This window comes from Rhamphochromis longiceps, linkage group LG23, assembly GCF_057381845.1.
Source record: "Rhamphochromis longiceps isolate RC_006_pf linkage group LG23, R_longiceps_female_GT1.1, whole genome shotgun sequence".
Lineage (NCBI taxonomy): Eukaryota > Metazoa > Chordata > Actinopteri > Cichliformes > Cichlidae > Rhamphochromis > Rhamphochromis longiceps.
In genome coordinates, this window is record NC_140578.1 from 27,504,394 (window position 1) to 27,628,142 (window position 123,749).

The 123,749-nt window shown below is 40.3% G+C and overlaps 4 protein-coding genes across 12 annotated transcripts; all 4 read right to left on the bottom strand.

Moving 5' to 3' along the window:
• Window positions 1–358: 358 nt before the first annotated feature.
• On the bottom strand, window positions 359–57,221 carry LOC146642090 (uncharacterized). Of its 4 annotated transcripts, none has more exons than XM_085398282.1 (42): window positions 56,954–57,221; window positions 22,133–22,674; window positions 19,415–19,495; window positions 19,276–19,335; window positions 17,704–17,779; window positions 15,403–15,545; window positions 15,303–15,320; window positions 14,457–14,663; window positions 14,354–14,380; window positions 14,169–14,231; window positions 14,005–14,088; window positions 13,876–13,926; window positions 13,636–13,776; window positions 13,447–13,500; window positions 13,101–13,145; window positions 12,899–12,961; window positions 12,015–12,146; window positions 11,739–11,804; window positions 11,630–11,656; window positions 9,516–9,614; window positions 9,398–9,433; window positions 8,422–8,508; window positions 8,195–8,227; window positions 8,051–8,086; window positions 7,894–7,953; window positions 7,513–7,590; window positions 7,273–7,308; window positions 7,119–7,172; window positions 6,673–6,744; window positions 6,504–6,569; window positions 6,388–6,415; window positions 5,917–5,949; window positions 5,799–5,833; window positions 5,557–5,673; window positions 5,323–5,470; window positions 4,680–4,744; window positions 4,325–4,453; window positions 4,194–4,226; window positions 3,746–4,108; window positions 3,462–3,659; window positions 1,782–1,891; window positions 359–1,690 (listed from the first exon to the last, which is right to left on the bottom strand). In XM_085398282.1, the coding sequence occupies exons 1-42, from the start codon at window positions 57,027–57,029 to the stop codon at window positions 1,480–1,482; spliced, it is 4,083 nt and encodes a 1,360-aa protein (XP_085254408.1). In that variant the 5' UTR covers window positions 57,030–57,221; the 3' UTR covers window positions 359–1,479. The 4 variants fall into 4 exon arrangements, with proteins under 4 accessions (XP_085254408.1, XP_085254404.1, XP_085254407.1 ...); XM_085398278.1 differs by lacking the exon at window positions 56,954–57,221 and adding an exon at window positions 33,149–33,687; XM_085398281.1 differs by lacking the exons at window positions 12,899–12,961; window positions 56,954–57,221 and adding an exon at window positions 33,149–33,687.
• A 6,316-nt stretch (window positions 57,222–63,537) lies between these two features.
• LOC146642091 (CD48 antigen-like) lies at window positions 63,538–70,584 on the bottom strand. Its single transcript, XM_085399292.1, has 5 exons — window positions 70,530–70,584; window positions 69,009–69,161; window positions 68,745–68,870; window positions 68,479–68,648; window positions 63,538–63,639 (listed from the first exon to the last, which is right to left on the bottom strand). The coding sequence occupies exons 1-5, from the start codon at window positions 70,582–70,584 to the stop codon at window positions 63,538–63,540; spliced, it is 606 nt and encodes a 201-aa protein (XP_085255418.1).
• Window positions 70,585–79,227: 8,643 nt separating this feature from the next.
• Window positions 79,228–106,284, bottom strand: LOC146642092 (uncharacterized). Of its 5 annotated transcripts, none has more exons than XM_085399597.1 (29): window positions 106,075–106,284; window positions 104,514–104,663; window positions 103,878–104,003; window positions 103,613–103,782; window positions 98,360–98,456; window positions 98,112–98,210; window positions 96,772–96,807; window positions 94,553–94,591; window positions 94,391–94,453; window positions 94,075–94,140; window positions 93,583–93,669; window positions 93,180–93,242; window positions 92,704–92,790; window positions 91,514–91,600; window positions 91,111–91,173; window positions 90,636–90,722; window positions 88,634–88,720; window positions 88,231–88,293; window positions 87,755–87,841; window positions 86,565–86,651; window positions 86,162–86,224; window positions 85,687–85,773; window positions 83,685–83,771; window positions 83,282–83,344; window positions 82,806–82,892; window positions 81,616–81,702; window positions 81,213–81,275; window positions 80,738–80,824; window positions 79,228–80,104 (listed from the first exon to the last, which is right to left on the bottom strand). In XM_085399597.1, exons 1-29 carry the CDS (start codon window positions 106,130–106,132, stop codon window positions 80,061–80,063), a joined length of 2,370 nt encoding a protein of 789 aa, XP_085255723.1. In that variant the 5' UTR covers window positions 106,133–106,284; the 3' UTR covers window positions 79,228–80,060. The 5 variants fall into 5 exon arrangements, with proteins under 5 accessions (XP_085255723.1, XP_085255724.1, XP_085255725.1 ...); XM_085399598.1 differs by lacking the exon at window positions 106,075–106,284 and adding an exon at window positions 105,190–106,062; XM_085399599.1 differs by lacking the exon at window positions 94,075–94,140.
• Window positions 106,285–106,567: 283 nt separating this feature from the next.
• Window positions 106,568–115,076, bottom strand: LOC146642093 (uncharacterized). 2 transcript variants are annotated; one of them, XM_085399604.1, is made up of 8 exons: window positions 114,861–115,076; window positions 113,192–113,344; window positions 110,599–112,375; window positions 110,342–110,467; window positions 110,081–110,247; window positions 107,561–107,648; window positions 107,306–107,381; window positions 106,568–107,102 (listed from the first exon to the last, which is right to left on the bottom strand). In XM_085399604.1, exons 4-8 carry the CDS (start codon window positions 110,367–110,369, stop codon window positions 107,042–107,044), a joined length of 420 nt encoding a protein of 139 aa, XP_085255730.1. In that variant the 5' UTR covers window positions 110,370–110,467; window positions 110,599–112,375; window positions 113,192–113,344; window positions 114,861–115,076; the 3' UTR covers window positions 106,568–107,041. The 2 variants fall into 2 exon arrangements, with proteins under 2 accessions (XP_085255730.1, XP_085255728.1); XM_085399602.1 differs by lacking the exon at window positions 110,599–112,375 and having other exon boundaries at window positions 106,571–107,102; window positions 114,861–115,075.
• Window positions 115,077–123,749: the final 8,673 nt, after the last annotated feature.

The following is a 123,749-nucleotide window of genomic DNA, read 5'->3' on the forward strand; positions in this document are numbered from 1 at the left end:
CAATGTGATTAGTCACTTGCAATGTTGAATCTGGACCAACATTAATTATAACAATTCAGTATCATCGCCAATATCAGCAAACAACCATCAATCCCCTGTATAAGATAAACAAGGGTAATTTTGACTCATGGAGTTGGAAATAAGCATAATACTACTTTATCATTAATACAAATATAGTTTTTAAGGCTACAGTTAAATGAGAAATGAAGTGTATACAGAGTGTTTGTAAACAAACTGTGATTAATGTTTTGTCCCATTAGGTCTCAGAAGTAATCAGCACATGTACAAACTTCTTAAAGGCCGCTGGTAAACCAGCAGATGATGAGATCCACGACTTACGATTAAACTTGCACTTTTTTCCACACAAATTTATTAAGAGAAACAAAGCATTTCAGCGTGTTGCTCACATGACAGAAGGCACAACAGTTAATGCACATTTCACTGCATTGGTTACAGCTGTTAGCACACGAAGAGGATGAAACCTCTCCACTAGAGTGGCAGTGGGCAAAAAGCCAGCAAAAACACACGACATGACAGATTTATGGCTGAATCCTCGGCATGATGTATGTGATTTGTTTGCTTCCTGTGACTGCAAACAAACTCATTCTTACTTTGCGCATGTACTGGACTCACATCGCAAATTATAGGCAAAGCATAGTTTAGAAAAAAAATAAATATCCCTCTGTTATGGCTAAAAATACAATTTGAAAATATCTTCCCTTGAAGCAGAGTAAAAGTCTGTGGGTTACAGATAAAATCAGTGTAAAGAAGCTTAAAACACACACTTCACATACAAAATAATCCATGTTTACTTTGCTCTTGGACACTGAACATTACATTATCATAATTTGTTTGACTAATATCCATTTTCACTCTATATAAAAACTAGCTGTGTAGTTAAAGGCACAGAAAACCTTATTTAAACCATTTTAACACTTTTTCTCAGCCCAGAGACACAAACATAAACATTGCAGTGGTTCAGACATAGTTTCTCGTGGTACTAGTCACGATGTGTTCTCTGCTGCAGGGTGTTGTAAGTTGCCAAGGGGGTCACAGAAATTGAAAAATGACAGTTTAACAGCAGCCTGTCCTTTCAGAATAAGACCAGATATGGACTTTAGTCACAGAGCAGAATTCTTTCTATAAACTGATTTTTCTGTTTCACTTATCACTGATATATTTATCAGTCTACTTCTTCTGTGGTGCACAACCTTAAGCTAGCGGTGGTTATGATTATTAGAGACACTGCTAGCTGGCAACTTTCAAACAGCAAAAGAAATGACAGAGAAGCTGCACCAACATGGCTGCCAGAGACAGTTACAGTAGGTCACCTGAGCTTAACTTGCGTGGGTAATCCTGTGTAGCACCATAGAGTAGGAGTTAACATACATAAACTAATTATTCTTTAGAAAATTCATATTTACAAAGGCACATCATAGTGTGTGCGTGTTTGTGTGTGGACAAAAACGGTGTCCGTGTCTATCTCCTGGAGTGGCCGGCGCTGTTCTCGATGCACAGCACGACGTTGGAGCTGGAGCAGCTGCTGGAGCTCTGCTGCAGCAAACTGCCACTCTGCAGCGGCGACGCCATGCCGGTCAGCGCGTGTTCGCCCACGCGCCACGTCTCGCAGAAGCTGTCGACGTGCCGCTCGCCTCTGCTAGTCGACCCGTGCCAGACCATCTTCTCTGGCCTGTGAAGAAACAGAAAAGCGTCATTCCGTAGCAAGCCTTAAAGACGTAATGCTAATGTAATGTTACGATTCATGCTGATTTGAGCCTCACCATGTGTTGTCGTGAAGAACGTCCTTGCCATCAAACGAGTAGATTGACACGTTTTCCTTCATTCTGCCGCCGCTGAAGATGTCGTCCCAGCTGTCAAACAGAACCTCGTCCTGGTGAACGCGAGGCACATGAATGAGTCAAATTACACTTTGTTGGGAATGTCAAAGCTTTAAAATGAGTCAACACTTAAGCGAGTATTTGAGGCTGGCTTTAATAGTGACTCAGTTCCACAGACTGTATGAAAAGGATGGAAATAGTCATAGTGCCACACATCTCTGTGCGCACCGAGAAGCTGAACCAAGGATTTGCATTCATCACTCCATCAGAACCTTTGCCACTGACTCAAGTTTTTTTTTCTTCAGCATATTGTTTTTGGACTTTTTCTGGCCTTATTAGACAGACTCAGTGAAGACTAACAGGAAAGCGAAGGTAAAGAGAGACATGGGGCAAAGGGCTGGACTTGAACCCAGGCCGGCCACTCTTACCCATGTGGCATATGGTCGCCTGCTCATCCAACTTAGCTAAACTGGCACCTGCTCAGACCAGTTTTTGTTTGATATTCATACCTACCATTCTCAGTTGTTTTAAGGACACACTACACAATATCCTAAAATATGCCAAGTTTTCAGCTAATAGCTCTTTGTAAATCACTTTGTCGCAAAAATAATATTTTATGTCTGTCAAACTGTGTTATCTTTGGCATTTTTCATTGATTCAACCAAAGAAATGGGAACAAATGATGTGGTCTGTGACAGGCTGCTAGTAACAAAGTGTCTAACAATACAATGTATAACTCATTCCTTGTGTTAGCTACCTCTTTTATCACTGAATGATGCACAGGTCAGTGTTAAATGGTTTATATTCCTTTAAAAATGTTCAGGTACAAAGACTAGACTGACAAATGAGTGAAAAAAGAAATCCGGGAGAACTATTGCTGAAGAATGCTTTACAAATTAGAGTGTCCTGTGATGGCACGCATTTTAAAAACAGACACGCCCTCCCTCAATTTAAGTCTTTACAAAATCCAAACAGCACAGTAATGCAAATAATTAGCCCGGTGTACAGTTGATGTGAAGGGTCAAATTAGTGATTCATAAACTTTATGTGTTTATACTGGGCTGTAAATATGTTTACTTCTGCTGTAGGTTTTTGTCCTTTTGAATGTGGAACTTTAGCGTGACTGACTTACTTCTTTGACCAGTCTCAAGTGGCCATTAGAGGAACTGCAGGTTTTTGCCTCAATTTTGCCCTCTTATAATCATAGCCTAACAGAGAGATTACAGCTGAAGCAAGCTTCGATCTGAAAGTTAGCATAGCGGTATCTTTGACTGACTGATGGGCAGCTGTAGTTGCTAGCTTGCTCCTGAGTCAGTGGTGTCATCTAGAGCATTTTTAATCGATAAAGATCTTGGCTTCTTGTGCTCCAGTTTTACTGAATGAATTTCTATATTTTATTCGTCTATTATTTAACACTAATCTGTACCCTTCCATCTAAATATAGTCCCTCATGGCTCTAAAGGCCAACATGGCTGTAACTGTAAGGATAAAGTCACAGCAGGAAGAGAACAGGTGATGTCACTGAGATTATGTCCATCTATTTTATACAGTCTGTGAGAGCAATGCATAAACTTTCACGAGACACCGGTCACGTCAGGTTGGGTGAGAACACTGTTTAACTACCTTCAAGTTGACTACTGATAAATTATGTCTGTCAGTTTTGCGGACGATGCTGTGGAGATCCTGGAGTCTGGAAGACAGGAAGGCCCGGAAAGTTCCCTTCATCCCGATGCCCTGAGCCTGGGTGAAGCACAGGAAGTCTGCACCGCGGATGCCCCGCATGGAGCCGGTCTGAGGGCTGTTCAGAGCAATCAGGTGGAGCTGTGGGGAAACATGCCAAGAAGTAAAAATGTATTCTTACAATGTGAGTAGCTAGACTTTGAGATGTACCAAGTGGTTTGTCTTACCACTGGCCCAGAAGTGTGATAGTGGACCGGACTCTGGGGTTGACGTGGGGGTGGTCTTCGTGGAGTGGTGATCGGGTAACGAGTGTCCACAACATAATACCTGTTATCAGGCGAGTTTAACCGGTCTGTATAACTTGGAAACCTGGGATCTGTTAGTTCCGGGTACCGTGGTTCTGACTGATACCGCGAATCAGGCTGGTATCTGGGATCGACGTAAGTAGGTTTATAGTCAGGCTCAGCATGTGGTTGGGCCGGACTCTCATGCGGCTGGTTGAAGTGGTTGGTGGAGGTGCCCGTGTGGGAGTGGTGGTCTTGGAAGTAAGGGACAACTGGCGGAGGCTCCACAGCAGCAACCTCATTACCCTAAATATGCAGCATGTGGCTTGTTAAAACTGGGCACGCTATATACCTGAATTACCAGATAAAAGACAAATAAAATTATGCTCACATCCTCCCTGGGGAAAGCGATGTACTCCCCAAGCTGAAAAATAAGAAAAAACAGAATGAATATAGATAAAAACTCCACAGTTGAAGTATTTTTGCATCTTTCCGGCTGATTTATGAAGATGAATGTTTCACCTGGACTTGACGAACTCCATCTCGGACTCGTAGGTAGAGATCTGTTTGGTCTAGTATGTACACCAGAGAGCCCTCAGGTTGTCTTCTAGCTGTAGCTGTCATCGTTTCGTAAGACCTCAACACTGTCACCTGCAAACACAGACCACAATGTGGATTACTGTGCAGCCGACACGTGTGTTTTTGTTGTGGTTTTAGAAAATTATTTAAAAAAAACAAAACTGGATGGACTTCCAAGTTTTATGCTAATCCATTGAGGTAATCAATGATAATTTCCAGCTCTTTAAAATTTGAACGCCCAACATTTTTTTTAAAGTTCATGACAGACAACCAGAAAATAAACAAAAGTTTTACTCACCCCAGAGGTCACACCAGGCACTCCAGGAGGTCCAGGGGGTCCTGGTGGTCCAGGAATACTGATAGCTGTGGTTCAAGCACAGATTTGTTAAACATAGGCTAAATGCTTGGATAAGCATTATCGTTATCGTTGCAGGCGCCAGACATGGAAAAGAGAACGCCTTCTCAAAAGACATGAATCTGAGCACACAGAGTTGAAATGCAATGATGCAGTGAAGTTTTCTTCAGTATAAAGTAATAAAATGATAGTTATCTATGGGTAGACAATGAACAGATAATTCAGCACACTTTAAATGCTACATCATTGCCCAAATTCTTAAAACCAAAAACCAAAAAACTAGTTTAAAAGTGAATATAAGCAGGAGGTTTAACTTTTACAGGCACTTTTGTATCAGAGGCTTTTGTTGATGACAAACCTGCCAGAATTCCATCTATCACATAAAGTTTTCTTGTATATGTGGGGAAATTTTTAGAAATGATAAGCAGCTCTTCATGCACAAAAACTCAGAGGACACTTTAAAATGCAAGACTGTTAATCCAGGTGGGGTTTAAATTAAAGGAGCAGCAAGTCATTCAAATTTTAATAAATCACCTTCTTTTAAGAAGTCTTTCATATTTAAGGGATGTTTTCCAGTTTAACTCACTCTGTGTGCCTCTGTAAGATCCATCTAGTGATGCTCCTGGAGGTCCAGGTGGCCCTGGTGGTCCAGGTGGTCCATCATACCCTCTTCCAGGTGGTCCAGGTGGCCCCTGGGGGCCTGGTGGGCCAATAATGGAGTCTCCTTTAGGGCCCTAATAAGACAGGAGGACACAGAGTCTGATTTACAGCATCTTTAAAAACATGAAGTGGCAGTATGTTTTCCAGAGTGTGATCGTACTGGAGGTCCAGGCACTCCCGGGGCTCCGACTCCGCTTCCTCCATACCGGGGGTCATAATATCCTCCGCCTGGCTCTCCTTTCTCTCCTTTCATGCCACTTTCACCTTTCAGCTCATTCTGGGTAGACACATTAAAAATCAGAGAGAAAGCCAGCAGTACAATCAAAACTCAAACCGATTTGAACAACTTAATCTTAAAATATAAAGACATAAAATCTAAAGTGTGCAAAGGCGAGGGATTACCTTTAAACTGTAAATGTCAATGTTTGATCCAAAACCTGGAACAGACAAAAATGTCTTGCCTTAAATTTGTCCACAGACTGAAAACTTTAAACATTTACACGTCTGTCAGGGACGTTACCTGGTGGTCCCCGATCTCCTTTCTCTCCTTTAACTGTTAAAAAACAACAAGTTAAACAACCGCAAGAACACAGCATTTCCTCAAATCCTGACTTTATTTACTGTAACTGCAAAGGATAACGACCCGTTATTAGAGTCAGGCCAAACATAGAGGCCAAACAACTGCTGCTTCTGAACCTTTTAGTTACTGCTAAACTCCACCAGTGGGACGGTGTAATTCAAACACAGCTCTCCACCTAAACCCTTTTTAACTCTAAAATCACTGTGGGGAGAAATCTTTTTGAGATTTTTGGAGGTTTTTTAACTGCTGGACCGAGATCAGACAGCTGTTGCATATCTTCCAGCCTTTCTGCTAAGCCAAGCTAACCATGACGCTTCACATTCACCATACAGATATTAAGGTAATATATTGTACTTCTTAAAATGTTTCTCATAACGTTGGCATCTAACATTGAATTTGAAGTGAACTCACCAGCGTAATACCTGGAGTAATCATATCCCTGAAATTAAAAGGAAAGAATTAGGGAACTTTAACCCATTTTGACCGATATATGCACCACAACAGGAAAATATCATGTCTGGACTCACTCCGAGTCTGTCAATAGGAACAGGAGGTCCGGGAGGCCCAGGGGGCCCTGGTGGGCCTGGTGGTCCCTGAGACACAAAAAATAATATTGATTACTGTTTCTGTAAAAGATGACAAATGGATTGAAATCAGGATCTGATAAAAAGGCAAAGTCAAATCTTCAGCACTCACAGGGTATCCGTATCCAGATCCACTGCCTGCATCTCCCTTCTCTCCTTTGGCACCGTTTAGTCCTGGTCGACCCTAAAACAAGGTTGCAGAATGTCACAGTTACATTCTGACATAATGAACTTCTAAAAAAATATTTAATTATTAATACTGTCTTCCCTCTCAACCCTGCAAATCAAAGCTTCCTAAGATTGGACTCCACTGTTGTTCTCTTTTCACAGTTGCTGTCACATAAATCTAATATGAAGAATCAACTGATTGCCATAGTATTTGCACAAACCACTACATTTCTGACTTCATACTTTTACACTTTATATTTGTAGCCATGAGATCAGCATCAAGGGTGATATTTCCCTACTGGGCAGTTGTTTGTGTCATTACTCCAGTCAAATACCTTCCTAACTATGTGAAGGCTTATCATGAAATCTTTGTAAAGATGCCAAACTTACCGATCGGCCAGGAAAACCAATCTCCCCCTTCTGGCCTTGAGGACCTTGTGGACCCTGGAGAAAAATGTACATTGAAGCTCGTTATACTAATCTGATTTTGCTAGCTTGTTAAACAAGTCTAAAGTTGTGAACTTTTAAAATTTAGACAACATACTGGAAATCCCATTGGGCCAGGACTTCCTCTCTCGCCCTGCAAATTAAGACACAAGCACACTGTAAACATCACACACAGTGATATTTTGATTTAAACATATTAGGAATGATCACCTGAACTAGAACTATCCATGCCAACACTGATATCGGTATCGGATCGACACTAAGGCAGCTGGATAAATACTTTGTTTCTATCATCAAAGTCCATAATGACAGATTTTTTTTAACTTGATTTATTTACCGGCTGTCCTGTCAAGCCTCCCAGGAATAGAGGTCTCCCATCAGGCCCCGTGATGACACTAGGCTCTCCTTTTTCTCCCTGAACAAAAAGCAAGAACTTACAAAAATACTACTGGAAACAGTATTTAAGTCACAAGGCTTTTAAAAAATATTGTTGATATTAAAATATTGAACTCCATTCGTTTCCTGTTACTTTAACACAAATTGTGTTAAATAATTTGGAAAGTAAAAAGTATGTCACTTACTGAGAGGAATGTAATTAAAAATCATGTGAAATCATGTTAATATGAAAATGTATTAAATTAAAAAACAATGGTGCACAAAATATAATGAATATACATGTCTTAAAATGTGAAATGAACAAACAAAGATATGCACCTACCTTAGGTGCATATCCTGGTGGCCCTGGGTTCCCTTTTTCCCCTTTTGGTCCCATTGGGCCCTAAATCCATACACACAATATAATCACTTACTTGCATTGTTTTGAATCAGTTGGTTTCCTACAGGCTCAACTGTTTGATGATCATGGTGATACGTACTGGGAATCCTGCCCTGCCTGGAATACCTGGTCCAACCTGAAAAAGAAACGCAGTTTGAAAATGCTAAAATATTCTCTCAACTTAATGTTTTGTGGCGACGCTTTTGATAAGATTGTTAGGGGACTGAGGGGCGCATCCACCTACCTGCCCTGCTTCATTCCAATAAAGGTCGTTATACTAGCAAGACAAAGTTAGGTCAGTTAGTATGAATGTGAATGAACAAACAAGCATGCTGTGGCTATTAGTGTAGATGAGTAACATCAGGAGGAAAATCGATTTAGACAGGCTGTGCTGTGTGGGTTAGTGTTATTTCACATATTAATCCAGAATCATTCAACCTCTGTACATTTACAAGTTGAATGAAGACTCACATCTCCTCCTGGCTGGTAGATGATCTGTCCTGGAGGTCCAGGAGGGCCTGGAGGTCCAGGTGGTCCACCATCTCTTCCTGGCAAACCCTGTTACAAATTGGTGCATTATCAGGCAGAAATGGGTGAGTATGCAATATGTTCAGAGCATAGTTTAATCGAGTCCTTGTCTGAATGAATATTGCATTATTGAATATTGAACATGCATATGAAACTTTTGACTGGTACTGAATAATAATGGATTGGATTTTATATAGCGCTTTTCAAGGCACCCAAAGCGCTTTACAATACCACTATTCATTCACACACTGGTGGAGGCAGCTACAGTTGTAGCCACAGCTGCCCTGGGGCAGACTGACAGAAGCGAGGCTGCCATATCGCGCCATCGGCCCCTCTGGCCAAAACCTGTAGGCAAGTAGGGTAAAGTGTCTTGCCCAAGGACACAACGACCAGGACAGAAAGTCCAGGGATCGAACCGGCAACCTTCCGGTTACAGATGCGATTCCCAACCCCCTGAGCCACGGTCGCTCCAATATAAAGGCATCATCTGCATATAACTCAATCCGATGGTCAGCGATCATAACATTGAGACATACAGAAATAAAAGGACCTAATGTAGAAACCTTCAAAGAAAGTTTTGTTGGTAACTATAATTGCTGTCATCGGCATATAACTAAACTCCACAAAAGGAAAGTTTGCATGAATTCAATAAAACTAATGAAAAAATAGGTAGGCCCAAACAGAACTTTGAAGCACTTGCGATCTTGCACGTGTTGCTTCTGTTCTAAAGAAATCTTCAAAGAGATCACATGATCTATGACAAATTATCCTACATACACATTCCTTTCATCGATTTAGATAGACAGTAAACTCTAGATAAATTATAATAACTAAAAGGTTATTTGGGAACTGCATATGCTGATGAAGCTGATATGAAATGAAGAGCTTCCTAACAACTTTAAGTCTGCATTCAACTCACCCTCTCTCCTTTCTCGCCACTGTCTCCCTTTGGACCCTAAAAAAGAATCAGGATACTGTATTAGAAGACCATATCATTAATACTAGTAAGTGTACAGTAACACTAATGTTAGCCATACTTTTTCTCCAGTTGAACCATTCAAGCCAGGGATCCCAGGAGGTCCTCGTGGTCCTTCTGCTCCTTTGCTACCAGGTGTTCCTGGTAAACCTGGATTTCCCTAAAAAAACAGTAAAACATATTCTTTACAGGAGTGGTGAATTCATAAAAGTATGACATAAATTCACTGAATTAAAATGGAATGCTGCTACTAATATTGTTAATAAGACAAACTTTGGAAGACTTTTTTCATTTATGTTAATGTACATATAAAACATAGGTATGGTTTCTCACTTAATATCCAGGATTTTGGGGGGTTAAAAAACTGTGCTTATGAATTGTGAAACAATATAGGACTCATGTAGATGTAATGACTACTGTAAGTATCCTTGGGCAAGATACTGAACCCTAAGTTGTTCTGTGATGTATGCATCAGAGTGTGAATGTGGGCTAAAAAAAGTGCTTTGATGAAAGTGCGTGAATGATGGATCACAAATATGAAAATTTTAAAAAAAGGATATGAAGGATTATAATAAATATTATTAAAACACACACATTTTAATAATCACTTTGTGTGTGACGATGTTGCACTGAGACTGATCCACACATTAAGGAGGGAATACTGCATATACAGACAAATACAGACATTTATACTACTCTATAGTAAGAGTCTATAAAAAATTTTGTAAGCATTTTTTTAGATCTTCATTTTTCTATGTGTAATTTATTGATATTAAAACTAGGCTAAATACTAATGTAATCTTTATTGTCAGGTCTAATAAGACAAGTCTTAGATGTTTTTAACTAACCCAGAGCTTATCAGACTGAAAAGCCAACTGAATATGTGATTAACAGATACACAACAGAGCAAATAATTGAACAAATCATTTGAAAACACATATATAACTGATATCAGTAATAAACAGAAAACCAAAGTGGCCCCAAAGTCGAACCTTGAGGCACACCTTTTTATATTTGATTCAGACCCTTGTACTTTGATGTGAAATTTATACTTTATGTGACTTAAGTAGCCACACTCATGCCAAAAAAAGAAGATAGCTCGGATGCTAAACAAAAGCAAAATTACTGTGGAGATAGTTGGATTTAATCCTAATTCGAATTGATGTTAATAGGGGCAGGGATGGCTCCAGGTCAGGGGTTTGAATCCACTGAACGGCTACCCTGAGGTACCCCTGAGCAAGATACCGTTCCTACAAACTGCTCCCTGGGCGCCCAATGGCTGCCCACTGCTTCACTGGGTGAATGGGTAAAATGCAAAGAGGAATTTTTCCCATGGGGATCAATAAAGTTTAAGAAGAAAAAATATACTACAGTGGCTTGCACTGCTGTTGAACAGTGCTCCATGGGATGTTCAAGGCTTGTGAAATCTTTGGGAAAGCTTGCTATAAATTTCTCAATAACTTTATTCCTGACCTGTCTGGTATCTAAACCCAATCGAGAATCTGTGGCAAGATCTGAAAACTGCTGTTCACAAACGCTGTCCATCTAATCTGACTGAACTGGAGCTGTTTTGCAAAGAAGAATGGGCAAGGATTTCAGTCTCTAGATGTTGTATAGGAATTTCTTTCACTTATTAATCACATTATTGTATGATGCCTTGGTGCTACTGGATTTTAACATGTCTGACACTCATACGTTAAGAGTGGGTGCAGTAAGGATGTTGGGGGAAACAGGAACTCCACAGGAAGAGTCTTTTGTCTCTTCAAGGACTCTGGGAGGTAGCAAGGGAGTGTAAACCTTAAGGTGTGAAACAGCTGTGTACTGCCTTTTGTTCCTGGAGAAGGTATTTAACTGAGAGCCATGCTAGGCTCAGTGAGACTCTGCTGACCGTCTGCCCCGTGGTCATGCAGGGGCTCCACAAGCTTGGTTGTATGTTCTTTGTGTGTTTGGATTAAAGAATGTCAGCTACCGCTCACCGCTCGTCTGCAGGCTTTATTTAAGTGGAAAACTTCCACAACAATGTGCAAAGCTGGTAGAGACGTTCTCTAAAGGACTGGCAGCTGTAATTGCAGCAAAAGGTGGTTCTACAATTGAATCAGGGGGCTGAATAATTACGGTATCATGGACATAAAGAAATAACTTATTCAAGCCATACAGTTTTTCTGGCATACTTACAGGATGACCTGCAATACCAGGTGGGCCCTGGAAAAATATGGCACAGGACAGCATGAGATATACAAAAATTTACAAGGAACAACAATCTCCCATATTTGTAACTCGTTACCTGGGGTCCAGGTTCGCCTCTGAGTCCAGGCAAACCACTGAGTACCTCATATCCATCTTGATCGCCCTGTATGGAGATAATTTGAAGTCAAAACAACTGATCACTGCTAGCTTCTCATCCACTCAGACTGTTTGGACTGGTTGACATTTCAGAGTAGATATCAATGGTTGCTACCGGCATCCTCAAACTAACAACTTTTTTTAGCTTGGTACTTGCTCTCATCTGTCCACAAAAAACAAAAGAAAACAAAAAAAAGGAGAAAAGGAATCTACTCACATAGCCAATACGATATGGTGGCCCAGGTGGTCCGGGGGGCCCTGGTGGTCCCACTGGTCCCATTGGACCTGGAAGCCCTGCCAGGCCAGTCTGTCCTGATGTCCCCACCTGTCCTGGTTCACCCTGAGAGCCCTTAGGTGGCAGAGGTCAGTTGTAATGTCAGATTATGTTCAACACTGTATAAAGAGGAGAAGAAAAGTAGGACAGGAAGAGCAAACGGTGGCATGACACAGGCACGTGCAGAGCTGGAGGTTAAATAGAGATGCGGATGAAGGTTACAGTTAAGGTTTGGGGACCTACTATGCTCATTAATGTGCCTGTATTTATTTTTGGATTGTACTAGAGCTGATTGTATAATTCAACAATGGACAAACATGCCTCTTTATCATCGCCCTGTATGTCTGAAGCAAGTCGTGTTAGTGCATGTCTCTTTCTAACAGGACACTGTCATATGATTAGCCAGCTTCTGGAAGCTTGCTGAGGGGCAGTACCCAGTGCTTGTGAGCTGTACGGCCTGTTCTTCATAGGTCCCTGTACCAAGTAACTATTTAAAGAAACCATTTTTGGTGAAAGTATCTAAAAATCTGCACAGTGTGAAGCCTGATTTATTAAAACTTTGGTCATTTTTAATATGAACACCTTGCTTTGTATATGCATGACAGAAACTAAGGAAACGCAGAGTAGGTCCTTAAATGAGTGAAGAAAGTCTTTTATGGAAACAGAATCTTTCACAGCTTCAATGTCTTGAAAGATTCTGTGAAAACAGAAAATAATAGTAATATAATAATAATAATAATAAAGAGTAAATAATGCAGAAAACTCGAGAAAATAAAATAAATCATCACAGCAGAGACATGCCCCAGGACCACCAACCCATTACACACCGTAGAGGATGGAGTAAAGTAAGAGAACAAGCCGGTGAAAAAGCTGGAGCCTTGTGCATCTTGCTAAAGGAAAGCAACAAAGAATGTGAAGAGTACATGGATGGGCCACCAAGTACAACATTTTCATATCAGTTCAGTGGGGAACATCTTTCTGCTTTCAATGATGAGAGTTTTAAGGGCTGAAATTAAAAATGAAGCTCACCTTTTCTCCAGCTGGTCCTGGAAGACCAAGGTCACCACTGTCACCCTGGGGAAAGAAGATTTAAAACAAAATATATGATAGTCAATACATTTAAAAGAAATGTCTATTGAATCATTACATTTAGTCCAGGATTGTAGGCTGTATTCATTTGAATCCTTCTTGAATTTTTTTTTTGCTGTTTTGTGGTCAAAATAAAAATCTTTAAAATATTTTGGTTAATCGCTAAATAAAACTAATGAATTTCTCATTCAGATTTTATTAATAAATGATTAAGTCTTTTAGTGAGTACATTGTCTCTTGCTAGCATGTACCATAGTACAGCCCCACAGACTGAGTCTATCTTTACCTTTCCTCCTGCAGGTCCAGGTGGACCGGGTAGCCCAGGAGGACCAGGGGGTCCCTACAGCAGCAAACACAAAACAGAGTCAGTATTTACTATACCTCAAATAAACATCAACAACATTTAAAAGCAGAACAATGAAGGCATTGGGTGGTAAGGAAGTAAAATGGTAAGTAATCAAAGTAAAATACTCACTGGCAATCCCGGAGCACCATCTTGCCCAGGTGGTCCAGGAGGTCCAACAGCTATTGGACCATCAAGGCCCACTGCCACTGAAGTACCAGGGATCCCAGGAGGGCCAGGAGGACCTGGGAGACCCGGTGGACCATGTGGACCCTAGATAACAAATCCCAAAACAATCATATTACCACCTCAAGTGACTACTTTTTACTTATGTTAAAAAAAACAACATAAAAACCCCAAAACAAAACATACCCGGATTTTATCCAAGTCTGGGAATCCCGAGCCCTCCATGTCAACAAATGTCTGTAAGAAGCATAAGTTTAGTGAAAAGTTTTGGAAGTTATGAAATGAATGAAAAGAGTGTGTGGAGCCTGGACTTACTGGACGATCACCAGTACCAGGTCCAGGAGGTCCAGGTGGACCTGGGGGGCCTCTGGGTCCCGGCTGACCCTCTCCACGTTCACCCTGGAGGATTTTAAGACCACGGATTATCACGTTACATAATGCCATGTGTCTTCTTTAAACAGATGACTTAAATAGGGCACCTTTTCGCCTTTGGCACCAGGACCTCCTGGAATTCCTGGAACACCCTGCAGCCCAGGAGGACCCTGGAAACAGAAGCAAAAAAACCCAAATTACACTGATAATATTTCAATCGATTTATCTGGAAAAGCCTATAAATAATTCTTCTTTTGTAGCAATATTTCAATGTGAAAACAGAGAAACTCACAGCTCTTCCATCCTCTCCTGGATCACCCTGAAAGATTAATGAACAACCTCTGAGCAACATGAACCTCCAAACATTAAACAGCTCTAAACCTCGTTGTACTCACAGGCTCCCCATCAGCTCCAGGAGGTCCTGCAGGCCCATCCGACCCTGGCAGTCCTGGTGGTCCGGGGGGTCCGGCCAGCTGCTGCACAATAGAGCCATCCCCAAGTCGGACCACCTCAGCTGCAGGTCCTGTAGGACCAGGTGGTCCGGGAGGCCCCTGAGCCCCACGATCTCCTTTTTTACCAGTGTAGCCTTTGCCAAGATCACCCTGTGAGTGAGAATGTTGGATTTGGAAGGAATGTAATACTTAGTTAATACTTAGGTTACAGGTTTAGATAATTTAAATGTGAATTATAGTTTTAAGCTTTATGTGTATAATAAAGGCAATAATAGTTTCTCTAGCAGAGACACAGTAGATCTGTTGACAGCAGAAACAAAACATGTTGTTATGGATGAACCTGAAATAATTTCTATCATTTCTAATGGCAAGAATAAAATTTCAAATTCAATCTGTATCATAAGTTTTGCTCCCGGCTGATCGGCATTTAGACATTTCTGCTCTTGTGCTTCAATTCATTCATTCTGACATGAGCCTTTCTGCTCATCTCCAACATGTTTTTATTCCTTGATTCGACCAGAGTAGCCTTCAATGATTCAGAACTCAAAATAGTTTTAGCTCCTCCCCCTATAAGGCCATCTTTTCAACTATATGTGACACCGGACAGAGCCGAGTGCGAAAAACAAAACTCATGGCTCTGAGACTGAGATTTTAGAGTTTTCTGAATCCTGAGCTTCTGCATTGCAGGGATTATTTGTACACATGCTGACCTCCTTATTTTTGTTTAGCTCATTATGTATAAAAGCCAAACTGCATGTGTATGAGTACATGGACAGACACTTTACATACCTTTTCACCTTTTTCACCCTGAAAAGCAGGAAGAAACAGTTGAGTGCATCAGCCATACGATCACTAAAAACACACTCACAGACACAAAGTGGTGTCTTACCTTCTGTCCTTGGACTCCACCCTGTGCAGAGAAACCAGAGCCAGAGCTGACACCTGAATCTCCCTTCGCTCCTACAGGGCCCTGGTCCCCCTTTGAGCCTTTCTCTCCTCTGTCTCCTTTTTCACCTTTAGCACCGATTGTACCTGAAGTAATTTAGCAAGTTAGGAACATCTAGACTGTGCCGCAGGACAAGAATGCTTAAATACAAATGTAATATGTGTAAATGTAAGACCAGCAACTATCAATGCATCATCTGCTCTTATATAGCATATGGATGTCAAGCACGCTGATCCAGCAAACAGTCCTTCACCATCACCCAAAGCAAAATGTGAAATTGGAACTGCAATAATCACAAAATGAAAGCACAGAAGATGCCAAAGCAAAAGCCAAAAAATGTCTTTAATGAAATTGCCTTCTATTTATTTTTCTCTGCAAATAAGGCCAATTTTATTTTTAGAAATCAGTCCTATAGAGGGAAGCAGGAATTCTTGCTTCTCATTTCAAGGTTAGCTGTATCGTTTCTTCAGGGTTTTATATTTAACTTAACAGGTCCACCATAAATAAATAGATAAATAAATAAAACCATGTTGATCTGTAAGTTTGCTTTTGGTAAAGACAAAAAAGAGACAAATATTAAAGCAGACACATTAGCGCTGCTTACAATTAACGTTGGTTTTCTATTGTTGGTGACGGCTGGAGTGAAAATGTCTTTATGAGCCCAAACAGGTCACGAGAGGCAGAACATGCATGTTTTACTGTTTTTTGTATTTAAACTAGTAGGTTTAGTTGCTTCTGCTTCACAATAAAAAGTTACAGTAGTTTTGTTTGTGGACTAACAAAATTAGTAAATATTAAATAAAATGAGTGAAAATGAAGTAAAAACAGGAACATAAATAAATAAGTCAACAGTCAAATAAAAAACACACGAGAATAAATAAGAGGAAAAAACAGGAAATAGAAAGTAAAAAAAAAAGTTCAAATAGGAGAATGGAATGAATAAATAAAAATAAATAAATAAATAAAAAATGAGCAAAAAAAAAAAAAAGGAGGAAATAACACCATTAATGAAAAACATAAAATCTGAAACACCAATTTTCATCTTATTTTATGTATTTTTATATTTAAGGTATATGGCACTTTTTTGAGCCATTTATTCATTCATTCATTATTTTGTCAGTGTTGGACCTCCATGATCTTATTCATCTTATTCATAGCCTTTTCCTTTTTTGTTTTCTCTAGGTCACGAGCAGTTGTCCAAGCATTTCACTACATATCGTACTGTGTATGACTGTGTACGTGACAAATAAAATTTGAATTTGAAATTTGAATTTGAGCGTTGCCCATCGTCACTTATACAACAGAACGTTTTACTCAAGAAATGTCCGATAGAGCATTAAAGGTAAGTTATTATATTATGTTTTGCACCAAAGTTGACTGGAACAGAGATTTTAATAAAGATTATACCTTTAAAATGTCATTTCTACCATCCTGTGATTTTAATTTAAGCCAATCTGATTAAACAGAGTTCCTGAGGACTATTCAGAGTAGCACTACAAGTAGAAATAATGTTGGATGTTGTGCTACAAATTTCAGTAGTAAGTAGTCAGCTACTTCAGTAATCATCAAGATTTGCTCTCTTGGGGACAAAACTAAGACACCATCGCATTGAAGCCTGCTGAGTGGATGCTGACGTTCAATCAACCTCCACCCATACACTGAGCAGAATGAGAAAGCAGCAACAGCCAGAGCGCTCCTTCTTTACTGTGATAGGAAGGCCACAGATTGATTAGGACATGATCCTAATCTGATGTGCTGCCAGCCGTTATCAGGACCCTTTTGCCCCCTGCGACCCACCTCTTGAGCCTAATAATCCAGGCTTGCTGAAGTCCTGCCTGCTGTACTCCACGGAGGGCTGATACCAGACATCTGAACACAAACATACCTTTACCTGCTGCTCGGAGAACTCATGAAACATGTTTGTGGCGTGACGGAGAAAGGAACGGTCCTATTTCACGAGCAACTCACTCAAAGAGAAATTACTTCTTTTATCATCCACTAGAGGGAGCTAAAGAACTTCTAGTCATACACACTCCTTGCAGCAATCTCCTCACATGGGTCCAGACAGGCAACCTGACGTAAACTTTTCTGGCTTAAAAATGTCTACATGATGTTTCTTTGGCAGCGCCTGCTGCATGATTTAAAAACTTCCATTACACATTTATACAGCGCAGTGACATGCTGAGAGTCCTGGAAGAGCACGCTTAAGCTCTTTAGTTACAAATTAACACACTTTCTCTTTACCTGTTTGTGCGAGTGTGTTTATGTGTGAGGAAATCAGCGGAGGTTCAGGCAGTGGACGGAAAGGTGGAGGGGTGGTCTGTGGGGGGGAACGGGACACAAATACAACAGTTTAAAACATCTGGAAATTCACATAATGGAATGCAACCACATCACATGTACATCTACATTTATATGTAATTTTCAGACAATATTTGTGCACAAGAGCAGACAAATACTTCCACCAGGTGGTGGAAAGCAGATAATTTGCATTCAGTTGAAATTGAAAGTTTAAATGAAATGTTCACCACTAGGGAGCAGTGTGTTACCAGCTGATGTATTAATGATGTTTTGGGATATGTGTGTTTTTTAAGTTCATCCAACTGTTTTTCATATTCTCTATGGTCTCCCATATATATAAAGGATCCTAGTGTAAAAATATTTCACTGCAAAAGATTTAACTGAAAGAGATCCATAAATTAAAAACAAAAACTACTACTAAATAATGTTAAGCCAAATGATCGCTCCACATTTGGAAACTCTTGGGGGCAGTGAGTGTGCTTTTACTGCATTGGCAGTGTGTTTGGGATCACTGTCATGCTGAAAAATTAAGCTTTTGTCAATCAGACTCTTTTCAGATGGTATTGCATGGTGGCTCAAACTCTGATGGCACTTTTCTGTGTTTGTAATTCATCAGTTCTGACAAAGATCTCCAACACCACTGGCTGAGATGCAGCTCGATGATGACTGTAGACACTCAGTGTTGCACCTCCCTCCAACCTGCCCCGTACATACTGACGAATCAAAATCAAAAACTGAAATTTGGGTTCATCACTCCATCAAACCTGTCTCCACTGATTTTCAGTCCAGTCCAGTGTAATTTTCATACCTCAGCCTTTTCTCCTTATCAAGAAAAGCGTCTTGACAGCCACCTTTTCACTGAGACCATCTCTGATGATGCTTCAGTGAACGGTTTCTTAAGGACTTGACTTTCAGATACTGTTCATCTGCTGCAGGTATCTTTTTGGGGCTGCCACTTCTCTTTTTGTCCTCCAATTGTCCATTTTCCTCAGATTTTTTAAGGATGTACTGAGCTAATAGCTCTTTGGGAATCATTTAGTCGTTACAAGAAAAATAAATACTAGTTTATGTCTGTGAAACTGTTATCTTTGGAGTTTTTTATAGATTTAACTAAAGAAATGGGAACAAATGATATGTTTTTGCGACAGGCTGGTAGCAACGACTAAAGATACAAATTAAATTTTTTGTTGTTGTTGTCTGTTATGTATAGACAAAACACTGGTTCATCCCTTCAGTTAGGCGCCTTTTTATAAGCTTGAATGATTCATAGTGTTACATGGCTTAACAAATAAAAAAGTTTCCTCTGATAATGGTCTGTTAAAAAGTAGCTAATGTCTAAAGAAAACTTTGAGAGACCTCCAGAAAGCCATTAATAAGCAATTCAATGCCTACAATTCCCATAATGCAACTAGGCCCTGCTGTTCCTCTTGAAATACATCTCGAGCTGAGATGATTTCAGAGACTGTAAATCACTCTTGTATGTTCATATAAGACATCCACAAAGCTCATACAGACCTTCACGCTGCCTCCCATCTGCCTCCTCTCGCCGTTGCCGCTGCCATAGTCACCAGAGCCCTGCGATACAGAGAAAAAACTGTGTTTCACAAAAGCCTTCTGGTGGTTTGACTGGAATATTGGAAACACAAGAACTCACAGTGTCAGAGTCGTCCTCATAGTCGCATAAACGCTCAGCTGACCGAGGGTTTCCCACCAGTCTCAGGTCTGCCATGTCACCCTAAAACACACAGACAGTGAATCCCACCATAGGTATTATCAGAAGCAGAGGTGGGACCAAGTCATTGTTTTGCAAGTCTCAAGTAAGTCTCAAGTCTTTATCCTCAAGTCACAAGTCAAGGCTCAAGTAATGTCAGGCAAGTCAGAGTCGAGTCTCAAGTCACTGGTGTAAAAGTCCGAGTCAAGTCACAAGTCTGAAACTTTGAATTTCAAGTCCTTTCGAGTCTTTAAAAAAAAAAAAAAAAACGAAAAAAGAATGTTGTAGTTATGCTAAATGTAAATATTAGACCATGTGATTTTAAAATCTGTGTTTTCCTCAACGAAATAGTGAACTTAGAAAATATACACAAATTGTGAAATTGCACCTCTTTAAAATGCAGCTCAATTAAACTTAGCTCCAAGAATAATTTTCACCGACAGTTCTGAGATAAGCTGCATGTTATTCTTGGATGCGGTTGTAGGGCCGGCTTTAAAATCGCATGACAAAAAAATCATACACATTAAAAAAAACTGTATCACCAACGTAGCCTGGACAAGATTTGCTTGTTAGATGAAGTCATGATCTCATCGTAGCAAGAGAGAAGCACCACCTACCGTTCTTTATGCAACTTCAACTGTCGGAGAAAGTTGGAAGTTGTTCCATCTCTGTCTGTGATTCTCTTCTTGCATGTTTTGCATATTGCAGTTCGGTTTTTTGTTGACTACTTCATAGTTTATGTACCTGAAAAAAATAACTCCTTGCAGCATTTTTGAGCGTTTTTTTTTTTTTTTTTAATCTGGTTAATTTGATTGACTGTGCTACAGCTCACGCACACATACGTACGGAGTGTGGTTTGAATAAATAAATCAATGAATTGAATTAATGGTGCACACTTTCTATATAATATGTATGTTAAATTTTATATTTGGGGTGAAATATCAAGTCTTTTCAAGTAAACCGGTTAAAGTCCAATTCAAGTCCCAGGTCATTGGTGTAAAAGTCCAAGTCAAGTCACAAGTCTTAGAACATTTTTTCAAGTCAAGTCTAAAGTCATAAAATTAATGACTCAAGTCTGACTCGAGTCCAAGTCATGTGACTTGAGTCCACACCTCTGATCAGAAGCATGCAAATTTTATGAGCTTTAACTGCAGCCATCTTAATTTCTTCCACAGTTCTCCACTTCAAAGAGAGTCATATGATCACCAGAGTCCCTGTCTCAGAGGTTAAAGGTGGCACTACCTCCTTATTGTTAATGACACAAACCCTGGACGGAGTGCCGCAGGGCGACGTCACAGACAAGAAAGAACAGACTCCCAGATACCTCTGGAGGAGGATTTGTTGCTGTTTTTCATTTTTTCCTGTCAGAACTGTGAAACATCTCTTTAGCATTTCCTCTGCTGGTACCCTGGAGATTATGCGTACAAAACAGGCGTCTCATTCTTTTGCACCACACTGTTGTATAAAACAAAAACTGTTAAAAACTGTTTAAAAGTGATAATTTCTCTTTCCCGTTTTATAGCATTGCTGTAGCTTTATGCTTATTACTGAGATGAGTGCCATCATGTTGGTTTGTCCAATTCTTAATGCGTTAAACTTTCATATTTCCTAAATATTGATAGTGATCAAATCCTCAACACATAAAGAAGAAATCTTTTCTGGCGTCTTTATTTTAGCACATTTATTTGTGTGTTGGAGCAACTGAAAGTATGCTGAATTAGCCATGAGCGTTTCCTGTCTGCAGCATATATGTAAATGTACGTGTAACTGTATATGAATTATTTTGAAATCTTAAAAATGCAATTTTTGTCAACCAAGTTCTGCTGAAAGGATCCTTCCAAAAGAATAATGGTCACTGGTGACCTTTGACCTGGCTCATTTTTTAATTTACAACTTGCTCTTCTCAAAAGCTTTGAGTAAATGCAAAAGTCATTTTCCAGGAGTGGATTTTGCAGGGTAAATGGATGACTGTAGGTCAATACTTCCACTCACAGGATCAGGTAAAGTGATCCAGTCCAATCTACAAACAAGATGAGCCGCTGTAGGCAGGCTAAGCCGCAGCTTGGATGAGTCACCCTCTAGTCTTTTATACCCAATGAACAAAATTAATAATCATGCTAAAACTGCATGAGCTACAAAGTAACACATACAGATACTGTTTTATTGTTATTACTTATTTCTTTTAATCACTAAGCAGCGTTCAGTAAAAACCATGTTAAGAATCTATCAGCTGTGTTTCAAAGCAGACCTGAGTAAGAGCAGCATCAGTTAAAACTTTCAAATACTTGAAATCTTCTTCATGCATTTTTGGACTTCATGTAACCTTTAAAAAATATGATGTTGTCATTATTACTACTCAACCCACTAAGATTTTTGAGACATGTGACCATTAACCATGTGATGTTAACTTGGCTGCCATTTTTGACATGACAGAATCATGGTGACGGTGTGAGATCAGGGGAATAAGGCCCAGTCACACAGGCCCAGGGACCGGTCAGTGACCATCTAACAACCAAAAGCCAAGACGGAAAGATGAATATTTCTGGACTGGTTGCTGGCAGTCCCAAAGTAAATGATTGCTGAAGTCCCAGTCACAAAGGCCTACAGGTTGGTTATCATCTGGCAATCACCAAGGAACATCAAATCTGTGGATCCACTTACCAGGAACTTGCCATTGTCAGCTCTTCCCGCGTGACCCACAAAGAGTACTGATGCAGGGTCGAGATCCATGGGATCCGGCGAGCGCTCAAACTTCACCACCTGTGGCTCAGAGTCGCAGCCATGGTAGAAGGCCACCTGCTCCTCCATGACTGACAGCGAGAAGCGACTCCAGGTGTCCACCATGCTCGGCACCTCAAAGCTGGCAGCCTCGTACGAAGCCTCAGAGTCGGGCTCGGTGTAGAAAAACTGAACCTTCTGACGGCCAGCCTTCACCGCGCTGAGCTTGACAGCAACATACATGAGCTTCTGGGTGGCATCTGTGATGGAGAAAAGGATGGAGGCGGCAGGAGTGGAGGGCTTGACATGGAAGAGGAGGGAGAAGTGGCGGTAGAAAGGGCTGGGGACATGGACCAGGGCTCGCTGGCCCGGGACCACCGAAGGAGTGAACCGATAGGCAGGCTCCCCATTTGGCCCATAGGTGGTGGTGAACTCTTCTAGTGGAGGTTCTCCAATCAGCTGGAGTAAAGAGATGCCGCTCACTTCTGTGAGAGGGAGGAGACAGGAAGTTAAAACTTAGTGCACACAAATAAAAGAGAAAATTGACTTTCAGTTGCCAACCATTGAAAAAAAATGTTTTCAATGGTTTATATCAGTTGGGTGACATTTATGTTGTTGAGTAACAAGTAAAAATCCTTCATAAGAAGAAAAATGTACATAAAAACTCACAAACCAGCCAGTGTAATTAGTATTACACTCTCATATGTGGGACTGAACCGATAGTACTGATGCAGTATTATCTTTGTGCAGTAGAATTACACGTTGAAGGGTTTATAAGACGTATAGATGTAGCCTCTTGGTCTACAAAGTGAAACCACTGGAAAGTCATTTTAACCTGCATCCTTTGTAAAGGCCAATAAAATGACCTATAGTCATCCCAAGCAGCGTCGTGTTTCAAGACAGCAAGATGGCGAGGGCAAAAAAAACTCAACCTAACGAGCTGTGCTCCTCAAAGCTGCCACTAGCATAGCATGTTTACTATGTCCATTATAAAAGGCTATTACATAAACATGTAAACATCTGCTGAATCTGATGGAACTAGAGAAAATGTGTATTCCCTGACAGGCTGATAGCAGGTGCTAGGTGAAATTGGTTGCACAGAGGTACATGGTGCTGCACTGAAAAAGTCTTTGCGATTGCTTTGGTTGCTAGCAAACAGCCACAGCCACAGTTTGCTAGCTTGCATAGATAAGACCAGCTTGTTTGAAAACACTCAGCTACTACTACTACTACTAAGCAGTAGTTAAACTATAAAGACAGAAAAGGAAACCCTTTACTTTCAAAATGAAAGCTTTTCCTTACACTTACTTGACACCGTTTTTCACTAGTTCTTGTTGGTTATTTCCTGAGTGTGTCAGCTTTGGTCTTAAACCAATGTATACAATCAGGTTTTTGGACAATGGCAACTTGTTTTGCAATTTTGCTTCTGTACACCACCACACTAAAGTAAATCAAATAATCAAGATGTGATTCAGATTAAATTCAAGGACTTAAAAAAAGTTATTGTAAAGTTATTCTAGTCATTTTTTACACAGTTGCCCATTTTTAAATGCTAAAAGTGGGCAAACTCAAATACTTGTGGCACGTTAAAGGTGTTTGAATGTTTTCTAACACTGGATTTTACTGGGTGAGGAGGCATAAATTTCACAAGTGCTTTTCACTGCAAGATTCATAGAGTTACGAGTCTGCTGCAAAAGTAGCTGCTAACTGAAGTGACCCTTGAAGATCCCATGTCTGGAACAACAAACCGAAAAGTGCACTGACACTGCAGGTCACATGCTAAAACCACAGATCCCAAATTCAGCAATGAGGGTGATTTAAGAACAAAACTTTCCCAAAAAAAACATGGCTACAAGGCATAGGACACACTCTGAGACTTCAATAGTGGGGCACATTAGTGGAAAAACTGCTTGAGTTTCAATTCCCACAGACTAAAATAGCCCAAAAGGGAAATGAGAAGCAGCAGATTCTCATAAATCAGCCTCACAGGGGAGAAGCAGCATTTTTTTTGACCAGGATAGGGTTTGAGGCTTGCCATTGCACAAGTGGAATCTGTGCATTAAAGGCGTACAGAGGTCATCAGTAGTGGGGGTCTCCCACATTTCTTAGTGATGGGAATTTTATATGTTCACGTGTGGTCAATATTTAATGCCATTTAAGCCACCTTATTTTTCCCTTTGGGGGGTTTGTTTGCCTTCCACCTGCTTATGCTGCTGTGATGGATAGTAACAGGACAACCAGATCATAACTAACTGCTGTCAGCCTGTAAACTCTCTCGACCTGCGCAGCAGCTACAAGAAACCTGGCTCCTCTGGGATTATAGGATTTGATCCAACTGGAGCTTGAGATCGGCAGGGTGGAGGGCTTCTCAGTGAAGGCACCTGCTATTGGTTCTTCTCAAGGCAGCACAGCTGCTGCAGCTGTTGTGTGAGCTAAACCATATAGTGGTATATATTTATGCAGTTTCAGAAAATGACAAACGACAGCATAAATGTGAACTTACAGTTAATCAAAAATGGTAGACTGAAAATGAATTTCTCAAGGGAGGCCCCTACTCTAATTCCATACATGTTCACATCTGGAAGCTGTCTGGTTTTACCACAGTTCTCCCACTAACCCAACTCTACAGCCCAGTAACAGCGAAGTCTCCCATGAGGGAGGCTAATGTCTGCCAGCAAGCCATTAGCACTGTGGTTACAAGACCATTACATAACAATTACGCAAAGTTTTCTAATTTTTTTATCTGGGCTGCAATCTAGTCTCAGGCTTTTAATTTATTTCTGTTTCTTTCCTGTGAGAATGCAGGGAATAAGAAACATGCTTATTTTTAGAGTTTTTCCTGGCAGGATTTTATATTGTTTTACCTCTTCAGACATTGTAAAAAACTTTTAAACATGTTTTGATTTCATAAAGCACAAAATATTATGTATAAAGCAATAGATATATTTAATTACTTATTAAAAAGGGACAGTGCAGTTTGACATAGTTTCAATACTAAGAGCTGAGCTGAGGGAAAGGAGTCTCCATGTGTAAGACATGTTCATTAAATTCTACAGGCATAAATTTGCACTGGAAGAATGTTAAACTTTGTTTTATATGTCATAGCATCAAGAGGATAAAATAACCTGCACAGCATTTATCTCCAGTGTCTTTCTTCCCCAACTTTAGTATTTGTTTTTCCATTTAATAACGGAATAGTTATCATATATGCCCAGAATTATCCTTATTATACACTTTATTAGGTACACCTGATCAACTGCTCACACGACAACATCTTGATGCATTTAGGCATGTAGACATGGTCAAGACTACCTGCTGAAGTTGAAACTGAGCATCAGAATGATGATGCAAGGTGATTTTAAGTGACTCTGTATGTGACACGGTTATTCATTTGAGACTATTTCAGAAACTGCTGATCCACACTGAGTGGCAGTTGTCTGGGTAAAAAATGTGAAGGCAACATTAACCGTTACAACCAAGCAATGCAGAAGAGCATCTCTGAATGCACAACATGTCCAGTCTTGAAGCAGATGGACTACAGCAGCAGAAGACCACTCTTGACCACTAAGAGCAGGAAACTCAGGCTACAATTCACACTGACTCACCAAAACCAGACAACAGAAGATTGGAAAGTCATTGCCTGTCTGAGTTTTGCAGCAACGTCTAATAGGAGGGTGAGAAGTTGGCTCAAACGATATGAAAGCATGGCTCCATACTGCCTTATATCAACAGTTCAGGCTGCTGTTGGTGTGATAATATGAGGGATATTGCCTTGGCACACTGTGGGCTCCTTAGTACCAGCTGAGCATTGTTTAAACACCACAGCCTACCGGAGTGTTGTTACTGACCATGTCCATCACTTTATGACCACAGTGTACCATCTTCTGAGGATAGCACGCCATGTCACAAAGCTCAGATCATCTCAAACTGGTTTCTTGAACATGGCAATAAGTTCACTGTACTCAAACGGCCTCCACAGTCACCAGATTTTAGTCCAATAGAGCAACTTTTGGAATGTAGTGGAACAGAAGATTTTCCATTGTGGATGTGATCGTGTGTCCGTGGCACTTTGACATGCAGCACATGTCCATATGGACCAAAATCTGTGAGGAATGTTTCCAGAACCTTCTTGAATCTATGCCACTTAGCACACCTTAGTGTGTTTAAGGTGTGCTAAGTGAATGGTGTTTGTCATAATATATATAAAACGTAACTTTGAGTTTATCAAAAACATGAAAAAAATGCAGTTTCATTGGATTGGCAAAGAAAAAAACAAAGTTTGATCCAAATGTTGCTACATTTTGATTTGTGCATTTAAGGAAGTGAAACCCCGCCTATTTTATATAAGTTATAATGACAAACAAACAAAGCTAAAACCACAGAAATTTGGCGTGTGCAATGAGCAGAACTGTTGCAAATTGGACAGTAAATTATGTTCATGAAGGAACTCCTCACGTTAAGCTGTTCAAATTGTTTTTTATGCTCTTAAGACATCAGCTCAGATCTCTGCATGGGACACCGTCGAATAATGAAATACTGATTTTTTTTTGTTGAAACCAATCACAGAAAGCTCATTTCTGACCTCCTTTCTTCACGCTAACAGTCCCCATTGTATGCAAGAACAGCCCACATCAGTGTTTCGCGGCCTTAATGACCTCATGTTCTCAGTTACAGGGGATTACTGGGGTGCCATGTGTGTATTTTCTAACATGTAACTCCAGAGAAATCCGACGCCTGCCTGTTTTAGCGTGTGAAGAAAAAGACACAGGCAATGAGAAGAGGCATGGACTGACAGATGGACAGACAGAGGGCGGGAGGGAGGAAATGCACGGCAACTGTCCATGGGAAAATGGACCATGAGGGACTGTTAATGGGACAAAGTGGACGGGCCAGCAGCCCGAACTGACTCAACGCGGCAGTTAAAACATGCAGAAATGTCACAGTGCAACTAATGAACTCCTCCAGAGGGTTAGCAGTGCAGAGACCTTCCCTCATCCTGGAGGGGGAGCATAAGAAGAGTTTATACTATCCTGTAAAATCTGCGCCTAAGCCTGAGTGTTACTGCAGTCAATGTAACCACACTGTGTGCTTAAATTACAAAGTACAACGGGCAAAGTAATGCAAGCATGTGATGGTTAAAGTGGCCTAAAATAGAGAAAAATGTAGGAAACTACACCCTCATTCTTCTGCTTGACCTGAAATGTCCTTTACTTGCAAAAGCAACTCAATCTGCCTTCAATAACTACACCAAAGCATCTACTGTGTCTGAACAATTTCAGTAATTTCAGTGTTTTGCATGAGGAATATTATGCCATTGTCCTGGTATTCCCAAAGCAGATCTTAATATATCTGCAGCAGAAATCTGCAGGTCTTGATTTGGAGAATTGAGGACGTGGGTAAGAATAAAATCCAGGACTCTTTATCGTAAAACACAACAAACACTTCATTCACACAGCTGGCCTGAGACTCGGGCTGTTAATTGCACTGAGTCTCGTCTGTGGCATCAGTTAACACTTCAAATGGAGCCTGTGACACCTTCACCCAGCCTCTGATCCCCGCTCAGACTCTAATCCACGTCTGAATGAGCCCAGAGCCCAGCGCCAATTAAAGTTGATTGAGGGGGGATCGGTGCAGCTCAGATGACATCAGCTGGATTCTTCTTTTTGTTCACATCTTGCTCCTCGAAGAGGCAGAAGAGCTGAAAAGCTCGGGTTTTTGGCTGCCCTCCAAAACAAATTTGTCTATGTGAAGAATTTGAGAAGTATGAACGGTGACAGGTAGCACTGGTTCATAAATTTAGCCTGCAGCACATGTCGAAATGCATGATTTACTTCATCATCCGTTTTGCTAACAGGACCATATTTCAATGTGTCTAAAGCCCAGTTTTTATATTTTAAGTCTGTGCTAGCTCTCTTACTCTCCAATCTGCTACAGGGTCAAACCTTAACCGTTGCTGTCGTGATACATGTGTTACATGCATGAAGTAGGGCAAAAATTAATTACTCACAGAATGAATGTACTGAAAACTGGATTCAGTAAAAGCACCAAATCTGACTTTTAAAAAGAGGAAAAAGTGCAGAAAAACACTGTGCTGGAAGGCAAAGCTAGGGAATTATTACAAAACAGATATGAAAACTGAGAAAATATAATTTGATAAAGCAAACTGCTCTAATACGTTTTTGAGAGCTTGTTGCTTCTAACAGTTACCTGCAGACTGTTTCCAGTTTCCTTCTCTAACAGGCTCCAACACTCCAAGGTTTTTTTGTTAATATAAAAAAAAAAAAAAAAGTTCAAAACATTTTTATGCATTATCTGTCATTTAATGGTTAATTACATGAGGGGAGTCTTTGCCGGGACGATTTTGACCCCCGGGCCTTATGTTTGACACCCTTTCTCTAATGTATTTACTGCCAAGTCATCTGTCAATTTGTTGTATTCTTCAGCTGGTCGCCAACAGCGTGAAAGCAAATAGCAAAGACTGATCTTTCAGGCCACTTAAAAGTTTTTTGCTTTGCTTTTCAGTGATGTTGAAAGCTTAAAGCTTGGGCTGCTGGTGGCACTACTTTTTATTTTTATGGGCTGAAGACAGGCTGACAACCTTGCTTTCACAGTTTGTGTTTTTTTAGGAACTAATAAGGGAACCAATCAGCAGCAAATGAGAAATAATGATAAACAAGCAGCTCACAACCAGCTCATTAAACTGCCGTCTCTTTTTTTTATACCTGAGTCCTAACTGAGCACTAACCATGCAGCAGGAGAACCCAGAGGCCCTCCAGGGTGGGCGTGGCCTCTTGAACCTCAGCATCAGCTGGAAAAACTTTAAACAAATGGAAGTGACTCAGTGTCTGTTTGAGACACTATAAATGACACATAAATGGTCCAAAATGCATTTAAATTGCTTCCAAGTTGAAGACCCAGTATTTCCCCACTCACATAAAAGGCTTTCTTATACTTGTGCCTCATTTTGAATCTCTGCTCATCTTCTAATGGTGTCCCAAACACTCGACTGCATTCCATCAAGTGTGACTGGGTGAAAGGGTGGGTGACTGTCGTGCCCTCTGCCCTCCTGGCAGAGACTGCAAGCCTCCCCGTCTCATCCCATCACAACGCTCTCTTGTTACCGACCGCAAGACCGCCGCCCTTTCACCCAAACCGACCGCACAATCGTCACACTCAATCTCTCGGAGCAGACCATTTTCCCACCCACAGCGGTTATCAAAAATACCTTCCACAAGCTTCTCCCCACTTCCACCGCCACTGCCACCACAGACAGCCTGATTGTTTCCTCTCCATCTGGGAAACTATAAAACGCCATCCATCTGTAAACCTAACACACCAGCTGAATAGAAATGATGACACGATAACTCGAGACAGAAAAGCATGGCTGGCATGCAGGAGTAGGATGTGATGGGAGGAATAGAATGATTACTGCCTACTGTGAGAAACCAACCTACATCTAAATGTAAAGACAACATCACGACTGAGAGCGTATACTGAGTGTTTTTGATCAAATGTAGGCTCCCTTAACCCTTTTGTCATCCCTTGTGCAGGTGTTTGGAAAATCACAGGCAATAAACAGTTTGACTGACAACCACAGGGACGTGTTATAACCCGTACACCCCGAGCAAAAACAGTGCAAAAGCTTGGCTGCATGCATACACCAAAGTCTCCAAAACGTACTGCAGTGCAGATTCAGGAGTCTGCTGTGGGGTGAAACATAGCTGTGTTGGTGTTTTAAAGCCACAAGTTGTTGTAAAGGTCATTCAAACATTTGCAGTAAGCATTCTCGTGGGAAACACACGATGAAGAAGGTTTTCATGTGGCAGAGGTCAAAGTTTTAATTTAAAAAACCCCAGGAATGTCCAGCCAATGACGTGTGCTGTTAAATTTATTAAGGCATTAAAAGGCTGAACAAGAGCCTCTGATATATTTGTCAGGGTTTCACTGCAAAAGTTTCTAACCTAATGTATATATGATTTCTAGTTTACACTATAAACATCTAACATGACCAGAATAGATTTAAGTGTCATAAAAAAGATGCAGCTACCATCAAACAACTAGCAGGCATGCTGCTGCTGACTGCTACTGACTCTACACATTAAAAATGCCTCGTTTGCAGGAGACAAGACAACAACATGAACTGCTGCGTGCAGCCTGGCGACAACGGCGTGAACTCAGGTGTTTTATCATGCGTCAGGGGAGAAAGTGACACCACAGCAACTTCAGCAGTTCCAACATCAATGTTTTTGCATGTTTTGACCATTGATTTACAAAAAGTGTGTATTTAACATTAATCAAACCCATCTTCCAAATTGCAAGCTTTTTTCTGACTTTAAAATACAGAGGACCAAAACCGCCTAAATAAAATAATACATTAAAAATTAGAAAATGAAAAATAAAGATAATCATCTATATTTTTAAATTATGTAGGCAACACGTGTCAGCTATATGACAGTGTATACATAACTTATGTGTGTTGGTAGTTTCTCAGTTGATTTTTACCAGTATATTAACCCTTTAAAACTGGTCGGAGCGGGCATGCTCCGTTTTGCGTAACTATTTTTAAATCCCTGTAGAACTGGAACCACGTAAGCTAGCGCAATAATTTTCTTTGCAAACTGCAAAAAAACCTTTGAAACTGGAGGAGTTGTACTTATATCTTATGCCATCAGCTTGTCCTAGGTCACGGTTTCCTTCCACATATAGCTTTGCAAAAATTGCATAAAAAGCACTTGCAGCAACAAAAACATAATATTCCAGAAACACGCTTTGCTGATCTGATCAGCTATTCATAACACTTCCTATGTTGGAACAGACGTCAGCGCGAACTATTGCATGTCCGCCATTACCTGCCTGAAACCGGAAGTGACGTCATTTTCGCAGAAATGTAGTTTTTTACTTTCGGGGCCTTATAAGCCTACACTGGTGTTTTTAAAAGTCATGTTTGAGTTTATGCTTTTATTTATAGTTTCTGGGATGCTTAGAACTCAAATTGCACTGCTGGAAACAGTTTATTTTGATGCACATGCTGTTTTTTGGCAAATTTGCATTATAATATTTTTTCTTCGTTTTTCTTGCAGTATATAAACATTGGTGTATCTCAAAAATAAAGCTATGAAGACACTCAAAATAAATTTCCTGTTGTTGGAAACTTTTTTGTGCAACTTTTTTGTGTTTACAGTTTTGAGAGACAAGCCATCTTAAATTTTGCTAACTAGAAATATATGTGAAAAAAAAGAAAAAAAAAGAAAAAAGATTTTCAATTTTTTTGTAGTTTACTGCACTTTTTTGCAATTTGTGTAGTTATTATGCACTTAATGCATACATATTATTAAAGTTTGGGCTATAATGGTTGTATTGATGTATAGCAACTTGAAATGCTCCCAAAAATGGCACTACCGCATGTAAAAATGTAAAGATAACTCTGGTGGACTTGGTTCTATGGTAGGTCTTAAAGGGTTAATAATTAATTATTACAATTTACATTTAGATATGTTTTGGGGTGTTTTTGGATAAATATAAAATATACCAAAAACATTAGCATCTCACATACCAAACTTGATTACCTAACCGCCAAATAGTTGATCATATGATAAAACTTTTTTTTGGTACTCTGGGTCCTCTGTATAACAGAATTTCGATATTTATTACAGTGAATATGATGCCTTCATTCATTTTTGATATACTGCTGATCAAATGGAACTGCACTTAAAGTTTACTTTGATAAGAATCTGGATGTAAGAAAGTTGACTAAAGCCCTTTGTGACCTCAGAAAGAGGCGTGTGAAGACTGTGAAGCCTGAACTGAACCCTGCTTGAGCCTGTGAGCTACATAGTTGCTACTTACTACACCTGATCTTCTAAAACAAACTGATGTTGCATTATGGGTAATGTAGGCACAAGAATATAACAGATTTTTATTTTTTTAAAAGATGATGAATGCTCTTGTGCATTAATTGTGACAATATCCAAAACAGAATACTTTATTAACTATACTTCAGTAATTTGATCCCAGATTTTTTCAAAAGTGATGATGATTGTTTCTAAAACTTGTGAATTTACAGCCTTAGATTATAATAATTCATATATTTGGGGTTCTGGATTAAAAAAAAAGACATTTAATAATTTTATCCTGTGATTTGGAAAATTGAAATTTCTTACAAGCAACAAAATAATAAAAAAATTATCATTAGCCGGAGCCCCAGTAAATGTGAGGGTCATTATCTTCCTCTAATAAAACAAACCCACCAGTGGTTTCATGGTAGGAGGTCAAATATATGTGAAACTGTAATGTATAGCACCTGTAGTCACATGAGCCAGAGTACTTTATGGGCTCTATATGATCAAATTAAAGTGGTAAAAACATGCATCACGTTTAAAGCGAATCATGTGATGGGCAAAGACAATGATGCAGCTGGACACCAAAACAAACACACATAGACGCTCCGGATTCAAAATGTATCGTCACACAGGATACATTCTAACCCGCCGCGGTTACCTTTCCAGTTACTAACTGACATGCACACCGGACGCCCGGGCTCATGAGCTCTTTCAGGCAGGAGGTCACACTCCACTGGGAGACGCCCGTTTTCCAGGAACGCCCAGCAGCTGTCTTGCAGTGTGTGGCAGAAGCTGCGGCAGGGCAGGTTAGAGACGGGGGATGGACACCTGGGAGTCAGGAGGAGGCAGAGGAATAGCTCTGCGCTGTGGTGACATTCTGCTTTTGTGAGCCAAGCCCACTCCTGTAGGACCGCCCCCGCCTCCTCCACTGAGGTGTGGTTGAAAAAGTTGGGCAACGAGAAAAGGCGTGGCTGTCTGCAAACGGGCCAATCAGAGGGCGCGGGGAGACAGGGTGGGCCATTCAATTTAGAAACGCCACCTCTAATTGTCACGTCTGACTCAAATCCATCCCCTTCCCCACCCCCAGACCCTTCCTCCACCCTCTCCCCCAAGAACCTGCCTGGCTTCATCGTCACGTCAGACTTCTCCGTCTTCTCCGTCAGGCCGGCACTAACAGTCCAGGTGGTCGTGGTCGCATCCCACGCCTCGACAAACTTACGGATGCCTGTGGCCACGTTGATGATTTCTTCCCCGACCCCGGACAAGTTGTCATCCTCCTCTTCTTCCTCCACCTTTGCACCAGCGGCAGTCTTAGTAGAACCTTCCTCCTCCATCATTACACTGCTGGTAGTAGTAGTAGTAGCACCTTCCTCCACCTGCTTTGTACTGGTGATCATTGCTACAGTGTGAGTGGTTAAAGTGGTAGCATCAAACGTAACCGCTTCTGTCTTTGTTTCTTCATCCGTGGTTCTCCAGAACCAGGCCTCCAAGCTCCCGGAGCAGAGGATGAGGAGCAGCGCTGCAGTCTGGAGCCTCCTCCACATGGTGCTGGCTGTTGCAACAGCGCTGATTCCTCAAAGCACCACCTGTTAGCCAGACGGGCAGCAGTTAAATCGAGGCTGATCAAGGGCCACTGAGCAACCAGTGAATGAAAGCAGAGGCATAAAAACTACTCTGGGACCCTCCCCACTGAGCTCCCAGTGCAAACTCCTCCAAAAAAAAAAAAAAAAAAGGCCTCAAACTAAAACTCCTCCCCTGCGTGACTCCTGTGGGTCTCCTTAGAAAGCATACAGGCATGCTTTTTACCACATAGGCACACCCGGCCTAGACAGATGAGTCCTCTGCAGAAATATGGAGTTTTCATAAACGCACTGCAGATCATAAAGAAAAGGTTTAGTTCATACTCTAAAGGAAAAGCTCATTTTATTGGTGAGCAGGACTGAATAAAAGTAAATAAGTAAATTAACCAAAGAAAATATTAAATATTACTTTATAACCACAATTTAATAAAGCATAATGACAGGTTACGTTAATAAACTTAAGCAGAGATCCTACTAATTCTATTTTTAAATTTTTAGAAGGACGAGGCTCGCTGTTTCATGCTGCTTCGAGTCTTTACGCAAAACTACACTAACTGGTTGCAGGCTTTATGTTGGTTTTTTACCACATAGGCACAAGAATGGTAACTCTAAGCAGCTGCAGAAAACTAAACTGTGTCTTCAGAGCAAACAAATGACTCCTAAAGTCATTTCCAGCAGCCGAGATGCCAAAAATCCTTTCAAAATATGTACGACTCTTGAAAAAAAGCTGGGTCACTGTGCAATTATTTCCAAATCTCTTTAAGCTATATTTCATTCACAATAGTACACAGAAAACATGAAATATTTACAGTGGACAAAAAGTGAGTGGTACTAAAAAGAAACCATTGCAGGAACATTGTGCAGCTAATTGGGTTACTTAGCAACAGCTCAGATGATTGGGTACATCACTCTCCAAAACCTGTGTTTAAAATCGGTTATCAACGCTCAGTTCAAAAGCCTGAATCTCTGAAGGTGTGGAGGAGGATCAGTGCCTGTGGGATTGGCAGTTTGAACACCTGGGCGCCATCAATGCTTAAAGATATATACAGGGAGTGCAGAATTATTAGGCAAGTTGTATTTTTGAGGAATAATTTTATTATTGAACAACAACCATGTTTTCAATGAACCCAAAAAACTCATTAATATCAAAGCTGAATGTTTTTGGAAGTAGTTTTTAGTTTTAGCTATTTTAGGGGGATATCTGTGTGTGCAGGTGACTATTACTGTGCATAATTATTAGGCAACTTAACAAAAAACAAATATATACCCATTTCAATTATTTATTTTTACCAGTGAAACCAATATAACATCTCCACATTCACAAATATACATTTCTGACATTCAAAAACAAAACAAAAACAAATCAGCGACCAATATAGCCACCTTTCTTTGCAAGGACACTCAAAAGCCTGCCATCCATGGATTCTGTCAGTGTTTTGATCTGTTCACCATCAACATTGCGTGCAGCAGCAACCACAGCCTCCCAGACACTGTTCAGAGAGGTGTACTGTTTTCCCTCCTTGTAAATCTCACATTTGATGATGGACCACAGGTTCTCAATGGGGTTCAGATCAGGTGAACAAGGTGGCCATGTCATTAGTTTTTCTTCTTTTATACCCTTTCTTGCCAGCCACGCTGTGGAGTACTTGGACGCGTGTGATGGAGCATTGTCCTGCATGAAAATCATGTTTTTCTTGAAGGATGCAGACTTCTTCCTGTACCACTGCTTGAAGAAGGTGTCTTCCAGAAACTGGCAGTAGGACTGGGAGTTGAGCTTGACTCCATCCTCAACCCGAAAAGGCCCCACAAGCTCATCTTTGATGATACCAGCCCAAACCAGTACTCCACCTCCACCTTGCTGGCGTCTGAGTCGGACTGGAGCTCTCTGCCCTTTACCAATCCAGCCACGGGCCCATCCATCTGGCCCATCGAGACTCACTCTCATTTCATCAGTCCATAAAACCTTAGAAAAATCAGTCTTGAGATATTTCTTGGCCCAGTCTGGACGTTTCAGCTTGTGTGTCTTGTTCAGTGGTGGTCGTCTTTCAGCCTTTCTTACCTTGGCCATGTCTCTGAGTATTGCACACCTTGTGCTTTTGGGCACTCCAGTGATGTTGCAGCTCTGAAATATGGCCAAACTGGTGGCAAGTGGCATCTTGACAGCTGCACGCTTGACTTTTCTCAGTTCATGGGCAGTTATTTTGCACCTTGGTTTTTCCACACGCTTCTTGCGACCCTGTTGACTATTTTGAATGAAACGCTTGATTGTCCAATGATCACGCTTCAGAAGCTTTGCAATTTTGAGACTGCTGCATCCCTCTGCAAGATATCTCACTATTTTTGACTTTTCTGAGCCTGTCAAGTCCTTCTTTTGACCCATTTTGCCAAAGGAAAGGAAGTTGCCTAATAATTATGCACACCTGATATAGGGTGTTGATGTCATTAGACCACACCCCTTCTCATTACAGAGATGCACATCACCTAATATGCTTAATTGGTAGTAGGCTTTCGAGCCTATACAGCTTGGAGTAAGACAACATGCATGAAGAGGATGATGTGGACAAAATACTCATTTGCCTAATAATTCTGCACTCCCTGTACAGGTTTTAGAGCAGCATATGGTCCCATTCAGACAACGTCTTTTTAAGGGAAAGTCTCACATATTCCGGCTATACAGTGCTAAACTGCATACTACATCTGTTACAGCAGCACAGATTAAGAGTCCAGGTGCAGACCAGTCAGGCATCTGTACCCATTCGGAGCATCATGAGAGGAAAAATATGACACCATTCCTCTTCCAAAAGTCCGTCGGCTCTTCTCCTTCAGCTCCTTGACGTTTACAGACTGTTGTTAAAAGATGGCAGTATGCTACTGAGGGGTAAACAAGGCCCAACCTTTTTCAGATGTGTTGTTTTCATCGAATACAATATGAACAAATATTTTCATTTAACCCTTTCACGCATAGTGGTCACTACAGTGGACAGCTATTCAAAGTCTGTTTTCTTGTATTTGTGTCAGTGCTGATGGTATACTTGCACATAAACCACTACATTGGACAGTGATGTGTCCACTCCATACCCTGCCACCCACTGGTTGTTTAATGCTACTATAGATGTATGATGTGTTTTATTGAAATTATTGTTATTTAACCCTGTCATGCATGAATTATGACAACCTCAATCAGGATTTTTTCTTAAGTATTTTTATTCATCTTTTCATGCCTAAAGATGTCATAATTCATACATGAAAGGGTTAAATAGTAAAATGTCTTAATATATTTTCTATACTCTAGTGTTAATAAAATTTCGATTTATGAGATTTGCAAGTCACTGTATTCTGATTTTATTTACATTTTCGCTTTTTGAGTCCCAACGTTTTTGGAACTGCGCTTGTACATAACTCAACAGTTATCATTACAGAAACTTTTGCTTCAATCTTAAAAAATATGTTTTTGTTACAGAGAAGCTTAAGTTAAGATATAAAAATAACAGGCCAAAATTATGTTTTGTGAATATCTTTAATCTGTTCATATTTGTCATTAAACTTCACAATCACACAAAAATACACTTTTTTTTTCTAGCTTCTGCACATTTCAGTCCCTCTCATGGCAAAGCAAAAGTAATCTGCTCAAGTTTGTGGACACAAATCATTTCATTTTATTGTTACAGTCAGCACAGCTCTGAGAAATGACCCCTTTCAGTTGAAGTATATTTTATGTCAGCAACACAGTTTATCTTCAAGTCTTCTCCGAGTCTCTGAGTCACCCATGAAAATGAAATCTTCAAAAGTCTTGAACCCTTGTTGATCCTACCAAACAGATTTTGTCAAAGCAAGTGAGTACAAAGGGAAGTAAACAGTCAATAAAAACTCAGCTTAAGAGTAAAAGTAATATTAATATTTTTTTATGGTGTGAATGGTGCCCTCTAGCTTCCAAATGTCCACTATTTCCTACTTTAAATTTAAGATTTACTAATGTAAACAAACACACAAAGGGGAAAAAAAAATTTGCCCCAGGATTTATTTATTTATTTTTTGTTTTCTGTAATTCATTACTTTGCTTAGCTCATATTTTTGATTTTTAAACAACATAAAAATACAAAATACACTTCTGAATGTGTTACTTTTTCCTTCTCTCATGTTTTTATTCAAACAAAAATTTAGCTACATTTCCAAACCAACTACTAGAGAAAGTTAAGAAGTACTCGGTACTCAGATTACCCCGTGGCCCCCAGGTTCAGATCAGTACACTAAACTGTGCAACAGTACAAGCAAGGACAGCACACTGTAACAGCAGAGTTATAACAATGGAAACATTTCACTCCAGGATTCATACTGTTCATGTAGTATTTTAAAAACTTTTCTACTTTTAAGTAAAAGATCTTTGTACTTCTACTTTGCATGATTTCATGGGAAAAAGGGACAAAAGGAGGAAAAAGGTGGGAAAACTGAGCACAGCAGCTGACAGGCTAAAATGGTGAGAACAGCAAGGGCACGGTGAGTGACAGAGCAAGAGAAATTATCTCATCTCTCAGGAAGAAAAGGGAAAACAAGGGAGGTTCAGTCACACGGCGCCGATTGCTTCGGTGTGTTTAGATGTCTGATTTATGCCTCTGTTTTAATTTTTGGTAACTACAGTAACCAAAAATTAAACCACCAAGTCTAATTTCTGAAGCTTTGGGAGGAACATAATCGGATAAACAGCGTGAACGCAGCTGGAGAGAGGCTGAGCAGCAATGTGAGGGATGAATGAGAGACAGCAGCTGCCCTCCCGAGAGACCGACTCCATTGCCTCATCGGAGAAAATCCTCGGAAAAAGCACTCCCTCCAGGTTCTCACAGATGGGCAATTGGGGCAAAAGGATTCCTCTCCACCAACACTCCTCCTCCCTTTCCTCCTCTTCTTCCTCCTCCTCCTCCACATGGCCCAGAGTCCCCTCATCATCCAGCATCTGCCAAACTCGGACAACCAGCTGTTACACATTCCAGCTGGTGGACCTCCCACACCCACGCTGCATGACACGCTGCCGTATCCCCATCATTTGTGCATTCATGCAACATAACTGCTGCTAAAGAACACTGCTGAAGAACATTAGAGTCACTGGAGTTTACTCTGGTGAAACTTTGCTTTCTTTAATGCATCATTAACTCCTTTATCTTCCTATTTTCCTGTGCAGACCAGCAACAGAAGAGATTATAATCTGCTAATCCGCCTCATTAAGGGGCTCCTGTTTGTACTGCCAAACTAATGGTGCTGTAATCAAGACTATTAATTGATCATTAGGCCAACAAAATCTAAGAAAACCTGGTGTCTCCAAGTGTCTGATTTTATCAGTCTGACCATCCAAAAATCCTAAATGTCAGATTTACAGCAGGGAAAGCCATAAAACTGACATTTAAGAGCCATGACCAGGCTGCTTTGTAAAATGCTGTTAAATGACCAACTAATGTGCCGCTCATTCTGCTCAAAATCTCAATTCTCCCATATTGGCTTCTCTTCATTGGCTCCCTGTTAAATTTCGAGTCAAATTTGGAATCCTTCAAATCACATACAAGGTCTTGAATAATCAGTCCCCATTTATCTTAACGACCTCATACTACCGTATCACCCGATTGGAGCACTTTGCAATCAGACTGCTATCAGATCTCTAGCTCTCTTCCACAGTGTGTCTTTGCTGGAGGTTTCTTCCTGTTTAAAGGACTTTTTTCCTTGACACTGTCGCCAAAACCCTTCTTCATAGGGGGCCATATGATTGTTGGGGTTTTCTGTTTATCTTACAATATTTATGAACTTGTGTCTTTACAGTTATGTGTTTCCGTATTGTGGATGTTTTTTTACTTACTTGTACATAAACCATTTAAAAATATTAACAGCTGAGCCAACTTACTTTACATCCCCCTTATTAAAGATCTACAGGTTATATACATAAATATATTTTAAATCCTTACTAGGGATGGGTACCGGCACCGGTTCTGACATAAACGGTAGGCCGAAAAGCAGCACACATTTTGGTGCTTTATTTCGGTGCTTTTTTTTCCTGTCATACACTTTGGATTCTAGCCAATCATTTTACCTTTGCAAGGATAGTAGGCAGGTCCAGGTATGTACGTTCTTTTAGAGCAGAGCTACAGATTAAAAATGCTCAAGGCGAAGCGGTCAAAAGTCTGGCTGTACTTCACAGCAAAATATGCAAACTCAGCAGCCTGCAGCAAGTGCTTTAAGGTGATACTGTACAAAGGAGGTAACACCTCGAATCTGATGAAACACCTGGCAACGTATAGCATTTTGTTAAAAGCCGAGAAATGCACCGTATTTGATAGCTTGCTGCGAGACCTCACACCGAGCACATCTACTGCGGGTGGTTTGCCTGTTATCCAAACCGAAGTTAGCAACATCCCCCAAAAACCCAAAGAGGAAAGTCCTGGCCCCTAGCCCTGCCAGTGTAGCAGAAATGATGACGGATGATGATGGCAGCAGCCGCCGTTCTTCTCTGCGTGAGTAGCTTAATGTTGTTAGCCTAAATCGATAGCCTAAATCGTGTGTAATTTACGCCTCAGCGTAAATTACACACGATTTAGGCTAACCACGTTATTAAATTAATGCATGTAAGGTAAACTAGCAAACACCGTCGAAGTTACATGCGGCTGGCTTCGTGTTTGATGGCAGATGCTCCCTTCACCCTGGCCAAAAAGGCTAAAATGACCAAAGAAAAAGTGGGAAACAGCTAAACATGAGAGGTGTTTGGACAAAGTTTGTGTTTTTTCCATTGATTAAGCTCTGCTTCCTGCCAAGAGTGATGCCATAAAAAAACAGCTGAACATGAGAGGTTTTTGGACTAATTTTGTGTTCTTGATTCTTTAAGCACCGGTTTGAGCACTGAGTTTCATAAAAAGTTGTTGCCAACAGGTGTCACCTTGGGAGAGGAATTCATAAAAAGAGCATAAGATAAACAAAAGCAAAAAAAATCAGGTTTAAACCAGCTTATAAAAACCTTTTACAACTCAATTTTCTATTACTAGAAGCACTTTTTGCTGCAGATCTTATGCCAAAGAGATTTATTATCTACAGAAAACATTCTAACTGCAAACACAGTCCCCTTTGGATATATGAGAAAGGTTCTGCTTGCATTGTTTACTAATTTCTTTCCAGCTGAAATTAGTAAAATCGTGGTTGAAGCCAGACATACTGAGGAGTACAGTAGTGACAAATATGACTAAAACATAAAAAAATGAAAAACCAAGTGAACAAAGAACACTCATGTTTCAGCTTTACAGTAATTACAGGCAGTTACAGACTTCCTGTCTGCGTTTTTTTGTCTCTCTTTTGTGACAAAGCTCTTTCTTTGATGAGGTTTCTGTTGATTTTCATCAGCAGGGAATTAAAGCTTGCATCTTAACAACAGACAAATGAATCAAAAACTACATAAACTTCATGAACTAGAGTTTTATAACGTTTTTATTTATTGTTTTCACATTTACGCATCGATGCATTGTTCTGACTAAAAACCAAGAAAATACTTTTCTTTTAATTAAAAATATAAAAACATCAGGTTAGTTTTTTTCTTTCAAATAACACAACCCCCAACGCTTTCTCCGTGTCCATCATATATCACCATAAATCCCCTGCAGGCTCTCAAACATACGTGCTAACGCTCCCTCTGCGTTCCCAGCACTTTTCATCACCGTCAGCTGTCAGCTGACTCTGACCTGCACAGGGCCACAAGCAGGGTAAGTAAATACACGACTGCGTTTGGGCACGCTTCCTTTGTGCATTGTGTTTTATTATGAAGGCAGCTGTTGCTTACATTTACACTTCCACACATACAGCTACAGCGAGGTGCAGTCATATGTAGTGAGCTGCAGCTGAATGTTGAAGCACCAGTAACATTGGTTCTGCTGTTGCCACATCATACAAGCAGCATGTTCCTCCTAAAGCTCACATGACAACCATGGTGATTACTGGAGGAGGAAAGAAGAAAACTTAATACCTAAAACTGTATTTCTTCTTTTTATTTCAGGTAACTCTGGTTACTTAACCCTCTCAAGGCAGGCGTTGCCGATTTGCAACAGTTAAAAACTAACAACTTGATTACCCCACATACATATTTTATGAGTTTTTTTTTACTCAGAAGTACCACTGAAGGACTTGGTTGTGCATTAGCAACTAAAACTTAATTTGAGCCTGAGAGGGTTAAACATGACCACGTGAGAGGTTTGGAGAGGAAACTTCTGCAACAAGCCCCAACTAGACGCTGCTTTGTTTCATGACTCTTCCTAATAAATTTCACGCTTCTGAAAACATATCTGGCTTTGCCAAACAGCAGGTCCCGAAAAGATGTCAGCCTCACCTTGGCTCAAACTTTAAACAAAAAAAGATCTACAGAGGCTTCATTATCAAGTGTTTCGGTGCATCTTTGTCGACAACTGGGGGTCTACACCAGAGCAGATGGGGAAGAGCGAGACAGTCATCCGTGTTAACTGTGGGAAGCGAGTTCAGTCAGATAGAAATACGACACAGCAATTACAAAGAGAGAGCACGAAGTTCCCGGTCCAACAAGATCATTTCATTTATTTATTACACAAAATATCGAAGATGGAAGATGAGATGTGTGAGGAAGAGGCTCAAATGATGTTGCCATTTATGTTGGTGGTCTGTGCAGCAGATGCAAAGATATCAACGCTGGAATAAATCTGCTGGTGACAGGAGTGAACTTTGCAGGGTGAGTCAGCCTCCAAATATGGAGATTTAATCCATTAAAATGCAACACCATGAAAGAAAACTGAGGCCGAGATACAGATAAATGTGTCTATTTCACATCAGAGCAGTGAGATATAACTTCTAATATGGTGCAACATCTAATTCAAACTTCATATTAGCATTGGGAAAGCAGCACTTTCAAAATTTATGACAAACATAGCAAAATCGTAAGTCCTGATGCAGAGGTAAAGTGCACTAATGGGACCAAATGTGCACACTAAGATAGCATATGTAGTTTTTCTTATCTTCTATCTCAAAGGAATGTTTAATTATGGATTTAAGATGCTAGAAAAACTATTTCAGCTCTGAAGTTCCTTCTCTGCCTGTCATTTTATTTTCATCTTTATCTTTATTTTTTTTAATTGCTGTCACAAACTGAAAGTGTGTAGACTGAAGCTAAAGCTCTGACTGAAATACAAAATCATCCCAAACCATTCATGTCAAATCTTTGTATTCAAAGCATCTTCACTCTAAATCTACCACAATATTGGATAATTGTGTTATTTCTGTATGATTTTTTAAAGTTTTGATATGCTACAATTACATTATGTTAGTCCTACCATCAGGTGTAATGTGATGTGTATTTGTTGCAGCTCATGTTAAACAGATTCTGGACGTTAAGAGGTAATTGTCTACTGCAAATAATTAGAACTATGTTATAATATTCTAAATCTTTAAATTTCACTTAATTTAATAAATACTGAATTTGCTGACTCTGTTTTATTTGTTAACTTTCGTCCTTTTGTCTTGTTTCCTCTCTGTTAAACTCCAGAAATACGTAAAACACAATCAGATTTACTCTGAAAATCAACTTTTCTTGCTTATTCATTTCAGGTCAACATCTGCAGCACGTCCACATGCTTTCTGTCATGTCCTTTAATTGACAGTACTTGACTGGCCCAGCAGATGGCAGCAACACAGAGGCTGCAGGGGTCACATTTACAGCAGTTTAAAAGCTTTCTGTTCTTCTTTAATAAGATCAGATAAGTACTAATAACTGCATACTTTATATTACAATACATTACCAGAGGCAGCTTCAGCATGACTGCCAAAAGCGCACACAGTGTAGTTTCTAAAAATGCAAGAACAATCACACAAAGAGTCAAATCACCATCATTCTGGGCTTTAAATTGGTCAAATAAACTCAAGAAGTAATGCCAGAGTGAGAAGTTAATTTACAAACTGTCAACTAACCATTAAAAATTATCAAACTGTAAAAAAACAAGACCAACATTTAATTTAATACTTAGAAGTCACTAAAAATAGGTTTTGTATTGTGACCCTGGCTGTATTTGTTAATGGCCTACTTGCTCTCATTCTCTGCTGATTTAGAAACCGTAACAGGCAAAAAGTGTTGAATCTTAATTTTTCCTTGAAGATCTCGTCACCAGAAAAATGGTTTCGGTGGGCTACAATTGGACTGCAGGGGTCACATTTTGAGAACGCCAGCTTTAATTATTTAAAAACATTGAAAAGTAAAAAAACAAAAATAAAACAAAACCAATATTTGCACTTTTGACTTGTATGGAGTCAAAAAGTGCAAATATTTTTTTCCTCACTTTCTTACGATGCCGATATACTTAAGGTTATAACTGTACTTTTTGGCTAACACTATATTACACTTTTCCATTAGCTGTTTAGAAATTGCAACAATATTAAGACACGGACCGTATTTTCCAGACATTCAAAATTATTTTATCTTAGTAGTAGAAAAGAGGGGCTACTTTCAGCTGCTCAATTATTCACAAGGGGTCACCACAATGGGTAGCTCCACATCCTTGATTTGGCACCAAATGCCCTCCCAGATGCAATCCCAAAGGGATTTGTGTTTCCTCCCAGGATCAAACTGTGAATCTTTTGCTTGTTAGGTTCCTCCACTGCACTATGAAGGACATCATCTTAGTAGTAGCAGTTAAAGTAGTTAATTCTGGTTTTGACTGTCCAAGGACTTTTTTCTAGAATTTTGCAAACTGTCGAAGTCTGGAGAGTTTTTCTACTTGTTTAGATGCTGTGAAGTTGATTTCCTGAACCAGGGAAATAATTCTGTGATCATCTACTTTGGTTATCTTCTGTTCTCTTTCAGATATTTTGGTGTTGCTGAGCTGGTCTGTGCATTCAGTCTTTTGAATGTACCAGATTATTGAGTTGGCCTCTCCTAAGGTTTCTGCCATCTCTCTATCAGATTTTCTGGGGGATTTTCAGTCTGATGACGCCCTTCTTCACTTGCACCAACATCTCTCTGGGATGCCATATTGACAATTTCATTGAACACCTACCAAATGCAACACCTGGAATCAACTCCAGGTATTTTACCTGCCTCATATCTTGTGAAATAATGAAGGAACAGACCTCAACTAGACAAGAAACTGCTTGTTAGTCAATTGTCCAATTACTTTTAAATGAGGAGTGTATATAAAAACAGCTGTGATGCCTAAATACTTCTGTTAAACCTCTTGAACTGAAGATTCAACTCTGCACTTTAGTCACACACTGATTGTTTGATTAAAAACCCACCGTGGTGGTACACAGAGTCAAAATCTTAAAAAAGTGTTCATAAACTTATGGACCTAAATCCACCAGCCTGGACGCCCAGGGCTGAATGAGGTTTGAATACCATCAGGACACAGGTCATTCATTTAACCTGCAGTTAGTCTGATGTGATTTATATCTCGATTTCTAGCAACAGATGGGAGTGCCACAGTTTTAAATGAATTTATTATTTTGTCTTAAATTTACAGTTGAATGCGTTTACCCGCACATCACTCACCGTTAATGCGGGCAGCTATTATTTTAAAGAGGCTCTTGATGCCAAATAAAATAAAAGAAATGCTCCCACCTGCTTTTTGGAGTCGTACCAAGAAAAACTAATGCACAAACTAAGAAATCAACTTGTACTTACACGTGTATCTTGATAACAACATTTCGCTGTGCTCCTGGCTGCTTTTTCCCAGTTATCAAATAACTCAAATTTTCCAAAGTCAACGAGCAGAATAAAAGAAAGTTCCCTGCAGGGGAAGCTTTCTTTGGCAGAAGCTCAGCAGAAATCAACACCCATGACCCCCCCAACCCCCCCCCCCCCTCCTCTTCCTCTCTCCTCCTCCCCCCCTGCGGTATGTCAAAGTGAGTTTCTGGCACGAACACGAGCAGGGCATTTACAAACAAGAGAGGGGGTGAGACGGTTGGGATTCACGAAGCGGCACGGGAGCTTGAAGGCAACACAGTCGACTCCTTTTTTGGGCAATCCCCAACTGAGGAGATCTGTTAAAGAAAGCAGGTGGTAAAGAGACATTAAGCAGCGTGGCGTCAAGCTTGGTGGCTCCTCCTGAATGTGAGCCAGTAAGAATAAATGAGAAGTGACGCCTCTAATGAGCTGACTGACAGGAGAAAATTAAAAAGCAATAACCCGGCGTTCTAAATGATTAAAAGTTTTTTAAAAAAAGAAAAAGAAAAAGATTTAGCAGCCCACATCTGCGATATTATCTTCATGCCAAAATCCTCGCTGTGGTCTCACCTGTCAGACACTCTGCAGCAGGAGCTCGAGGGGACGTGAACCCAAGGCCTCAAGTGCTGCAGGTTCAAATTCCTGCAACCCAGATACTGGAATTCAGTCCTCATAAGCGCTGTGGCGCTCTCACTGAGTCATAAAATGACAAAGAGCACAAAAGCACTGAGGCGCACAAAAGGGAGCTTCTCAAATACACGATACGAACATCAGACACCGTCCCGCTCCAACAAAAATCCTGCGTTTAGGCCTAGTTTTGGTACTGTGTAGGCAGCAAAGCTGAGGAAATAAGAACTAGTGTTCCTAAAGCACAACATGAGTACAACATGGGATATCAAACCCAAACATACACAAACTTAAGAAATCTAGTCAAGAAAACCATCCATTCTGTATCCTTCATAATTCCTTTAAGATGTCAGGCCAGTTTCACTCACATCAACTAAAGTAATCGGCTCAGATGCCCAACAGTGTTTTGTAGACATCAACCAGGTACACTGGTGGTCCCTGAAGAATAAGTTGAATAAGAATAAGTTTAAAAACCACTTGTTTTATCCATCTGAGATGCCAACATGATCGATTTACTGGTAGACAATTACAAGGTAATCAGGATAAACCAGTTATTTTTCTCTACTCTGTTTTGTGACAGTGTTTTTCCTTTCCAGAAGAGAACTTCCACCCTTCTCTAAAACCCCACTTTCATTCTTCTTACAGGCCACGGCAAGTTAAGTTAATCAAAGCCAACATGAGAGGAGGACAGACAAGTGATGAACAAGAATCAGAAAACGACTTCAGCTGCTGAGTCGTGTTAAATAACAGTTATTAATGTTGCTACTAGAGATGGACCGATCCGATATTACGTATCGGTATCGGTCCGATACTGACCTAAATTACTGGATCGGATATCGGAGAAAAATAAAAAATGTAATCCGATCCATTAAATATCACGAAAGCACCTCACAAAACTTGCAACACGCCGTAACTCGCCTCAGAACGTTAGCACGTCGGAGCAGTATGCATCACGTGATAGAGCGGCTGTGGCATGCGGGACCTGTCGGTGGTCTGGATAGCATTTGGAGCTTCGCTAGCAACCCGGCATTTCATCTCCGACAAAGTTATCCCGAGAGAAGTAAAGCAAGTTTGTAAGTCCATCTCTGAATGTTTGTAAAGCATTCCTGCGTTAAGCTTAACAAGCGACTGCCTCTTCTTGCTGCTACTTTGATCATGAAACTGCTTAACGATCAGCTGATCGGCTTTTCTGTTGCGAGTCCGTGTCTCTAGTTTGCTTTTGGCCCACTTTGCACCAGAAAGAGGAAACCAGCGGCTGAACAACAGCAGCACGTTTAAGCTTGATCAGCTGTTGTTAGAATTTATTTAATATTACTTTCTACTCGAGGATCTTTTTCTACGTAGCTGACGCTGGTAACTGTGCAGGGGCGGATCTAGCAAAGTTTAGCCAGGAGGGCCGATAGGGCATTAACAGGGAAAAGGGGGCACAAAGACATACTTTTCTTTCTTATTCTCATTTAAAATGTCTAGCTTTTAATAAATAATTATCTGACACCCAAAGTTTTAATTTGATGCGAAATGAATAGAAGTCCATTACTGTATATAGTGACTATTAAGTCTAATATATATATATACCCTAGTAAGCTATAGTACTTTTTCCTTTGGGAAGGTACCATCTGTGCAGTCTGCAATTTTGTTGAAGAAAGATGTTGAATCTATTTAATATTTCTTGAAAAATAATTGATTTCTGTGCATTTTTTTTTTTCACACTGCATCAAATTAAGGTTGATTACATCGATTAAGCATCATGAGGTGGAGCGTGAGGGGTGGTTCCCTATTTTTTATTTATTTATTTTTGTTGTTGCTGGGAGTTGGAACCATATTAGTTAGGTTGCTTAATATTTATGCTAAGTACTCTTTAAAATACCAGAATAGGGAGGATGGTGTAGGTTTAAGTTTATTAGATTGATCAGTATTGCTGAACTATGAAATATTTTTTTTTGCATACAGGTATAACAGAATAGCTTTAGTGTAGTTGTTGTTTTAAACTTGAGTATGAACTTATACAAAATGCAGCAAGATATTTAAAAAACAGTTTTGTTGATTAAAAAACACTATATCGGATTCATATCGGTATCGGCAGATATCCAAATTTATGATATCGGTATCGGACATAAAAAAGTGGTATCGTGCCATCTCTAGTTGCTACAATCAGTCGGCCCTAAAACCACAAACACCGTGGAAACCCTGCATTTGGTGACACATTTTAGAATATTCACGACTTCCTAGTCTATTTTTTAAAGCTGCTGCTTCAGTCATCTTCATCGAATGGTGCAATTTGTTATACTTTATTCTTACCATAACCTAAAGCAGGTGGAGGATGGCTGCAGATCATCCACAGGATGAGAGCCTTCCTGGAGAGGAAGCTGATAAATATTTGCAGAAGGAAACCATGAAGGTTAAGAAAGCAGACTGTCTGCCTACTGTCAGTGTATACAGAGTAGACAAAATATTCAGGATATTATACTTTTTCTTGCAACTAAGGTTCCTTTTGTCAAAAATGGAGGTAAAGAAAGGAAGGATCCCAATTCCTATATAAAGTCCCTGCATTTTATTTCCTGATCATAACCAGTGCCATTAGGTGCAGGTTTCTCACATATGCAGACTTGTGAGAATTCTGAGAAAAAAAAAACTTTTATTCAGGTGATGCAGGTAATCCAAAGAGCAGCCTTAATTGAGAGAACACACAAAAAGGTGTGCAACATGAACACAGTATGACTCCACAAAGAACAGATCCAAGCTGAGGTTTAGGCACAGGAGGTGATCGGGGAGAGTGGAAACACCAGGGTAACAGTGTACAAGTGAAACTAATCAAGACAACAACAAAAGAAATAAAACTAATAACAAGGCACCAGCAATAAAAATAAAACTGGAAGTAACAAAATGAGGAATCACATGGCCGAAATGACAAGATGCACAATTACACTAAAGAGCACATGTAACGCATATCTGTAATAGTCTATCTAAACTAAACTAAACTACCCAAGCAATCCATCCATCCACTCTATTCCAATTTTCCTCATCAGGGTCGCATTGGGAACAGAATCCATGCCAGCTACCAACGGCTGTAAGGCAAGGTTCACCCTGGACAGGACGCCAGTTGGTCCCAGAGAGGCAAGACAACCACTCATACTCATGTTCACATCTACGGGTAATTTAGAATCAACAATTAACCAAACTCCACTAACTGCATGTCTTTAGACTGTGAGAGAAAGCCAGAGCACCAGAGACACAGGGAGAACATGCAAACTCCACGCTAAGACGAGCCAGATCGTGGAGTCAAACCCAGGACCCTCTAGCTGTGAGGCAATAGTGTTAACCACCACGCACCATTCTTCCCAACTGGGCGACCGTGGCTCAGGGGGTTGGGAATCACATCTGTAACCGGAAGGTTGCCGGTTCGATCCCTGGGCTCTCTGTCCTGGTCGTTGTGTCCTTGGGCAAGACACTTTACCCTACTTGCCTACTGGTGTTGGCCAGAGGGGCCGATGGCGTGATATGGCAGCCTCGCTTCTGTCAGTCTGCCCCAGGGCAGCTGTGGCTACAACTGTAGCTTGCCTCCACCAGTGTGTGAATGTGAGAGTGAATGAATAGTGGAATTGTAAAGCGCTTTGAGGTTCTCGAAAAGCGCTATATAAATCCAATCCATTATTATTATTAAAATCCAAGAACAACAGCCATATAAAAGACCAAATAATGATTAAAATGCCACCAAATAACCACAAAACTCACAGACTATGGCATGGAGTCAGGTGTGGATGTGCTTTTAGGTCTAGATTAACATTATATATTGTACACACCCCCTCCACAAAAGCTTTAAGACATTGACAAATACTCTGGCATCAGCAATATTGTGTTTCTAAAGTGCTTTTCCTCAACTGGTCATGCTGTGGTTTCCACTAAAACCCTTGTGAATTAAAAGACTTGCAGCCTTTGTTAGCAGCTGCGCCGCCCCCTCTGATTGTTTCAAGCACTGGAAATGAAACAGTGGTTCCTCCTCTTGACGCTTTCAGGACAGATTATAATGCACAAAAAGAAAAATGATGAGAGTCACCACTCATAAAACCCAGTGATGTTTCACCGTAAAATGCCTTTGTAGACAGCAAATTGACAGCAATGAGTGAGCCAGCGCACAGAACTATGATTAATGACCTCTCAGTCATAAACAAGCAGCTTCTGTGTGAGAGGTAGCGTAACCTGCGATTACGCACTGGAGATATTAGCTTCAGGCAGAGTTCTTCAACTTGCAAAAGCAGTGATGTTATAACAGAAAGCACCTGGAAACACAGGGAACTTACACACTTTTTTCCACCAAAGTTCAAAGATGAATGTTTTATAATCAGCCAACTTCAAGGTTGACAGGAACAATTCCTGTTCACAGCTGTGCAACTAAAGACCTTGGGCTTATTGATAAGTCTGCAGTAACATGTAAACAAGAGGATATAGAAGGCCGATAGCAGCATTCATGCAAGAATCTGGACCTGAAAAGAGGGGAAAATGCAGTTCAGCACACAGACTTTATTAGTTTATGCTTTCCTCGAGCAAATATCAGTAAGACCCAGAAAGGCTGGGAAGCAGATAATACAATGTAGGCTGTGATAAACTCTGTCCCTCACATGACCCTAAGTTGGATTAGTCTATAACCTGATTTTGTATTCTGAAATATAACCAGTAACTATGCCTACATAATAAATACAGCCCAGTAAAGGAGCCATTGTTTCTTCTGGTGGTAATAAGCTTAAAAAGGCTATAACAACTTGTCTTATCCTGGTGTTTTCTTGGCCTGAATTTGGTCAGACCCAGCAGAGAATAAGGTGTTGTAGCTGCAGGCTGAATAAACTCCAGCAGATCAGCTTCATAAAACAAACTCCTGACACTCCTTGTTCTCCACATCGCTTCAAGGAAATTTCTCCACCCACGTTTATCTGTGATTACACCTTTTGTCCTTTTGTGTGTTTCAGTTTCAGCTCTGCTACATCATCGAGATGATTAGACCTGCACACTGTAACCACTGAAACTTCAAAGCTCTTTTTAAAAAAGGCACTAATAGGTGTTTTCTACCTGCTGTCAGTTATGTAAATGTCACACAGCTGAGGTGAGAGCTCAGGCTGACGGACGAGAGGATGTTTTGCTTTCCGTCCTCCATCTTTCTGTGAAGCCTATCAGCTATGCCATCTGAAGTGGCTCTTCAGAAGCGCTCCGTGTTACTGGGGAATGCTTTGTTTTCCCAGTTGCAGTGCTGGTGCTTTGAGGTGGTGATGATGGTCCTGGCACACTCAGCCGTGGCTCAGTGCTCTCACCTGCTCTGCTCTTTAAGATCTAATCAGCAGGCATCCACAAATAGTGTGTGAATGTATGGAGGTCCTGGCTTTGGATTGTGTCCCAATGTTTGGGACTTGGACATGGCACAAGATTTGCTTCTTTGTGCTGCACCACCTGCTGTGTGAACATCTACAGTTTGTTTGTGCACAAACCAAACCCTGACCTAAGCTTCCATCACCCCAAAGCTGTAGCAGCTTCTAAGAAACAAATGTGCAACAACTCTTCTTTATATCTTGCTAGGAAATCGTGAAATACATATAAGACATATAAGACAAAAATAGAGTTTGTACAATTCAAACAAGCTTGATGGTCAATATTTCGCAGCTTTCTTGTCATTTCACTAAGCAGTCTTCAGAATTAGTTCTCTGGCCTTCTTGAAGGACATTCAAAGCCCTTCTTGGGATGTTTCTGCCTTGTTGAGGCCAATCCATCAAATCACAGTGTTTGGGGTCATTGTCATGCTCTCCAGGTGGTCCACGGTTTTTGATGACAGTTTCTTTTTCATTTCTGATGAGGCTTCAGTGAACAGTAGATGGATCAACTGAAGGTCCAGATGCATCTCTCAGGTTCTGTGTCAGGTCTTTTTTGGACTTTTCTCTGTTTCTTAAGGAAATGACTGACACTTCTCTTGTTTCCTCAATTTGTTTAAGGACACACTACACACCAACTGTGATATGCCAAGGTTTTAGCTGAGAGCTCTTTATTAATCACCTTGTTGGTGCAAAAATATCATTTTCTAATGGGCAAGATCAGTCAAGATCATGGGCTGAATAAAAAAGACGGGCATAGCTCCCAACAAGCTACATCCAACTTTTGGTTGGTGTTGAAATTTGCCACATGACTAAGAAAAGCCAAGCTAAACAACTAGTCAAGATATTGTAGATAAAGACAAGTCAAGATAATTCAACGTAGGTTTGGATGAGATAAGTCACGACATGTGAATCAAAGATAAGATTAAATCTTAATGACACCCATGACAGAAACATGCAGCTCATAAGGTATGATCATTGTGTAAAAAAATAAATTTCCGAATTTTTCAAAAGCACCACAGATGAGGGTCCATTAGATACGAATAATTTAAATGTCATGACAGATTATATCTGAAACAGATGAGTCAAACAGTGAGTCTTTATCAGGACTTGACTGCAGCATTCAGTCATTAGTGGTGAGACGTGTGTTTATAAATCACATTTATACCACACTGACTTACAGTAACCACAACTGTTGTTTTCACATAAACAAATCTCTGACTCAAATCTAAATTCGACTGATAAGAGTCAAACAATGATTTAATCTTGATTTATGTTACGTTTGTACTGCCGTACAGGAAGAAAATCTTCGTTGCTAATTATTTTCTATATCAGTAAACAAGATTCAGTGCCAGAAAATTGTGAAAAATGTTGTTATAATGAGTGATTGCTTGTAAACTCTTACATGAGCTTCAACCTGGCCTGCAGCTATAACATTTAGATGTGTGGAATTCCCACAGTCAGACAATAATGTTCGACCTGTGCTTGCATTTCATGGGCTCGAGGCATCAACAAGAAATTTCCCATGAAGTGCAACACAGACAGTCTTGATGGTAGAAATGGGCCTTGGGTTCAGACAGGCTGGTCTAGTGGTACATTTAGAAGATAGAAAAAAAAAAAACAACTTTCTAATTATCCCATAAGCTCCCCTGTATTACCCCTGCTTTAGACCCTAAGGCACCTGACAGTTATGTTTACAGCCATTCATTTAGTGCAGCACGGTACATGGGTTTTATTATCCCCTTTTCTTGTATGTAGGATCGTATATGATGGAAAAGATATACTATATAAACACAGCTACAGTAAATTTAGGAGGCGCTAAATTCAGAGAAAGACAACCGAGAGGGTGTAAATTCTGGAGAATTTACCTTCATATTGATACAGATAGTAAAATATAACTCCATGATCCTCATTCTTTGAGTTTCCTTATTTGGTAAACTTGCTTTTCTGCAACCTGCTTTCCCAGAAATCCTGTGAAACCTGCTGCATTTCTATCACATTACCTTTGCTTTTGCATTTCAGCCACTAATCTAAAAGTTCGTATTGCCGACATACCCTTGACAAAGAGCCAGTGGGATTTTATATAGTGTTTGTTAGAGTTGTGTAATTGTAAGGAAGCTGTAGATGAACTACACAACAGTGACATGATGATAATCACCTGTATTAAGTTACTGTGATCAGCACGACAGCAATGCTGGTTCAATTGTCCCCAACAATCTCTCAATCCTGTTTAACCACTTGTTGGCAAACACCGTCTTGGGCACAAGCAAAAGAATTAAAAAATTCCAAAGTGTAACGTGAATATATCTAAAGCGTACCTCATGTACACTACCAAAAATCAAATCAACATAGCCTATTGAACTGTTGCTGTAAAAATGCCAACTAGTTTCTGGATTTTAGGATTAGTTACGTTGGCATGATCAAAAAATGCAACTGTGTATTAGTTCTGTTGATGGTAAAAATTTCTCTGATTTTTAAAAACAACGTATCTTATAAAACATTGTTCTGGGTTTGTTACCCTGTTATAACACATCCCACCTTTGAGTCATTTCTCACTAATAATAAAAATGTATAATTTATTAATCCCCGTGGGGAAATTACTCTCTCTGCATTTGACCCATTCACTCGGTGAAGCAGTGGGCTGCCACTAAGCAGGCGCACCGGGAAGCAGTGTGTAAGGACGGGACTCTGCTCAGGGGTATCTCAGGGCAGCCGTTCAGTGGATTCGAACCCCCAACCTTCTGATCATGGGGTGCCAACTCTACCTACTGAGCTATCCCTGCCCCAAAAGCTTGAAATGGCCCGTACGGGGATCGAACCTTGGCATAATTAGCACCACGCTCTAACCAACTGAGCTAACCAGCCACTAACAGACAGATGAAGAAGAAAAAAGCATGTTCAAATATTAAAAGTTGACTGAAGAGCCCTGTCTTTTTTTTGCCAAAGTAGGGGAAACTTATTATAGTAAAATCCTCATAGATAATAAGAATTGTGGGTTTATTTTATTGAATTTAATGAATTTTGGACACATTTTTTTTTTACAATTTTCTTTTTTATTTATTATAAATCTAAGAAATTATAGTTCTACCCCTGAACTACACGCTCAGTTCAAAGGCCTGGATTCTTCCATGAAGGTAGCTGAAGCATTTCTGCATAAACAGTGCTTTGTCTCTACATGATTGTGCGGGCATGTCTGAATGTCAGCACAATGTTGTGTGTGTGTGTGTGTGTGTGTGTGTGTGTGTGTGTGTGTGTGTGTGTGTGTGTGTGTGTGTGTGTAGCCTGCAGAGGAGGGAAACCACAGCCAGGTAAAATTAGACGAGGTGAAGTGTGTCTGGGAGGGAACGATGAGCCCTGAAGAGGGGAAAATCTGAACAAACTGCATATCACCAGCTTCAACACACACACACACACACACACACACACACACACACACACACACACACACACACACACACACACCTGCAATAGCCTTAGCCCTTGAACCTACTTGTAATCTTTCCTTAAATATTTGTCTTAAAGAGGAGCTTAGCTGTAAAGTGTAATATTTGTATAAAACACCAGCACACACACACAGACATGGCTATGGGTATGAGTGAGTCAGAGCCTCAAACTGAAGCCACTGTTAATGTGTGTTTTCACACATCGTTCAAACAAGTCAAAAAAGACAAACAAAAAAAAAAACACAGTGAGGATTAAAACGACTACAAGGAGGTGCAAAATAAGAAGGCAAAGGTCCAACATGTTCTTGGAGATGCAAAACAAGCACAAGGAGAAGATGAAGATAATGATTAAGTGATTCAACATGAAGCTGTGGACCTGGGTAACTTACGAGAGGAAGACGTTATGCTGCACCTGGTTGTTACTTGGCTGTGTTTCTTTAAAAAAAGTAAACACCTAAACGCTATCTTTTTCTGATGAAAAGCTATTACAGTAATCTACTAGATTATTAATCTTTATTCATCTTTTATTGGGCATTGGTGCAACTCCTGAACTCGGACTATGGGCGACAGGTCTCACACTAATATGTGAGATCCTGTTGTGAAGTCAAGCTGAACATTGGACATCACCAGGTTTACGGTTTGAAGGAAGGAGTGGATCAGAAAATCAAGGGCTTGTCAGCCATAAGTAATCCCATTCTAAATCTACAACACAACTAAGGATGCAACTGGAAGCGTCTCTTAATCGTACGCTGTAACCTTCCACATTTCCTCAGGTGTACCTTGAGAAATGTAAGTACACGTCAGGTCAACGGAGAACACAACAATTGGCATGGAAGGTCACAGCGTGGGGTTTAGATTTAAGCGTTGAAAAGGCAGGGCATAGGTTTACTGCCAAAGTCTAAATCAAGCCTAAAGCACAACCCTCATTATTATCTATTTTTTACTTTAAATAATTTATAATGTCATAAACATTAGGCTTGTATTGAATAAGACTCAAAACTAGAGCCTGAGGCCATGAACTCATCAGAAAATTGACTGTTGAGGTCTTCATTAAGTGAACCGTAAGGCAGTTTCCCCCACAGACTTCTAAAAAATCAGACCTCTTTTTGAAACGAGACTGTTGGCCATTAGAGATAATGCCAGTTTAAAGTAGTTCAGTACTGGTTTCACTTTTCAGATCCATTATTTTAATAGAGTCCATAATCTAAAATAAGGTGTTTAGCTCCACTTCCTTTAAGCCATCTTTGTTCCGATTGGCTGTCCCGTACAAACAGAAGGTCTAAACAACAGGTGGGTGGGGTTTCTGTGCTCACAGCCATCATTGTATGGTTGAGCTGAACAATGTCAGTGAGAGCCAAAAGAGGTAAAAAGCTTTTGAAGAAACATACTCTGGCTCAGCTATGGCCACGTTTAGAGTATCACCATTGGAGCAGCATGTATGTGACAGAAAATAATCATGGGACCATTCTGAAAATGAGTCAGCGCTGACATTTATCGTCAGACAGTATAAAAGTTATGGCTGGCCGACGTCCGGCCGTCACATATTTTCTAAAGCCTGAAAACAGAGTCTAGAGGTCCGTAACTGACCGCTTTAGCTTCAGGTCGACCTTTCTGAATGCACAACAGCTACACTATCAACCACAGTAGAATAAAGCGTCCCTTATCTCAAAGCTGTGAGGGGGCTTTTTATTTGTCTCTGCCCCAGGGCCCAGCGTCTCATAGACGCCCATGTGGTGCCAAAGGAAGCTAGTATAATAAATGCAAAGTCCTCAAATGTAGGAAAGCACCAGAAATTCTTATTTCAGAACAGGTACGTGCACAATCTGTAGAAATCGCATCCCTCTGTAGTAGGTGCACTCTTACAGACAGGACAGCAGTGCATGTCTCTGACAGCGGAGGAGATGATGAGCTATTCATTATTCCCAATAAACAAGCCCAGACATTCACACCGACCACGATCTCATTCCAGCCTGGAAAAAAACCCAACTCGAAGCTTTCAGGTCACGTGACTGAACTAATTGCTAAGAAATAGTTCATGAAGTCAGAATTAACAGTTGAAGTTACAAAACTGGACGTTTTTAGATTAACAATTATTAGAAACTCCGAGATTTCGCACCATTTTCAGGTTTTTAAGTTTTACAGTACTTTTGCAGCACGTTTTGCTTCTGCAAAGCTCAAAGGAGTATTTGAACACACGTATGAGAAAATAAAATAAATGCATCAATTTACCAGTTTGCTGAGACTGCGCCTGTGTGGCCACCAGCAGCGCGAGGATGCAGGTCCAGCACCTGTCGCGTGCACGCATCCCTGCGGTTATTATGACTTAGTGAGTCTGACACAGAAAGCAAATAAAATCCCTTCAGACGCTTCGAGGAGGGCGTGTGGTTGCTGTCATCTCCAGCAGCTGGTGGAGGAAAATAAACACAACCGCGAGACAAGCTTCACCAACAGCCTGTATACCTGAGGAGGACGAGCGCACCTTTACAGCACAGCACTATGCAAAACACTTTCAAGCCGGGAGGAGAGTCACAGCACAACTTCCACCGTGGGCTTTTCAAAGTAAAGGTCTGGATGAGAACCACTGGATGAGAAAACCAGCACCTCTCAGTATGTCTCAGAACTGTGCAACTGCTAAGAAACACACCACGAGCCAACTTTTAGGGAAAAAAAGATTTGAAACATTCAGTTTATGCAACAAAACGCAAACAGCAAGCCTGATCCAATAGAAGAAACTTCACTGAACATTGTAAGACTGAAAACAAGAAAAATGCAACGTATGCAGCAAAACCCGGATCCTGAGGAAGGGACTTCAATCACAGTAATATACAACTAAATGTTAAGAGCTACTTCCAGTGCCTAAACGTCCATTTTAAGGCATATTTCTTTAAACATTTAGTTGTAAATAAATTTGTCACCCCCCCCTTCCAACCGGTTGTTTCTCCCTTTTTAAAGGTAGTTTTTCCTCCCCACTGTCGCCAAGTTCTTGCTCACATGGGATTGTTGGGTTTTTTCTTTAATTCAGTTCAGTTAAATTCATGTTTTAAATTCATTTTGTATGTAAATACTGTTGAATCGAACTGAACTGAATTAAAGAAGATTTTTAGGAGACGGAGTGAGTCACTGAGTGAACCAGGGTATTATAACATCTTGTGTTAAAATGTGTACAGCCTGGTTGAAAACTTGTTCTGTGAATGATTTCCACTGTAGCTGTGCTGTTGATGCCTTTTGAAAGCATTCCTAATAGCATCTATCAAGCAATATGCCTTGCTCAATGGTTCATGGAACTATTAACAGTTTTGGTAATTGGCTTTAAATTCTATAGCTTTATACTAGTAAACACTTGCGCTACACGTGGGAGAAAGGTAGAGTCAGGTCAGTATCCAGTCATTATTATGAAAGTTTTGTCTTTGGCATCCACAGATGCAGCAGCTCATAACAAAGTGGTGCAAACAGAGTTGAATCCACATTTGACCAAGTTTGCCAAAGAGTTCTTGCTGATTTCAGTCAATCTGGAGACTTGAAGCCTGAGAAGCATGTTTTCAAATAAGTTTCTGAGGTTTCTGAGGTTTGAACTCTCACAAATATCCCCTCAGGGTCCAAGAAAGCTCTTAAAACAACTAGTTTTTCAGCAAATTTTAGAGAACGTTTCCAAACACTGAGGCTCTAAATTTAACACAGTAGACTTTTCTTAATATAAACTTTATGCAGAGATTTTGGATGATGGAGAAATAAAAGACAAATCCAGATTAATACTATGCTCTCCATGTGTGTCAGTCTCTGTTAAGACATGTTTGCCTGCAGTTTGGCACCTGTTTGTGCTAAAATCTGCATTCCATGATTAGAGTAAAGCTTTACATGATGACAGATGCCCCTGAACTACACCCACAACCTATCTGCAAGGGGGAAGGGGGACCATTGGAGCCTTTACTTAAGTGCAACTCCAAATAAATTTAGAAGAAAACGTCCCATTATGAGGAAAAATGACAATAAAGGACTATTCTATTCTATACAAGTCCAAACTCTCAAACCACTTTGCTATCTGCAAAGAAGTCTTTGCATTTTCCTGTTTGTGGAGACACATTTCTTCCTCTAAAAGTCAGTCATGATGACATGTATGCACCTTGGTGGGCACTTTCTCTGAATCTCTGTATTTTTCACTCCTCAACACCAAATCATTAAAAAACATATACAATCTAGGATCCATCAACCTACAAATTTGTCACTTGAGCTGCTCAAATTTAGATTAGAAAGCAGGTGAGACTTATAGCAAGTTGTATTCAGAACTGAACTATACGACTGAACAGAAAAATCTGTCCGTGTTTGGTTCCCATGCTCCTCATTTCCCTGTCAGTCCTGTCTGCACATGTAAAAGTAGGTCCACTTTCTACTGTCGTTCAATCATCACTCGCTCTCCTTGAAAGGTGTTGTTTGGTGAGACCCTCCCTGTCCTTCATGCTTCAAAATTTAAATTTCATCCATCTTCTTTCCAGCTCTGGGCTGTCAAGCTCAGGAAGACTTGTCTTGAAGTTAGCACTTACAGTATGTAAACTAATGTGTTTGAACACATAAGTGTGTCCTCCCACCGACCTCCAAAGAAGAAGAAAAATAAGCTCTGTGTCACTTTTTTAAAGAAGGCTTGTTGACCTTCAGCCACCAGGTGACACAAATAATGGCTGATAAACTGCTAGGAGACGGCCAGATTCAAATCTGGAAACTTTCCTTGCATATTCTGTGCCATGTTATCATCATTGCACCTTTTCATCCCTGCAGATTCTAGCTGCCCTAGCTGCTGGGAGGACACACTTATGTGTTCAGACACATTAGTTTAAATACTGTAAGCCACTGAGCTCACGAGTTTGGAGTTGCTATCAGAGGCCATAAATCTGAAGACAGAGGAGATGCTGTCTGTGTCAAAGCCGGGGCCTGATTCTTCTACCTCTGCAACCCAATGGACAGGTTAGTCACCAGCAACCCTCGGCTATTTAGTCCCAATTGATCTAACTATATGTTTTTGTAACTGTGTTTTCATTTTAAAACAACTATGTGCATAATAATTATTCTGCATTTCTTTGGCATTTAAGTGCAAATGACTAGTTAAGGAACAGAGTGAATGCTAGTCATTATCCTTGGAATCCCAGTGACTAACAAAGGGATGCTAGTGACCACCAGGGAATTATCAATCCACTGACTAGCTTAGTAAAGCAGGAATTACACTTTCTGTAGCTGTAACTCTATTAGGATTTCTCCTGGGTATGAGTGATGTAAATTTTGTGTAAGAGTCTATGCAAATGGCTGTTTTCTTGTAATTCTGCAGACTCGTCTGCACAGAATTTGCATTACAGTGTATGAACTGCAGATGTTCCTCAGGCAGTGTTGTTATGTGAATTCAGTTGCAAAGAGGGTGATGAACCAAAAACCTCCTGATTACTTTGGTCACTAGCAGATTACAGCGGTCTCCAGCAGTTTGCATGGAGGTTGTCAACTTGTGTGCAAGCACTCATCAACTACTACTGGAGTGGTAGTGAAACTCTGAAAAGTGTGATTCAAACAGGAAATGGAGAATGCTCGCCTTCAACGTAAAAGTTGTACCTATGTGCTACTCCCAATATGTTTCACAAGGTGCAGCTTTTACTCTGAAGGCAAACGTCCTCTGTTTCCAGTTTTAAAGGAACAATTTCACTACAGAGTGTTTGTAGACAAGTCAGCATCTTCCATTCAAACAACGAGGAATCGCAGCAAACTGCAAGGCAAGTTTTACCAACCGTTTAGGGAATAGAGATTTTTCCCTCGGGGCATAGTGCTGACTGGTCGGTGGGTCTATGTGACTTAGGCCTTAATTGTCACTATGACTGTCACACATCCAAAATGGCAAATAGGTTAATGTCATGTGTTTAGTAGTCACATGAATGCAAGACCTCAATATGCAAAGATTGAATTAATGCAAATTTAAAAATAGATATTTCTCCTAAAAACTTCTTTCACTCTCGACATTCACACATGAAGAACAAGCCTACCAACACCGTCTGACGGCTGCTGCTGTTGTATTGTAAAATCAGTGATTGTATAAAGGATTTTTACTAGTTAATGGGTTAAACATAGTTTTGAGAGCTTAAATTCTGGTGAAACTTCTTCAACACATGTGTGCATTATACTGTAAAGATCCTAATTAAAGTAAAACAAGGCTCACAAGGCTTGGGCTGTACTTTCATGCCATTCCAATTTGTACCACTAGACGATGCAGTGGGTCTGTGCAATCTTTCAATCAATCTTTAGGCTAAAAAGAAAAGATAGTATAGAAAAGATAAGATAGAAAAGAGTATAACTACAAAAAGTCCCTGTAAAACACAGGAAAACACCACAGTCTTAAGTTTTTCGAATGGGTTTGAATGGCAGTGGGAAATTCCTGGAAACACGTGAATGCAGAGTAAATCACTCCAAACAGAATCAAATGCAGGTTCACTCGCTTACTGTGACTCAGTGATTTATTATTTTGGACAGTGACAAATTAAATGACTCAGTAAGAAAAGATCCAGCTGTTCCATGCTTTCTCATTCCTGCACCCAAAATAAAAAATTATGTGCAAGACCAATTTGCCACTAAACATGCTCACATAATCTGGATCTTATTATAAACACAAAGCAATTTCCATCAACATAATCTGGATCTTATTATAAACACAAAGCAATTTCCATCAGTGTTAATAAAGCATGATACAAGTTCGTTTTTAAATAATTTCAGCTGGAGATTTGTATTGTTTTATTGTACGTTTAAGTTCTGAAACCAAACTATCCATTAATAAGGAAATAAACCTCCACATCCAGTTGTTGTCGTCTAGCTTTACAGACCGTCCACTAGTAAAAGCTGAACCATCTGAGTGTATGGCGAACTCTGGTGGACAGATAAGGATACTCGCCTGCAGCAGCACAACAATGTAAACAATGATTATATTCATAAATATATTCAATAAAGGACTGAAAATTCATCACATTTTTGCGGATCTTTGAAATTTTACCATCAATTATCTGTAAATGCTGAAGACTGAACGTGGCGACACTGACATGGTATCTGTAGTATATTAAAAAAACAACATATCTACCAAATTCAGCGCACCAAAGTCACCGCCTGTGTGTGCGTGTATGTGTCTTGATGACCACTGGACACACAGACACACACAAAGTAAAATTTTCTGTTCTCTTCTCTCACATTGACCACTTCTGCATGAACACACAGAACATACTGACCAATAGGAAAGTTCCCTTCACCCATTCACTGACTGAGGACAGTTTTATTTGGCGGTGTACTTTGTAAATATCTCATTTCTGTACACTTAACCCCCATTTTGCTGCAAAGGTCACAGTCACTGAGGAAGAACCTCTAGTCTTCAGTTTCTGGCTTCTGTTGTCTCGTCCTCCTGTTTTCACTCCTGTATGGGTGCCTCTTCATCATTTGAAGTCTGTGCAGACTTCTCTGTTAAATGATGAAAAGTGTTTCACTGTAAAGATTCCTCTGACATGTCTAAAATTAAAGTCTGCATCATACATGCCCATATGGAAAAGATATATATAAATCTTATAAAGTTTGTATCTGTCTTGTGTGAAACTTGAATGAAAAGCATACAAGAGTGAAAACAGATATAAGATCCCTTGAAAAATTATATAAATGAAACTTGTATGTTTTGGATACTTCCTAAAACAATGTATGAAAGTAATGAGAAAGTGGCCACTTTCATGAGTAAATCATGTAAGCCTTACTGTATATGATTCACTATATGAAGTAGGCCACAAGTCTTTTATTTTTAATAGTTTTTACTATTTCTTTTCCATATGGGTATCTACTGCAGATCTCAGGATAACTGAGCATTACTAAGCAGGGTAATTTAAATCCATTATAAAACCTGAGGATGAAAGTCTTTAAGGAGTTCAGTTAAACGTTTTAATAGAATAATCTGTTTGATTTTGGAGCCATGTGGGCGCTAAGCTTTGTATTTGCTCTTGTACTTTTAGCATTCCCTTTCAATATGATCAAGTTGTATTCACTAGGATCATTGATGGAGCCTGGATGCATTCCCTGGTCCTCTGCAAGAGTCACTGTTAAATGTTAAAAAAAAAGACCGTCAACCATCACTCTGCATCTGTCACACCTGTGTCCATCTCACTGAGAGATCGATTAAACGATTAAAACTGACTCAGAATCCATTTGACTTCATCACAGGTCACTCAGGCTGAGCATGTTTCCTCTATGTGATGAAAAAAAATTTACTTTATTGTTATTATTCGACATCTGCCATAGAATTTTTTTAATATAATAACTGTACAAAAGATGTACATTTTTAGGATATTATATGTGTTATTAATAGATTTGATCTTTAAATCTGAGCCGTTTTCAACCAACTTCAGCACAAAACCTCCACCCAATCTCCTCTTTGTCCTCTTTCCTGCTGTCTCTGATGTAATCAGTGTCTCTGTGGTCGGGCCTCGCAGCTCAAACATACAGTAAAATAAAGAATAAGATAAATAATCTCTGTAAGTTGAAATCTTAATAACAAAAAGAAAAAGTATACAAATAAATAAATAAATAAAATGCCATTTTAAAAAACGCAGGCAGAGTAACTGTAATCTTTTTCTGGATTCTTACCTGGATTAGCTTTTATGTGCTTGTGCCAAATAAAGAAGCCAGACAGGGCCACCACAATCAGCAATACAGTAAATACTAGTCGTGTGAACATAACAGCAAAATTTCCTACAACAAAGAAAGAATAAATTAATAACACTGTAAATGTTTACAAGAATGATGCACATGTGTTGGTGTGATAACTAACTGCTTGTGAATGGGATGATGACGTCATCACTGCGTTCACTGCTGACTGGGTTTTCCAGCTGACAGCTGATCGGTTTTCCAAACCACTTTGTATCATCCTAGAAATGTAGAGAATCAAAAGATCAAGGCAAGGCAAGGCAAATTTATTTGTATAGCACAATTCAACAACAAGGTGATTCAAAGTGCTTTACAGAGACATTAGAAACAAAAACAAATAAAAAGCATGATTTAAAATTTATTAAAACAAGCAAACAAACAAACTAACTAAACACACACATTTCACACCTGTTCGCGCGATCTGAACCCTTATCGTAAGGGGAGCTACCAGTCCTTCTGTGGACGAGCTACTTTCTATTTTAAATTCCCTGAATTTAAAATACTCTCTAGACCCAGTCTAGACCCAGCTGGGGAGCTACCCAGAGCTCTAAACCCACTTAACAAACAAACAAACAAACAAACAAAACAGTATATAAAATCAAAACAGATAAAATCAGAACAGTAGATAAAATCAGTAGTTAGTGTAAGTTTTGAAATTTAAGCTTAAGTGTGGATTTGGTGCTTTATTCAAATGCAGCTGAGAACAGGTGAGTCTTCAACCTGGATTTAAATAAACTGAGTGTTTCAGCTGATCTGAGGCTTTCTGGGAGTTTGTTCCAGATATAAGGAGCATAAAAGCTGAATGCAGCTTCTCCGTGTCTGGTTCTGACTCTGGGAACTGATAAAAGACCGGATCCAGATGACCTGAGGGATCTGGAAGGTTCATACTGGGTCAGGAGGTCACTGATGTATTTTGGTCCTAAACCATTCAGAGCTTTATAGGCCAGCATCAGAACTTTAAAGTCTATCCTCTGACGGACAGGCAGCCAGTGTAAAGACCTCAGAGCTGGACTGATGTGGTCCACTTTTTTGGTCTTAGTGAGGACTCGAGCAGCAGAGTTCTGAATGAGCTGTAGTTGTCTGACTGATTTTTTAGGTAGACCTGTAAAGATGCTGTTACAGTAATCAAGCCTCCTAAAGATGAATGCATGGACTAGTTTTTCCAGGTCCTGTTGAGACATCAGATCTTTTATCCTTGAAATATTCTTGAGGTGATAGTAAGCTGACTTTGTTATTGTCTTAATGTGTTTTTCTAAGTTTAGGTCTGCATCCATCACTACACCCAAATTTCTCGCCTGGTTTGTGGTTTTTAGATGTATAGATTGAAGTTCTCTGGTGACCTGTAATTGTTTTTCTTTGGCGCCAAAGACTATTACCTCAGTTTTGTTTTTGTTTAGCTGGAGAAAATTGTGGCACAACCAGTCATTAATTTCCTCAATGCGTTTACCAAGAGCCTGTACAGGGCCTTGGTCTCCTGGTGACATTGTGATATATATTTGTGTGTCATCTGCATAGCTGTGGTAGTTTATTTTGTTGTTCTTTATAATCTGTGCCAGTGGGAGCATGTAGATGTTAAACAGAGGGGTTCCCAAGATGGAACCTTGGGGAACTCCACATGTGATACTTGTTCTGCTCAGATGTGAAGTTACCTATTGATACAAAGTATTTCCTTTTTTCTAAGTATGTTTTGAACCAGTTTAGTACAGTTCCTGAAAGACCTGCCCAGTTCTCCAGTCGTTTGAGTAATATGTTGTGGTCAACTGTATCAAATGCTGCACTGAGATCCAGCAAAACCAAGACTGACATTTTTCCACTGTCTGTATTCAGACATATGTCATTGAACACTTTGGTCAGAGCGGTTTCAGTGCTGTGGTTCTGTCTAAAACCTGACTGGAAAGCATCGTAGCAGTTATTCTGTTTTAAGAAGTAATTGAGCTGTTGAGAAACTGCTTTTTCAATGATCTTACTTAAAAATGGGAGATTTGAGATCGGCCTGTAGTTTTTCATTTGTGTCTTGTCAAGATTGTCCTTTTTCAGTATAGGTTTGATTACAGCAGTTTTTAGTGGTTCTGGAAACACACCTGACATTAAGGAAAAGTTGACGATCTGTAACAGGTCTGACTCCAAAGTCTTTGAGACCTTTTTGAAAAAACTTGTTGGCAGGACATCTAAACAGCAAGAGGAGGAGTTCAGTTGACCTAAGATGTCCTCCAGGTCTTTGCTGTTAATCGGGTGAAACTGTTTGATGGTGTTTAAACAGTTTTTCGGTGGACACAGTACATATCCTGGATCTGCTGTTGATGTACCAATTGCTTGTCTAATCTTTTGGATTTTTCTGTGAAGAATTTGGCAAAGTCATTGCAGGCCATGGTCGAATGAAGTTCAGCTGGCACTGACACAGGAGGGTTTGTTAGCCTGTCAACTGTAGAAAATAAGACCCGAGCATTATGGCTGTTTTTAGTGATGATGTCAGAGAAGTAGGACCTCCTTGCACTTCTCAGTTGTAAATTATAATTGTGAAGTTTCTCTTTATAGATGTCATAGTGAACCTGGAGGTTTGTTTTTCTCCATCTGCGCTCAGCTTTCCTACACTCTCTTTTTTCATTTTTCACTAGTGTGGAGTTTCTCCATGGAGACTTTTTCCTTCCAGAGATAACCTTCACCTTAATGGGGGCAATAGTATCCATTACATTTAACATTTTTGCATTAAAACTATTGACGAGCTCATTGACTGAACCTTTGGACAGGTCAGGTGTTAATGGGAAGACCTGGTTAAAGATCTCACTACTGTGTTCAGTTATACACCGTTTTGTGATCACTGCTGTTGATATATTTGTGTGGGCTGAGATTTTACTTTCAAAGAAAACACAGTAATGATCAGACAGGCCCACATCAGACACAGTAATGTTTGAAATGCTCAGGCTCTTGGAGATCAGTAGGTCGAGAGTGTGTCCTCTATTATGTATGGCCTCTGTTACATGCTGAGTCAGCCCAAAGTTGCCCAGAGTGTTACTCAGGTCTTTAGTCCCTTTGTCCTGAGGGTTGTCCACATGGATGTTAAAATCCCCAACAATAATTACACAGACAAAATCAACACAGATCACAGACAGCAGTTCACTGAGGTCATTAAAAAAGTCTGTGCAGTATTTGGGAGGCCTGTAAACATTAAGAAACACAACTTTGGATGGGGCCTTCAGCTGTAAAGCCACATATTCAAAAGACTGAAAACTTCAAGGAGATAGCTGCTTACATTGAAATGATTCATTAAATAAGACAGCAACCCCTCCTCCTCTCCTGCTCACCCTGGCCTCACTGATAAAACTGTAGTTAGGAGGGGTCGTCTCGATGAGAACAGCTCCACTGTTACTTTGGTCCAACCAAGTTTCAGTTAAAAACATAAAATCAAGGCTGTGCTCAGTGATTAAATCATTAATTAAAAATGTTTTCCCAGCTAAAGATCTAACGTTTAATAAAGCCAACTTAAGTGTTTTAGAGGCATTACTTGTCCCCTCGTGTTTGGGAGCAGTCTGTGGTACACAAGGTATGTTTACTATATTTAAAGATCTTTTAGAGTGCAGCTCTCTGTGTTTTGACCAGGCCACATGTCTCCTTCTGTCACCTAAAAGTACAGAAATTTTAAAACCTTCTAGTAAACAGGGTCCCAGCTTCTCCTGGGAAAAGTCACCACTGCCATAATCCTCGCAGCCCGGACCCTCCACACATCACACATCAGACTGCGGAGACAAAGCATGAAGGTGGTAAGGAGGAACTAAGGGGGGCGAGGCTGGGCAATGTGACTTCGATTGCTCTGTTGAGGGTGGGGCTCGGTGGCAAACCTTTGGCTGCTTTGGTGGGGGGTTTATGGGGGACAAAGAGGGATTGGGCCGGGGGGTAGATCTGAGCCCAGCATTGACCCGCTCCATCATCTCTTCAGTGAATTTCAGGTGTGGGGAGGAGGGAGAAAGGGAGGGGGATGAGGGTGATGGGGGTGATGGCCTGTCAGGGGTTTGGGGGACTGGGGAAGATCCTGGTCCTGGTCGTTGGTGTTGTTGAGAGAGTTGGAGGCAAATAGGGACCCCTCTTCTTGCCTCTTCTTGCCTCAGATGTCTCTCCTTTCTGAGGCTCTTCCCGGGTGGGGGCAGATGGAGCTCCTCCTTAAGGTTTCTGCTGGGCTTTGTCTGTTCTTGGAGTACTGTTTGTTCCTCTTTATGAGATAACTCCTCGTTTATCTCAGCCTTGGCTCCAAGCACAGATGGATGACGTATGGAATAAAACAAGTTGGAGGTGAACAGTTTCACCCCTGACTTGTTAAAATTAAATCCATTTGCTTTAAACAGATGCCTGCGTTCCCAAAAAATATTAAAGTTGTTGATAAAATGCACTGAGTGGTCAGCACATGCTGATATAAGCCACTTATTCAGTGTAAACAGCCTGCTGAATCTCTCGTCTCCTCCTCTGACCGGCGGTACAGGCCCACTGATGAATACAGCTGCATTCAGAGAGTTTATAGTGTTTAATAATCCAATAAAGTCCCGTTTCAGAACCTCCGACTGTTGTTTGGACACATCGTTTGACCCTGTATGCAGAACAATGTTTGTCACAGTTGGATATTCATCTGCAATTTGAGGAATTCTCTCCTTCAGGATGTTGACCATATCGTTAGGAAAGCAGAGGACTTTAGTGTTCTTACCGCACATGCTTTGTACATCCTTTACGGCAGAGTCACCCACAACTGAAATTTAACAGAATTTTCGGGAAATATAAAATAAAAGTGCATGAGACCATTTCCATCTATTACTGTTACGTGCTTGTTGTGAGGTGTAATAATGTACTGTATGTTTAAAACAGCATCACTCTACTGGGGCAGCTCTTATTCCCTGTTTATCCAAGCTAAAACTAGCTTTAGATTGGCTGCCCCTCACCTGTTCAACTTCTTGTTAATGCATTTATCTGACATGGCTTACATGGCTAATCAGGTAAATGACAGCAAATTGATACATTTAAGTAGACAAAAAATGAGCAGCTGACTTGTTATGTGAACAATCAGATCCTGTTTGTACCTTTGCTATGCTGAGCTGATTGCTTGAAGACTGAACTCTTTGCTTGGCACTTATCACCCAGGAATAGATGACTGGTTCGACGCCTGTGATGGCTTGGGCTTCACAGGTGAGAGTACAGATGGTCATCTCAGGGTTGCATGATTTGGAGACAGTGGGTTTGGGGACAGCAGCTGATAATTAAAAGCAGCAAACAAACAAGCTAATTATTTAAAATATGGTGGAAAAAATGATTCAAAGCGAACTTCAGTCTGAATTCGTCCACTTACAGATAACAGTGATTTCAGTCGGGTTCATGACTTTGTTGTTGATCTCTGCTCTGTAGATGCCGCTGTCCTTTACAGTCAGGTTTGAGATGGTCAGAGCTCCAGTGTTGAAATCAAGCTTACACCGACCTAAGAACATGACCATAGTAGCATGATGTGTTTCAATAGATTATTAGGTAGTTTCACAATTTTTTTGTCTGAAGATGGCAGCATGAAAACATATCATATAGTCTGTGTATACACAGAGTTGTTTGCTGTTAAATGTACCTTTAAACTCCCGGTATGCAAATGTTTCCTTGCCGTACCACTCCACAGCGATGTCCGGGCTGTGTTTCCACATGATGCTGGTGATGAGATTAGACATGGAGCCTGGTGATAGGACAGCTTCGTCTCCCAGTTTCTTGTAGGTGGCCCCATTGACTGCAAAATAAAAACATGACTTTCTCTTGTTTTTAAGCATTTGCAGCAAAATGTACAATATCACAAATATCACAGGTTAGCATAACTAGCAATGAAGCTACAATATGTAACCAAGTACCAGTGAAAGATACTATTTTGATTATTGCTGATGGTTCATCAATTTATGACCTTATAAATATGACTTTATACTTTGCAGTGTTCATTGGTTAACTAGCTATAGTTAAAAATGTGCCTTTGAAAATACAAATTAATGATTCCAGCTTTTCCAAATATATATAAAAACAGTTCAGGCCCATTTGGGGGCTCCTCAAGCTGAACTCAGAAGGACATTAGCTGTCAGTGTCCACAAGAGCCAGGATATCTTCTGTTTTGCCCACCTTCACCGATGATGACTTCACATTATAAATATAACTTTTAATTGACATTAATTAATTAATTCACTTTAAACATGGCTTGAACAGAATGACTGACACTACACTGAGATGACAGACTACCAGTCTTTTCTCCCCTCTGTGAAGAGAGAACCTGTGAACTTGATTCTGCGCATTAAAGGGAGAATTTGTATGAATTAGAAAATCTTAATGTAAATGCAGCTCTTGTCCAAATGTGGCAGTGCAGTTTCTTATGTCTGTTACTTCAACTGCTGAAAGTAAAATGGACTACCATCATGTGGTTAAGAGACTGAAAAAAAGGTAAAAGAAACGACGCTGTGCATGCTTCCCCTCTTATCTGCTTTACCAAAAACAGTTATTTAGCTTACTTAGTTACTTTTGAGACTTTGCCTCAGGTTTGATAACTAAAGTGTTCATCCTAAAACTGGTATATTATACTGAAAATTGACTTTTATTACTCACTCTGAATCATTCTTAAATACTACTACTACTACTATTTAAATAACTAGGCTGCTTTCAAAGGTAACCTTAAAATATGAACTCTGTTGAACCGTGGCTTGTAAAAATGAAAAGGATTGAATGTGTTTGCAAGCAGTTTGCAAGCGCTTCACTATTAACACCTAACATACTTTATTGGAGGGTGACTGAAAAATTCCACCGCTCTATCTTTCAAGTTGTTAGAGTGAAAATATACCTTTAGTTGGTTTTATTTTTGGCTCACTTCTTGTTTTCAGTAATTTATGGGGCAACCTGATATCTTTTAAAATGCAAAGAATTCAAATTTTATGAACATTTAAAATAGCTGCAGTCATACGTGATACATAGTGTGTTTAAACATCGTTATTAATTATGTGAAGTAAGTTCTGTAAACCTTCACATATAACACTATAGGTTATATGTGTGCAAAATAGACATCTTTAGGTTGAGGCTATATTGATTACGTGTCCATACAAAAATACAAAACTCCCCAACTCACCTGAGATGACTCCTCTTGCGATGGTCAGAATCATGAGTCCCACAGACAGAAACATCCTGTCAAAAGAGTCAAAAATAAGATGGAAAACAGCAAATAACCAGCTGATTATATATGTGTGTGTATATATATATATATATATATATATATATATATATATATATATATATATATATATATATATATATATATAATCACAGAAATAGGGGGAAACAGAGAGAAAACTGTAACAAGCATAGACTGACAAACTGAAAACGAGAAGAGGATTTATAAGGTGGCTCCTCTGCAGAGGGCGGCTCGATGAGCTATCTACTGAAATATAGTTTGGTTGTACTTTTACATATTATTTTTACATATTCAAGTGTTTATATGTTGTGTGTAATTCCTTTGCATTATATTTATATATCTATATATATTTAAAATATGAACCTGAATTATTCTGTAATATTATAAAATAACCAGAAGTTTAAAGTTAAGTAACCAAATATAATCTGCACTGCAATATTAAAGTGATAGTTTACACATTAATAATCATTCATCATTAGCAATAGTATTGATATGATTTGCACAGTGTGTCATTTTACGTTAGGTATTCTAAATATATTTGATGCATACGCCATTGAGCTGTTACAAATTTAAATTTAAAAATAAAACAGGAAGCTGAAAATAAAAAATAGCCCAGTTGCCTAGCAGCTGAACTCTGCATCAGATTAATAAGCACAGACCGCAGCCACAGTGATGTCATCTAGTAGAGGTTTGTGCATTTATATTAACAATGCTTGGTGCATGAACTCCACTACTACTGAGAGTCACTGCTCACCTAATGCGGAGTTTTTAATGGTCAAATGCAGACCTTATTACCTCCCCAGAGAACTCACTTCTATCATACTCACTGCCGTGTATATACCCCCCGACGCTAATGCTAGGTTGGCCATGAAAGAACTTTCTGCAGCCATTAACAAACACCAGAATAAACACCCCGAGGCTGCTTTTATTGTTGCTGGCGACTTCAACCACACCAACTTAAAGACAGTCCTCCCCAGATTCCACCAACATGTCTCCTGCCACACCAGAGGAGACAATACTTTAGACCATGTGTATTCCAACCTGGCTGGAGCCTACAAAGCCACACCCCTCCCCCACATTGGACAATCGGACCATCTCTCCCTGTTCCTCACACCTCGGTATTCACCACTCATCCAACGTGTGAAACCTGCTGTGAGGACAATTAAAGTGTGGCCAGAGGGGACAGACACAGTGCTCCAGGACAGATTTAAAAACACAGACTGGAATATGTTCACCCACACAGACCTGGACCAGTACGCCTCATCTGTACTGGATTACATCTCCAAAACCACAGACAGTGTCACCACCCAGAAACGGATCACCATGTACCCCAACCAGAAGCCTTGGATGAACCGGGATGTTCGTCTCCTGAAGGCCCGCAACACCTCCTTTAGGTCAGGAGATTCACACGCCTACAGTACAGCCAGGGCTAATCTAAAGAAGGGCATCAAAAAAGCCAAACACCATTACAAAAAGAAGGTAGAAGAACACTTCTCCAACTCCAACCCCCGACGCATGTGGCAAGGACTCCAGACCATCACAGACTACAGGACCACCAAACCCTCCCCCGCATCCTCTGATGTCTCCTTCCTCAACGAGCTCAACAACTTTTATGCTCGTTTTGAGCGAGGGAACCCCACAACCAAAACCAAAGCAGATGTGACGCCAGACCACCAACCTCTGACTCTCTCCCCCACCGATGTAGGAGCGGTGCTGAGCAGGATCAATGTCCACAAGGCTGCAGGTCCTGATGGCATCCCCGGGCGTGTTCTCAGAGCGTGTTCTGGGGAGCTTGCAGGAGTGCTCACAGACATATTCAATCTGTCCTTGGCCCACGCTGTGGTACCGGCCTGCTTCAAATCCACCTCCATCGTCCCGATACCCAAAAACTCCAACCCATCTTGCCTCAATGACTACCGCCCAGTAGCACTCACCCCCATCATCACTAAGTGCTTAGAGCAGCTGGTCCTAGCACACTTCAAATCCTGTCTCCCCCTCACCCTGGACCCCCACCAATTCGCATACCGCCAGAACAGGAGCACAGAGGATGCAGTCTCCATCGCACTGCACTCTGTCCTCTCACACCTGGACAACAACAACACCTACGCCAGAATGCTGTTTATAGACTTCAGTTCAGCATCAATACAATCCACCCCTCACAACTCATCAGGAAACTGACAGACCTGGGCATCAGTTCCCTCATCTGCAAATGGTTACTGGACTTCCTGACCAACCGCCCCCAACATGTCCGGCTGGATAACCGCTGCTCATCTACAATCACAATGAACACCGGTGTACCACAAGGCTGTGTGATGAGCCCTTTCCTCTACTCCCTCTTCACCCACGACTGCAGACCTGCTGATGATTCCAACACCATCATTAAGTTTGCAGATGACACCACGGTGATTGGCCTCATCAGTGACAACGATGAGGCCGCCTACAGGGAGGAGGTGGATCGTCTGGCTGAGTGGTGGGACACAAACAACCTGCTGCTTAACACCGAGAAGACCAAGGAGCTCATCGTGGACTACAGGAGGAATGCTGACCCACATCCACCCATCCACATTAAGGGGACGGCTGTGGAGCATGTGAGCAGCTTCAAGTTCCTGGGAGTCCACATCTCCGAGGATCTCACCTGGACGACCAACTGCTCCAAGCTGGTCAAGAAGGCTCACCAGCGCCTCTGCCTCGGACCGGAAGGCGTCGCAGAGGGTTGTGAAAACTGCCCAGCGCATTGCCGGAGCACCACTTCCTGCCATAAAGGACATCTACAGGAAGCGGTATCTGAAAAGGGCTGGGAAAATCATCAGAGACCCCAGTCACCCATCACATGGACTCTTCACCCTCCTGCCCTCTGGGAGGCGCTACAGGAGCCTCCGGACTAAGACCACCAGGTACCGGAACAGCTTCTTCCCCACAGCTGTCAGACTCCTGAACTCTGCCTCCTGACATCTGACCCACGTTAACACATGGACTGAACATACACACACCCACAATGGACAACTGTACCCTCAAACACACAATAATAACATGGACTGAACCACCACTCACAACCACTAGCACTTTATATAGCCTCTGTAGGAATTATATCTCACTTATCTTAACTGCACTACTGTATAGCTCTGTGTAAATAATCATTCTGTACATTTGATAATTTTTAACCCTACAACTGTTTACAACTTGCATAGTTCCCGTTTTTCTGTATAGCTGTATATCTCAGATTTCTGTAAAGTTATTTATTTCATATTCTGTATAGTTTTTCATATTTATATCCTGTTCATAGCCTGTACATAACTTGTACTCACTACAGCCTGTACATAAGATAAGATAAGATAACCTTTATTAGTCCCACAAGTGGGAAATTTGTTTTGTCACAGCAGGAAGTGGACAGTGCAAAAGTTATGAGGCAAAAATTAGAATACAATAAGAATAAATACAGTACACAACTGTACAGAATAGAATAAAATACTATATACAGTAGAATAAAATAAAATAAATATACAATAAGATAAAAATAGAATACAAATACAAATACTATATACAACTGAGTAAAAATACAACGATGACAGAAAGGATTATTGCACTTAGTATTATTGCATATGTGTGGATGTGTGTGCTTGATCAGTTAAAGTCTTTATTATGGAGTCTGACAGCAGTGGGGAGGAAAGACCTGCGAAATCTCTCCGTCCCACACCGTGGGTGCCGCAGTCTCCCACTGAAGGAGCTGCTCAGTGCTGTCACAGTCTGCTGCATGGGGTGGGAGATGTTGTCCATCAGGGATGACAGCTTAGCCGCCGTTCTCCTGTCACTCACCACCTCCACTGGGTCCAGAGGGCATCCTAGAACAGAGCTGGCCCTTCGGATCACCCTGTTCAGTCTCTTCCTGTCCCCAGCAGAGATGCTGCCGCCCCAGCAGACCACGCCATAAAAGATAGCAGAAGCCACCACAGAGTCATAGAATTTCTTCAGGAGTGGGCCCTCCACTCCAAACGACCTGAGTCTCCGCAGCAGGTACAGCCTGCTCTGCCCTTTCCTGTAGAGGGCGTCTGAGTTATGAGTCCAGTCCAGTCTATTGTTCAGATGAACACCAAGGTACCTGTAGCTGTCCACAGCCTCAATGTCCATACCTTGGATGTTCAGTGGTTGCAGTGGAGAACATACCTATAGTTATAGAATATTCACAACATACTTCATACCGTGTACATTATAACATGCCATAATAGACCCATTTCTGTAATATACTCACATATTCAATTCAATTCAATTCAATTTTATTTATATAGCGCCAAATCACAACATAAGTCACCTCAAGGCGCTTCATAGATACAGAGAAAAACCCAACAATCATATGACCCCCTATGAGCAAGCACTTTGGCAACAGTGGGAAGGAAAAACTCCCTTTTAACAGGAAGAAACCTCCGGCAGAACCAGGCTCAGGGAGGGTTGGCTGTCTGCTGTGACTGGTTGGAGTGAGAGGAGGAAGACAGGATAAAAGACATGCTGTGGAAGAGAGACAGAGGTTAATAACAGATATGATTCAATGCAGAGAGGTCTGTTAATACATAGTGAGTGAGAAAGCTCACTGGAAAGGAAAAACTCAATGCATCATGGGAATCCCCCGGCAGCCTATGTCTATTGCAGCATAACTAAGGGAGGATTCAGGGTCACCTGGTCCAGCCCTAACTATATGCTTTAGCAAAAAGGAAAGTTTTAAGCCTAATCTTGAAAGTAGAGATAGTGTCTGTCTCCCGAATCCAAACTGGAAGCTGGTTCCACAGAAGAGGGGCCTGAAAACTGAAGGCTCTCCCTCCCATTCTACTTTTAAATACTCTAGGAACAACAAGTAGGCCTGCAGAGCGAGAGCGAAGTGCTCTAATAGGGTGATATGGTACTACAAGGTCATTAAGATAAGATGGGGCCTGATTATTTAAGACCTTGTATGTGAGGAGCAGGATTTTGAATTCAATTCTGGATTTAACAGGAAGCCAATGAAGGGAAGCCAAAACAGGAGAAATATGCTCTCTCTTTCTAGTCCCTGTCAGTACTCTTGCTGCAGCATTTTGGATTAGCTGAAGGCTTTTCAGTGAGTTTTTTGGACATCCTGATAATAATGAATTACAGTAGTCCAGCCTGGAAGTAATAAATGCATGAACTAGTTTTTCAGCGTCACTAAGAGACAGGATATTTCTAACTTTAGAGATGTTGTGCAAATGGAAGAACGCAGTCTTACATATTTGTTTAATATGCGCGTTGAAGGACATGTCCTGGTCAAAAATGACTCCAAGGTTCCTCACAGCGTTACTGGAGGCCAAGGTAATGCCATCCAGAGTAAGAATCTGGTTAGATACCATATTTCTAAGATTTTCAGGGCCGAGTACAATAACTTCAGTTTTATCTGAATTAAGAAGCAGAAAGTTAGCGGCCATCCAGGTCTTTATGTCTTTAAGACATTCCTGCAGTTTAACTAATTGGTGTGTGTCATCTGGCTTCATGGATAGATAGAGCTGGGTGTCATCTGCATAGCAGTGAAAATGTATGCTATGTCTTCTAATGATACTGCCTAAGTATCTATATTATTGCTAATATATATTGTAATATATCTATATCACTAAAGCACTTCTGGATGGATGCAAACTGCATTTCGTTGCCCTGTACCTGTGCATGTGCAATGACAATAAAGTTGAATTCTATTCTATTCTATTCCAGTTTGTGAAACACTGAGGTTTTCTATACAAGTTGAGTGAACAACGAAACACAACTCAAACATGAAGAATAATCCTTTCAAATGTGTCATTTGCTCCTTTAAGTTGCTGAGTCCTGATTGGTTCTCAGACTGGTTATCTAATGCAACAGTGAGCTAGACTTAGCAATCTGTAGTCAATTTATGGAAAAGGCACAAGTCTTTGAGGGCAGGAGGTATTTTTAATGTTCATGCGTCAGAGTAATTCTTTTGTATTTTTGTTATACATTACTAATCATTTAAAGAATAGACACTTAAAATTATTTTGCTTAGATTTCAACCAGTTGTTCTTACTGGCAAGCTAAAGCTATGTCATAGCCAGCTTAAAATGTTCACCAAGAGATCATTTGTGGTTGGTTGTCGCACATATCCAGGAAAGTTTCTCTGTTGGCAAAATAGTTTGTGGTGAGCCACAAGTACAGCTTGAGTGTGGCCTCACAGGGTTGCTAGATCAAGCAAACTTGAAATTGAGGAACCAGAAACTTTTCTTACCTGGATCATCAAGCTTTAAAATCTCCGGTTACCTGTTTTTCTTTTAAAAGACGTCATCTACTGGTTTGCAAAACCTTGAGGCTTTTTATACAAGATGAGCGTTTTCGTGTGTTGTTGGTGGTTGATTACTTTTTGTTACAATTAATTCAAAAATGAAAAGTATACCAGGAAAAGGAGACAGCAAATCTTAAGCTTTGATGTTGATGGTTATTGAAAGATGCTTCATGGATCAGCAATTCATGTAAGAGTAAAACGTGTGACTACCAATCTTTGATAACTACCCTATCAGAGTTATCACATGGAATATCTAGTGCAGCCTTTACCCGCCATTCTGTAATTGATAGAATGAAAATATTTATCATAGGAAGAAGCATGACATGACTACACCAATAAATCTCATTAATTTTATTGTCTTTGCTTCCATGATTTTACAAATATGATACTCGCTATCAGTAAAAATGCTAACAATTGACCTCTGACAAATAATGGATTCATGTACATTCACATCCTTAAGTACATTAAACACAGGGTACAAAATGACAGTTTTCACCTACAGTGCAAAAAAGTGATACAAAAAAGTGATGTAAAAGTATCACTTTTTTGCACCTGTAGAATACATCACGTGTCTCATCTTTGGCATTTTCATCTATAAGTCTTTATATTATTTTCTTCTACAGTTAAAGTCTAAACACTGACACTGTTGCTGTGTTGTTAGTGTAAAGTAAATAAATATCTATAAAAAACACTCTTAACACATTCCACTTCACCATCAGTGCACCACAGTCAGTAACCTGTGACCAGTGAAATTTAAGTTAATTGTGATAGTGCTACAAAATACCTCACTCAGGCTGGAAGAACTCAAAGTTCAAGAGCAAGCTGATGTCACTGATGATGGGTTTAGATTTTATTATTGTCATTTGTATTAGGAAATATTTAATATTTAGGAAATATTTAACCTCTAATGCTTAGAGGTGTATAATCAATTGTGTAGTGATAGGATGTGTGATCTTTAGCAGGCTGCAAAGGCTTGGTGTGCATTCCAGGAATGCACACCTACATCCTGGGAGCATGGGAAGAGGTCGTACCTTGTTTTATTGTTTTATGGTAGGATTAACGTAGCTATGTCAGTTTTAGTCTAAGGGATTTTTTACATATAGATGAACTGTTGGATTTTCCAGACCAGCAGGTTAAGGGAAGTCATTTATGGGGCCACACTCTGACACCCCCCCCCACATACACACACACACACACAATATTCTTTGTTCACATGTATACCTATGTAAGATGTTATATGTTAATGACCCTATGCATATTCATGTAACCACAATAAAAGGAGTGCTATGGGGAACCTGGTTGAGAGTCTGACGGAGGTCAAGTGGTGGAACGACACTTGGCTCCAGGCAGGTCTCCCTCATGCATGAGTAACACGAAGAACTTTGGTGCCTTGTGTCTTGCTTTTTACTGTGTAGCAAGTTGTCCTTAACGTTCCAGCGAATAGGTTTATGCTACAAACCTAACAACACACATCTTACAAACACCTCCCTTCTTCTGTACCTCTGGAATATGTAATATGTGACTGAGCATGGAGACTGGTGAAGTGAAAAATCTATAAAAGTGATCTCAAATGCATTCCAGGTCTCCATGAGTGCATTTTTGATGGAGCACTAAGCACCACTAACAGTAACCTTCAATGTCACACCAGGTGTTAAAACTTACTCCACCAGTTTAAAGAAAATACTTCAATCAGTGCTGCTTTTACGTGACACTAAGGAGTGTTATAAAGGTTCAAAATGGGATAACGTATTCAATTATAAACCTGATTTTTATACACACAAAGTCAGTCAGAGCAGCAGAATAAAAGGAAAATCTTTTTTTAAAATAAATGTCAGACTGAGTCTCTGAGCCTTCTATATATATATATATATATATATATATATATATATATATATATATATATATATATATAAATCCTCCCTTAGTTTCCCTTCTTCTGTTTCTGTTTCAATATCATCATGCAATTTTTGCAAACTGCAAAGATGCTGCTTATCATAGAAATGAAAGGACACTTAAAGCGCAGGGAGTTTCAAACACGCCACAACAGGCCTGAAAAGGAATCAGTACACTGGAAGGCTTTGCAAATTGTCATGAATTCCTCCTGTTTTTCCCTAAATTAATGTTATTCCTGGTGTGGTCATGCCAGTATTGATCTAATGTACAGAAGAGGTGTCTGAAAAAAGTAAAGTATTTTAAGTCTAAGAGAGCTTTTTGAATCATAAAAGGTAAAATTGTTTACTTACAAAAGATTTACATGTGAAGGTGCTCTGTCTTTCGACTATAAAATACAGTGCATTTAATGACAGTGCTCTCAATTCAAAGTGGAAAAAAAATTATATGTTGTTAAAATTGCACCTATTTTATCTTAAGATTTCTCAGGCAGCTTATTGTCTGTTGTTTTTTTTTTTTTTTTGACAGAGCACTCATTAAATGACCATAATAATTTAAAAGGAACTTCTCATCTGATGATCTCGGCACTGTCCCTGGTGAATCTTTGCACTTTCAGAGCTAAAATCATTATTATGCAATACTTTTACTGGTCCAGCCTACCAGAGATCAGGTAGAATTGTATTTGGCCTGTGAGCTAACACCACTTTGACACCCCTGCTCTGATTTCAAAGCCCTTCATCTGTCACTCAGTAGCACTGCTAGTCATCCCAGCTGCTACTGTCAAAGTCACCTCACCTCACCCAGCTGCATCGCTAATGTTTTTTTTCTCCTATCATTGTTTCACATCTCCATTACCCACATATATGGACATCTCCCTTTCAAGGTCCATAAATGAAGCCAATTAGAGACTTAACTAAGGTTATTACAAGCTGCCATCTTGGGTGGTAGTGAAGTGATTTTCACAGCAAATGAACACGACCACCAATCTTACAGAAAAACATGTTCAGAAATGCACACATGCTTTTAGCCCAGTTTGTTTTGTTAGCTGAACATCAGTGATGTTTGCTAACGCTTAAATGCATAATTAAATGTGTCAAAAAATCATGCTGATGAAAGGGCAGGAAGAAAAAGCAATAATGATACTACAGCCTTTCTGACACATACAGCATTAAATATCAAACATGTAACCTCTCCCATCGTCCACCTTGTGCGCTTATGTAATACAAACAGTCCTTAAGTGACTGAGGATAAAGATTTGGCTCTTTCTACACTCGGTGAAGAAGTCTCTGGTCCTATGTTGTCCTCTCTGGCCCCTGCTGTGGTTCTTGTACATTGTCTGTTAAAAATGGAAAAATATTTCAGCACAATGTTTCATCTGACAGATACAATCACTCTTTTCTGCAAGGTGGGCGGTGAAATTAATTTAGATAAGTTGTTTGTATGTCATAGACATTAAAGATCACCTACAGGTGAGATATTTAGCAAAAATCTGAGGTTTTAAAAGTAAAACAGAAAATTTATAGTATCCAGTGGAGACAGAGTGCAATGTGTCCCATTTGAAAAACCACTGGAGGACAAAACATTCAGCTGAGAGCTTAAATGCTAACAAAATGCCTTTAGCGAGCTAAAAATGTTTCAGGTCCCTGTGTCAAAGAATTATTACGGACTCTATCTCTGGTTGGGTGATACAAAGACCCATCCCACTTTAATGTACGGATTCACTCTGTCAAAATGTATTGATCAAACTCTTGCTTGTTAATTTGATTCTTGTTTCTGTCATAAGCACTAATATGCAGGTGCAGGTGGGTTGCAAAGTGGCTTGCAGAGTCTCAGAAAATAAAATGGGCTAAAACAGATCAAACAGCATTAGCCACATTTTTTTTAAACTCACACAAAAAAGAACATGAAGTTGTCCTGATTGTGCACGTGTGTTTTAAACTCATATTCATCTCACTTTCAGTTTACTCACCAGGTTTACTGCTGGAATCTGTGGATGCTGCAGGTGTTTGGTCCTGACTAGGTTCATCCTTGACCTCTGAGGTAGTTTTTGACGTCTCTGTGAAGTGATTAAATGATAAATAAAATATCACAACACTAACAGATCGATCCCTCAGGATGAAATCACATTTAAAAAAATTTGACTTCTAAAATTGCATTGTAAATTCTCATGAAAATAAATGGCTGTGGGCCCTGCTGTGGTTCCTGTAGATTGTCTGTTTAATATGGAAAAATCTTTCAGCACAATGGTTCATCAGACAGACACATTCACCCTTTTTTGCAAAGTGGACAGTGAAATTAGCTTAGATAAGTTGTTGTTTGTCTGTCATACACATTACAGGTCATCTACAGGTGAGTTATTGAGCACAAATTTGAGGTTTTAAAAATAAAACAGAAAGGTTAAGGAATACTTTTTTTTTCTCTGCTGTGACGACTTTTTTTCTCACCAGTTTCAGGTTTCGGCTCAGAATCTGACGTCTCGTTGCTCTTTGAGTCCAGCGCTGGCATGTCTGTCAAACCATCACACATTTAAAGAATCAACGACAAACAAAACAAACTAAACAAAAACAACCAGATGTTAAGTTCAGAAAATATGCCTGCAGATCTTCATCTTAGACAATATTACATTCCTGGCTTGTTTCAGAGCAGCTTGCTGAGTCTCAGAAACTAATGTGATCTCAAACATCAGGATCTAAGTTAGATTTGTCATTTAGAAATGATCAACTTAAACACTGGACAGAAAAGTGTCAGCAGATCTGTCAGTATTCCAGGCAGAGTTTTGAGTAAGTGTGTGTTTGTCTGATTATATGTGTTTTAAACTCGTACTCATCTCACTTTCAGTTTACTCACCAGGTTTACTGTTGGAATCTGTGGATGCTGCAGGTGTTTGGTCCTGACTAGGTTCATCCTTGACCTCTGAGGTAGTTTTTGACGTCTCTGTGAAGTGATTAAAAAACAAAAAAGCATCAGAACAACAGCAGATCTGTCACTGAGTTCCAGTTTGAGTTTCACAAAACAGATTTTCAGCCTATTAAAGTGCATCTCATACTGTAGGTTTATCCCTCAGGATTAAATCACATTTACATAAACAGGCTGCCAGTTTGTCACACGGCTGACTCTTAAAATGATATTTTTAATTCTCGTTAAAATGATACAAATTCAAATTCATTGACAAATTTATTGGAAATGAGCGTACATTTGGAACCTATGCATTAATATAAACATGTCACTGAAACCCCTTCAGTTTACTTACAGTCAGATTGACCCAGAGCACTTTAAAGGTTGTATTAACTCAACGTTTTTTAAATAAAACAGAAATAAAAGGTTTAAGAACACTTTCATATTATTTGATTTTTTTTGTCTTTTTGGTGCGACAGGTTTTTTGTAATGAACACATTTACATGTAAATACATATTAACCACTGAGCTTAATTTGTTTCCAGTGATTAATTAACCTGGAATATACTTCATACATTATTTGCTCACATCAAATCCATTGTGTATTTTATGAGTTGCTGTATGATGTTTCACCTGTTTCTTGACCTTTTTATTTGACTGTAAAATGTCAGAAGATTGTTTAAAATCCTGGTTATAATATCCAGTGGAGACAGAGTGCAATGTGTCCCATTTGAAAAACCACTGGAGGACAAAACATTCAGCTGAGAGCTTAAATGCTAACAAAATGCCTTTAGCGAGCTAAAAATGTTTCAGGTCCCTGTGTCAAAGAATTATTACGGACTCTATCTCTGGTTGGGTGATACAAAGACCCATCCCACTTTAATGTACGGATTCACTCTGTCAAAATGTATTGATCAAACTCTTGCTTGTTAATTTGATTCTTGTTTCTGTCATAAGCACTAATATGCAGGTGCAGGTGGGTTGCAAAGTGGCTTGCAGAGTCTCAGAAAATAAAATGGGCTAAAACAGATCAAACAGCATTAGCCACATTTTTTTTAAACTCACACAAAAAAGAACATGAAGTTGTCCTGATTGTGCACGTGTGTTTTAAACTCATATTCATCTCACTTTCAGTTTACTCACCAGGTTTACTACTGGAATCTGTGGATGCTGCAGGTGTTTGGTCCTGACTAGGTTCATCCTTGACCTCTGAGGTAGTTTTTGACGTCTCTGTGAAGTGATTAAATGATAAATAAAATATCACAACACTAACAGATCGATCCCTCAGGATGAAATCACATTTAAAAAAATTTGACTTCTAAAATTGCATTGTAAATTCTCATGAAAATAAATGGCTGTGGGCCCTGCTGTGGTTCCTGTAGATTGTCTGTTTAATATGGAAAAATCTTTCAGCACAATGGTTCATCAGACAGACACATTCACCCTTTTTTGCAAAGTGGACAGTGAAATTAGCTTAGATAAGTTGTTGTTTGTCTGTCATACACATTACAGGTCATCTACAGGTGAGTTATTGAGCACAAATTTGAGGTTTTAAAAATAAAACAGAAAGGTTAAGGAATACTTTTTTTTTTCTCTGCTGTGACGACTTTTTTTCTCACCAGTTTCAGGTTTCGGCTCAGAATCTGACGTCTCGTTGCTCTTTGAGTCCAGCGCTGGCATGTCTGTCAAACCATCACACATTTAAAGAATCAACGACAAACAAAACAAACTAAACAAAAACAACCAGATGTTAAGTTCAGAAAATATGCCTGCAGATCTTCATCTTAGACAATATTACATTCCTGGCTTGTTTCAGAGCAGCTTGCTGAGTCTCAGAAACTAATGTGATCTCAAACATCAGGATCTAAGTTAGATTTGTCATTTAGAAATGATCAACTTAAACACTGGACAGAAAAGTGTCAGCAGATCTGTCAGTATTCCAGGCAGAGTTTTGAGTAAGTGTGTGTTTGTCTGATTATATGTGTTTTAAACTCGTACTCATCTCACTTTCAGTTTACTCACCAGGTTTACTGTTGGAATCTGTGGATGCTGCAGGTGTTTGGTCCTGACTAGGTTCATCCTTGACCTCTGAGGTAGTTTTTGACGTCTCTGTGAAGTGATTAAAAAACAAAAAAGCATCAGAACAACAGCAGATCTGTCACTGAGTTCCAGTTTGAGTTTCACAAAACAGATTTTCAGCCTATTAAAGTGCATCTCATACTGTAGGTTTATCCCTCAGGATTAAATCACATTTACATAAACAGGCTGCCAGTTTGTCACACGGCTGACTCTTAAAATGATATTTTTAATTCTCGTTAAAATGATACAAATTCAAATTCATTGACAAATTTATTGGAAATGAGCGTACATTTGGAACCTATGCATTAATATAAACATGTCACTGAAACCCCTTCAGTTTACTTACAGTCAGATTGACCCAGAGCACTTTAAAGGTTGTATTAACTCAACGTTTTTTAAATAAAACAGAAATAAAAGGTTTAAGAACACTTTCATATTATTTGATTTTTTTTTGTCTTTTTGGTGCGACAGGTTTTTTGTAATGAACACATTTACATGTAAATACATATTAACCACTGAGCTTAATTTGTTTCCAGTGATTAATTAACCTGGAATATACTTCATACATTATTTGCTCAATGCTGACTTTGTGGTTTTAAATATATTTTCACCCTCAGCTAAAACACAACTGGCTAAATTCACATCTGGCAGAAATGATCCTTTGGCCCCCAGGAAATGTCCCACAAGGACAGTGTGCCACTCATCTCACTGGTCTTAACATGTTACTCACGTGACATGTTGAGAACTCTCAGTAATTATAATTGTAAAAGTCAAATCTTTTTAAATGTGGCCTAATCCTGTGGGATAAACCTACGGTATAAGATGCACTTTAATAGGCTGAAAATTAGTTTTGTGAAACACTCTCCTCACTTTAAAGGCTTTTACACACCGAGTACGTTGCGACAAAATGAGCCCAAATTCAAATTTTTCAGGCCCGAACTTCTTGTGTAACGTATATACACACTGAAAGTGTCGCGTCCCTTAGTCATAAGAGATGCTGTGTGACCTTTCCTGACACGACCCTCAATGTGTCTCCTCCTGGGCTTGAACCAGAGATTTTTTACTTATTAGGTGAATGTGTACACCCCACAGTACACTAAAACACATGCTAGCATACAGAGAAGACACGCAAATAACAATTAGCCAGAGGGACTGTAAGTATGAAAGCCTCTTACATTCACACGTTCACTGAAAAAGTCAAGTTCCCACAAACAGCACTCTTTGGAGACGCTGTGGTGAGTCTGACAGGGGCTTCTGCTCGTTTCAGATTTAAAATATTTCTGATCAAATTCACACCAGGACAAAAAACAAAGCCCTCATGTCAGTAGGAAATGCACCAAGTAGCCAATCCTCCATTGATCTCATTAGTTTGAACATTTTGCACCGTCACATCAAATCCATTGTGTATTTTATGAGTTGCTGTATGATGTTTCACCTGTTTCTTGACCTTTTTATTTGACTGTAAAATGTCAGAAGATTGTTTAAAATCCTGGTTATAATATCCAGTGGAGACAGAGTGCAATGTGTCCCATTTGAAAAACCACTGGAGGACAAAACATTCAGCTGAGAGCTTAAATGCTAACAAAATGCCTTTAGCGAGCTAAAAATGTTTCAGGTCCCTGTGTCAAAGAATTATTACGGACTCTATCTCTGGTTGGGTGATACAAAGACCCATCCCACTTTAATGTACGGATTCACTCTGTCAAAATGTATTGATCAAACTCTTGCTTGTTAATTTGATTCTTGTTTCTGTCATAAGCACTAATATGCAGGTGCAGGTGGGTTGCAAAGTGGCTTGCAGAGTCTCAGAAAATAAAATGGGCTAAAACAGATCAAACAGCATTAGCCACATTTTTTTTAAACTCACACAAAAAAGAACATGAAGTTGTCCTGATTGTGCACGTGTGTTTTAAACTCATATTCATCTCACTTTCAGTTTACTCACCAGGTTTACTGCTGGAATCTGTGGATGCTGCAGGTGTTTGGTCCTGACTAGGTTCATCCTTGACCTCTGAGGTAGTTTTTGACGTCTCTGTGAAGTGATTAAATGATAAATAAAATATCACAACACTAACAGATCGATCCCTCAGGATGAAATCACATTTAAAAAAATTTGACTTCTAAAATTGCATTGTAAATTCTCATGAAAATAAATGGCTGTGGGCCCTGCTGTGGTTCCTGTAGATTGTCTGTTTAATATGGAAAAATCTTTCAGCACAATGGTTCATCAGACAGACACATTCACCCTTTTTTGCAAAGTGGACAGTGAAATTAGCTTAGATAAGTTGTTGTTTGTCTGTCATACACATTACAGGTCATCTACAGGTGAGTTATTGAGCACAAATTTGAGGTTTTAAAAATAAAACAGAAAGGTTAAGGAATACTTTTTTTTTCTCTGCTGTGACGACTTTTTTTCTCACCAGTTTCAGGTTTCGGCTCAGAATCTGACGTCTCGTTGCTCTTTGAGTCCAGCGCTGGCATGTCTGTCAAACCATCACACATTTAAAGAATCAACGACAAACAAAACAAACTAAACAAAAACAACCAGATGTTAAGTTCAGAAAATATGCCTGCAGATCTTCATCTTAGACAATATTACATTCCTGGCTTGTTTCAGAGCAGCTTGCTGAGTCTCAGAAACTAATGTGATCTCAAACATCAGGATCTAAGTTAGATTTGTCATTTAGAAATGATCAACTTAAACACTGGACAGAAAAGTGTCAGCAGATCTGTCAGTATTCCAGGCAGAGTTTTGAGTAAGTGTGTGTTTGTCTGATTATATGTGTTTTAAACTCGTACTCATCTCACTTTCAGTTTACTCACCAGGTTTACTGTTGGAATCTGTGGATGCTGCAGGTGTTTGGTCCTGACTAGGTTCATCCTTGACCTCTGAGGTAGTTTTTGACGTCTCTGTGAAGTGATTAAAAAACAAAAAAGCATCAGAACAACAGCAGATCTGTCACTGAGTTCCAGTTTGAGTTTCACAAAACAGATTTTCAGCCTATTAAAGTGCATCTCATACTGTAGGTTTATCCCTCAGGATTAAATCACATTTACATAAACAGGCTGCCAGTTTGTCACACGGCTGACTCTTAAAATGATATTTTTAATTCTCGTTAAAATGATACAAATTCAAATTCATTGACAAATTTATTGGAAATGAGCGTACATTTGGAACCTATGCATTAATATAAACATGTCACTGAAACCCCTTCAGTTTACTTACAGTCAGATTGACCCAGAGCACTTTAAAGGTTGTATTAACTCAACGTTTTTTAAATAAAACAGAAATAAAAGGTTTAAGAACACTTTCATATTATTTGATTTTTTTTGTCTTTTTGGTGCGACAGGTTTTTTGTAATGAACACATTTACATGTAAATACATATTAACCACTGAGCTTAATTTGTTTCCAGTGATTAATTAACCTGGAATATACTTCATACATTATTTGCTCACATCAAATCCATTGTGTATTTTATGAGTTGCTGTATGATGTTTCACCTGTTTCTTGACCTTTTTATTTGACTGTAAAATGTCAGAAGATTGTTTAAAATCCTGGTTATAATATCCAGTGGAGACAGAGTGCAATGTGTCCCATTTGAAAAACCACTGGAGGACAAAACATTCAGCTGAGAGCTTAAATGCTAACAAAATGCCTTTAGCGAGCTAAAAATGTTTCAGGTCCCTGTGTCAAAGAATTATTACGGACTCTATCTCTGGTTGGGTGATACAAAGACCCATCCCACTTTAATGTACGGATTCACTCTGTCAAAATGTATTGATCAAACTCTTGCTTGTTAATTTGATTCTTGTTTCTGTCATAAGCACTAATATGCAGGTGCAGGTGGGTTGCAAAGTGGCTTGCAGAGTCTCAGAAAATAAAATGGGCTAAAACAGATCAAACAGCATTAGCCACATTTTTTTTAAACTCACACAAAAAAGAACATGAAGTTGTCCTGATTGTGCACGTGTGTTTTAAACTCATATTCATCTCACTTTCAGTTTACTCACCAGGTTTACTACTGGAATCTGTGGATGCTGCAGGTGTTTGGTCCTGACTAGGTTCATCCTTGACCTCTGAGGTAGTTTTTGACGTCTCTGTGAAGTGATTAAATGATAAATAAAATATCACAACACTAACAGATCGATCCCTCAGGATGAAATCACATTTAAAAAAATTTGACTTCTAAAATTGCATTGTAAATTCTCATGAAAATAAATGGCTGTGGGCCCTGCTGTGGTTCCTGTAGATTGTCTGTTTAATATGGAAAAATCTTTCAGCACAATGGTTCATCAGACAGACACATTCACCCTTTTTTGCAAAGTGGACAGTGAAATTAGCTTAGATAAGTTGTTGTTTGTCTGTCATACACATTACAGGTCATCTACAGGTGAGTTATTGAGCACAAATTTGAGGTTTTAAAAATAAAACAGAAAGGTTAAGGAATACTTTTTTTTTTCTCTGCTGTGACGACTTTTTTTCTCACCAGTTTCAGGTTTCGGCTCAGAATCTGACGTCTCGTTGCTCTTTGAGTCCAGCGCTGGCATGTCTGTCAAACCATCACACATTTAAAGAATCAACGACAAACAAAACAAACTAAACAAAAACAACCAGATGTTAAGTTCAGAAAATATGCCTGCAGATCTTCATCTTAGACAATATTACATTCCTGGCTTGTTTCAGAGCAGCTTGCTGAGTCTCAGAAACTAATGTGATCTCAAACATCAGGATCTAAGTTAGATTTGTCATTTAGAAATGATCAACTTAAACACTGGACAGAAAAGTGTCAGCAGATCTGTCAGTATTCCAGGCAGAGTTTTGAGTAAGTGTGTGTTTGTCTGATTATATGTGTTTTAAACTCGTACTCATCTCACTTTCAGTTTACTCACCAGGTTTACTGTTGGAATCTGTGGATGCTGCAGGTGTTTGGTCCTGACTAGGTTCATCCTTGACCTCTGAGGTAGTTTTTGACGTCTCTGTGAAGTGATTAAAAAACAAAAAAGCATCAGAACAACAGCAGATCTGTCACTGAGTTCCAGTTTGAGTTTCACAAAACAGATTTTCAGCCTATTAAAGTGCATCTCATACTGTAGGTTTATCCCTCAGGATTAAATCACATTTACATAAACAGGCTGCCAGTTTGTCACACGGCTGACTCTTAAAATGATATTTTTAATTCTCGTTAAAATGATACAAATTCAAATTCATTGACAAATTTATTGGAAATGAGCGTACATTTGGAACCTATGCATTAATATAAACATGTCACTGAAACCCCTTCAGTTTACTTACAGTCAGATTGACCCAGAGCACTTTAAAGGTTGTATTAACTCAACGTTTTTTAAATAAAACAGAAATAAAAGGTTTAAGAACACTTTCATATTATTTGATTTTTTTTTGTCTTTTTGGTGCGACAGGTTTTTTGTAATGAACACATTTACATGTAAATACATATTAACCACTGAGCTTAATTTGTTTCCAGTGATTAATTAACCTGGAATATACTTCATACATTATTTGCTCAATGCTGACTTTGTGGTTTTAAATATATTTTCACCCTCAGCTAAAACACAACTGGCTAAATTCACATCTGGCAGAAATGATCCTTTGGCCCCCAGGAAATGTCCCACAAGGACAGTGTGCCACTCATCTCACTGGTCTTAACATGTTACTCACGTGACATGTTGAGAACTCTCAGTAATTATAATTGTAAAAGTCAAATCTTTTTAAATGTGGCCTAATCCTGTGGGATAAACCTACGGTATAAGATGCACTTTAATAGGCTGAAAATTAGTTTTGTGAAACACTCTCCTCACTTTAAAGGCTTTTACACACCGAGTACGTTGCGACAAAATGAGCCCAAATTCAAATTTTTCAGGCCCGAACTTCTTGTGTAACGTATATACACACTGAAAGTGTCGCGTCCCTTAGTCATAAGAGATGCTGTGTGACCTTTCCTGACACGACCCTCAATGTGTCTCCTCCTGGGCTTGAACCAGAGATTTTTTACTTATTAGGTGAATGTGTACACCCCACAGTACACTAAAACACATGCTAGCATACAGAGAAGACACGCAAATAACAATTAGCCAGAGGGACTGTAAGTATGAAAGCCTCTTACATTCACACGTTCACTGAAAAAGTCAAGTTCCCACAAACAGCACTCTTTGGAGACGCTGTGGTGAGTCTGACAGGGGCTTCTGCTCGTTTCAGATTTAAAATATTTCTGATCAAATTCACACCAGGACAAAAAACAAAGCCCTCATGTCAGTAGGAAATGCACCAAGTAGCCAATCCTCCATTGATCTCATTAGTTTGAACATTTTGCACCGTCACATCAAATCCATTGTGTATTTTATGAGTTGCTGTATGATGTTTCACCTGTTTCTTGACCTTTTTATTTGACTGTAAAATGTCAGAAGATTGTTTAAAATCCTGGTTATAATATCCAGTGGAGACAGAGTGCAATGTGTCCCATTTGAAAAACCACTGGAGGACAAAACATTCAGCTGAGAGCTTAAATGCTAACAAAATGCCTTTAGCGAGCTAAAAATGTTTCAGGTCCCTGTGTCAAAGAATTATTACGGACTCTATCTCTGGTTGGGTGATACAAAGACCCATCCCACTTTAATGTACGGATTCACTCTGTCAAAATGTATTGATCAAACTCTTGCTTGTTAATTTGATTCTTGTTTCTGTCATAAGCACTAATATGCAGGTGCAGGTGGGTTGCAAAGTGGCTTGCAGAGTCTCAGAAAATAAAATGGGCTAAAACAGATCAAACAGCATTAGCCACATTTTTTTTAAACTCACACAAAAAAGAACATGAAGTTGTCCTGATTGTGCACGTGTGTTTTAAACTCATATTCATCTCACTTTCAGTTTACTCACCAGGTTTACTGCTGGAATCTGTGGATGCTGCAGGTGTTTGGTCCTGACTAGGTTCATCCTTGACCTCTGAGGTAGTTTTTGACGTCTCTGTGAAGTGATTAAATGATAAATAAAATATCACAACACTAACAGATCGATCCCTCAGGATGAAATCACATTTAAAAAAATTTGACTTCTAAAATTGCATTGTAAATTCTCATGAAAATAAATGGCTGTGGGCCCTGCTGTGGTTCCTGTAGATTGTCTGTTTAATATGGAAAAATCTTTCAGCACAATGGTTCATCAGACAGACACATTCACCCTTTTTTGCAAAGTGGACAGTGAAATTAGCTTAGATAAGTTGTTGTTTGTCTGTCATACACATTACAGGTCATCTACAGGTGAGTTATTGAGCACAAATTTGAGGTTTTAAAAATAAAACAGAAAGGTTAAGGAATACTTTTTTTTTCTCTGCTGTGACGACTTTTTTTCTCACCAGTTTCAGGTTTCGGCTCAGAATCTGACGTCTCGTTGCTCTTTGAGTCCAGCGCTGGCATGTCTGTCAAACCATCACACATTTAAAGAATCAACGACAAACAAAACAAACTAAACAAAAACAACCAGATGTTAAGTTCAGAAAATATGCCTGCAGATCTTCATCTTAGACAATATTACATTCCTGGCTTGTTTCAGAGCAGCTTGCTGAGTCTCAGAAACTAATGTGATCTCAAACATCAGGATCTAAGTTAGATTTGTCATTTAGAAATGATCAACTTAAACACTGGACAGAAAAGTGTCAGCAGATCTGTCAGTATTCCAGGCAGAGTTTTGAGTAAGTGTGTGTTTGTCTGATTATATGTGTTTTAAACTCGTACTCATCTCACTTTCAGTTTACTCACCAGGTTTACTGTTGGAATCTGTGGATGCTGCAGGTGTTTGGTCCTGACTAGGTTCATCCTTGACCTCTGAGGTAGTTTTTGACGTCTCTGTGAAGTGATTAAAAAACAAAAAAGCATCAGAACAACAGCAGATCTGTCACTGAGTTCCAGTTTGAGTTTCACAAAACAGATTTTCAGCCTATTAAAGTGCATCTCATACTGTAGGTTTATCCCTCAGGATTAAATCACATTTACATAAACAGGCTGCCAGTTTGTCACACGGCTGACTCTTAAAATGATATTTTTAATTCTCGTTAAAATGATACAAATTCAAATTCATTGACAAATTTATTGGAAATGAGCGTACATTTGGAACCTATGCATTAATATAAACATGTCACTGAAACCCCTTCAGTTTACTTACAGTCAGATTGACCCAGAGCACTTTAAAGGTTGTATTAACTCAACGTTTTTTAAATAAAACAGAAATAAAAGGTTTAAGAACACTTTCATATTATTTGATTTTTTTTGTCTTTTTGGTGCGACAGGTTTTTTGTAATGAACACATTTACATGTAAATACATATTAACCACTGAGCTTAATTTGTTTCCAGTGATTAATTAACCTGGAATATACTTCATACATTATTTGCTCACATCAAATCCATTGTGTATTTTATGAGTTGCTGTATGATGTTTCACCTGTTTCTTGACCTTTTTATTTGACTGTAAAATGTCAGAAGATTGTTTAAAATCCTGGTTATAATATCCAGTGGAGACAGAGTGCAATGTGTCCCATTTGAAAAACCACTGGAGGACAAAACATTCAGCTGAGAGCTTAAATGCTAACAAAATGCCTTTAGCGAGCTAAAAATGTTTCAGGTCCCTGTGTCAAAGAATTATTACGGACTCTATCTCTGGTTGGGTGATACAAAGACCCATCCCACTTTAATGTACGGATTCACTCTGTCAAAATGTATTGATCAAACTCTTGCTTGTTAATTTGATTCTTGTTTCTGTCATAAGCACTAATATGCAGGTGCAGGTGGGTTGCAAAGTGGCTTGCAGAGTCTCAGAAAATAAAATGGGCTAAAACAGATCAAACAGCATTAGCCACATTTTTTTTAAACTCACACAAAAAAGAACATGAAGTTGTCCTGATTGTGCACGTGTGTTTTAAACTCATATTCATCTCACTTTCAGTTTACTCACCAGGTTTACTGCTGGAATCTGTGGATGCTGCAGGTGTTTGGTCCTGACTAGGTTCATCCTTGACCTCTGAGGTAGTTTTTGACGTCTCTGTGAAGTGATTAAATGATAAATAAAATATCACAACACTAACAGATCGATCCCTCAGGATGAAATCACATTTAAAAAAATTTGACTTCTAAAATTGCATTGTAAATTCTCATGAAAATAAATGGCTGTGGGCCCTGCTGTGGTTCCTGTAGATTGTCTGTTTAATATGGAAAAATCTTTCAGCACAATGGTTCATCAGACAGACACATTCACCCTTTTTTGCAAAGTGGACAGTGAAATTAGCTTAGATAAGTTGTTGTTTGTCTGTCATACACATTACAGGTCATCTACAGGTGAGTTATTGAGCACAAATTTGAGGTTTTAAAAATAAAACAGAAAGGTTAAGGAATACTTTTTTTTTTCTCTGCTGTGACGACTTTTTTTCTCACCAGTTTCAGGTTTCGGCTCAGAATCTGACGTCTCGTTGCTCTTTGAGTCCAGCGCTGGCATGTCTGTCAAACCATCACACATTTAAAGAATCAACGACAAACAAAACAAACTAAACAAAAACAACCAGATGTTAAGTTCAGAAAATATGCCTGCAGATCTTCATCTTAGACAATATTACATTCCTGGCTTGTTTCAGAGCAGCTTGCTGAGTCTCAGAAACTAATGTGATCTCAAACATCAGGATCTAAGTTAGATTTGTCATTTAGAAATGATCAACTTAAACACTGGACAGAAAAGTGTCAGCAGATCTGTCAGTATTCCAGGCAGAGTTTTGAGTAAGTGTGTGTTTGTCTGATTATATGTGTTTTAAACTCGTACTCATCTCACTTTCAGTTTACTCACCAGGTTTACTGTTGGAATCTGTGGATGCTGCAGGTGTTTGGTCCTGACTAGGTTCATCCTTGACCTCTGAGGTAGTTTTTGACGTCTCTGTGAAGTGATTATGGTAAAATGATAAATAAAATATCACAACCCTAATGAAGCGCCTTGAGGCGACTTATGTTGTGATTTGGCGCTATATAAATAAAATTGAATTGAATTGAATTAACAGGGCGATACGGAAGTGTAGAGCTGCCGCCCAGGCAAAAGAAAAATAGAGCTATATCACGGTTATAACGTGAAAAGTTTATTGTTCTAACAATATACTTTTCATGTTTGTACAATATTCTATCATGTTATTACAATATGCAAAACTTTCACGTTCGTACAATATAAATATTATATTGTACGAACGCAATGATTATGTGTATTGTAATAACGTTGTAATAATGTGATCAAACAATTATGTGTGTTTGATCACATAATTAGTTAGTTTTTTCCCCTGATTTTATCCACCTGCTTCATTTTCATCATCTGCGGACATCAACTCGTTTTCATTGTGTATCTGAGGAGCTGTCACTACTGAAAACAGAATCACAGTACATATGAGACACAGCAAACGTTCTGTTCACTTCTAATGAACACAGGAGGCATTTTTGCTCGGCCTGCAGGTCACAGATCCGTCCAGCTAAACCTGCAAATTCTAAGGCTCATACAGGTCGATGCTCCGGTCACAGCTTTGATGCTACTTTTAAAAAAACAAACAAGTTATACAAGATGAAGTGATTGCATGTTGCAAATGTGTTATATATTATGAAAACATTTTGCTCACCATTGTTGGGTGAATTTAATGCTGGGACCACAGAGGAAGATGATGTTCCTTGGACTGACAAATCTGGTGTTGGAAGAAATATCAGGACCTTAAGCATCCATCACCTGCTGTCACATTTACTTTATTATTGTTTTTACCCCCATTAAATAAGATTTTACTCACCTGCTCCATTACTCTGTATCCCAACCAATTGTACCATCTCTGTCAGATAATAAATGAAATGTATGTCATGAACAGCACATTAACTGATAAACTGGTGTAAAGTCTACTATACTGCTGCTGGTGATGTTGTATTTTGTTTTAACTTCAGTGTCACTGTAGTTCTGTAAGGACACAGACGTAACACAACAGACAAATGACCCTAAAACAATGTTCAGCCCGCAACACTTTTACAGTTTTACTGTTAACTAATATACTGCCAGCTTAATCTATGAGATTATAGAATCATTTATAGTGAGTTTAGTTTCTTCTGACATAGTCTAAAACAGGCCAGTGGTGGAAGCAAGCAGCAAAAACAATGCTTTACTCATATGAAAGACATGCTGTCTGTAAGAGCAAACTAATCATTATTGAGGGTCTGTTTCAGCAAATATGCTTGGCCTGTTTTAGGCTGCTGGGCCCAACATGTCAGCAGTTGGTCAGTCAACTGGCCTAGCAAACTTCTTTTACTGTTCCCAGACCAGTGGACCCTGTATACATACAGTGGGGCAAAAAAGTATTTAGTCAGCCACCGATTGTGCAAGTTCCCCCACCTAAAATGATGACAGAGGTCAGTAATTTGCACCAGAGGTACACTTCAACTGTGAGAGACAGAATGTGAAAAAAAAATCCATGAATTCACATGGTAGGATTTGTAAAGAATTTATTCGTAAATTAGGGTGGAAAATAAGTATTTGGTCAATAACAAAAATACAACTCAATACTTTGTAACATAACCTTTGTTGGCAATAACAGAGGTCAAACGTTTACTATAGGTCTTTACCAGGTTTGCACACACAGTAGCTGGTATTTTGGCCCATTCCTCCATGCAGATCTTCTCGAGAGCTGTGATGTTTTGGGGCTGTCGCCGAGCAACACGGACTTTCAAGTCCCGCCACAGATTTTCTATGGGGTTGAGGTCTGGAGACTGGCTAGGCCACTCCAGGACTTTCAAATGCTTCTTACGGAGCCACTCCTTTGTTGCCCGGGCGGTGTGTTTTGGATCATTGTCATGTTGGAAGACCCAGCCTCGTTTCATCTTCAAAGTTCTCATTGATGGAAGGAGGTTTTGGCTCAAAATCTCACGATACATGGCCCCATTCATTCTGTCCTTAACACGGATCAGTCGTCCTGTCCCCTTGGCAGAAAAACAGCCCCATAGCATGATGTTTCCACCCCCATGCTTCACAGTAGGTATGGTGTTCTTGGGATGCAACTCAGTATTCTTCTTCCTCCAAACACGACGAGTTGAGTTTATACCAAAAAGTTCTACTTTGGTTTCATCTGACCACATGACATTCTCCCAATCCTCTGCTGTATCATCCATGTGCTCTCTGGCAAACTTCAGACGGGCCTGGACATGCACTGGCTTCAGCAGCGGAACACGTCTGGCACTGCGGGATTTGATTCCCTGCCGTTGTAGTGTGTTACTGATGGTGACCTTTGTTACTTTGGTCCCAGCTCTCTGCAGGTCATTCACCAGGTCCCCCCGTGTGGTTCTGGGATCTTTGCTCACCGTTCTCATGATCATTTTGACCCCACGGGATGAGATCTTGCGTGGAGCCCCAGATCGAGGGAGATTATCAGTGGTCTTGTATGTCTTCCATTTTCTGATGATTGCTCCCACAGTTGATTTTTTCACACCAAGCTGCTTGCCTATTGTAGATTCACTCTTCCCAGTCTGGTGCAGGTCTACAATACTTTTCCTGGTGTCCTTCGAAAGCTCTTTGGTCTTGGCCATGGCGGCGTTTGGAGTCTGACTGTTTGAGGCTGTGGACAGGTGTCTTTTATACAGATGATGAGTTCAAACAGGTGCCATTCATACAGGTAACGAGTGGGGGACAGAAAAGCTTCTTACAGAAGACGTTACAGGTCTGTGAGAGCCAGAGATTTTCCTTGTTTGAGGTGACCAAATACTTATTTTCCACCCTAATTTACGAATAAATTCTTTACAAATCCTACCATGTGAATTCATGGATTTTTTTTTCACATTCTGTCTCTCACAGTTGAAGTGTACCTCTGGTGCAAATTACTGACCTCTGTCATCATTTTAGGTGGGGGAACTTGCACAATCGGTGGCTGACTAAATACTTTTTTGCCCCACTGTATGTCTTAATAAATCCCAGTTTTAACACCACCACCTAATATAAGTTAGAGAGAGGCTTTATACTGTATTATCTTACCTTCTGGTCTATTTGCTTCGTCTTGTGTTTTGATTTCTGGGGAATTGAAGACAAATGGTAAATGGCCTGCATTTGTATAGCTCTTTTCTAGTCCCTAAGGACCCCAAAGCGCTTCACACTACATTCAGTCATTCACCCATTCACACACACATTCACACACTGGCGATGGCAAGCTACATTGTAGCCACAGCTGCCCTGGGGTGCACTGACAGAGGCGAGGCTGCCGGACACTGGCGCCACCGGGCCCTCTGACCACCACAAGCAGGCAAACACGGGGTTAGTATCTTGCCCAAGGATATTTGGTATGCAGCCAGGAGGCAGCCTGGGATCGAACCACCGACCTTCTGATTAGTGGCTGACCTGCTCCGCCACCTGAGCTACAGCCACCCCATTTATTGACATTTATTGATTGACAGAAATATCAATCATTGCTTGTTTTGCGATTTTAGCTTATTTCTTTGGGGTTATTGAGCTCAAACACATATTATGAGCAAAGGATGCTGTTACTGTTTTAATGTTCAGCTTTTCATCTACATGAAGTTAAGAGGAAATTTACCCTGGTTTGTTTTCATCCATCAGTCACATCTTTGAAATGTGTTTCTGTTGAATACATAAAGACGAAGTCTAATAATTTGGAGGATTTTTGAGCCTGGGAAGTTGTAGATAGAGATGTTTGCATTCAGCACTATTAAAATTAGCCTAGAAATTGTGCTTATAATGAACCTACATACAAGTGTGACTGGATGACTTTGATACAGAAGAAAACACACAAATACGGCGATTTTCACCAATTCTGTTATATCCTGAGACTAAATCTGTAAGTAAAATACACGAGTCCTAGGTTTATCACACTATCTGTAGTACAGGCTTGTCTGGGTTGTTTCTTTAACATGTCGAGATATTTTATTAACACTTTCTAATATGGCCCTATAATTCCTCTGTAATTATGTGGACTTATTTTAAATTACAAAGTAATTATTTTTACCTAAACATACTTAAAACTAGGCACACTAGAATAAGTAACATTTACAATAAACAAAGAACTAATTAGAAAAAAAATTATACTGTTAGAGTAATTTCAAGTCATTTTACAAAGTGCACGACTTCAGGTGTTTTACAGGAAGGAGACACATTGTTCTCTAAGTAATTTAAAGTACTGTGTAATTTTTTGGTAATTTTGTGGCAAAACAATATTTTCCCATCTTATTGTAAGTACGCTGTGCTTTTATAATGGAGAGTCTTAACCTCACCTAACATTCATCATGCACATTTGCATAATGATTAATAAATCAAGATATTAAAAAGAAAGTAAGATTCATAATTGTTTTGTGGGTTCTTACCTCGCTTTCTGTATATTTTGCAAAGAAAAAAGACAATTACAGCCACTATCAACACAAGCAACACAATCACTAATGGTATGATCCAATACAGTGAATCACCTACAAAAATAAAAGAACAAAGAATAAATTAATAAAACTGCAAATGATTACCAAAACAATTTATCCCAATCTTTAAATGTCTGTAAAATCCATCATTAGTCAAAAAGAAACACTTTCTGCCACAGATACATATTGGTGTGATAACTCACCACTTGCAAATGAAATGATTATATTGTCACTCCTTTCACTGCTAACTGGGTTTTCCAGCTGACAGCTGATTGATTTTTCAACAGATCCTGTATCGTTCTAGAATTAACGAGAAAAGAGAGAAGCACATAAACCAAACACATTCATTAGATTTTAAACAGATTATGGGACACTTGTCTATGGGTGGACAATCAACAGATCAATAGCACAGGGACAGGCTCAAAGATGGCTGCATACACCCTGATAAATGTAACTATATTTCCAGAAAATACAAAATAAAAGTGCGAGACTAACCATTTCCATTCACTTTTATTTTAGTTTATCGCCAATATCAAGAAAGGAGAAATAAATAAATAAGATAAGATAAGATACCTTTATTAGTTCCACGAATGGGACTAATTCCCCTCCAAACGCCTTCGACGCTTATTCCTTTCCGATGCAGACGGTGGATCAAGGAGACCAGCGCATATGCTGCAGGCCCGGATGCACTGTCTACACTGGCTGTCTCACACCTTCTACCCATCCCTGTTGCTTGTCATGTGTTTCTATGACGTATTAAGAGTTTTTTTATGTGCTATGTGCAGAGGTGGTTTTTTTTCTGTTCTCAAACTGTTCTCCCTGTTGGAGCTCAGTCTGGGGGGAGTTATTTCCTCATGTTTTCCATTGTTATACCCCTCTGACCTGTCTTCCCCATGTGATGTTTTTGCGTAATGTATGTATGGTCGGAAGGGTAAGATGGCGCCGCCATTGCACTGGCAGCCTTATGAAATTTCCCATTCGTGGGACTAATAAAGGTATTTTAAATACATCTGTCAACAAATCACCCATGTCCAAATAAAGACACAATTTCTTTAGAAATATTTGCAATTGTCAATGATATCCTTAGAGTTACACACTGTCTATATTTTATTCGCATTTAGTCTCAGCCCGAAACACAGACAGATATTTTTGTCTTAACTTAAAATGACTACATTCATGTCCATGTTACCCAAGCTCCGAAGTTAACATAAACGTTTAAAATAGTCATAAAATCTGCATGTAGCTACTAGGATATCAAAAAATCAGCATCTAAACCTTAAAAAGTGGAATGATTTAAACTACACACATAATTTTGCAGTTGGAACTCTCGCTTAAATATTCTGCACTTTATAAAAAGATTAATATTAAGCATTTCATAATACCAGTTTTGCCTCAAGATATCAGATATCCTCGTCTCGATTGCTGCTTTTATATATCTGGTATTCACCACTCCTGTATGTTCCCCTAAATCATCTCAAACTGGTTTGCCACTAATCAGAAGGTCGGTGGTTCAATCCCAGGCTGCCCCCTGGCTGCATACCAAATATCCTTGGGCAAGATATTAACCCCATGTTTGCCTACTGGTGGTGGTCAGAGGGCCCGGTGGCGCCAGTGTCCGGCAGCCTCGCCTCTGTCAGTGCGCCCCAGGGCAGCTGTGGCTACAACGTAGCTTGCCATCACCAGTGTGTGAATGTGTGTGTGAATGGGTGAATGACTGAATGTAGTGTAAAGCGCTTTGGGGTCCTTAGGGACTGAGTAAAAAGCGCTATACAAATGCAGGCCATTTCTTGAGCATAACAATGAGTTCACTGTACTCAAATGGCCTCCATAGTCAACAAATCTCAGTCCAATAGAGCACCTTTGTGGGGACAAATCATGTCAATATGGACTAAAATGTCTGAAGAACGATTCCAGCACCTTGTGGAAGCTATGCCGGGAAGGCTCTGAAGACAAAAAAGGATCCAAAACAATACTGGCAAAGTGTACCCAATAAAGTGACCCTGACTTCATATCCTAGGTATGAACTGATTGTTTATTAAACTACATGCACCAAAAACGCCTGAGGGTCTGGACAAATATTAAAAAAGCATGTTTACAGAGTTGGGGAGTAACATGTACCGCCGATACGTATTTAAAATACAAAATATGAGTAACTGTATTCCGTTACAGTTACCATTTAAAAAGGTGGTATTCAGAATACAGTTACTTTGCGGAAATAAATGGATTACACTGCGGTATTTTCCTGTTTCATATTGTGGCGGGTCAGGACTGTTTGGGTTTTTTGACAGCTACGTTCTGTAGCGTTACAGTTGCCATGGTTACAGGGTGGCATGCTCTCTCTCACTGTGTGTTTCCTGGGTGAGAGAGCGCCTTTTTGTTGTTGTGCTAAACTAATAAGCAGAATGCTACAGGCATAGCCCTAAAGAATGTAGCATCATGGGCAGTGTAGTCCGTGCTGCAGGGAGAATGGACTGCCGTACACGTTATGGGTCTGTGAGCACGAGGGAGGGAGAAAAAGGAGAGTGGAAAAGTACGAGCAGTCATCGAGCAAAAACGGGAGCTGGAAGCATGTAAATATAATAATAACCACTGCAGCCAAGAAGAGTACCTGACGAGCCCAGTTGTAAGTAAGCTATTAGGACTCGACTGTACACTGTGTTCGTGTTTTCCTCCGAAAACAATAAGTTCCGTTGGAGCAGCCTTTCAACGCCTCTCTCTGTCTCTCGCTAGCAAAGTTGACCCAGACAACAAAGTAAAGCTATTTTTCGGCTAAGAGCCCGACACGGAACCCGGCGTATTAGCCAGAGGTCCCTTTAATAATAATAATGGATTGCATTTATATAGCGCTCTCACATTCACACACTGGTGGAGGCAAGCTACAGTTGTAGCCACAGCTGCCCTGGGGCAGACTGACAGAAGCGTGCCATCGGCCCCTCTGGCCAACACCAGTAGGCGGTAGTGACCAGGACACAGAGAGCCCAGGGAACGAACCGGCGACTTTCCGGTTACAGATGCGCTTCCCAACGCCCTGAGCCACGGTCGCCCTGAGCACCTTTACTACGGTTCGGAGCCGCGTACCTTCAGTAACAGTAATAAATCACACAGGAATAGTACATTTCTGTTGTAAAAAGCATGATAATATATTAAGTAATCCAAAGTATTCACAATACGTTACTCTCATTGAGTAACGTAACGGAATACGTTACAAAATACATTTTGGGGCATGTATTCTGTAATCTGTAGTGGAATACATTTTAAAAGTAACCTTCCCAACACTGCATGTATACAGTGGGGCAAAAAAGTATTTAGTCAGCCACCGATTGTGCAAGTTCCCCCACTTAAAATGATGACAGAGGTCAGTAATTTGCACCAGAGGTACACTTCAACTGTGAGAGACAGAATGTGAAAAAAAAATCCATGAATCCACTTGGTAGGATTTGTAAAGAATTTATTCGTAAATCAGGGTGGAAAATAAGTATTTGGTCAATAACAAACAAGGAAAATCTCTGGCTCTCACAGACCTGTAACGTCTTCTGTAAGAAGCTTTTCTGTCCCCCACTCGTTACCTGTATGAATGGCACCTGTTTGAACTCATCATCTGTATAAAAGACACCTGTCCACAGCCTCAAACAGTCAGACTCCAAACTCCGCCATGGCCAAGACCAAAGAGCTTTCGAAGGACACCAGGAAAAGTATTGTAGACCTGCACCAGACTGGGAAGAGTGAATCTACAATAGGCAAGCAGCTTGGTGTGAAAAAATCAACTGTGGGAGCAATCATCAGAAAATGGAAGACATACAAGACCACTGATAATCTCCCTCGATCTGGGGCTCCACGCAAGATCTCATCCCGTGGGGTCAAAATGATCATGAGAACGGTGAGCAAAGATCCCAGAACCACACGGGGGGACCTGGTGAATGACCTGCAGAGAGCTGGGACCAAAGTAACAAAGGTCACCATCAGTAACAAACTACAACGGCAGGGAATCAAATCCCGCAGTGCCAGACGTGTTCCGCTGCTGAAGCCAGTGCATGTCCAGGCCCGTCTGAAGTTTGCCAGAGAGCACATGGATGATACAGCAGAGGATTGGGAGAATGTCATGTGGTCAGATGAAACCAAAGTAGAACTTTTTGGTATAAACTCAACTCGTCGTGTTTGGAGGAAGAAGAATACTGAGTTGCATCCCAAGAACACCATACCTACTGTGAAGCATGGGGGTGGAAACATCATGCTATGGGGCTGTTTTTCTGCCAAGGAGACAGGACGACTGATCCGTGTTAAGGACAGAATGAATGGGGCCATGTATCGTGAGATTTTGAGCCAAAACCTCCTTCCATCAGTGAGAACTTTGAAGATGAAACGAGGCTGGGTCTTCCAACATGACAATGATCCAAAACACACCGCCCGGGCAACAAAGGAGTGGCTCCGTAAGAAGCATTTGAAAGTCCTGGAGTGGCCTAGCCAGTCTCCAGACCTCAACCCCATAGAAAATCTGTGGCGGGACTTGAAAGTCCGTGTTGCTCGGCGACAGCCCCAAAACATCACTGCTCTCGAGAAGATCTGCATGGAGGAATGGGCCAAAATACCAGCTACTGTGTGTGCAAACCTGGTAAAGACCTATAGTAAACGTTTGACCTCTGTTATTGCCAACAAAGGTTATGTTACAAAGTATTGAGTTGTATTTTTGTTATTGACCAAATACTTATTTTCCACCCTGATTTACGAATAAATTCTTTACAAATCCTACCATGTGAATTCATGGATTTTTTTTTCACATTCTGTCTCTCACAGTTGAAGTGTACCTCTGGTGCAAATTACTGACCTCTGTCATCATTTTAGGTGGGGGAACTTGCACAATCGGTGGCTGACTAAATACTTTTTTGCCCCACTGTATGTATAATCTAGGTAAACTATTTGAGTAGTATAAAACAGAGATTATGTTGTTCACTGTGTTTTAAAATATGCTGGTACGTAGAAATGTGTAAATGTAATTATCGTTGTTTGTGTTGGCTTTGTTTTCATTTTTGATTTCTTTTAGTTTTTAAGAGTGGCTGTTTCAGCTAGTGTGTGAAAAGTAGAAAAATGTGTTTTATTTACTTTTCTAGTGTTTTGTGTTCATTTTTTGTGGTCATTTATTTACTCTCATTGGTTATGTTTTGTTATTGTCATTTTCCTAAAACTTTAAATAATAATCAAAAATCTCAATTATCAAAAATGAGTGAAACAAAAACAAACAAATAAATTTCCTTTTAATACCTAAAATAACAAATGTACATAAACCTAAAAAAAAAAAAAATTTAATTGTTGAAAATATTTAGATTCATTTCTTTTTCTGATGTCTTAACTTTTCTATAATGTGTTAGTCATTGCTTCAATACTGTGGTTTATGTGAGAAATTGTCTGGAAAAAAAATGAGCAGCTGACTTGTTATGTGAACAGTCAGATCCTGTTTGTACCTTTGCTAATGTGAGCTGATTGCTTGAAGGCTGAGCTGTCTGCTTGTCACCTGTCATCCAGGAATAGGTGACTGGTTTGGTGTCATCTGTGATGCTGGCTTCACAGGTGAGAGTACAGATGGTCATCTCAGGGTTGCATGATTTGGAGACAGTGGGTTTGGGGACAGCAGCTGATAATTAAAGACAGCAAACAAACAAGCTTTTTATTTTAAATATGGTGAAAAAATGATTCAAAGCAAACTTCAGTCCGAATTCGTCCACTTACAGATAACAGTGATTTTAGTCGGACTCATGACTCTGTTGTTGATCTCTGCTGTGTAGATGCCGCTGTCCTTTACAGTCACGTTTGAGAGGGTCAGCGTTCCAGTGGAAGTACTCACCTCACACCGACCTAAAAACATCACAGTTACATAATTAACCAATTAGATAATTATTTTTAATGGATTTTTAGTATATATATATATATATATATATATATATATATATATATATATATATATATATATATATATATATATATATATAATGAACCAAGGTAATTCAATTATCCGTGCAGCATAAAGTTAGCATTTTAAAATGCATCAAATCCATGAAAGAGGTTAATTCGTTACAGCACAATGACAGAAAAAAAATTTTAAAAGGAATTTTCAATTCTTTGAGATAAGTCCATTTAGCTATTTTTGATCCCACTTCATTTTGGGGATCAAGATCTTTTTTTTAAATTAGAAATATATCTTCAAAAGAAACCTTGGATGCACAAGCTTGATTGATCCATATTCTTGATTTCGCACAGATTCCACACATGATGCCTTTCTGGACAGCCTTCCCATTTATCCAGGATCTTTCAAATCTGCAGCCACTATCTTGCATGCATTTGATGTTAAATCCTGAGCATACGTACCTCTGAAGTCCCGGTACGGAACTATATCACCTCCGTACCACTCCACAGCGATGTCCGGGCCATGTTTCCACGTGATGCTGGTGATGGGATCAGACACAGAGCCTGGAGATAGGACTACTTTGTCTCCCACTTTCTTGAAACTATCTTTGTCTATGGCAAAATAAAACCAAAATCAACATGATTTTTCATATTTAGTTCTGTAACCAAACATTTTGTTTACAAAACTAATTTGCAGAACTAAACAAACACAGTTTAGCTGCATGTGTGGCATCTGCAAAATGCTGTAAAAGATGTTAATGATGATCCCAGTTTATATGGGAGAGCACTGTAAATAATTATATTTATCAGATTTTGTCTTTTTTACTTGCTTTTAAGCATCATCAGCAAAACATACTTACATTTTATTACATTTAAAAACATTTAAATGAATTCAACTGATTTCAATATAACAAATATAAGGTACGTTTGAATATTATTGATGGTTTTCTGGTGCTAAGAAATCCAGGGGATTGGAATTAACTGGCTGTAAAATCTACAAATAAATAGGATAAACTTCCCCAAATATACACAAAAACAGCATTTTGACAACATCAAAACAATAACTGGAGCATAACAGGGAATACTGGAGTACAGCATACAGAATTGAATTACTGCAGATTTGTTACAAAATGTTCACCTCTGAAGGAGATTGACAACAAATCTTCCATCTTGTGCTCCTGTTTTGTTGATCTTAGAGTAAAATACTCCTTAATGTAGTTTACTTTTGAGTTCTATTCTTTTTCGGGGGTGTACTGGTAAGTTCACACAAAGGAACAATCCCATTATCGGTTCGTCAGACATTATAAAACATATATAACATCATAAAATCAATGTTACTGTTCCCTAAAACTCTCATGAACACATTCAACTATTTTATTTGACTTTCTGGGCGAGCGAATGAAACCTACAAATGACGGGATCGTGACTTTTGGAATGAATGACCTCAAAATGGCCGCTGCCGGGTGTTCCATCCTACCCAAAAGACCGGTTTTATTCTAATTTGATCCGGTGCTGCAGATTAATCGGTGCTGGACTGGCTGGTGAAACAGATGTGTCTGCTTTACAGACACCTCAGAAATAAATATGAAGAATATTTCAACTATTTCTGTGCTATTTTGTTTCACCAGCTATTTACCGGGCGTCGTCCTGAAGCGGGTTGTTGCGACATAACATTAAAAACTTCCATTTCACACCTATTATGTGTTAGCAGCACCTGGGAGTTAATGTTTATCATATGATAAATCATACTTGACTCGAACTCGTATGTTATTCTTCCACCAGTTAAAGTATACCTCAGCTTACACTATTAATAAACTACTGATAAAAAGTTCGTTTATTTCCGGGTTTGTGTTTGGCTCCAGAATAGCGATACATTAGTTTCACCATGAACACTCTCACCACTCCTTTACATTACCATTAACACGCTGGCGAAACGTAAATAACACTAGGAATAAAAGATACACGGTTAGTATGAAGCTATGCGCCATTGTTCACCCCACTGAAAACTCAGTGTCCATCTTACCTGAAAGGACCAACCCCACGCTTAAGAGAAGAATTCTTAACCCCACGGATCGTAACATCCTCTTAAATCACGGCATAAACGAGACGAAGAACAAGAGAGAGTCGGCTAATATCAGAGACAACTAGAGAATATTTAAACTGCGAATATATCAGAGAAGCGGAAGAGTGGGAAGCTAAACTGCGTCACTGACAAACAGAAAGTGAGACTTAAAAAATGTAAAACAAAACCTGAAGGGTGTGTCCAGATGTGTCGCCCCCCCCCCCCCAAAAAACAAACAAACAAACAAACAAAAAAACAAACAAAACAAAACAGGAAATCAAACTGGTCCACTGACCAAGGTCATTTTCTGAAGCACATTTCCAATAATGCAAATGTTTATAGGCCTATATCTACCAAACTATATTTGAGGGCAAATACTTTGCAAAATGTGATGTGTTAACATGAAATATGTTTGCAAATAGCCACAGTTTATACCAACTCTACTTTAATACATCAATGGTATACCACACAGTATATCACATAGACTTAGAGGGCTATTTAAGCTGATTATAAAGTTGACAAAGTATTTAAATCCTGTCTGTTTGTCCTCACACATGAAGAATGAACCTCTCAAGTTTGGCATTCACCCCAGTAAGATTTTACAAGTAAGATGCTTCTGGAACTTTATCTGTACAACACATTATGGACATTCATAATCTGACATAAAAAACATTGTAATTTTGCCCAAAGGGATTTTCTTTTTTTCCTAATAGAAATATCTCTGGCTATATATTCTTTTATTTATTACTACTATTTCTTACACATAATATATATACACATATTTGTTTTGGGTTTGTTTGTCCGCCGAAGCCTCCGTATTATTCTCTTCCTGTATTTCCAGGACTAGTTAAAGCAGACTTTTCTCCAGTGGTTTATGCAACACCAACTCTTCTTCATCCTCATCATCACAGTTTGATCCAGCACTGCTCTATCTCACAGTGTTGGTAGCAGTGGAGGAGCGCTGTCTTCGGGTCCTGCGGGTACAACAACTTTTTAGGTGGACAAGAAGAAAAAGACAACCAGTTAGAGCAGGGGTACGTCACAACGCAAAGCTGAAAGAAGAACTAAAATAAAATAAAATGGAAAAAGTCCATCAAATTAGATCTAAATAAAAATTATTAAGTGAGAACAATACAGTACAATAAAATAATGCTGATAAACTTGTACAGAGTAATCTTTTGTGGATTCTTACCAGCATTTACAACAAATAAGGCCAAACGGGAACACCAGAATCCATACAAATGGTAAGCTCAGTAAAGCCCGATTCCCTAAGAAAAGTTTTAGAAAAGGAATAAATTAATTTTACAAGAATTATGTTTTCCAGTCTTTAAATACGTGTAAAATAAAAAAATAAAAAATAAAAAGATGCACTGCCACAGTCGCTGTTGTTTTTCATATATACAATGTAATATTTAATCATATATAATTTGTTGAGCTGATAACTCACTGATTAAGAGTGGATTCAGGATTTTTTCACTGTATCCATAGCTGACTGGGTTTTCCAGCTGACAGCTTATCAAACGCTCTCTGTTTGCCTGCAAATGAAGAGAAAAAAGGAGCTCATAAACACACACTGCATTTTAATTAGAAAACAAATGTCCTTGTTTTGTTTACCACATACTGAATTTTACCATTTGCCAGTCACTGAATTTGTTTGTGGCGCTCAAATCTGTCAGAACTTTCCCTCCAACTTACTGACTTAATTTCCATGGAGCTAAAGATAATCATTTGATGGTCTGAATGTATTCGTTTTCTGATTCTTTGTTTGAAACATGCACCTTGGTTGGTTGGTATGTGTGTCTGTGGATTTGGACGTGCCAAGATCGGTGTAAGACCCAAATGCAGACTAAAAAAAAAAAAAAAAAAAAAAAAAAAAAGGCAAATATTACCTGAAAACGCACATTTAATGTGGTTTATTCTTCAGGAAATACAAAATTCATGAGGAGTTCATCAGGTTGTATACACATAGGGGATAAAAACAGCTGATCAGTTAGGTGTACAGTGGTCCCTTGCTATAACGTGGTTCACCTTTCGTGGCCTCGCTGTTTTGCGTTTGTTTTTATTTGGTGTTTTTGGTGCAATTTTGCATGCATTTTTCCCTTACAGCGCATTGAGTTCTGCGTCCTGATTGGCTGTAGACCATTGTCAATCAATCTCATGCTGTGTCTCCCGTCCAGTGCAGAATGCGTTCAGCTTGTCAAATTAACATAAATCTTCGATCTCTAGCAGTGTGACTCTGAAGTGCTGTACTGTATGTTTGTAAGTTTTCTCCCCAACAAACATAACAATGTTGACGGTTTGGTTTCATTCTATAATACTGGACCTATTTTTCTACGAAGGTTTGAATTTTGAGAGTGTTTAAACAATAGAGAAAAGTGTGAAAATGTTCATGACTGTCTGAGAAAAGTGTCTAAAGTGTGTAGTGAGAAAACAAAGTAGGCTACTTCGCGGATTACACCTATATGGCAGGTTATTTTTTAGAACGTAACTCCCGAGATAAACGATGGACCGCTGTACTGCAAAGAAAGTTCAACACAGACAGGCTTTCTTTTGCTTTAGCTAGTTACAAAATGTAAAACCCCAACCAGAGATAACAGGTCATCAACTTTCTCTCTTTTAAATCGCTGCTGTTTGTTTCTCAAATGAAGGCTGCACACTGGTGGTCTGAAAATCTGGATAACTCTTCTGTCAGTATACATAATTCAGCATTTAAGCTGTTATCTTCTTTGGTCTATAAGTGTTTCCATATACAATATATTATATATGTAATAAACTGAAGATTTTACTTGATGGTCACTATTGGCAGTGTTGGGGAGTAACGGAATACATGTACCGCCGTTACGTATTTAGAATACAAAATATGAGTAACTGTATTCCGTTACAGTTACCGTTTAAAAAGGTGGTATTCAGAATACAGTTACTTTGTTGAAATAAATGGATTACACTGCGGTACTTTCCTGTTTCATTTTGTCGTGGGTCAGGACTGTTTGGGTTTTGTTTGACAGCTACGTTCTTTCGTTCCAGGCGGCAGCGTTACGGTTGCCATGGTTACAGGGCGACGCTCTCTCTCTCTTTCTGCGACTGTGTGTTTCTCCTGGGTGAGAGAGAGCGCCTTTTCGTTGTTGTTGTGCTAAGCTAACAGGCAGAATGCTACAAGCATAGCTCTAAAGAATGTAGCATCATGGGCAGTATAGTCCGTGTTGCAGGGAGAATGCACTGCCATACACGTTATGTGTCTGTGAGCGCGAGGAGGGAGAAAAAGGAGAGTGGAAAGGTACGAGTTGTCGTCGAGGAAAAATGGGAGCTGGAAGCATGTAAATATAATAATAACCACTGCAGCCAAGAAGAGTGCCTGACGAGCCCAGTTGTAAGTAAGCTATTAAGACTCGACTGTTCGTGTTTTCCTCGGAAAACAATAAGTTCCGTTGGAGCAGTCTTTCAACGCCTCTCTCTGTCTCTCGCAAGAAAAATTGACCCACACAACAAAGTAAAGCTATTTTTCGGCTATGAGCCGACAGGGACCCCGCCGTATTAGTCAGAGGTCCCTTTACTACAGTTTGGAGTCGCGGACCTTCAGTAATAGTAATAAATCACACAGCAATAGTACATTCACGTTGTTGTAAAAAGCACGATAATATATTAAGTAATCCAAAGTACTCAGAATACGTTACTCTCATTGAGTAACGTAACGGAATACGTTACAGAATACATTTTGGGGCATGTATTCTGTAACGGAATACATTTTAAAAGTAACCTTCCCAACACTGACTATTGGTCTTTAAATAATGAAGGAAACGCAAACGGGTTCTTTATACATTGTGTAAAGGCCAAATGCACATAAAGCTGCGATAAAATGTCTTGAAAGTATTTCAATTAAAAAAAGTTTTGGATTCATTAGGTTTGGATAAAATGACAAAAATAACCAACAGAGCTGTCATGTGATTCAATAATCAGATCCTGTTTATACCTGTGTGATGTTGAACTGACTGGTTGGAGACTGTTTCACCATGTCACCTATCATCCAGTAATAGGTGATCGGTTTGGCATCATCTGTCACGTTGGGTTCACAAGTGAGAGTACAGTAGGTCATCTCAGGGTGGCACCATGTGGACACAGTAGGATTTGGGACAGTGGCTGGTAGAAAAGGGAGAAAACCAGCAAGAATTTGACTTAAAATCAGGTGAACTAGTTCGTGCTAGCTAGAGTATGAATTCCTCCTCCCACTTACTGATAACAATGATTTCCGTTGTGCTCATGACTTCATCATTAATCTCCGCCGTGTAGCTGCCGCTGTCGTTTAGAGCCAGGTTTGAGATCGTCAGGACCCCAGTGGAGGTATCCACCTCACAGCCATCTAAAAGTATGAAGTGAAGGTATCATCGTGGATCATTTCAATATATTAGCACAGAAATTACCTTAAACTTGATAGTTTAAGGTGCTAACCAGTAGAAATTTACATCACTGGAATCCGAGATTTATTTATACCTCATAATGTTGTCTGTGAAGGTTCTCAGTCATCCAGGTCATCGTAGTTTAAGGAGCTTGCAAAGAAAAATGTCTGGACTTCTTTAAGTTGCTTGAAGACGTTTCACGTCTCATCCGAGAAGCTTCTTCAATTCTAAGGTCAAATGGTGGGGAGTCCCAGATTTAAACCTAGTGGGAGTATCCCCCCACAGAGGGACAAAAGGACCCCCTGATGATCCTCTAATCATCATTGTGAAACCTGGCCCCACCTTATCATGCGAATTCCTGAGGTCAGATGGCCCAGGATGTGAGTGGGCGTTAAGGCGTCTGGGGAGGGATCTCAAAACTGGATTATAGATGGCAGAGAGTTGGTGTCGTAAACCCCCGCCTCTGTTCAAAGATGGTCGCTCACAGTGGATATAGATGCTTCTTTCACTCCTCTTTCAAACCATCTGTCCTCTCTGTCCAAAATGTGAACATTGGCATCCTCGAAAGAGTGTCCTTTATCCTTAAGATGCAGATGGACTGCTGAGTCTCGTCCTGTGGAGGTGGCTCTTCTGTGTTGTGCACTTGTGAAGTGGCTGTTTGTCTCTCTAATGTAGAGGTCTGAGCATTCCTCGCTGCACTGTACAGCATACACCACATTGTTAAGTCTGTGTTTTGGCGTTTTGTCTTTCGGGTGAACCAGTTTCTGTCTGAGCGTGTTGCTGGGTCACTGGGATGTCATGCTTGGAGAAAACTCTGAGTTTCTCTGATACACCGGCTACATAGGGGATGACAATGTTGTTGCGTCTGTCTTTCTTATCCTCCCTCGCTGGTGTCTGATCTTCTTTTCTGTGCCTCTTTGCTGACTTTAAGAACGCCCATTTAGGATAGCCGCACGTTTTGAGTGCTTCCTTTACATGTGTGTGTTCCTTCTTTTTCCCTTCAGGCTTAGAGGGAACATGTTCTGCCCGGTGGTGTAGGGTCCTGATTACTCCAAGTTTGTGTTCCAGAGGGTGGTGGGAGTCAAAAAGGAGGTACTGGTCCGTGTGTGTGGGCTTCCGGTAAACTGGTTTGAAAGGAGTGAAAGAAGCTATCTATGTCCACTGTGAGCGACCATCTTTGAACAGAGGCGGTGATTTACAACACCAACTGTCTGCCATCTATAATCCAGTTTTGAGTTCCCTCCCCAGACGCCTTAAAGCCCACTCACATCCTGGGCCATCTGATCTCAGGAATTCACATGATAAGGTGGGGCCAGGTTTCACAATGAGCTCACTCGAAACTCTGGCTGATTTGGACCCACACCCAGTTTCACACCTTGGCTCAGGCGATTAGAGGATCATCAGGGGGTCCTTTTGTCCCTCTGTGGGGGGATACTCCCACTAGGTTTATATCTGGGACTCCCCACCATTTGACCTTAGAATTGAAGAAGCTTCTTGGATGAGACGTGAAACATCTTCAAGCAACTTAAAGAAGTCCAGACGCTTTTCTTTGCAAGCTTCTTTGAATACCTCATAACAGTTTAAACAAAAAACCTACCCCAAAGAATCTACTTAGCCTGTTAGTGAAGGCTTAAGTTACACACTGCTTGCAACCTCTGGTTGCTATTGAAAGATATTTTGTCTTTGGCCAGTTGAGTGTTTGCTGAAGGTCCCTGGATGTCCCTGGTTGAATACTCACAAAGAGGGTGCTTCACCACAAACCTCCTGGTGCCAGAAAATTAATTCTGTCCATCTTGGTGTAGCAAGTACAGTGGCTGAAGCATTCACTCAGTCATCCAAGTAACTTCTTCAGGTCTTTTTCAGTGAAGTCACTGAAAAAGAGCGAAGAAGTCACTTAGGACGAGAGACTTCTACTCACTGAATATGTTATGTTCAGATGAAAAGAATCAACTTGCTGGGATTTTCTTACCTGGATGATTAAGCAGGCATCAAGACTGCTTGTGATTGCTTTAGTCAACATCAGATTGAGATGGAAACCAATAGTTTGCATAAAGGTGGTGAATTGTTTGTGTGACTTAAGTTGTAAATAACTTGCCAACTAACCAGGCAGGGGAAGTTAAAGTTGAAAAAATGCAGATACTTTTCTGCCTTACCTGCAAAATCAACATGTTTCAAAAGCTGCAACATTTACTTTGAAGGCAAACGTGCTCTGTTTCCAGTTTGTGTCACACTTTTGAGTTTTACATCCGCTTGGGGCTGCTAATGACCAAACCAGTTCCAAGGAGGTTTTCAGTGGAGCACCAAACACCTCTTTTGCGACCAATTTCACCTTTCTACAGTCAGCAAATTCCCACAACTACTTGCCACCCAATCAGTCAGAGAAAACACATTTTTATGTGGCAACCGATGGTTGTCAGGCAGTCAACAACTAGTCTCTTGGTCGGCGTAAATATGTCCCTTAAAATATTATTTGAGCAAAGGTTTACGTTTATTTAAAGGTCGTCAGTACCAAAACCTTCATGTTTGGTGTATGTTCAGGGGTTAAATTAAAGGAAAGATTTAAGGATACTTTTAGGCTTTGTAGTTTTACAATGAGAGTCATGACTTTTTTCTAAATACGCTACATACAAACATTAAAAATATGTAATCTGTGCATGTATATGGATTTCAGTCTTGAGTGAATGTACCTCGGAAGTGCCAGGAGGTGAAACGTTGTTGTCTGGTCCACTCCAGAGCAACATCCTGATCATGTGTCCACTTGATCCTGGTGATGGAAGCAGACACAGAGCCTGGTGTGAGGACGACTTTGTCACCCACTTTCTTGTAGACGCCTTCTTTCTCTGCAAAATCAACATATTAAGAGTTTCACATTCAATTCTTTAAATGCACAATTGCTTTAATTTACAGTTTGGTCTTATGCAATGTAGACATTCAGGCTGTGGGGGCAGCAGTATAAGTGTAGATGCTCAGACCTCCCTCTTCTCATCCACCTCCTCCAAGTCTTTTGAAAATACACCGAGGCATTTCCAAGCAAACAGAGGGCTTGGAAGGATGTCTACTCTGAGATCTTCTCCTGTTTGTATCTGTGGTTATATTCTTTTGGTAACTACCCACAGCTCATGGTCATAGGTGAAAGCATGGCTCGACCAGCCATCAGCAACAACTCTTCGCCCCAGTGAAAGCAGGAGATAATGAAGAGAATAGAATGACATCATTTGCAAACAGCAGAGATGAGATTCTGAGACCACCAAACATGATCTGCTCCATCCCTCGGCTGTGCCTAAAAATTACTTCCAGAATTAATGACAAAGGGGGTGGAGTCCAACACCCACCATTGTGAGCCAAGCTCTAACTGTTGATCACGGTGTGACAAAGTGGCTAGGACAGAATTCATTTGCCATTTGTCACTTGCATATATTGTTATTTTGTGTTCTGTTATCCTATAATCTATCCATAATGCTTTAATGTAAACACAGCACATGTAACCTTGGCTCTACATACTATCCCGGGTCTGTTTGTGGTAGCATTGGTTATATTTATTTCATCTGTGCAAATGTACTTAAAGCTAGTGATGTGACGTTCTGTATCGAGGCTTCGAAGCGTGTGTCGAGTAATGGAGGGGGCGTTTCCGCGAAGCGCGTATCGAGGCTTGCTTCATTTATGGGAGGAGCTGAAAATGATGACGTCCGAAGCCTCACTGCCCGGCTGTACCACGTGACTGGTTCAGGAAGCGGTTCGAACTTTGCCGCGAGCTATGACAGCGATATAAACCCCTCAGACCCCATTCAAAATGTGGGCGTTTGATGGAGAGTTGCGGTTAGTGAGAGTTAGAGACAGTTTGGGAAAAAAAGAAATCGCCTACGACCTGCCACAGTGGAGAAACTGTTGTTTTTAAATAAAAACCAATGATGTGTCCCCTAAACACTAATCACTGTCCTTGCCTCAATGTTACAAAAGCACAACCACTGTCCACACCTCACCTCACAGTATATGATCATTTCCATTTTAGGCATTTCCAAATAATCATTTTCCATACTGCCAGGATAAATATATACAGTATACTGCCGTCACTACAATATAGATTTTTTACACACTCCTTTTGTTGTTGACATTTACAGGCTGTGTGCAAAATGCCACACTCTTCAAATTCATGCCAACGAATATTTTTACGTCCAGTAGGTGTCCTGCTAGAGCAAATGAAGCTTCAAGAAGCTTCGCGTTGGGGTGAACCAACTGGATGAAAAGCTTCAGTGCTTCACGAGGCTTCATCTGCCCATCACTACTTAAAGCTAAATGTTACTTCATCATTAATTGATTTGCATCTTTCATTTGTTTATGTAGTTTGGTTATACTTACCATTGTGTGTTCCTTTGAGCAGGTCCTATTTGTAAAACAGGTATGTGTGAAGGGCCGCCCCAGTACTTCCTGATTTTATAGGATATGATGTCACTGATCATGTCAATTGGGTGTAACCAAATGAAGGGGTGCTTATTTTGTGTAAAATTGTTTATTTCATTTAAAATAACCTCATGAGTCAGATTAGGTGAAGAGATTGACTTTTCAAACTGTTTAGTTGGGTGAATGAGTTTGTTAAGTGGAAAAATTATTTTATTCCTGTTTCTTTGTCTAGACTGTGTTATTTAGTCTACCCTGTTTTCCCAATGATAGAGGTTAATGAGATCCAGGTGTGAGTGGAATTCTATATAAAGCAGGTGAGATTTTGACTCACAGGTTCTTATGTTTTGTGAAACAATTGTTGAAGGGCGACGCCAGAAAATAAAGAACACTTAAAAGAAACTTGAACAGTCTGCAAATGCTGTCTTCCTATTACCTTTCATGCTGCTTATGTTATGCTACTTCACACAGGGATCAAAAACCCTGTAACAAAAAGCCACTCCCGGATAGGGATGGGTATCGTTTAGGTTTTATCCAATACCAGTACCAAACCGGTACTTTTGAAACGTGCCGGTGCTTAAACGGTGCTCGAACCAGTGCTTAAAGAATGGAGAACACAAAATTGGTCCAAAAACCTCTCATGTTTAGCTGTTTTTTTGTAAAAAGATAACAATGTTAGCCTTTTCTGCAGCTATAGGGGATTTATGGCATCACTCTTGGCTGGAAGCAGTGCTTAAACAATGGAAAAAACAAACTTTGTCCAAAAACCTCTCATGTTTAGCTGTTTTCCACCTTTTCTTTGGTCATTTTAGCCTTTTTGGCCAGGGTGAAGGGAGTATCTGCCATCGAACAAGAAGACAGCCGCATGTAACTACGACGGTGTTTGCTAGTTCACCTTACGTGCATTAATGTAATAATGTGGCCTACTCAGCGTAAATTACACACGAACAACATTAAGCTACTCACGCAGAGAAGAACGGCTGCTGCTGCCGCCATCATCATCATCATTCGTCACCGTCATCATTTCTGCTACACTGGCAGGGCTAGGGGCCAGGACTCTCCTCTTTGGGTTTTTGGGGGATGTTGCTAACTCCGGGTCAGATAACAGGCAACCCACCCACAGTAGATGCGCACGGTGTGAGGTCTCGCAGCAAGCTATCAAATACGGTGCATTTCTCGGCTTTTAACAAAATGCTATAGGCAGGTGTTTCATCAGATTCGAGGAGTTACCTCTTTTGCACAGTATCACCTTAAAGCACTTGTTGCAGGCTGCTGAGTTTGCATCTTTTGCTGTGAAGTACAGCCAGACTTTGACCGCTTCGCTTTGGGCATTTTTAATCTGTAGCTGTGCCATGGTAGACACCGACCACTGCATGAACCATTCTGACTCAGTGTCCCCAGCTTCTTATTTACTCTATAAGAAAAGGCAAATTTATACTACTTACAGTACTTATTGATCACGCTAAATAGCTTAAGCAGCAGATCCACTGTAACTATTTATGAATTTATGGACATGAATTCCATGTGCAAAACAAAAATGTACAAACATTCTGTCATGGTCCTGAGTCTTAGGACTCAGTGTTTTGTGTTTCCTTATGCTTTTGTTCATTCCGAGTGTGTATTCTGTTGTGATTTTGCCATTTGTTAGGTTTCTGTTCTTTGCCTGCCTGCTCCCACTTCTCTGTGTTCCCTCTGTCTGTCCATGGTGTTATTGTGTCTGCTCATGAGTCTGCCTGTCAAGTTCAGTGTCCTGTCTGGTTTTCTGTGTCTGTTAGTTTCCTGTTTTATTCTGAAAGTTCATGTCTCATGTCAGTGTGTTCAGTTTTACCTCTCCCCTGTCTCGTTAGCCTAATTGCTCCCAGCTGTGTCTCCCTCCTGTGGCCCATTCCCTGATTACTCCCCGTGTATTTAAGCCCTGTGTTTTCCTGTGCTCTCTGTCGTGTCGTCTGTTTAGTTCCATGTCAGTCTGCATTATTCTGTTACCCTGTATTTATTCTGCGTCTCTCTGCCATCTCTCTTTGTGCATTTTGCTCCTCCTCCCGTGAGTGTCTGGTTTAAGTTTTGTTCTTTAGTTTTCCCAGTTTAGGTTTGTTTACTCCCCGCTCTGCTCTTCCTGTTTTGTCACCTTCTCACCGCTGTAAATAAACACTCACTCACACCCCAGCCAGTACCTGCATTTTGGATCCTTTTTTTCAATACACCACACGACTGCCCCCAGCTGTGACACATTCATCTTGATGCTAAAAAATGATACATCTGCCTTTTACAACATTGTACTTTTATGTGATGAATCTATTTATTACATCACTAGTAAATGAAGTGAAATGTACAATACTTTGCACTGAAATCTAAATGAACATACTTGTGAAAAATATCCTCTTTTACAGCATAACACTGATTACCATCGAAGTACAGCAAGGATTTCCTTAGTGAAGTGAACCATTCACCACAGTCACAGGTTTCTGTCTTTAACAGTCTCAGAGTTTTTTTCTTTCCTTGTCTGTACACATGGATTTCTCCAAAACATGTGTCAGTCTTAATTACTGATAGGTTGCTTTACTGTAATAAGGAGCCTTATTTACAGTTGTGCAGCACTGGTTTGTCTCGTTGTTTCACAGTATTACGTTACCAAGATGTGATGGTAGCAAAAGTGTCCATTAGGGGTCAAACGCTTTAAACCTTCAGAAGACCCTTATGAAGAGAACATCGAGGGAACAGTTTACCCTGCCCGGGATAGGGTTACCAGGGCCCCGCCCTGGAGCCAGGCCCGGGGAGGGTGCCCGAGGGCGAGCATCTGGTGGCCAGGCCTTAGTCTATGGGGCCCGGCTGGGCACAGCCTGAAGAGGAGACATGGGCCCATCCTCCCGCAGGCCCACCACCCGCAGGAGGCGCCATAGGGGTCGGGTGCATTGTGTGCCGGGTGGCAGCCAGGAGCGGAGGCCCTGGCGGACTGATCCCCGGCTGCCAAGACTGACAATAGGGACATGGAATGTCACCTCTCTGGTGGGGAAGGAGCCTGAGTTAGTGCGTGAGGTTGAGAGGTACCGGCTAGATATAGTCGGGCTCACCCCTATGCATAACTTGGGCTCTGGAACCAGTCTCCTGGAGAGGGGCTGGACTCTGTCTCAGTCTGGAGTTGCCCCTGGTGAGAGGCGGCGGGCTGGTACGTTGGGGTTTTTCCTGGTGGATGAGAGGGTTTGTTCCCTGCACCTTAGGGTCGGGGAACGGGTCCTGACTGTCATCTGAGCTTATGCGCCGAGTGGCAGTTCAGAGTACCCAGCCTTCTTAGAGTCCCTGGGGGGGGGGGGTGCTGGAAGGTGCTCCACCTGGAGACTCTGTTGTCCTGCTGGGAGACTTCAATGCTCACGTGGGTAACGACAGCGAGACCTGGAGGGGCGTGATTGGGAGGAACGGCCTCTCTGATCTGAACCCGAGCGGTGTTTTGTTATTGGACTTCTGTGCAAATCACAGTTTGGCCATAACGAACACCTTGTTCGAACATAAGAGTGTCCATAAGTGCATGTGGCACCAGGACGCTCTAGGCCGTAGGTCGATGATCGATTTTCTAATCGTATCACCAGACCTGCAACAATATGTTCTGGACACTCGGGTAAAGAGAGGGGCTGAGCTGTCAACTGATCACCACCTGGTGGTGAGTTGGATCAGGTGGCGGGGGAGGACGCTGGACAGACCCGGTGCATCTAAACATGTAGTGAGGGTGTGCTGGGAACGTCTAGCAGAGGCCCCAGTCCGCGAGATCTTCAACGCACACATCCGGCAGAGCTTCAACAGCATTCCGAGGGAGACTGGGGACATTGAGTCCGAATGGACCATGTTCAGCGTCTCCATTGCCGAAGCTGCTGCATTGAGCTGCGGCCACAAGGTGGTTGGTGCCTGCCGTGGTGGTAATCCCTGAACCAAATGGTGGACACCAGAGGTGAAGGGAGCCACCAGGCTGAAGGAGTCCTATTGGGCTTGGTTAGCCTGTGGGACTCCGGAGGCAGCCGACAGGTATCGACAGGCCAAGCGGAATGCGGCTCGGGCAGTGGCTGAAGCAAAAGCTCGGGTGTGGGAGGAGTTCGGAGAGGCCATGGAAAAAGACTTTCGGACTGCCTCGAAGAGATTCTGGCAAACTGTCAGGCGTCTCAGGAGGGGAAAGCGGTGCTCTACCTGCACTGTGTATAGTGCTGGCGGAGCGCTGCTGACGTCGACTGGGAAAATTGTCAGGCGGTGAAAGGAATACTTCGAGGACCTCCTTAATCCCACTGACATGTCTTCCGAGGAGGAAGCAGAGTCTGGGGATGAGGGGAATGACCCGCCAATTTCCAGGGGCGAGGTCACTGAGGCAGTTAAACAACTCCTTGGTGGCAGAGCCCCTAGTGTTGATGAGGTCCGCCCCGAGTTCCTGAAGGCTCTGGACGTTGTAGGGCTGTCCTAGTTGACATGCCTCTACAATGTTGCGTGGAGATCAGGGGCAGTACCCCTGGACTGGCAGACCAGGGTGGTGGTCCCCAACTTTTAAGAAGGGAGACCAGAGGGTGTGTTCCAACTACAGGGGGATCACACTCCTCAGCCTCCCTGGGAAAGTCTATGCCAGGGTGCTGGAAAGGAGAGTTAGTCCGCTAGTCGAACCTCGGATACACGAGGAACAATGCGGTTTTCGTCCTGGTCGCGGAACACTGGACCAGCTCTTTATCCTCTCCATGGATACTTGAGGGTGCATGGGAGTTTGCCCAACCAGTCTACATGTGTTTTGTGGACTTGGAGAAGGCATTTGACCGTGTCCCTTGGGGTGTCCTGTGGGAGGTGTTGCGGGAGTGTGGGGTGTCTGGTCCATTGCTACGGGCCATTCGATCCCTATACAACCGTTGCAAGAGCTTGGTTCGCATTGCCGGCAATAAGTCGGACTCGTTCCCGGTGAGTGATGGGCTCCGCCAGGGCTGCCCTTTGTCACCGGTTCTGTTCATAATTTTTATGGGCAGGATTTTTAGGCGCAGCCAAGTGGCGGAGGGCTTTCACTTTGGTGGCCTCAGAATCTCATCTCTGCTTTTTGCGGATGATGTGGTTCTGTTGGCTTCATCGGGTGAGGGCCTCCAGCTCGCACTGGAACGGTTCGCAGCCGAGTGTGAAGCAGCGGGAATGAGGATCAGCACCTCCAAATCTGAGGCCATGGTTCTCACCCGGAAAAGGGTGGAGTGCCCACTCCGGGTCGGGGATGAGTTCCTGCCCCAAGTGGAGGAGTTCAAGTATCTCGGGGTCTTGTTCATGAGTGATGGGAGAAGGGAGCCGGAGATCGACAGACGGATTGGGGCTGCAGCTGCAGTAATGCGGACGCTGCACCGGTCCGTCATGGTGAAGAGGGAGCTGAGTGTAAAAGCGAAGCTCTCAATTTACCGGTCGATCTACGTCCCTACCCTCACCTATGGCCACGAGCTGTGGGTAGTGACCGAAAGAACGAGATCGCGGATACAAGCGGCGGAAATGAGCTTCCTCCGAAGGGTGGCTGGCCTCTCCCTTAGAGATAGGGTGGGAAATTCGGCCATCCGGGAGGGGCTCAGAGTAGAGCCGCTGCTGCTCCACATCGAAAGGAGCCAGCTGAGGTGGTTCGGGCATCTGACAAGGATGCCTCCTGGGCGCCTCCTGGGTGAGGTGTTCCGGGCATGTTCCACTGGGAGGAGGCCCCGGGGCAGACCCAGGACACGCTGGAGAGATTATATCTCTCGGCTGGCCTGGGAACGCCTTGGTATTCCCCCGGACAAGCTGGAGGAGGTGGCTGGGGAGAGGGAGGTCTGGGCCTCTCTGCTTAGGCTGCTGCCCCGCGACCCGGCCTCGGATAAAGCGGATGGAGATGGATGGATGGATGCTTCAAACCTTTCAGTGTTTCACGATGTTATCAATAATTTGAAATATACTAATACAATTAAAAGTGGTAGGTTACATCACAAATACTTTGTTATTATTATTATTATTATTATCATTTTTAATCAGTTTTGTAGCTTAACAGCACATTAAAATAATTAATTTTATTTATGAACATTTGTTTATATGGCAGCGTTACTGTCATTGTGTATTCTTAAAACTTAAAGCAGCACAAGTGAAGCCTCGGGCAGCCGGGCAGACTCGAAACAAAAGAATGCACAGTACAGCTTACAGGACGTTAACATTATTCTGGATAGTAAACATATACTATGAGACTGATGACGAGGAGGAGTAAAACACACTTATACACAAACACACAACATCAATAAAAATGGTTCTTTGGTGAAGTTAGGCACAAACTGTGTTGAACATGCTTTGCTCTCTGGTTCTGGTTTATATTCAATAAATATGTCATTTGTCACTTCATTTGTTGTACCTGTAGCATTTTTTGTATGTATGGCAGACAGTTCCGTGGTTGTGTTCGGTTGCCAAAAGTGCAGAGTATGACTTTAATCATGAATACAAACATTATATATAAACATGTTATATTTTTGTTTGCTCACCTGAAACTTTTACTTTGTACCAGTGGGACTGTTTCACTTTAGAGTGAAAAGTACACTAACCTGTCTCAGTCCTGTTTTTTCTAATTATCTATCAAACTTCCACACAGAGTATCCAAAACTCACCTGAGTTACCACCCAGCGTCTTCCAAGCCACCACCAGAATCATAAAACCCAAAGAGCACGATGGTAACATCTTCCTGAATTAATAAAAAGAGCTGGGAAATAATCCACCATTCTGGTGCAAATCCCACAAATAATTCTAGGATGTGGAAGTTGTTGGAATAAAGAGAATAAAACAGGTCGCAGGTGCTGCTAATCTAGAGAAAGAAGATCTGACATTAAAATGAAAGTCAAATTTAAAAAAAAAAACAGGAGGAAACAAATTCTACTTTGTGAAGAACTGGTTGAACAACTTCCAGAGCAGGTTGTGGCAAGTGCAGCACATTTTTATTTTACACACAGTTTACGTGTGTATTTGTGGTGCTGCTCTCTGTTTCTACTCCAGTTGTTTTCAGTGTAAACATTGTGCTCCGTGCTCTAAATGATTCACTTTCACGCTGTGGTTTCTCAGACTTTTGTAGATCTTAAATCTGCTAAAATATTGTGCCGTTTTTTTCGACATGCATTAATCACAAGACAACAGTACGTCTCAATTTTTGCTACAAAATAAAGAAATGCTGCTTTAATGACTTTTAAAGCCTCTAAATATTGTAGCAACACTTTCTAAAAAAAAAAAAAAGAGTTGCTGAACACAAAATTGCCTTTATACTCTTGTACAGCCAGGCCTCCTGTCATTTGTCTGTATCACAACACAGGGCTGCATAAAAGGTTATACCCATCTTCTTCAGTTAGGCTAAATCTACATTTCCTTGAAAAAAAAATAAGACATTTTTATTAAGTATATTCATTTATTATTTTGGTTGACTTATTTAAGCTTTGAAAAATGAAGCACTCAATAACTCAAGCAACCTGCCTCAGGTTTACTTAGTTTCACATTTGGCTGATGCACAAATATAAAGGTAATGTTAAAGTTCTCACCTCAGTGTATAAAATAAGGCAAATAGTTAAATTGTCAATATCTTAATATTAAGGAAAGCTGTCTTCCCTTTCTGAACACCAGGACCAGTTAAACCTGCTACAAGGCCCCTGTGAACAGGGAAATACTGTAAATGTACGCTCTTATTTAACCACAGCTGCATAAACTGTCTAACAGATTGCTTACATGTAGCCGTTATAGTTTTGTTTTTTTCAGCTTGTTAAAACAACTAGTTGATCCACCAATGCTGCAGCTAGTACTGAAAAACACTGAAAGAGAGCGTATATGGGCTTCTCTTCATTGGCCCCTCTGCTAAATCCAGAATCAAGTTTAAAATTCTTCTCATATAAACTCTTGAATAATCAGGCCCCATCTTATCTTAACTACCTTACAGTACTATATCACCCCAATGGAGCACTTTGCAGACTTCCAGGACTGCAAGCTTACTTGTGGTTCCTAGGATATTTAAAAGTAGAATGGGAGGTTGGAACCAGCTCCCAGCTTGGATTCGGGAGACAGACGGGCTTAACAGGGTTATTTTTGATAAAGCATATAGTTATAGTTGGATCAGGTGACTCTGAATCTTCCCTTAGTTATGCTGCAGTAGGCCTTAGCTGCTGGGGACTTGCCATGATGCACTGTTTCTTCTTCACTCACCTTTTTCCACCCACCTTTCTTCATTTAATCATTAGTTATTATGTCTGCCTCTCTTCTGTTTTCCTTCTGTCCCGTCTTCCTCACCTCACCTCAAATCAGTCCTAGCAGATGGGCGCCCCTCCCTGGTTCTGCTCTAGGTTTCTTTCTATTAAAAGGGAGTTTTTTCTTCCCACTGTCACCAAACCGCTTACTCTTAGCAGTCCTCTGATTGTTGGGGTTTCTTTACCTTACAACGTAAAGCGTCTTGAGGCACCTATTGTGATTTGGTGCTTCATTTAATCCAGTTTTATCATAAACTGATCTGCACAGACTGAGACATGGGAATTCCCAGTAGACTCTGCTTGATTTTTAGTCTTTACCCCCCAGTGTACTTTTAAACTGGACATTATTCTCTCACATGCATTTCTGCACAGCAAAGAAACATTAATGAAGCAAGATGAGACTCCACCGATAAATCTCAATAATTTTATTGTCTTTGTTCTCATGATTTTACAAATATGATACTTCTGCAATTCAACTTTAACTGTGCAACACAATGGCATTATGGACTGTTAAACTCGACATCCCGAGGGGACGTCTGTGACTCCAGGAAGCTGTGAATCCTGCAGACCAGAGGGCCTCACTCAGATACATATATATATATATATATTTTAGTGTCAGTTTATGAGTGTTATG

Excerpts from the sequence above, each read along its gene's own strand:
- LOC146642090 (XM_085398278.1), bottom strand. The coding sequence starts at position 33,572 with ATGTGGAGGAGGCTCCAGACTGCAGCGCTGCTCCTCATCCTCTGCTCC. Across the intron at positions 11,805-12,014 it reads CACCATATCGTATTGGCTAT|GGCGATCAAGATGGATATGA; the intron begins GTGAGTAGATTC and ends ATCTCCATACAG. Across the intron at positions 7,954-8,050 it reads CAGGCAGGGCAGGATTCCCA|GGCCCAATGGGACCAAAAGG; the intron begins GTACGTATCACC and ends GTATGGATTTAG.
- LOC146642091 (XM_085399292.1), bottom strand. The coding sequence starts at position 70,584 with ATGTTTCTGTCTGTGGGACTCATGATTCTGACCATCGCAAGAGGAGTC. Across the intron at positions 68,649-68,744 it reads GACTGAAATCACTGTTATCT|CTGCTGTCCCCAAACCCACT; the intron begins GTAAGTGGACGA and ends TTTAATTATCAG. Across the intron at positions 63,640-68,478 it reads ATCAGCTCAGCATAGCAAAG|GATGATACAAAGTGGTTTGG; the intron begins GTACAAACAGGA and ends CTACATTTCTAG.
- LOC146642092 (XM_085399597.1), bottom strand. The coding sequence starts at position 106,132 with ATGTTACGATCCGTGGGGTTAAGAATTCTTCTCTTAAGCGTGGGGTTG. Across the intron at positions 91,601-92,703 it reads AGATTCCAGCAGTAAACCTG|AGACGTCAAAAACTACCTCA; the intron begins GTGAGTAAACTG and ends ATCACTTCACAG. Across the intron at positions 87,842-88,230 it reads TGAGCCGAAACCTGAAACTG|AGACGTCAAAAACTACCTCA; the intron begins GTGAGAAAAAAA and ends ATCACTTCACAG.
- LOC146642093 (XM_085399604.1), bottom strand. The coding sequence starts at position 110,369 with ATGAGCACAACGGAAATCATTGTTATCA. Across the intron at positions 107,382-107,560 it reads CCTGAATCCACTCTTAATCA|GGAATCGGGCTTTACTGAGC; the intron begins GTGAGTTATCAG and ends AACTTTTCTTAG. Across the intron at positions 107,103-107,305 it reads CTTATTTGTTGTAAATGCTG|TTGTTGTACCCGCAGGACCC; the intron begins GTAAGAATCCAC and ends CCACCTAAAAAG.